The sequence below is a fragment of the Cydia splendana genome, chromosome 16 (genome assembly GCF_910591565.1).
Source record: "Cydia splendana chromosome 16, ilCydSple1.2, whole genome shotgun sequence".
In the NCBI taxonomy this organism is placed as follows: Eukaryota; Metazoa; Arthropoda; class Insecta; order Lepidoptera; family Tortricidae; genus Cydia; species Cydia splendana.
Window position 1 is genome coordinate 12,167,984 of NC_085975.1, and position 144,179 is coordinate 12,312,162.

Consider the following 144,179-nt stretch of genomic DNA (forward strand, 5'->3'; position numbering starts at 1 on the left):
GCGAGTTTCATACCATTGCGGGTTTTGATCGGTCGGTTGAATTGGACGTAACCAATAACAGTCCATGTAACTAAAATCACAAACGAGTTCGCGCGCCGTCTAAATCAGCCCTCAGTCTCTCGCAGAGTTAAACCGTAATAGCGATGTAAAGAGAACGACTCACGATAGTTTAAATTTAACCGTGGAATAATTACGAGGAATTGGGGCACATGTACGTTATACAAATGTGGTGCAGAACAATATGTATATTACAAAACGTCATGCTTTGGGGTGAAAGTATAAATGCTTATATCGGCGTCTCGATAGTTCCGAATAGACCAGTCAACGCTTGAGCAATCGTTGAATGATGGATAATGATAATACATTACCAAGATCAAAAGAGATTTAAGTTTCTTATTAAAAATTATAGAAGTATTGTTTTAACTATTCTTGGCCATTCGCTGATACACTAGCATGCAACATTAGCGATTTAAATGCAATTTTAATAAAGTGAACACTTTCAAATTTATGTATACGGAGACGACCAAAGAGGTCTCTATACAAACGAAAATATCTCCTTTATATCCGAATCAAATTCCCTAATGATATTCGAGTAAATATTCACAATACTTACTTAAAATATAATTACTCCATGCTGTACAAGAATCATCGATAAAGTAATCGATTTTAATAAAAAAATCTACATCCTATATTATACCTAACCCCTCGAATATGAAAGTTGAGTAAAACATTTAAAAACACAATAAACACACACTCAGACGGCAGCCCGGGAATGTGCCTCCTACACGCGTCCCTCGCACTACGCTACACCGACTACGTTCACTAACTCAGACTTGAAACGATAGAAATTGTCATGAAGTTTAGGGAGTCTCACGAACACGGCCTGCGCCTGCATGTATCGCAGGCGTATGGTTTGGTATCCCTCGGGTACTACAAGCGGTCGAAGAGCTCGTGCTCGACGGCGGAGTCTGGCAGCAGCGAGCCGGGCTGGTCGAGCAGCGTCAGGTCGTCCAGGTCCAGCTCCGCGCGCAGCGCCGCCTCCTCCGAGTAGTCTGCGAACGAATGGTCTGCACATTACGTAATTATGTCGCTTCACAACCCGTAACGGCAACATATTGTTAGTGAGGGGTCATATCACATAAATAAATACACAATGATAAAACTATTTTGACGAGAACCGCCTGTTAATACGACTAAGTGTAAGGCCTGAGTGCACGCTCGGAGCGGAGCGTTCGGCGGGGCGTGCAGCGGGGCGGGCGAGCGTGAGATAGAGCGTCCAGAGACTGGCCTCAGTGCACGCTCCCCGCTCGTGTGAATTGGACGCATCCACCATGACGTCGATGTCAGACGAATTTCTTGACTTCTTTTTAGAAGAGAATTTATGGCTCAAAATGAGTTGTTTTTCTACAAACAAAAGGTCCTAGTGTCGTAGTGAAGCAAAGAAGACAGTTTGGAGAGTTTTCCACTTTATACGAAACCTTAACGGCTCGGCCACGACATTGCGCGACTTGCGACGGCGGCAGCGATAACCATAGGTTGGAGGGAGACACAGCGATCGGACATTTCGTTCCCACCTATGGTTGTCGCTGCCGCCGTCGCCAGTCGCGTAAAGTCGTGGCCGAGCCGTAAGATGCAATGAAGGCATATTCCGTGAATAAACAAGAATGACTGTGACCACATTTGACTACATATTGAAGAAAACTGAACCAATATTAAAACTACGTAGTACCAATTTCCATGATTTGTTCGCTCGACATGACTGCACGCTCTTATCACCGCTGCAAATCTCAAACGGGTTTGAAACTGTACGCGATGCCCCGCTCGACGCTGCATGGCCCGCAAACTTGCCCGCTCGACATTCACCATATGCAGCGTCGACTCAGGACACTAGTATGAGCTTCATTTGTTTGACATGCACGCTGCGCGCCCCGACCCGCTGCACGCCCAACTCGAGCGTGCACTCAGGCCTTACACTTAGATATATCGACGTGGAATCGGCAAAAGCCGAAAGGAAAAAGCTTTATGTCTGTGCAATAAGAGCGAAAAAGTTGTATTTCGGCTCGGCTCGCATCGGCCGACGCCTGCCGACGCGTCGACGTATTTTTCGCTCTTATTGCGTAGACATAAAGCTTTTGCCAATTCACGTTAAGAGGCGTAGAGGAGGGTAAATTTTCAGATTCTGTCAAATTACCCTATTTCACACACAAACGCAGCTCACGCACACTACCTCAATTTACTGGGACAGGTCAGTGACCCCTAATGTTTTTTTAAGTATGTACTTAAAGTATGAAAATATTAATAGAGCACCAACCTACTAAATTGTTTACGACTTGTAAACATTGCAGTTTTTCGTTATACAACGCTTCACGTCGACTTCGCATTCGAACATTGTCGTAATTATTTATGAGCTTAAATAATTGTTTGCGGACCTCACTCGGTATACAGGATGTCCCAAACTTATGGGACATGAAGGGGAAGTACCTTAAATATCGTAGATAGTGTATTTTGCTCAAAGAAGACAATTCTGCATTCATAGATTTTCTAAAAATTACTTGCTTCGTCTGGAAATCGAACCGACTTAAATGTCAAAAAAAAATCACCCTACTTGTATGATGCCAATCGAAAGAATAGCTAAAAAATAATAACTCTGCTTAAGTAACATTGTATTTTAAAAGAAAGGAACAACGTGAAATTAATCATTTTAATCAAATTAAAAACATACATGAAACTGCCGTAGTCAATTAAGTGGGTATTTTTTTGTAAATTAATTAATTAATTGCTCAAAATGTGATCCCTCTTGTCTTACGAAAATAGCCAATCTTTTAATGAGTCCGCTGCCTGTTGATTTTCTTATCATTTTATGGTGAACACTCGATGTGATATGGCACAATTCTGTTTGCAACTTGCCCACGTTCTCGTATCGCTTTTTGTATAGCATATCTTTCACGTATCCCCAAAAGAAGAAATATTTCACCATAAAATGATAAGAAAATCAACAGGCAGCGAACTCATTAAAAATTGGCGATTTGCGTAAGACAAGAGGGATCACATTTTGAGCATTTAATTAATTAATTTACAAAAAAATACCCACTTAATTGACTACGGCAGTTTCATGTATGTTTTTAATTTAATTAAAATGATTAATTTCACGTTGTTCCTTTCTTTTAAAATACAATGTTACTTAAGCAGAATTATTATTTTTTAGCTATTCTTTCGATTGGCATAATAAAAGTAGGGTGATTTTTTTTTGACATTTGAGTCGGTTCGATTCCCAGACGAAGCAAGTATTTTTTAGAAAATCTATGAATGTAGAATTACTAACTTTTAAAAATAACAAAGTCTTCTTTGAGCAAAATTCACTATCTACGATATTTAAGGTACTTCCCCTTCATGTCCCATAAGTTTGGGACACCCTGTATAATAGATAGTGATTATTAATATTATTTAAAAAAATAAACGCCTTATAAACCGCGAACAATTAGAATGAATGACATAAATTGACAGCAGACTTTTAACTTTTTTTTAAATCATAGACAATTGGTGATACAACAAGGAAATATCTGTCAACAAAATTTGGCTAGCCAGACTCTAGTCCAAAATGTCTGCAGCAATATGTATAATTGACCCATCCTCCTTTCTATTGAAAAACTTTAGTTCCGAAATTGCTGGCCAGTGAGCTTGTTTAAAATTCGAAATTCAAATTTGTAGCGTTAATTGTTTAAAATTCGAATAGAAATTGTAATGTTACCTTGCAGACCTCGCATCTAAATATATTTGGTCATGATATTTTGAGTTTTATTCACCAGTACTAGAGTTCACTTTTATTAGCGATTTCATCAAGATGTAGCTTTATTGAATTATATTTGAGTGATACAAAGTTAGAATGTAATTGTGAGATCCTCGTATTTCAGCCCGTACAAGATTAGAACATTGAGCTTTATTGCTTAATATAAAAGTCCAGTTTTAAATAATTGACCTGATTATGATACGTTATGACTAAAATTCTTTGGTGAATAAAAACGAAACAGCAGGCGCAGGCATACATTTTCGCCGCGCGGTAGAAAGAGAGCAGAGACGCCTTACGCGTTACGCCTTACGCTGTCTCGAGTTTATCATTTTTTCCCCACCTCAAAAAGTGCACAGCGCCGCTAAAGAAGTTTTCACTTCAAAAAAAAAAGCCAAGCTAACGAGACTCTCACGTATGTATAACATTGTGTTTACAATGCGGGGTCCGAAGAGTTCTGGCATGGTGCCATTGTAATAAATAATACATTTCTACGTACAGCAAAATATAATGTATGAATCTTGACATACAAGTATGTACGAGTCGGGTAAAAATGTAGAGTATTTTAGAGTAATTTAAGTTTAAGTTTAGTAATTTAATTAGTAAGTTTCGTCTAGTTCATAGTCTTTCAAGGCAAAAAAGAGTTTTCGGTTTGACTTGGTTTTGACCGAATGCCTTTGCTACTTCAAATGCGTAAGGAGAAATTTTGATAAAATGGATAAGCAGAATCGGTTATCTATCTTTTATGGAGTTAGCGAGCTGTCGACACAGGGTTTATGGGCCGATTGATTTTGTAATAATAAAGTCATACTATCGAACTCTATGACTTTATCCGAATCGGCCCGGAACTATTTTATTGTTAGAGATGTCGCATCGACCAGTAGGGTAGTAGTCAGGGTAAAAACCGTGAAGGATCGAATTCAAGCCTGTAAACGTCGTTCGCACGTGTCGGCTCGACGTCGCTGGGGATGCAATGCGCGGCTTCCGTGGTAAGTGTCGGGGTATGTAGTGCTCACCTGTGAGGATGATGTCGGGTATGCTGGGCGGCGTGGCGGGCGGCGCGGGGGAGGCGAGGGGCAGGAAGCCGCCGCCGCCCGGCACGGGGTCGCGCGCGTGCCGCGTCACGCCCACGCCCGACCCGGACCCGGAGCTGCCCGACCCCGCCGCGCCGCAGTTGCCAGGCGACTGAAACCACAAAATTGTAACCTTAATACACGCTCAAGCCATTTCCGTCAGTAGAAAAAAGCGGCAAAATTAAAAAATGTAGGTGCGAAGGGTTATCGTCCCATAGAAAATTTGCATTTCACGCCTTTTTCTACTGACAAACTTGTTTGACAGGCTGTAGCTCTGTTACCACACTATCGCCGCGGCCACGAAACGCACGCTCTAAGCGTGACACTCGACGCTAACAATTATTTTGGCCAATATAATGAATGACGGCCGGCGTCAGGTGTCGAGCGTGCGTGGATTGAATTATTACACTACATTTTGGCGCCCTAAAATTTTCACATTCAGTTATTTTAATTTTTATTACTTCCCTACTCTAAATGTACTTCCCTACACAAAAACATATTATTATAAGATAAGACAATTCAAGTATAAAATAAATTATACTTTAAAAATACGAGCACCGGTTTAAACCTTTGACCGCCAAAGACGTCAACTCATTTATTTTTTGCCATTTTTATACATATATTGTGATCTTTCTTGCCACTTTTGTGTTATTTCTACCCAGAATCACAAGCTATTTTGATCTTAATAGGATAAATGTCCCTGAGTATTTTTTCTATTGTGTTGCCATTTCCCCATACTTTGTATGGCGGTAACAAAAAGGAAAGTTTGAAAAATGTATGGAAATTTTAGGACACTTTTTTACTCCTATAAGGATGAAAAGGGCTCGCGATCCTGACTAGAAATAGCACAAAAGTGGCAAATAGGTCACAATATATAACAATGGCAAATACAAAAAAGAAACGCTCAAACATAAACATATTTTAACCGAAATTTATATATTTTGATATTTCTATGGAACCATGGTACAGATAAATTACCTGTGGGTACGTGTGTTGTGAATTCGTTGTCTGCGGTGAACTGTGGTTGATATACGTCGCGTTGTAACTCGACACCGGCGAGTCCAGCTGCCAATAAAAACAAAACATTAACAAAGTTACCTACGACACAAAATCGTAGCAAGCAGAAACAAAAATACGATTAAAATGCAGCAAACCCTGAAAAAATAAAGGACATGACGGAACCACTATCTACCATGACAGGATACAATTTGAAACGAAGTTTAAATATGTCAAGCTAAAGATTGAAAAACACGGCGTCTTCTAGTAATATGAGCCTTTAGATTATTATAACACATTTATGCATTATAAAAGTTAAAAAAAAGACGACGAATACTCCAATCTTGTATACAAATTACACTTTACTACAAGGACTTGACACGGAATGTCGTTGTCCGTAATAAAATTAGGTCCACATAGGTAACAAATAGTCGTATAGACCGAATAGTAAGCGTTCATATGACCACAGCGACAAAAATTATCAATTTCAACATGAGTGCCTGTGTTCTTTTGTGGTTCCGCTAAAACGGAGGTGATTGGATTGGAGACTCGCAAGAATTGACCAATCACACGGGTTAAAACCCACCTCTCGTCTCCGACGTTGATCGTTGATTGGTCGATCGTTCCAAGTCTCAATTCGCATGCCTCCATCTTAGTGAAACCGTAGACTAACAGTGCTATTATGTGAAAGAACATGCTTGTTCGGACTCTTTTTCTACAAAACTTATGTTTCCATGCGTCTACCATGAACAGTGTATCCTAACTCCTTAGAACTACTTAAGCTTATAATTATAAATACTTAATCAATGCGAACTAACTGGAGGTGACATAATATTTCTACCTAGAGAAGTACATCCTTCAAACCAAGAGAGGTATATAAATGCAAATAAATAAAATTAGACTGCATAGCATGCCGATTGTGGATTGTACGATATCGAGATATTTACTGAAGCTAAAGTTGTGTAAAAGATTTAGTCATTATACCACCATTATGAATGAGTATTCATTGCGACGCGCAAAAGGAGAAATTAAAACAATAAACACCACTGACAAGAGTGTGACAACAAAGATTTTAAAGATAATAGTGATATAAATAACTGTTTGTGGAGTACAAGGAAATGATCACATCTTAGGGTGGTGTTCCATCTGTCCAATATCTTCGTCCAATGTGTATTTGCGTCTCACATTTTGCTTAATGAGAGAGAGAGACGCAATGCACATTGGATCAAGAAATTTGACAAGTGGAATACCTTCTTAGATAAACAATGGCTTCAAAGCAGTAAGCGTTGTATGCAAAAACTATATTTATCTTCCATCAAAGTCAAGTTTAGGATAGTATTGCCTCTATAAAACTTGATAACTGTTCCAAATTGCATTAAATTTATGAGTTCGCTTTTAAAAATTGAATAGAATAGCATACTCTTAAAACCCATATACAACTTACTCACGTGCAGTGCAAGCTCATTGTCTAGGTACAGATATTTGGATTTGGAGATGTGATCCATAAGATTTGGCTACTGACGTCACAACTAAATAGAGTGCTTCAGGCTTATTTATTACAAATGTGTACAAGTTGGGAAGTTAAAGCTTAACTGTTCATGAAACATCATAAAATAATTGGAGCCGTATTTATTTATACACTTTCAGTGTGCGTCAAATAAAGGCCGATGATTGAAGACTTATTTATTTTATTTCAATGCATTTCTAGGACAAGCAACCTCTATCTTTAGTAACTTGATTGTTTGAAATGCATGTAAGTCGAATATGCACTTACAAAATAATGAACACAGACTAACGCGGTATAATGGAGTCTGTTTGCGAAAGGACAGTTAACTGTAGTCACTGTCCGTAAGATGTGAAATATACAGATGTAGTGCATAAATATTTTTCATCGTATTTTCACGCAAATGTACGAACGTGTCTTGCTATTTCAGTCAGTCTCGGTACAAAAAGTACTGAGGTTGACTGAAGTAGCATGACAAAAACGAACGTTTCCGAGAAAATACGATGATCTTGAATGCTTCTAACAGACTTTACTTCTAATAGAATTTTCGAATAGCACGCTAGCGGCGTATTCATCGGATTGGACGCACATTTTGGTTACATCTTTGCAAAACTATTGCACATCTATGTTGTGAGGTTGTGACCTCAGTAGCTTTGTGAGTGTTAGTGTGTGTGTGGGGCTGTGTCGTACATTTTCCGCGACCTGGACGGTTGCCGTCCAGCCGGACTCCACCAAGCTCTGCACCAGCTGCGCCCAGTCCTTGGCCAACATCCACCAACGTTATACTCAGGAATACCAACTAGTTGCAACTCGCAAGCTGTCAACCTGATCGCGACTTTATAGCTACGACATACGGTTGCAAATCACAGTAGTTTTTTTTTCAAGAATGTGAAAATCGATATTTCTGTTTTAAATAAGTTTCTAAATAAAAAAAACCTACGTAGCCTCCTTTTGGAGACAAGAAAATAGATATCAAGCTTTGGCATAATTGTTATCATAAAAATCTAACACAGAACTGAGACGGTTGGTAAAGTACTTGCGCGGTTGTATTCTAGTATGAGCTTAGTGTTAGGCATACAACTCGTTTAAGTCTTAAATTTTTACTAACTACTACTACTAGTCGCCCCCAGCCAAACCTTCAACCAGTCAGTAAACAAAGGTAATAATATCTAATAACCACTTTATAAATAGCAGCATGCTGCAACTTTAGAAAAGGGGAGACCAAGTGGTCTTAACCGTTTTGTTAAAAAGAAAATAAGCACACAATATAAATACTACACATTTTTTGTTCGCTGAGTACCTATACTTTAAAGTTGGTCCCATTGTCATCAAGTCAGGATCCGATGATGGGATCCAGGAGAAAATGAGCGAACTCTTCAAATACTATAGGCCTATAGTGATTTTTACAGTAACTTGTGCATTTGGTCTTGGGAAACATTTCGTTAAGTTGAACTGCGGACGAATACCATAAAATGCAATTGTTCTTTAATGAAAATGATACATATAGGGTTTAGTAAGTGGAATTCGGTGATCTCTACCCACCCTTTCGTGACACGAAATGTCGCTCCATGTTGACAGATTGCGAGTTAGTTTATATTCGCTTTAACGATGCTAACAATATGTTTTACGTATAATACAGGATGGACCCAAACAATCGGACGAACTTTAACCAAGTATTATAACGTATAGGCGAAAACGCTTACCTAGTAAGCATAATATAGGAGATTTATAAAGATAGACAAATTAACTAGACAAAAAATCTCCAGTCAAACTGATCCTTTTCATGTAAATGCCACACGGCACTTATCAGTTATGCGACTAACGGTGCCATTTTCAACGAGATTGTTCCATTACATTCCTAAATTCGACCTATAAACATTATAACTATTATGAGCCAAAAATACATAGTTAAAGTTGGTCGGATTATTCAGGCCCATCCTGTATTTAGGCATTGAACACCCACCATTTCCAATCATAAGCATGTTCCTCCTAAGGCCCAGCCATACAAAAGATAAATCCATAATTTGCCACTGAAATTTGAACCTATAATGCAGGGAATAGAGTTGAGTTTGTTTTGTTTGAAAATTGAACGAAACAGAACAATTGCAACTTTATTCCCATTTGAATATGGTTTAAATTTCATCGAAATTATTAAGTACTATAGGTAGGACCTTGGGCCTTAGGAGGTTAAACATTATTGCCTCTACAAGTGCCTTTCATGACGGTGGTGCTAGGTTCTCATATAGTGCATTAGGTCTTAGTGATTCCTTATAAAATGGTGAGTGGGTTAATACTAGTTTTCAGGAATTCAACTGAATTTTGACCTATTATGTTAGGGCGGTTCAGGACATTTATTAAGTTTATGATTACTTACAACTCCTTGCTATTATTCCGTCGAAGCATAGTGATTTGTAACAGAGAAATATGAGTTATGACCGGGTTTCTATAAACTGGTAACGGTGGATCACTACATAAAAGATATCTTATTGTAAAATAGATAAAGTTTATTTTACAAAGAGATATGGTTGTCAAAATTAGATTCGTGACGGTCTGGCCACGAGATTTTTACTATTATCATCTAAACAAAGGAATACTAAGACGCGTAAAATAACGCATAGCCGCTAATTGAACAACTGAAGTAGATGGCAGCACCACAAGATTTGTAATAACTGGATTGAAAACGTTAGCGCTTTACAAACTAGTTACTACCGCTTAATATTGCTATGTACGAGTACAATATTTTGCCCTTATTTACGTGTATTAATGTATCTTTGTCTACTCTACTCAGTACATATCGGCTTCTCGTGTCCAGGCCAAGATGTATTTATAAGAACCCGGCAAAAACATTAAAGAAAAGGTACTAGCTTGTATGTAATACATGAGTAATGTTAGTCAATGTATGTATAAGTGTGTGTGTGATGTCTCACCATGGTGATTTGCTCGAAGGGCTGTAGTAACGTCGAGTGCAAACTGTAGTCCGTCTGTGGAGACTCCGCTGGGCTGCCCGGACTGTGCACCATCTGTAAAGATACAAGGCTTTTAAAATGGCAGTACGGATATAATTATAGCACTTTTATCATTTACCGAGTCTTACGTCACTCTCGCACTTACATACTTGTTAGAAAGTGATGGCCACTGTGAGATATAATAAAATCTTAGGCCCGCAAACCGCTAGCATTTTGTGTAGCATTTCCTGGATGATTTTGTTCGCCAGCAGGCTTATTCTGGTCATGGTCGGGATTGCGTGACAATGACAGTGCCCGTCTCTTTCAATCGCGCGTTGTAGAATAGTAGAGCTTGCTATATCGTATCGAACATGGCGTCCGCCATACGCCCACAGGCGACGATACACATCATTGTGGTGGAGTGGTGATATGTTCTGCGGGCATCTTTCTCTGTCACTCTAATTACACCTTTATTGGAGTAAAAAACAAAGATCCCCGCAATTAGCGAATTTCGGTTTTAGCGGTAGACCCTCATGTTATTAGTAACTTACCGTCGGTGAAGGTATATTGATATTCGAAGTGGAGGAATATTGCGAAGGCGGACTACACTGCGCTTGGTAACAACTCGACGGTATCCAGTTGTGGTCTAGCGGTGACATCTGGTTCTGAAACCAGGCAGAACGCGACACGTTAGGGAAAAAGCGGTCTTAAAACCAATGTCTTTAAGGCCAAAAACTGTGTGACAGATTGATATGTCTATTTCGACGGCAACAAAAACTGTTATGTGGATAAAATCTGTGAAAACACTGAAATGTAATCGTAGTTATTGATGTAGATTCTATTTTTTATAAACTTTTTTAAAAGTCTTTTGTTGAAAGTTGAGCATTAAATATATTTTTCACCACACCAGCTCGGAAAGGCTTACTTTGCACTTCAAAAACTGATAGCAAAGTTGCATTTTATTCACATGTGAGGCAAAGTAATCAAATGCAAATTTTGAGTTTTTTCTTATGTTTGCTGGTAGAATTGACTTTTAAATGATGATTTTGGATGATAAATATTTAAAAACATTTATTTGGATTTATTTGGTTTGATTTTGTTTGATATTTTACATTAAATATTTGCTTCGGGTTGGTGTGGTGAAAAATGTTGTGTTTCACTCGGAGGCAAATTTTGTTTAACTCTCGTGCTTTGAAACCCTCGCAATGCTCAAGATTCCATTTTCGAACCACTCGCTACGCTCGTGGTTCAACTTTGGGATCTTTCGTTTGCTCGGGTATCAATATTAGCACGAGCGGTTAAACAACAACTTTGCCCCCTTGTAAAACAAATAACTATTATGTACTTGTGCCATACGACTAAATAAAAAAAATATTACCTATCAGTGTGCGTGCGCTAAAATGTTGGAACCATGCACGCACACGTAACGCAAGTGATGTGCCTTCTCTCATAAGGATCTATATATTACAACGCGCACATACCCGTGTACGTCTACATACAGTCGGTTCCCTAACATAAGTATCCACTTTTCTATACAACTTGGGTACTTAAGTTGGGGCACCGACCCTATAGTGTGTAGCTTTCAAAAAAGAGCTCGACGACTAAGCCTATTGTCTATTGTTAAGTAAAACCGCTCGTGCCACAACCACCTGCATAAAAAATACGTACTTCGGTTACTGAGTGCCGGCGAGTCGAACGCTACAGAACCAGTCTAAAATGTGTCATCGAGATGCGTAACAAAGGCGCGTTATCGGAGAGCGCACCTACACTGGTTTTTTGAGCGTTGGACTAGCCCGCGCTCAAGTGCCAAATAGAATAATTAAGACCCTTTTTTGCAGGTAAGACAGGTAAGTAGCACGTGCGGTTTTACTTAACAATAGACAATAGGATTAGCCGTCGAGCTCTATTTGAAAGCTACACACTATACAAGCAGCCTGCAGCCGTTGCGATGCCGAGCGATGTGCACAGGCCTTTAAATATCACTTAACTGTCGATTAAAATAGAACTACCTATTGATATTTTGTTGCCGTCGAAGCAGCATAACGGGTAATATTAAAACTCATAAAAATAAATTTGTAAGTTAATGTGGAAGTGCACGGTTGAGTGAATTATGAAACATTTGAACCACTTTCTAATCTTCAGATACAAAAAGGCGGTTGGCGTAAGTATTAATATGACATGCCGTGAAGCCGTCAAAAGCTCCAAATGAGACTTATACGAACTGAGAAAACGGTTTTTTTTATTCTAACTCTACAACTAAACAAATCAGATACAAATAAAAATATCTAATCCCAGTCTAAGGGTGCGTTAAGGGGCCGTGTTTGTTAAGAACCAATAGAATCAGTTCATTTGTTTTCTTCGCTCAGCGTGCAGTAATTCTATTGGTTCTTCAAAACACATCCCTCGCAACGAATCCTCGCACATCTCTGGTCGAAACGCACCATAAATCGTAAAGAAATGTTGCCTTATTAACGAGAGGTTCAACTTAAGTAAAGGTAACGCTGTTTTTTGGTATATAACGTTTGCCTCTACGAACCTTTTGAGGTAATATTCTAAAGCTAGTTACAGTGGTTCAAACGCCTAAACATACACCCAAAGAGTGTCAATGTTAATAGCAGAGTCACACGGTCTTTGTACAAAGCGGAGTCATGCAGTTAGAACCAATGAGTTGAATGGAAGCTTAATATATAAAAACTGAAGCGAACCATCTTTGTTCTTGGCTTAACATTAACAAATGGCAAATAGTAAAAGTGATGACTTATAAACCAGCTTACAGAATTGTAGTGAAAAGATGGTGTTGGGTTGAATTTAAAAATAAAGCTGTATTGATCTGTACTATTCGTTGATTGCTTAATATCATTATAAGCGAAATTAAACCTTCGTGATGGTAGAAGAGTCGACCGCAAAATTTCGAACCAACTTGACACCACGATGAAATGCACAATGGTTTCCCATAAAAGTGCCAAGTTCGAATTTGATAGTCTGCCACGGCGGAATTCGGACTTAGCATCATTTTTATGGGAAACCACTGTGCATTTCATCGCGGTATCAAGTCGGTTCGAAATTTTGCGGTCGGCTCTTCTACCATGAGACATATTTAATATTTAGATCACAACTGTTAACTCACGTGAATTATCGCACTCGAGCCTGAAGAAGGACCCCCGATGGGCCCGAAACATGTCGCCAATAGCGACTAATAATTCACGTGAGTTAACAGTTGTGATCTAAATATCATTATAATCTATAATTATAATTATCTTACATCAAAATTAATGTTCTCGATATATCTATCCGCTATAACTCCATCTTCCAGATTGTAAGAACAAAGTAATGTACTTATTCCACTTTTAGTTGGATCTAGTATAATTATTTTAATAATATCTCAATGTCTTAGTTCTACACTTGTATTTTTAACCTTTTGAGCGCCGTAGTCTGATATACAAGACAAACAAAATCGGGCTCATTTCGCCGCGGTCTGATAAATAAGACAAAACTTCGTATAACTTCGTGCCCCCCGGCGACACGAGCACGCTCGATGACAAATTCTATGGCGCTCAAAAGGAGATTAAATCCTTTTCGGTAAACGAAGTCATAAATTATAACGGACAAAAATTTAATATGATACTTTTAATAATCCCTCTTTGTGCTACCAATACTTTTAATTTGTGATAGGTAAAAAAACGTTTTTTAATGTATTTTTATTTCTATACATGTTTTCGTAAATAAACGTTTTCCAAAAAAATTTACATTGTATTCATCTTTTCAAAATATTGACTTCTTGGGCTCATTTTACTCAGAAACATTTGTACATTCACGCCTCATACATGAAAAAATGTGTCCCAAAATTTTGTATGAAAAAATATTTTTCCAGTGCGTCACGTTCATACAAATAAAAAAACTTTTCATAAAAACATGTGACGACCTGGAAAGGAAATCTTGGGACACATTTTTTCATTGAATGTACAAATGATAATGATTCTGAGTAAAATGAGCCCAAGAACTCAATATTTGGAAGACATGAATGAAATGTACATTTTTTTTGCCAAACGCTCATTTGTGATTAATATTCAAAAATATATGTAAGTTAAAAAGTGAAATCATAACCAAACACAGAAAATAGTAACTGTAAAAATACGTGGTGAGTTAAATATAACGTTTAGTAAAGCATTAGTTAATTTCACAAACGAAAATGTGCTCCGAAGTAAGCATTCCAATTTAGAAAACTGTGTCATGCAAATTTCCTCTGTAAAATAGAAACCAATGAAAGCCTGAAATGTAACAAAAAGAAAGGTTTTATTTTAGTATAAATGTTGTTAAAAATCAGCAGCCACGGCCTGTGGGTCATTTTATAAACGCCTTGCCGCTCGGCCACGACATTGCGCGACCGGCGGGGGCGGCAACCATAGGTGGGAACGAGAGGTCCGATCGCTGTGTCCCGCTCCAACCTATCGTTGCCGCCGCCTCCGTCGCCGGTCGCGCAACGTCGTGGCCGCGCCGTTATACAAGTGGAAGTCTTTTTGTAACAAAAATATTTGTTAGAAAGAGACTTTAGCTCGTATTACAGGATACAGGCGCGTATAAAAAGATCTCCTGCTTGGTGTTAGTCTTTTCCAACAAACAGCATTGAAGCACTGAAGCGAAATTAATGAACTGGTAAATACCTTAAAAAGGAGGTTAAAAAAGAAAACGAACCTTATTATGATGGAGATAATTATTTGTGTTTGGTACAGATAAGTGATTCTGAAATAAACAAAAAAATGGTTTGTGTAGAAGGCAAATAAACACAAACAAAAACAACGAAAAATGTTAAATGCCTATCGGAAACTAGTGCTGATTGGAAACAACCAGGTTATATTCCAAAGCCATGTGTTAGGAATTACTTGATTTATTAGTTTTGTAAAATCTGATATATTTATATTTTACGCGAACATATTATCTTACAAGATGTATACGGTGTGACATAACATAACGTTGAAGCATTTGCTAACAATGACAACAAAAAGTATTTATTCCTCTAAAGAAATATCTTAAAACGATACACGCTATTACTCTGCAGGTTACTAAGCTATCGGTGTATCTACACAATTACACACTGACACAAATAATACTTGCGAACATACTTTAGACATCGATAACATTTATAGTCTGTGGATTTGTAACTGGTCCCGAACTGCTAATCCTTTGTCAATTGTTAAGTAAAACCGCACATGCTACTTACCTGCAAAAAAGGGTCTTAATTATTGTAATTGGCACCTGAGCGCGGGCTAGTCCAACGCTCAAAAAACCAGTGTAGGTGCGCTCTCCGATAACGCGTCTTTGTTACGCATCTGGATGACATATTTTAGACTGGTTCGACTCGCCAGCACTCAGTAACCGTAGAGAAACACACGACCCTTTTTTACTGGTAGAGGCAGGTGCGGTTTTACTTAACAATAGACAAAGGATAAGCGGCTCGGGGCCAGTTACAGATCGAAAGACTATACCATGACTGCAATTTTTACGTCAGACTACCGCAGTATTTTGTCCCGTTTAGCCTAAATGGCTTGCCCATTTTAAGAAATCAAGTACTTTTTGTACATCTCTTGATTTATACTTAATATAACATCCGGCTTGATTGTGGATATGTATTCGGCACCACGCATCTATGCGGCTTTATATTTTGTCTGTCAATATGCAACTGAAGACCAGCGGTGGCTGCATGGTTCCATTTTTATCGCCTGTCACTATGCCAGTCACTTTCGCAATTATATACTTGATAGAACGTGACAGGCATGGTGACAGGCGATAAAAATGCGACCGTGCTACCGCCGCAGTTTAATGTTAGAGCTACCACACTTTAGTTAGTTATGCCAAAAGATGTATAATTTTCGCCTTGGTATTTACGAAAAATAGGCAAACGAGTCTTTATAAAATTGAGCCCAAATAAACTTCCGCACTATGGTCTCCGCTGGTCGCGGATACTATATCTGTGGCATCAATACAAAACCCTTTAAGGTAATTTAACTAAAAAGTCTACTTTATCGGGGACAAGTTAAAGCTAACAAGGAAAGGTACCCTAAATAAAAATGTGAAACTTTGAAGTGTTTTTTTTTTGTAAAATATGAGTATGACCCGAAATAACAAAACACGTGTCCATAATTTTTTCATGTTCTCCAACATATAATCAAACCAGTAATTAACTAGCAATTTGCTTGAACAAAACTCTCTACAGAAGTTAGAGGGTTTGGTCACTTTTCAGTACTTTGGAGGGCAATTTCTCCCAATAGGTTGAGTTTGGGCAGCTAAAAAAAAATACGTGTCTGTTTTTTTGGACTACTCTATAACATATAAAAAATAAATCAAATCGGAGCCGGACAGTTGGGTACCTTTCCTTGTAAGCTATAAAACGTTGTCATGCCAAATATCGGCTACTTCTCTTTAACAAAAGCGTTAAAAAAATAGCGTCACGTGACCTGTCACTTTTCTAGAATGCCCATTTACATTTATTTTTACAACTTATCGCAGACAGAATATCACATCACGACGAATTCCCCATTCGAACCACAGAGGACAGAATAAACCAGAGTAACAGTTGTACACAAACGCGTCACCTAGCTCGTAGAATACCGACCTGCTCGTAGAGCTGCGTGTGGTCGTGCGGGTGGTGCATGGAGGCGAGCGGCACGGTGGCGCCGACGGGCGAGCCGGAGGCGGGCGACAGGCCCCCCGTCGCGGGCGAGCCGCTGCCCGCCGCCGGCGACACCGCGCCTGGCGACGTGGGGCTCTGAAAACAATGTTACATTCGGTTAAGCAAGACTTTTTTTGCATCTTAGAACGTTGTTGTGGGTCGTAATTCCATTTAGAAATATCACAACCCGCTGAAATAAGAACTGAGATGCCATAATGCAAATTCTATATATCAACATACAACTGTGATGTTACACCATTGAAATATATTGCAGTAACAAACATTTTGACATGTGCCTCCACTTAAATATCAGTCTGGAAAAAATCTTGCGCAATGTACATCGTTTTGGCGCTATCTACCGTGAAATTCTATCAACTTTCTTACTTGCAACATGTACTCACATATCTGTTCTGGTAGTCTTGCTCACGCGTGGGCAGGTAGGGGTAGTGCACGGAGGTGAGGTCTGGCAGCGAGCCGCCCGGCACCTGCAGCTCGCCGCACGCCAGCCCGCCGCCCCCTCCCCCGCCGTCACCACTCGAGTACACGCTGAAAACAAAAGGTTGTATGTCAATAAGGTCGCTTTATCACAACAACAGCTTCATGCAATGGCTGATTCGTTCGGTAATCGTCCCGCGCACGTAATATTGGATACCGATACAGTTGTATGAAGGTGTTACTCTGTAGATTCAATCCTCTGTGACTCTTATCATCTACAACTTCGATTACACGCTAAAAACAAAAGTTACACGTCAATATCATCACTTTATGTACAACATAGCAACCGCTGGTTCGTTGTTTAGTTCGCAACTCTGTGAATTAAGTCCTCTGTGTTTTTATCGGATATAACTAATCAGGACAGGTTTTAGAATATTGGTCAATGTATTGATAGGATCAACATATTGCAAAATGCAACATCATGTATGGATTGTATATATGATAAAATAATCATAAACATTATCAAATAATGTAAACTGGGGGAGGTCACGCACGATCGTATGATACAATGATTCATAAGTTGTTGTTGCGAATTTTATAAGTACACACATGACGAGGAAACACAACTTCTTATAACATTTGACGGGAAACCATGGCTTCAAAATAATTTAGATTGTGGCAACAATATATTAACTTGTCAACCCTTTCATAATAAAACAGACAGTCGTTAATTTCTCAGAAATAACTTCTGAGATACGTACTATCCCCGAAACATTTAATATAGCCAATGGGTAAATTAAGTGTGGTAATTCAAAATGCCATTTACCTACGCTATTGTAGTCGGTAAAAAGTTATTTTATCCTGCTCAAAATAAATAGAGTTAAATTTTAGAAATTACAATTATTTTTATCGTAAACCCTTGGACCGCTAAAGACAGCCATATACAGTCAGCAGCAGAAGTTGCTAAGCAGGCGAGGTGTTCAAAATTACCTTGACACGCTCTTATTCCCTTAATAATAAAGTCGCGTCAAGATCATTTTGAACACCTGGCCCGCTTAGCAACTTCTGCTGCTGACTGTACGCGCGCGGTTTCAATGTAATATATACCTTCGAGCAATCCGATAAGGTTTACGATGGCGCCTTGTACATACCTAATAGGCGTGGCGTTTAAAGGCGTATCCAGACTAGTAAATTTTTCGCCAATCTGATTAAATTGCCCGATCGAATAAGGACTCGCCGAATACAACCACCGATAATGACCGATATTACCTACATAATGAGGTGCGGACGCAAGAATACCAATTTGTGACGCCAGTATTTTCGTTCTGGGGCATTTTTTCAATTTAGAGGGCTCTAATATCACCATAAATCTAAAATTGGTGATTAAATTGGAGATTGACGCCAATTTCATTCCTAATCAAATCGGTCGATTTGATCATCCCCTCTGGATACCGCTTACAAGGTAAAACTATATCGCACAAACTGTCAAAACCGTTTTCCTGCGGGCTCAGCACGGTTCCATTTTTATCGACTATCACTATGCGCGTCCCTTTCGCACTTACATACTTGTTAGAACGTGACAGGCATGGTGACAAGGGATAAAAACGCGACCGTGCTAAGCCGCCTGATGGTAATTAATCGACAATAAAATACGTATGGGAAACGTTATGACCCGCTTTGAACTCTAAGGAAAAATTGAGAGTAATTATTAAGATTTTTCCTACCTAGTTTTTTCAATTCATCAGGAGCAACGACCTACAAAATAAGGACAATTATGCACCGAATCCACGAGGTTTTTTTATTTACTCATTGTGATAATATATCATTATATAAAAGTAATCTTTATTTAATTACTGACAGCAACTCTTTGACCATTGCTGAATCTTAAAGTCTTAGGAATAAGCTTTACGAATTGTCAATTAAAAATACGGATGATGGCACAATTGTGGTCATAGCAGTCGTATTAATACAAAGGGGTAAGTATAATGTATGCCAGTGACTGGACTCGAAATGACTCAAACTACGGCTCAGTACGAGATGAATAAAGTGTTGTTTTAATTATCCAATTACTGTTTGTCATTAACGATCGGCATTAACCATTACATGTTTAATGATAGCGTAAAACATAATAAGTTAATTCACGTTGAATTACCAATGCAACTGTGTTATCAGCGTGTTTTATAGCCATCAATTAAGATATATAAGAGATGTAGACTTAACTAAATTTTTGGATACTTGTGTATGTATAAACTATGCTAGGGTAATTCGCCAGTAACTGGCCACTGTTAGTAATTGGCCACCCTAAACTAAAAATGAATTCTATTCACCTATAAACAGAATTCATTTTAGTATAAGGTGGCTAGTTATTGAAGGCTGGCCTGTTATTGAAATCTTATACTAAAATTAATGCTGTTTATAGGTGAATTGAATTCATTCAGAACCCTACTTGTATTTCGTACGGGCCTGCAATACGGCCATATGGGCACAAAAGACTCTAAAGGATACTTTTCTTAATGGTCTAATCTCAAAAAATCGTAAATTTTGAGATATGGCCGTATTGCAGGCACCATATATGATTTAAGTAGGCACACAACGACAAAAAAAAAAAATGTTCCGTCCAGATCGAACAAATGCGTCCATCGCACGCTACACGCGCTTATTGTGAGTTGCGCATGTTACAGCGGCTCTTGCATTATTTGCACTGATAATAAGGCACGGAAACATGCGCGCGAGCAGTTAAGATCTGGACTTACCCTTACAATTTATATGGACGGTTGGTTGTTCTCGCTTGGACCCCTTTTTGTTTCCCATTATGACTGATTTTTAACTACTTTACTCAGTAACGCTAATTATGTTTTGTTATGTTTGGCAAATAAAAGCTAGTACTAAGTCCAGTTTACCATCCATGCTGTAAACTACACAAGAGGAAGTTGCGGAAAGTTTCCAAAAAGTTGGAGGAGTACTCAGAGGTTTCAGGAAAATTTCATAGGAAACAAATGAAACTTTCATTTTGGAAATGGAAAGTTACGATGTGACACAAAGATATGACAATTTTCCGATTTTTTGTGAAAATTTTGCAATTTTTACAAAAACTGACATAAACCTGGTAAACTGACATAAACCTTATTACAAATACATAAGGTTCACTGATGGTCAGTGAAAAGTGTTGCTATTAATGAGTAAGTCCATGAGTAAAGAGTAAACTTACTTGGTATTGTTAGGTATTCTGGGTATTTCACAGGAGGACCGCGGGCGGTTGGCGGGGTTCATACCTAGCGCGCCCAATACATCCAGGTGAATGTCGTTGGCTGAAACAAAAAATATGTGTGTTAGTAATGTGAATGTGACATCAACAAGACGTTTTTTGGACTATTTGGCAGCGTTTATTTCCGATAATATTCGTTTTTTAGACGACTGCCCAAATAAGTAGTGTATTGTATTCCGCGTTCATGTTTGCATGTATGCATGTATGTATGTAAATTGCAAATTTTTATTGTAGAAAGACTGTTTTGAGCACTAAAAAGTTTGACCTAAAAAAACCTTTGCGAATATTTGTCATAGGTACAAACAAACATGAATTATGACAATGAACAATAGTAACAAGTTGGAAATCCCAGGTGGTTATTAAACGCATTTAAGTCTTCAAATGGATAGCAAAAGGTAGAATAATTGATTTGTTTCGCTACACCTGCAAGGAGTACAGTACTTGACAACAAAGAAACCGAGTGTGCTAGTGAAAGTTAGTTTTCAGTTTAGCAAAAATAAATATGAGTACTTAAGCGACCATTCAACTGTATAAGCAGTTACATCAACGACTAAACTTTTCTAGAAAGGCATGACAGACCGTGCAGTCTTTGCAAGATCACCAAGCACTATTTTACTGATGAGGTTTGTTGCAGCGTAGGTATGTATCGTCGGCCTAAGTCGCAAACCTCGTAACTCCATTTCAAGGAAATTAGTAATTACTACCTTGGACAACAACACTTATAGTCGCAAACCTCGTAACTGCCCCGAAGGAGTTACGAGGTTTGCGACTTAGGCCGACGGTATAATGTATGAAAAAAGTGGTAGTTCTACTCGGTCTTCACATTGGATGAGGATCCGCCAGGATGGGAGCTATATACGTATCTATCTAATACCTTTAAACGAGCAATTCTTGTTTTTATATATATTTCGGGAATCTCGGAAACAGCTCTAACGATTTCGATGGAATTTGCTATATGGGGGTTTTCGGGGCCGATAAATCGATTTAGCTAGGTCTTATCTCTGGGAAAACCCGCATTTTTGAGTTTTTATATGTTTTTCGAGCAAAGCTAGGTCTCCCAGATGATATAGCGTTATACACGTGTCTAGCTCACGGTCCGGGGTGGAACTACTGGTACATACCTCTCCGGTGGTTCTGCTGCGTGTGGGGGTGTGCATGGGAGTGCAGAGGGTGGTGCGGCGAGAGCGGCTGCGAGGCCGCCGGCGCGTCGCCGCCGCAAGACTGGTGCAGCGCCGAGTCGGAGTTGGTGCGACGCCAGCTACTGTCTGGCGGTGGACTGGAACAAATAGAACGATTTATTAGTATTACCAGGGCTATAACCGCGAAAATCGAAGTTGGCAAATTGCGGGCATCTTTCTCTGTCACTCTTATCACGCCTTCATTGGAGTAAACGAGAAATATCCCCGCAATTTGCGAATTTCGGTTTTTGCAGTAAGCCCCCAGGCGTGGCTCACTCCGCGATTTCGTCGCGTCGCAACAAGTAGCTACAAGTACATCCGTCCCACACCAATATTGGTGGCTAGCCATAGGTCGCGCGTGGCGCTTGCGCCACCTAGCGGTCATATCCGTCCTAATCGTAACAGACGCGTTTTGTTAGAGAGTGAATCTTCTGTACCTAGACTATTATATATTCTGTGGTATTACACTTTTAAAAAAGCAGCATAGCTTTTATTTTCCATGCAATATGCCGTATGTCGTATTACGAGAAAAATTCAACCGCCTTTCACTTATAGTTACCGAGATATACTCTAACCCCCTTATTCATAAACGCGCTACAAACCTCAATTAGTTAATAATCGTTTGCCTTTATCTGTCATTTTGACTTATGTATTTGTAAGAAAGGGATAAAACATAATTTAACTAGATCAGGCCCGTAAAGTTTTATGAATAAGGGGGTAACGCTTTGACCGCTAAAGACGTCCAGCCCAATATCAACCTTTGTGCATTCCAAAAGGGTTCACGATGTCACGCCGTAGACCAGGGGTCTCCAAACCCCGGCCCGCGGGCCAAATCCGGCCCGCGACGCGTTCCAACAGCCGCCGACACCCAAAGCGAGTGCCCACTGTCCGGCCCGCGGGAGCCAGGCTCCAGGGGTTCAGCATTCATTGAGAGTGGAACTGTTCCTGAACAGCAGCAACCAGAGACCCTCCCCCGGCGCAAAACCCGACATTGGCCCGCGCGAAAGTTTCTGAGGTGCAATATGGCCCTCAGGTAAAAAAGTTTGGAGACCGCTGCCGTAGACGATAGGCATGGCGTTGAAAGGGTTAAATTAAAAGGTAGCACATTGAACTATACTAACGCTAATCTAAAACCATTATCTTCAATCGGTTTAATCCAAAAAGGGAAAAATAGCAAATGTATTTATTTTGCTAATCAGGTTTTGTCAGTGAATAAAGACATCGCATCGTGAAGTCTGCATCAAATATATGTAGATACTTTCGCCTTAACACAATGCCATAGGGACTAAAATTGTATTTCACGTCAAAATGCACTAGACTTGCAGAGTAAATGTTTTAAGAGTTATTATTTTAGGGCATTACAACAGGTAGATGCAGCTAGTATAAATAGGTAAACTACAAACATTGGCTATAAAATTACACGGCGTTCTTACTCCAAACTGAATGTAGGTATTTAAACTTGATTGTTAGTGTGACCCAGTTTATTTATGACAAATTCTTTCAATAGTTTTAATTATACACGTTGGGTACGGTGGTTTTAAAGTAATTACAGATTTATAAGGGGTCGGTTAGAACCCTGGAGTTAGGTGGGCTGTAAATAGGCCTGTTGCAAGTAACAAAGAATCATGGAAATAATGGTTTCAACGAAACATATATGTTAATATGATTCTAAAAAATGGTCCAATCTCAGTATAAACTGAAGGATTATTAATATATTCAATAAAATAAAAGTGCAAAATTCTCCAATCGGCCATTTTTACTGAAACGCCAATCAGAAGCGTTCTAAACAGTGACGTCATCAATCCATAACATATTTCTTAGAGCAACATAGACAACCTCATTGACCGAAATCTATACGTGGGCACCAAAGAGTTCGAAAGGTGCAAAAAAAATGTTATTTCGCCACTAAACATTTATTACGTCCAAAAAATATTATTACACGATATAAAGTAGATATCTATTTGTTATTATACTTATTATTTAAATAAAATGCAAAATAATACTATATTTCAACAACAAACTTTTTTAATTATTTGGCTGAATGGAACTATCATTGCCATGTTGGCTGTCGTAACTAGAAAAAATTAAAAATTAAAAAGAAAAAAACCGGCGTTCGGTGATTTTCACTCAAAATGTACATGTATCTAAATAATTAATCTTAAACTGCAACCGTGTGAGAGTTTTTGTGTAAAATGAGTTATTGTGATAACTTTTTGTAATGTATTTATCATCCCTAATCGTAATATATGGTGCTGAATTAACAATATCATTCGGATTCAAGGGAAATTCGTAACTGTAAGTATGTAAACAATATCTACCACCCTACCACCAACTAAATGATGACGTCACAAATGGCATGCGAGGCGTTTTCGCGCGAAGTTTAAACTAGCTATAATAAAATGCAATTATCTATGTTAAATCTTATGAGTATAACTGAAATATAGTGTTTTTCGGAACTAATACAAGTGTACCGACGATATTAAAAGGGTTTTCAAAATTTGTCATCAGGCCTATTGTATAGGTCAAAGTCAACAATTAAACTTCGTTGTAAGTTGTAACAGTGAGGCCTTTCTATAGTAACTTAATGGATTCGAAACTTGATTAAACAACTTTCGTCGATAGAAAACAATACAATACAATAGGTCTAAAACACACCGATAAACATTTTTATAACCGTCAAACCGTGTAAACTGTTTTGTGGGACACTGTACTTGTATAAGCTGTATATTTTTATGTCAATAAATAAATAAAATAATAATAATAAATAAGAAATTTTGCATATAAGCTAGAAACGTGAAAGTAGCTTCTAAAAATGCGCAATTGTATTTATGATGGAACTCATCGAATACCTTTTTTTATCACAAAAAAACTTAATAACAATGATATTCGGGATCCACGGCTGTTCGCTCAGTCAGGCGTGGCTCACTCCGCGATTTCGTCGCTTTGCAACAGGTAGCTACAAGTACATCCGTCCCACACCAATTTTGGTGGCTAGCCATAAGCCGCGCGTGGCGCTGTCGCCACCTAGCGGTCATATCTGTCCTAATCATAACAGACGCGTTTTGTAGAGTGAATCTTCTGTACCTAGTACTATTATTTATTCTGTGGCTCAGTGCTTAGCGACTTAGCGAGCAGCGGGTTGAACTCACGGACCTTGCGGCGTCTTAAATAGTCTTAATACTGAAATTCATTTCGCTAACGTTATCATAACAAAATACTGCTAATACTGACAACATTAACGAAATAAATAAAAAATACATATTAAAATATTAGTAAAATTCGAAGAAAGTAATTTTATTTGTTCTTAGAATACTGACATTGGATTCAATAATATGATTATTAAGTTACTTATCGAAATAATTCGCGGATAAAATGACAATTAACCTTGTAAACCTTGGCATTGACTTTTGGCCCTTCAAAGTCCTTGATAAGAAACAAGCGAGCAGAGTGTGTTATTTAAATGGAGCACCCGATAAGTGACCTTTCTTAATTGGAGCTAAAATGTCAGTTCCTTGTACTAGTTATTCATTCAGGTGTTACTGTATAAACATAGTCTACTAACGTTACGTGTACGTAACATGATAGTCGTAAAAAATCTATGTCATGGTGCAGGGGTGCAATTTCGACTATCCTTTTCGCCGTTTGGACATATATGGCACTATAGTTAATAATGTAAAACATGGAATATATTTCGATTAGTTGAAATTTCCTGCAGTCGAAATTGCCCCCTACACCTTAATTTTAATAATTGCAGTCGAAAAAATAAGAATTACACCATGCAAATAATTTATTAAATGCAGCATCATGACCACCTCACGTACAGTCAGCGTTTTTTTCCCGGTTTTTACATTGTCACAGTGACAAACCGGGGTATGAAAGTTGCTCGTTATCTCATATTATTGTCACTGTGACGAAGTGGCACAGAAATCAAATTCCTTGTAAGGTGCAGGGGGGCCCTTTTCGACTGAGGGGTAATTTCAACTAATCGAATTATCTTCCATGTTTTACAGTATTAACTAGAGTCACACACAACCCATATTTTTCGCTATCTTGACATATATGGCACTCTAGTTAATAATGTAAAACATGGAAGATATTTTGATTAGTTGAAATTATCCCGCAGTCGAAATTGCCCCCCTGCAATTTTCGCTTTCATATGCCCCTGTATAATATTGTAAATTCCATAGATATCGTTAAGAAAATATAAGGGTCATTCTTTGATTTGGTGTAAATCGGCGGGTCCACGGTAAAAAAATAAAAAATCTTTATTTTGGGTATTTGTTTGACCATAATCAAATGTTTAGGATACAACGATGTTGAAAAACGTTATGGTCCCTTTCTGTGAAACTTATCTGCGAAGATATGGACCTCGCAATTTTAAAGTGTCATGGTGATGACTTTGTACGGCGATAATACATGGTAATGACAAATTATCATTTTCACCATATAAATAGTTATATATTTTTCTCACTTTAAGTGAAATATTATAATATATGAATAAAATACAACAAAGAAAAAATAACTCTCCTTCGGCAAATTTTGTTAAAAGAGACCATAAACAATAAAAAAGCGATTCATGTTCTTACCGTGGAAGAATGGTCATTACCCTGGTCGAAAAATACCGTGGTTCCGTGGTAATGACTACCACGGTAATGATAAAAACTATCATTTTGTCTCATAACCCTAAACATAGTTAATGTTCCAGAACATTCTTCCAATTACATCGTAACAATTCGAATAAGTTATCATATCAAATAGGATTCGTATTAAAATGATTTCCACTTACCGAGAAATAAGACACACGGAACTGACACATTTTTTTGGACGAAACCACGGTAATCGACTTATTATTTAAAAATAAAATATATACGGGCACAAATGTTGAAGTGTGTTCCCACTATCGATTAATAGGCGACGAAAGGCGCGCGGTGGCAGTGGCAGGATCTCAGCACAGCCTGCTATTCGACAGCTATATGATGTGCAAGTAGCATCCACGGAAATGACGGTACCGCGAGGCCGGAAAAATTCGATGCTGCCAGGTAGTTCTGTACGACACAATTTAATTTGTGCAATCAATAATTAATGTACTAAATAATATAGTTTTAGGCACTTAGTAAATACTAGCCATAAAGTTACATTTAAATTGAATTTTAGCTCATGTTTTGATGAAATCTGGTCAGGCGACACGCGTTGGTAGTGACATTTTGACCCTTTGGAGCCTTAAAAAACATAGATCTTCTTAAGATATCGTGAAATGGAAAACGGCCTGTACTACTATTTTTTTATTTACTACTTATAAGTATAAGACACGGTAAAGATCCAACTTCGTTTAGTACCGAAAAACGCGGGCGACATGCATTTACACCAAATCAAAGAATGACCCATAAACAGTATGATGATAGACTATGTACCTTATAATAGTCGGACAAATGTTTCAACCAGACAGTATCTAATTATATTGAACCTTGAAAATAACGACAATAACATGCCTTCAAATGCAATTATTAACGTACGTGCTACGAAAAACCGACATTGGCCGCAATGTATTACAAATTTTGATCCGCCACGGTCAATGACTCTTAATAGGTATAGTATAAATACTGAGAAAACCCAATTATTTCCAACTTTTAATGAACGCAAAGTATAGGTTTGTCCTTTTACTTTTACGCTGTATTAACTAATTACCCTTAATTTAATTGAAAGCCCGTGGGTGTATAATTTGTATCATCAAAATTTTACCGCAAATAGTCCAACTATGAAACTTCAAGGTACATTTATTGTTACAATGGATGTATAAAAACAAATTTCCTGTTACTCAGCGTATGCCGAAAGGAGACAATTATTAATTATGAATGAGGTTTTGTGTTGAGCAGCATGTAAATATGTATGATGTGTCATCAATAATGAAACACCGAAATAGTCATCAACATTTTATTTTATAGCGTCTAACCGAGCAGGTTTCTACGCATGTTTCCTGGTTTACGATTAAATTTAATAAACCGCTATTCGTGATTGTACATCACTCAATCATTATGTATTCTAAGATAATTGGGCTTGAATAATAAAATATCATTAAAAATCTGTGTTATTAGTGGACCCCGAAAACTGTTTTAAGGGTCGCTCACTACTCTTATTGATGCTGATTCGGCTTCAACATTTTACCATATTTTCGATATCGGTTAATAAGTATACGAAAGGGCGATTTCACGTCAATAAATTCTCTTAATGGTATTTTCATCGTTCGGTCTACCAATTAAAAAAAAAACTATTCAATAGGAATTGAGATTGCACTACAGAATTATAGTGGCATTCAACTAGTTAAGGAAATTTCCATTGTTTCACTATAAATACCTACTTTGTACTCGTAATAATAGACTATTCTGAAAATCCCAGTGGATAGGAACTTCCTCGTCAATATTGTATTCCTATGAATTTTTTTATAGAGCTTATTTGAATGCAATAGAGTTTACTATACATGTATGTAATTGTTTTAGTCCAAGCTCATCCTGCCGTACGATTGACATGTGTCATAACATAAAGCGGGAAAATGCTCATTCAGGAAAAATGGGAAGTTTAGAACTCATTTACGAGTATATACCTGCGAATCGGAAACCACAGCCCTTCGATGAATTGATCCACTGAAGGTTTGGCGGATTGCCGCCATTGTTATCCTCAAGAAAGAGGTGTGACGTTTATCGCTTTAATAACACTTAACAACTTCGAAAATCTGTTTTCTCTTCACGAATACTATTACATAAAGTACCTATGGTACTTATTTTTTATTGTAGGCTACATATTTCGGCCACATTGAGAACCTTGGCTAATTGAGGGACTGTTATCTTATTGGTGGTCGGGGCCGCAAGGGCCCCACTATTTTGCCACGCTACGTCGACGTGGGGCCTCCGTTACATCGCCATCACCCATGACAACTGTGTCAATTCAGTCCACTCACCTGAGATACACCGTGCTGCCGTAGGGGCTGGTGTTAGCGGTCGGCGAGGCGTCGCTATAAGCCCCACGGAACTAATGGCTGGAGCGCCTCCAACACGACCCTCGCTTATGCCACCGTATCGCTAGCCCACTCACCTTAGATACACCGTGCTGCCGTAGGGGCTGGTGTCGTGGCGGCGGTCGGCGGGACGTCGCATGGGCCCCACGGAGCTGGAGGCGCGGCCTCGCTGCGTGGGCGAGCGCGACGGCGACGCGCCTCCGCTGCGGCCTCCGCCCATGCCATATTGTGTTGCTAGCGTTACTTCTTCAGGCTGTAACAATATCCGAAATGTTATAGACAAATGCGTAACCAATACGAGACAGCGGGTCTTGCGGTTGTTAATGTAAAGTACAATTATTCAGAGGCCGACCACGGGCATTCTTTGGGAGCATTCCATGAAATTGTCTACCGTTGTCCCTTACGAACGCGAATTCTCTGAAGATTTGCAGGTAGAAGAGTTTCCTTTACTATTACAAATGGCCAAAAATGTGTACAGAAAATTTTTCACCTGCTTTAAATGCAAAAAAAAAGTCGCAACACAATAAATAAAATGCGTCTGCACGGGACAGCCCGTGAAATGCTCCTTTGGCGGTTCTTTTGGACGCACCTTTGAATGCACCTTTTTAGCCAAGGTTTTAAGGTTGCACAAATATTCTAAAAAGTACTGTATCCAACAACCAATGAAACACAATAGTAGATTATTCTTTGGGCTTAAAGGTATCTAAGAAACACATCATTTTATATCTAAAAGAACAATTATGTGTATTCAGTAAATTTGTAAAATAAATAATTGATTGTAGTAGAATGAATTCATGTTTTTGATATGATTGGGTGTTTCACCATCAACCTAGTATCAGATACCTATCTCTTAGCATACATATTTACTAATTTTAATCTAAGACTATTTATGGGCTGTAGAACTATAATTTTTCCTAGCTGTCTAGTATTCAATATGGGTAATTAGGGTGTTCCATATTTTTCAAGGATTTATATTAAATATACCACATTCAATAATATGAATATTTGTTTTACCACAAAACTCATGTTTGATAACTATGGTACTTTTCTTTATGTTTTTGGAGTGAATTTAAAGATCTTGACATTTATATGATGTTTCAAAGTTTCAGCTTTCAAAGTTTAAAAATTGGATTTTATCTTTATAATTGTGGTTTTGATATATATAATGTGTATTCAGGTAATTAAAATATGTTCTGATTGTCAGGTAAATCCGAAAATGACTCTATGATGGAATTATGTGTGATTAGCTTAATATACTAGCTATATTTAGCTTTCATGTTGGACAATATGTAATTTTGAACACGTAATAGTTAGATTAACAATACAGGCCAAAGGACGAAATACAGAATCTGATGTAGTTGGGTTCGGCATGGACTATAAACAGAACTTGCACATATAATTAATAATTGTCAAGAAGTATACAGAGGATAGTAGAGGTAGGTGTTCATGCCTGTGCATTAATTTTGGGAACATCAACAAGTGTGTTTGTATTGACCATGACAATGAGTGTGACAACTGTGACAAGTCCCACAAATGATGCCAAGGACACAAGGTTGTTTTAATTCATTGGTAATTTAAAACAAAGTACCACTTTAAACATACTAACGCTAAATCTAAGCTATTCCAGAAATCAAATCACTATACTGAAAATTAATGAACTCATAATCAGTTGGCAATCAATACAGCATATTTTCAGCCTTATATGCATGCACATAAGGACTACTATACCCACATGCTGTTCTCTAGCACATCCTACAACAAAAATATACTCTGGCACACCCACTGTCAGGAGAAAATGGCGGCAAATTTAAAAAATATAGGCGTAAAAGGTTGATCTTTCATAGAAAATTTGAATTTCGCACCTTTTTCTACTGACCTGTTGGGTGTGTTTGAGTATACTTTCACTAAAACAAAACTTCTAAAGGGCATAATTAAAAATCTAAGGCAATTCATGGATTAAAAAAAATGTAGTCATGTTGAAATATTAACATGTGTAACCTTAACACCATTGATGTGCAGTACAGATGAAACCGATGCCATGAGTGAACAAAAACTTTTCAACCACATGGCACTAAGTAAATATGTCTTGAGCATCTAGCTGTGTGCTTCACACATTTGTGAACCAAACAATGTTTATTTTAATAAGCATGAATTATATTTAGTAACTCTTATGCATATTTTATGAGGTGCTAATTAAATTCACACCTTTTAGTGATTACTTTGTCAAGTTGTTTTTTTTTAGAATCATTTATAATGTAAATATGTTTCCATTATGCATTATACAATAATTGTTACAGTTTTTAGAGAAAAAATCAAATAAAAATATGTGTAAAAAATGGGGAATCAAATAGCCATCTACAACTGCACCACTACCATAAAGAAAAACATAGCAGGTCTACAACAATTGAAATGTAACGAGCAAGAGTCCCAAGGAACCTTGGCATTTTCTGGCTCCGCACTGGCCTGTGGTGCAGCCACATTTGGCAACGAGCCACTGCGGAACGAGCCCAGCCCCGGTTGCGCGGGCCTGAGCATGGAGTCATTGGGCTCCACAGGCTTAGGGGCTTTGACTTTTTCACATCGGCTACTTGTGTTAACCTGCAACCACGACCCTCCAACAGACTACTTCAAAGTTTCAAACATACACTCATGTTAAACACGGCTAATGACCTTGATATGTACGAGTAAAGCAACACTTAAATATTAATATCAAAAGGTTAAAACTCCAATGTTTATCATGGAACTGAATGAGAGTGAATTCGATTTTGCTATCTTAATAGCAATATTATTGTTTACATGTCACAATGGATCTAATTTTGAAACACTTTGCTAACTCATAAAATTTTAAAATGCTGTATTGTTGTCTTCGTAAATGAATAGCACTGACAATGACAATTATCTATTCGTGCACAGTAGCTGCTACATAGCAGTTATTGTTGGCCCTTTGTATTTAGATAACATTAATTAATCAGTTAGTTATTGAGTCGCAATATGAATATTGCAACGATTATTGTTTACGTCTCGGCCGCACATTTGACGGCCAGGAAGCGATTGCCTGAGTAAATAGGCGACATACCTTATTGGTTGCGTCTGAAACTTCACGCATAATCTTTTCAAAAGCGGCCGTCTCTTCGGCCTGCTTTTGATTGTGAAGGGCGATTTTTTCACTAAATTTCCTAGGGTTTGCCATGATGACTGACTAACAAGAGTTTTCCCTTTTTTACATCACAATTTTATGCGCTCTTAGAACCAAAACGCGCTTGCCTGTCATGTCGCACACAAACTCGATGTTGCTATTTTGCAAAATTTAATTCTTGTCTATAGGCAAAGACAATAAAGAAAATAACCAAAACAAAGAAATTGGTATAACTCAGGAATTATTTCCTCAACTCAGATACCAATTAAATAAATTTAATTTGATGCAACTTGAATAGCAATAATACTCTTGTTATTTTGCAAATGATTTCTTAATATTATATACTTCACTTGTTACCAGTTTTGTTTCGTTTTGTTGTTGTCTGTCAGTCATCCAGTCATACGTCATGTTGACATGCGGACTGACATGTATTGACATCGCGTGTTACGAAAAATAAATTATGCAAATTAATTCATTATCTTTGTAATAATACAAAATTAGAGACACAGTGTTACTAAAATATTAAAGCTTTAGACCGCAGCGAAATAATAATGGCGGAAAAATACATACTAACACTAGATATAGGAACTACTACGATACGTTCTTTTATATATAATTCTAAAGCCGAAACTATTGGAAGTGCTGTTGACCAGGTATGTTTTGAGTTTTTATATTAACGCAGGCAAATAAACAAGGCAGATTACTTTTATCATTTAAAAGTCCCAAGTTTCTATAAGCAGTTATTTCCATATAAAAGGAGACATTGTTTCAAATAAAATAAACACTATAATTTTAAATTTGTTCTACTCAAGTTTTATTATCAACATATAAATCGTCTTGTTAACAAATGAATTAGATTTGATACTCTCAATTCTTTCGTTACATTGTAAATTATTTTGGCAAGTTGGCAAATTTAAATATGGAGTTTGTGCAGTCAAACAAGTTTTATCAGATATTAATTGACTTATTGAATAGGTATTGATTGAACTAGTAATTTTGATTGCATTAGTACTGCCCGATGATGGACGGTAATGTTAAAAAAAAACTACTGGATAGTATAGTCTGTCAAGCCATTTCCGTCAGTAGAAATAAGCAGCCAATTTAATAAATGTAAGTGTGAAGGGTAATCAACCCATAGAAAATTTAAATTTCGCTTTTACTACTGACAAAGTTGTTTGACCGGCCATAACAATAATTCGGCTTGCAGGTCAAATTACACTATCCAAGTCCGGGGTTTGTGGAAATAGATCCTGAGGAGCTATGGAAATCAGTTGTACAAGTTGTGTTAATTTCAATCAAAGGTAATATTTAATTGTTCTTCAAAACATCTATTACATTCACATTCTTGGAGTATTTCATTTCAGGCATCTATTACGTCCATTAGAAATAGTGATGGTCTGCTAAAAGCCATAATGTGAATCACATTCTAAAAGAAGAAGAATTCTTGTCTCTGTATTATAAAAAACTTATACATTTAGCCATAATGTTTTAATTTCAGTAAGTGGAGTTTTTTTCATCACCCAAAATTACCTAAAATTTTGTAATAGTGATTGTGATAAAAATGAAGTAATTTATTGGATTCATGCACCTTGTGCAGCTAGCATCATATACATCTTCTCATTTGAGTGTGGAAAAATGTTCATTGTCATCCTATATAATTGTAAAGAGTATTTGTAGATGCGAAACTATTGGCAGCACAAATCACAGCAATGGGCATATCAACACAGAGAAGCACATTCATTAATTGGTCACGAGAGACGGGCAAACCATTCCATAGATTCATCACGTGGAAGGATCTCAGAGCCGACAAACTAGTCAATCAATGGAATGAATCTTATACTTGGAAGGTAAATGTAAATGTTGAACACAGAAAAACTAATAAGGGCAGACTATCTCGCGCGCGAGATACTGTAGCGGCGCTCCTGTGCTAAGCCAGATTGCTTTTGTTAATCAAACCCATTATTAATTAGCATACTAAACAGTAAATAGCATGACAGTACGTTTGCGGCCTTCTCAATGACTTTGAACTCTATGTCAAGGTCTTAAGGTTCTAATTACATTACATGACACGTTTATCAATATACATTGTGCTTACTTTGTAACGTCTTTTGGTAAAAATAACCAATATAGGAACTTGTCGTAATGAATTAAATATAGAGTCATCCACATGTTTATCAATTGTTGCATCTATATTTAGTTCTGTTTGTGGCGAAACCAATCGCTGGGCGAAACAAACCAAATTGAATCTAAATTGTCTTGGTAGAAAGTAGCCTAATGCCAAAAATATGCTGAAATGTTTTAGGGCACTTTTTTAAACAACATATCGCCGCTATACTTACTCAACCTCGTATCTGCAACACTCATTTGATAACAAAAACACCCGTATTCCGAATGAAAGAAAAGCGACATGTCCATCAAATGATTGTTGCAGATATGAGGTTGAGTAAGTATAGCGACGATATGGTTGAAGTTAATTGTATTGACGGTTTTTGTGAATTGTGCACGTTTCAAATAGCTTAGAGTGCGTCCAAATCTGGCGACTGCGCCACTTAAGCGCCATAGAGAACCGCATGCATTGTGCGCGCGCTGCTAATCCTGCGCAAACAGCATTCGTAGCGTGTTCGCTAGGTCAAACTATGAAATATGTGTACAGTCACCTGCAATAATATGTTACTCTTCGAAGGCCGCAAAAATATGTGACACGCTCTTATGGCTCTACGAATAAGATCGTGTCAGATATTTTTGCGGCCTTCATTGTGTAACATCTTATTGCAGGTGACTGTACATACTATGCTGTAATAACTCGTTTTTTTCAGCTATTCAAGGCCGGTGCATACGTCTTGTATTTAATAATGAGGAGTCAAAAGTTCCGAGCCGGAAGTGTCCTTAAATTCATGAACACACAGGTATGTAAGTCCCTTTTTGGAATGATTATTTTTTATTTGGTAGAAGAAGCGAGAACACAAATTTTGAAATGAAGGAAACTTCCTAAAAATATTGGCCTTACGCGAGTTTTGAACTCGCGTCTCTGAGACACCGGTCCGCCGTTTTACCAACTGAGAGAACTACTCTTCAGCGGCGAATTCTTTAGGGGGGCGCCTAGCAACATCCACCGTACCATAAACTATGTCGTTATATGTTTTGATTATTTACGGCAGCGGACGGCAACAAGCGGCCCGCGGGCCTCCCTGGATATTTTGTATGTAATATTGACAACCAACAATTGTCTGACAAAGTCATCAATATTAACAAAGTGCGGCCCGCGGCAACTTCGTTAACTACTATGTGGCCCTTGGCTGCTAAAAGGTTGCGGACCGCTGATTTACGGCAACGATGATTCGATTGAAAGGGTCGATAAGTCTCGTGTGACACCCCTGTAGTCGCACGCGTTCATAACATTTCCATGACGCGGGTTTGCCACCGTCGTAGAATAATAAAAACTAGGTACAGTCACCTACAATAATATGTTACTCTTCGAAGGCCGCAAAAATATATAACACGCTCTTTGGTTATGGCTCTACAAATAAGATCTTGTCAGATATTTGACGGCCTTCGTTGTGTACATCAAGAGGAAAATATGTAGGTAGCTAAAGCTAATTAGAGTTAGTGATTTTGTAAACGGGTTGTTTATTACCTTTGTGATAACATACTTAATTATTTCGTAAATATAAAGTTTCCTGTCTTGTTTAGGGCACTAATTATCTTAGTATTGATAAAGTAAATCGAAGGTCCCATTCTAAACTGCACCATAACTCGAGGAGTTAAGACTGATTATTGAACAATTCAAAAACGTACATACTTCGATGCTACTTAATAAATAATAATTATAAGTTGTTTTGTTGCGACCGCAAACACAAGGTTCAATGAAAGGGCACTGAGGACGTCAAAAATATGTATACATTTTTCTCCTTATTGCAAAGGGGTAAGGTGCAAAATTGTGAAAATATGTGGTGAACCATACAATGTATAATTATTCATTATTTGTATGTTAATGTTCGTAAATTATACACAACCTTTTACACCTTTGTTCAGATAAATATATGTACCTAGCTACTACACTCCATTATTCTGCATTCGTATTTGAGCGTTTTTTTAGTATATTTTTACTATTTTTTATTTTAGCAAAGTGTTTAGCAACGAAGCGCGCAAAATTTAATGACGTGCTCTTATGAATTTGCATATTACAAAAACTGGAGGTCGTGAGTGCGAATCCTGACTTGTATGGATTATGAATGGCCTCGATTTGCCACTTGCGTCCAGTCTGCGGCTTTAAGGATATTTTTTAGGGTTCCGTACCCAAAGGGTAAAACGGGACCCTATTACTAAGACTCCGCTGTCCGTCCGTCCGTCCGTCCGTCTGTCCGTCCGTCCGTCTGTCACCAGGCTGTATCTCAGGAACCATGATAGCTAGACAGTTGAAATTTTCACAGATGATCGTCGTATTGTGCCGATTCGTGCCACCAACATGAAAGAAGAGGAAATCCTCTTCTGTTCTCAATCATAGTCATATTAAATATCATCTTATTTTACTAAATTTGGATTTTTTCATTCGTTCTTTATTCTGTTTAACTTCTTTCTTCTATCCGTCGCCTTTATCTCACCTAAAACGCGCAGTGGGTGCTGCGTGTGGTCTTATTTTCTATTTTCCCGGATCCGGTCCGGATCCGGTGATTTCAACCGGGATCCGGTAGCTCCTAAAAAGTGCCGGATCCGGCTGGATTACCGGATCCGCCGGACCGGATTGCAATCCCTAGACACGCTCCTATGGCTCTACAAATAAGATCGTGACATTGGACAGGTGGAATACCACCCTAAGCGACACTGACGGAATGCTATACCCTGAGGGCCTACCGCGAACCACGTCCGACGTGTTGCCTCTTTATCCCACTTGTAAATTAGTACGTAAGTGTGACAGTGTCACGGAGTGTTCCTAGCCCGGCTGGGGCTTTGCCCAGGGGAAACTCACGGACAATTAAGGTTACTAAATTAACCAATCTAAATCTTAACCAAAAACTCAAGCAGGTGCTTACACTTATTTCCATCAACTATTCAGGGGTTTCTAAAGGATGTCAAAATGAAATGTTAGTTTTGTGACACATAATTTATTTCTATTCTCACACTGAGGAAGTTGTTCTACAAGTAAATCATTTATTAAGCTAGCATTAAGCACCTTATTCTATAATGTCAGACGATAGAGCCGGGTCGTGCCAAAAATGGTTCTACAATGATTTACAAGCAGACCTATCTAAATTTGTTAGTACCTAATTTATCATTTGCCATCACATACGATTTAATAAATTCTGTAACTTTAAATTTGGAAAAAACTTCTAGGATGGAAGGAAAGCGTACACCAACCTCATAACAATATTGCACCGCGGAGCACCACAGAAAGCCTAAGGCCTCCGCTTGAAGGTGTCGTCTCCTCCACCCAGCAGAAAAGCGAAATTCTCATGGTGAACAGCTCACCATACGCACTTGAAGTTTGATGGATATGGACGGACTTCCATACTCCGAAATAACAGCAACATAACAGTAGCGTGACATAACATAACACAACATAACACCCAGTCAGCTGAAAGAAACATTTCAACATTAACAACTAGAAACATGTGGTATCTTAACCTTTCAAGGGACATTATTATATTCTGAGTTTCTTACCAGCTGGAAATTCCTAGAGTGGATTCATCTCACAGCTCTAACCATCCCATCCCACCACATTGTTTCGCCAGCAGACTGGAAACAAAACGAATGGTCAAATAAGCAGGGACAAAGATTCAACAAGGAGTCAAACCTGAAGACAATTATATATTATCATATTCTACTTACTGTCTGTGGCAAAATAACTTCTGCATGAGCTTCCTAGCTCATGGATGCAGCGGCTGCTGCCTACCCAAGACTCGGATCGATGCTACCAGAGCATGATGTATTTAGCTTCACTTTCTAAATTAAAAGATGCCCATCCAGGGCAAAAGCCAACCAGGAAATGATCTCAACTTAACTGTCCCTGGGATAACACAATCAAAATAACAGTAACTAATGAAATTCATGGAATAATTTTTATATGTAACTCCAACATATAGAAATAAATCATATTTAATTATCTAAACCTATTTCCACCTTTTTTGTATTTAAAAATTAAGTTTTGATTTAAATATTTAATTAATATTATTCCATCATTTTAGGATTTATTTTGAAGTAGCAACACCATCAGATTTAATTAGTTTCTAATTGGCCAAATGGCTCTCATTTGTTTTGTTGCTACATCAATGACTTCCTTGCCATTAAACAAAACTATACTATATTTGAGACAAACCTAAAAACGTTAAACTGAATTATACATGCAAAGTGCAGTGTCACAATACCCCTCTCCCCGCTGTTGCGTTTTACCAAGTGTAAAACGCTCGCTGTCCTCAGCGACTATCTAAATCCAAAACATGTGTCACAACATGGTCTAATAAAACATGGTCTTCCATTCCCAGAGTGACACGCGATTACGTCACAATAACATTGCCACTTTATTTCAACATAACATGTTACATGGGTACATTATACCTATGGTTAATAAGTTAAAATATTTCTTTATTATTTTATAATTTTCATTTATATGTATTTTAGCTTAAATTTTACAATAACACGTCATTTTTAATTACTCGTTAGCAATATCTTCCGATTCACGAAAGAAATTTCAGACTTTCGGGTAATTCTGTTTATACTACTGGCAACACAGGATAGCGCTGGGGACATTTGACAATTCGGATCTAGATAACTTCATGCCCTGACCGTCATCCTTGTCGAACGCGTGTTAATTGTTATTTCCTTCTCGCTCAGTGTCAGCAGTCGCAGTGTTTTCCAAACTTTTCACGTCGTAAGCTTGGTAATTAATGTGTAACTGTGAATTAGTTTTTTAAACGTTTGTCTTGTATAGATAAATAAAGTTTAATTTAATACATTAGATTTGTTTTATTTTACTATGTTTCTACATAAATAACTTAAAATTAATGCCGTTAAAATAATTTTCACCGTTGGTTAAAATTCTCCCACATTTCAAACTTTGAGAACCTGTAAACAGCATGATGACGTAGGCGCGTGTCAGTTAGGTCATACGCGAATCTCGGAATGGAGTACCAGGCGGAGTATATTATTATACCATGTGTCACAACAGGGAGGCAACACGTCGAACTTGGTTCGCGGCAGGCCCTCTGGAACGGGGCACGACCATTTCACAGTCGCTTATGCAACGATTGGCCACGTGAGATATGCGACAATGATCGTTGTGACCTGTATTGTAATCGAATCTAGCTCAGTGCCTTTGTTAGGGGCACTATACATGTAAAGTGGGCCCAGGCGGTCTGACATACCACATTCGTATATCACTATCAGAGCCCGGAATTCTCGTAGCATTTTTGAGCTGTCATAGGGACTTCTCGTTTATCGACTTCCGATTATACACATGTATATCGATAAATACAGAATACAATATGTAAAATATGATTACGAGTTGAAGTAAACAACATGCAGTCTTATCGCGCATGAGCGATCACTTCGAGATAACCAACTTTTAGGAAATTATAAATAGAAATTAAAAATAATAATATTTTATTGTTTCTTATAAATAATTTGTTGACTGCTTATGCCTTTTAAACATTTTTCGAAAGAAATTGCAACGAGAATTGCTATCGAGCCTAATGATATCATTGCTATTCAAAGGTTATCTCGAAGAGATCGCTCATGCGCGATAAGACTGCATGTTGTTTACTTCAACTCGTAATCATATTTTACATATTGTGTTCTGTATTTATCGAGATTCATGTGTATAATCGGAAGTCGATAAACGAGAAGTCCCTATGACAGCTCAAAAATGCTACGAGAATTCCGGGCTCTGATTCACTATGCATGCCTTTCTACAGGGTGGCCAAAAAACACGTTGACAAATCATTTTTAGGAATATTTTTATTTTACTTAACCTATAAGTTTTTTCCGAATGCCATTAAAAATAATGGGGATGATTTTCCATTTTCCATTAGGCAATTGATATCCTGGATTAAGTATGATATTTTGAAACTGAAAATCATCCCCATACATTTTTTACACAGGCGTCAGGCGTGTGATATCTGTTGACAACAAAACTCATGCAAATCTATGCTAGATCTATCTATTCGTCTAGTATGTACATAAAATATAACTAGTTGTGTGGAATCTAGTCTTGATAATATCTAAATGTAGAGGAGAACATCCGGATATACAAACGAATTTTTGCCCAAGTTGAAACGGAGACCTTCGCTTTAGTTCGGTCAATTATGATTTTTTACAAATAAGAATTTGATTGTATTGTATGTAATCGTGCTCAGTAATTTTTGACACAATTACCTTCTATTTTAAATTAGTAGGCTAATCACTCGTATCAGTCACAGGCCTCGTAACTTCAGAATCTTCGGTTAAGGCCCCTGTACACAATGGGCCGGCGAGGGCCTGTCTGGGGGACACATTTATGCGTTAGAGGGAGCAAGTGATATTGCTATCTCATTCTACCGCATGGCTGCATCCCTTGGACTGGCCGACGCTGGCCCATTGTGTACAGGGGCCTTTATAAATAGGTATTTTTTTAAGTATCGCCTTCCCCTTTTGTAGTTTTTAGCAGGAGGCATTTTTGCCAATGACGACGTTTCACGACATACGATAAAAATGTTCGGAGTAGATATAAGAATTATGATTTTCGAAAGGATTGCGCTGGGAAGCTAGTTTTACCTTATAATAAAACATATAAAATTTATAAATATATATGGTTGTTTTTAGGGTTCCGTACCCAGAGGGTAAAAACGGGACCCTATTACTCCACTGTCCGTCTGTCTGTCACCAAATACTAAAAAGTATGGAACCCTCGGTGGGCGAGTCCGACTCGCACTAGTCTTTTATTTTCTTTTTTAGACTACACTAAGGCTAAGCTGGGCGTTACAAAACATCGCGCCGCTGAAGGAAGCTGCGAAAAGGGATGACGTCATGTTCGGGACACTGGACACGTGGCTGTTGCACAAACTCACAGGTAAATTTTACAACATTTTGTGTATTAGGTACCTATTTATACCGTGTCTCGTAAGTTTTTTTCGTAGTTCGCGTTCTGAGTGTCGTTTTATTCGATAATTATAATTTTCTTAAAGCGGTAACTTCTCCATTAGTCCCCATCTTCCGCTTAAAAAACCTTAATTGTTCTAAAACTTGTTTGAAAACCTACGTGTTGATAATAATGATAATAAACCAATATGCACTGGTATTTTGATTATATATTAGTTGAGGCGAAGTTATATACTAAAGGCTAATTTAGGGAGGTATTACCTATGTAATTTTGCCAATCGTTTTCCCAATTTATTGTACCATTGAAAACGAGGTTGGTATATAACCATTTGCTCTAAACTTGCGTGTCTGACGGAGTCGTCACGATAAAAGTTCGTGGAAGATTTTACGTCAGAGTTGACGTAAAATCTTCCATGAACTTTTACCGTGACACCGACTCCATTCGAAATACTGGTTTTGCTTGTTATAATTATAATGCCTGTACGATAGTTTAGCTAGCTAAGATGCCCTTGAGTGGATGTCGACTAAAATCCGCATTTCAAAACTTATAGTTTATTTGGTAAAATAAAAAAATAAGAGTAGGTATTTTCAACTTGTGCATGTATAACACTAGCACTAATTGCTTTAGGCAATTTTAACTCTTAAAATATACCTACTTACAATGTCATTAGGAAACTGAACGGTATGATAATTAAATACATCGTCTGTTTTTTGTTGTACGTATAGAATATATCTATTTAGTTCGTGTAGGTCAAGTTTAAGTAAAAATCCTTGACAGAGTTCTAACTGCAGTCGTTTTCAAAATAATTTTCCTACGCATCACAAACTTGCATTTTTGACCGCCTACAATATTTACGTACGTGTAAGAGCTGTGTGCGTGTGTGTGTGAGATATATGTAATTATGTTCTCTGTTTACGCAAACACAGCTGGGCTGATTTAGAAAATTATTTTTTGTTTGTAAGAGTACATTTCACAGTTGGTGCCATTTTCATCATGTCTGGCTCTGATGATGTGTGTATATTTATGATTAAATCTTCTATTTTCCTTTCTGAGTTGTAGTTGTATCTTGTAACTACATAATTATCTCAAATCACTTCAATCAATTTACAGCGACAGCTCTTACAACTTAATCTATAGGTTGGTCTACAAGTTACCTAAACCTACTATTTAATTATTCTACAACAGGAGGCAAAATCCACGTTTCGGACGTCTCATCAGCATCAGCCACTGGTTTCTTCGACCCATTCTGCATGGAATGGGGCGGTTGGGCGCTATCCCTCTTCAAGATACCGCGCAGTGTGCTACCCACCATAGTGGACACGGCGGGCAAGCACTTCGGGACCACTACGCCTGATATATGGGGACATGCGATACCTATCATAAGTTGTGTAAGTATACGTTCTGAATGGAATGGGGAGGTTGGGCATTATCCCTCTTCAAGATACCGCGCAGTTTGCTACCCACCATAGTGGACACGGCGGGCAAGTACTTCGGGACCACTACGCCTGATATATGGGGACATGCGATACCTATCATAAGTTGTGTAAGTATACGTTCTGAATGGAATGGGGAGGTTGGGCATTATCCCTCTTCAAGATACCGCGCAGTTTGCTACCCACCATAGTGGACACGGCGGGCAAGTACTTCGGGACCACTACGCCTGATATATGGGGACATGCGATACCTATCATAAGTTGTGTAAGTATACGTTCTGAATGGAATGGGGAGGTTGGGCATTATCCCTCTTCAAGATACCGCGCAGTTTGCTACCCACCATAGTGGACACGGCGGGCAAGTACTTCGGGACCACTACGCCTGATATATGGGGACATGCGATACCTATCATAAGTTGTGTAAGTATACGTTCTGAATGGAATGGGGAGGTTGGGCATTATCCCTCTTCAAGATACCGCGCAGTTTGCTACCCACCATAGTGGACACGGCGGGCAAGTACTTCGGGACCACTACGCCTGATATATGGGGACATGCGATACCTATCATAAGTTGTGTAAGTATACGTTCTGAATGGAATGGGGAGGTTGGGCATTATCCCTCTTCAAGATACCGCGCAGTTTCCTACCCACCATAGTGGACACGGCGGGCAAGTACTTCGGGACCAGTACGCCTGATATATGGGGGCATGCGATACCTATCATAAGTTGTGTAAGTATAGCGTGGGTTAGGACTTAGGAGTTGTCGTTAAAAAAAACTAAGGAGCGTGCTGCCATCAAGTATTGTTGTGTACATATCGTATTCAAACGGTATCAATGTTCATTTCTTATATAAAAATAAGGTGACCTCATTACAGATTTCAAAAACGAATAGTCTTTTTAATTATCTATACCTACGTACGGCTACGTGAGGCTAAAGTGCGGGTTAATTTTGTAGCTACTTAAATGATGATTACACACGGCATCGGCAATTTAAATAATTACAGTTAAACGTTACGTAACCCGTATTACGACTTAGTCTTTTCAAAGAGAATTTGAAATAGAGAGTTACTGTCATGGTAAATTATGTAGCTACAATACATTTACTGCCATCTTTCGACAGACGATTAAAACTGTTAGAACGCCATTTGACTTGATCACTATTCTTTCACTGATATGTGTTAACTTGTTAAATACTTATTAATATTAACGCCATCTACTCGAGAGTAGGTAGGCTGTAGGTTATGGCGCCATCGCTCGAAAAGATTGCACCATACCTTTGGCCTATAGTCGAGTAGATGACGTTAATATTAATATTTAATAAGTTAACACATATCAGTGAAAGAATAAGGATCAAAGTCAAATGGCGTTCTAACAGTTTTATTTTCTGTCGAAAGATGGCAGTATATTTACAGTGGCTACATAATTTACTTTGACAATCTGTCTCTATACACTCTATTCTCTTTGGTCTTTTGCTGTTCTAAGTATACTGTATCTAAAACTTGTATAGGACAGCCAAAGTGGCATACACAGTTATAATTTCATAGGGCTAAGGATATGAATTGCAATACATTTGGCTACCTAGGTCGTCCCCGCCGTGTATTTGAAATAGACTGTACCTATACCTATACCAATGGCAGGGGCTTGTATCACTTACAAATCTGTTTACTCATGAAGACGCCCTCGATTCCTTGCCTACTCGTTCCGCACTAATTTGAATAATGAATACAGATTGGCGGGTCGAGTATCTTCGTGAGTAAACAGATGTATCCGTACCTACGAACATCTGGCTTTCTACTCTACCCTTAGAACTCGTACGCAAATATTTGAGGGGTATATAATGTAGAATGCCTCTGTTCATGTTTCGCGCATGTCGAAATTGTGTCATAAATTGAGGGGCATCCATATAATGGATATAGGCGATTATGGACAGAGGCGTTTTGGCTTCTATACCCGTCAGTTAACAGGTATTAGAATCTTTAGAAAGCTATACCAAATTTCCCACACTAAATCATAGATTTTCTATATACAGATGGCCGACCAAACAGCATCCATGTGGGGTTCCTGCTGCTTCGAAGTCGGAGACGTGAAGCTCACCATGGGCACGGGTACCTTCTTCAACATAAACACGGGTTCGGTGCCCCACGCCAACGTGGCCGGTCTGTACCCCATCGTGGGCTGGAGGCTGGGGGATGAGCTGGTGTACTCTGCTGAGGGCTCCAACAACGATACTGCCTCTATTATCAAGTGGGCACAGAACTTAGGTAAGTAACTGGCCAGAAACTCTGTGTAGCTTTGAGGTCCGGTGGGCTATTTGATACGAGGACGTGTAATAGTCAGGATGGCCGTGTCGGTTGCAGATATAAAATAATCGACACAATCGCTTTTTTATTGACAAATACAAGATAATATGCATGTTATTTAAGTTTAGTTCATAAGTTATTTAAGTATTGCATACCCGAAATGGGTAACTGTTGAAACTAATTGTATCATGATTACCATCCACAAATGTACACAGTACTGCAATAAATCATTCTTATTCTTATTCTTATTCTTAATACTTGCCAGATCGTTGATACAATATTATCATTATTATCAATGAATTAAAACTAGTCTTGACTTACATTTAAGATACTAGTACAAAGTTTGTGTGTTCTGTGAGTTCTGTCTTATGCAATGCAAACTACATACATTATTTATTTAACGTCCATCTCATCCATGTGTTCTATGTAATTAACTGGTTTTGTTTGACGTAAATAAATGTATTTTCCTTGTTTCTTTCTTTCTTCTTTTTATTTGTTGCATAATCGTCAAATTTCTTGAACATAATTTCGAACCGTAAACTTTACTGAACAATGTAGCATACTGTTAACTTACCTGGACCTTAAGCCTTTTGTAATAAGGTCCAACTATGTACAGTTGGTGTTTGTACCAACGCAACAAAACAGTCCACCACAGCAAGCATGTTTATCAAACAAAGTGCAAAAAGCGAGAAACACGAGTGGCGTGATTCATTTCTTAATAAACAATCATGTGGATTATTTTTATTTTTACACTTAGTAATTTTGCAAAACTTTTGCTTTGTTTGTTCAATATTGATGCCACTTCACTTTCATTTGAATTTTTAGTATTTTTTTTATTTGTTTAGACTGCTGTGATCATCCTTGATTTTATTATTTCCTAACATTGTTTTTTTTTTTTAATTTTCAGGTCTTTTTGACAACCCTCAGGACTCAGCAAGCATTGCTGAATCAGTTCCAGACACCGATGGAGTCTACTTCATTCCAGCATTCAGTGGATTAGGGGTAAGAATACACACAATCACACTAACATCTTAATATCGTCTTCCATCGAAAGGATTATGGACATTGCGACTTCGGGATATACTGGCAGCCCTAAAATTGTGTCGCTTAACTTCAAACTCGGGTAAATCCATTCGATCCTTTAAGCTAATATGCACCCTATTACCTTTTCTTAATACCAAAATCGCATAATCTGACAGATGGATTTACCGGAGTTTGAAGTTAAGCGACTCAATTATAACATCCAGGGATCAATTATACTATCATTATCACACAAGAAACGTACGTGTAGATGTGCATCCTGTGTTTCTAAAAATGATGCACATAAATCACAAGTCCCTTTAGCTCCTGTAAGCAACATTGCCGGCGAAGAGTTTTCCTAAAGGGGCCCACAGATTACCAGTTTACCGGACGATATCAGCCTGTCAGTTGTTCGGAACTGTCACCTTTTGCGATTAACTGACAGCTTGATATCGTCCGGCGAACTGGTAATCTGTGGGCCTCTTAAGAAATAAATATTTGCCTCCGAAAGTATTAAATTCTCATCGCTATTCATTTAGCACCGCCGCTTTAACCTAAAGCTCAATTATATATTTAATTACACAAACGGGTCTACCGCGATATAATTTCATTATTTTTACTAAGGAGACGTCGGAATTTAAGAATTCCGACGTCTTTCCGTGACCACAGCTGGTGCAACTCAGCTGAAACGTCGGAATTTAAGGTAAAAACAATGGATTTATATCGCGGTAGACCCGTTTGTGTAATTGAATATGTGTACAAAACCCGAGAGTTTAAAGTGTCATATTCTAAAGATCAATAATTTCAGGCGCCATACAACGACGGCTCAGCAGCATCGGGCTTCGTTGGCATGAAGCCCTCAACAACTAAAGCGCACCTAGTGAGGGCAGTTTTGGAGTCCCTCGCGTTCCGGATAGCGCAGCTGTATTACTGCGTGCGCGAGGAGAACAACTACCAGTTTAACATTATCAGGTATTACAGTAATTCATTTGTAGCCCCATACAAAGAAGAGGCATCCTTCGTTGGCATGAAGCCCTCAACAACTAAAGCGCACCTAGTGAGGGCAGTATTGGAGTCCCTCGCGTTCCGGATAGCGCAGCTGTATTACCGTGTACGCGAGGAGAACAACTACCAGTTCAACATTATCAGGTATTACAGTAATTCATTTGTAGCCCCATACAAAGAAGAGGCATCCTTCGTTGGCATGAAGCCCTCAACAACTAAAGCGCACCTAGTGAGGGCAGTATTGGAGCCCCTCGCGTTCCGGATAGCGCAGCTGTATTACTGCGTGCGCGAGGAGAACAACTACCAGTTCAACATTATCAGGTATTACAGTAATTCATTTGTAGCCCCATACAAAGAAGAGGCATCCTTCGTTGGCATGAAGCCCTCAACAACTAAAGCGCACCTAGTGAGGGCAGTATTGGAGCCCCTCGCGTTCCGGATAGCGCAGCTGTATTACTGCGTGCGCGAGGAGAACAACTACCAGTTCAACATTATCAGGTATTACAGTAATTCATTTGTAGCCCCATACAAAGAAGAGGCATCCTTCGTTGGCATGAAGCCCTCAACAACTAAAGCGCACCTAGTGAGGGCAGTATTGGAGCCCCTCGCGTTCCGGATAGCGCAGCTGTATTACTGCGTGCGCGAGGAGAACAACTATCAGTTCGACATTATCAGGTATTACAGTAATTAATTGTAGCCCCATACAAAGAAGAAGCATCCTTCGTCGGCATGAAGCCTTCAACGACTAAGGGTGCCAGATATATCGACGCGCATTCGGCAAAAGCCGATGGACAAAGTTTTATGTCCGCGCAATAAGAGTCACCGTGAACAAGCCGTGGATGCGTCGGCAGGCGCCGATGCGAGCCGAGCCGAACGACGACTTTTTCGCTCTTATTGCGCCGAGATAAAGCTTTTTCCTATCGGATTTTTCCGAATGCGCTTCGACATATGTGGGGGAACCCTAAAGCGCACCTGGCCCCAATTTCACATCGGTGACAGGTGCGACGAATTGTAAAATCACTGTTGCTGACGTCACAGGCATCCATGGGCTACGATTACCACTTACCATCGGGCGGGCTGTACTCCTGTTTGCCACCATCATTGTATTATTTAAAAAAACTTTATTATATCAGATAAAAACAGATATTTCTCTTGCGAGGTTTCTGACAATTGTCAAAGATTTAGAAGAATTGTAGGTAATTCTTGACAGGTAATGAGTTATATGTCGGAATTTCGTGACAATTGTAGTGTTTCTTGTACAATGATGGTGGCAAACAGAAATACGGCCCGCCCGATGGTAAGCGGTAACCGTAGCCCATGGATGCCTGTGACGTCAGCAACAGTGATTTTACAATTCGTCGCACCTGTCACGTTGGTGAAACAGGGGCCTGGTGTAGTCGTAGTCAAGTGTAGTAAATAAATAAATAAATAAATAAATCAGTCGATCCGAAACTAAGGATAACTAAGGTGTAAGTACAGATTCTACTTACTAGATAAAATACCTCACCGCCATTTGTAGGTATGTCAATAACGCGTATATATGAAGTTCGACTATTGATGTTAATATCCAACTGACATTTTCAGAGTGGACGGCGGCGTCTCCAACAACGATTTCATCGCGCAACTAGTGGCGGACCTGACCGGGCTCCGTGTAGAGCGGCCCGTGCACACAGAGATGTCCTCACTCGGCTGCGCTCATGTCGTAGGCTTGCAACTAGGTACATATCAGTAGGTTTAGAGTTGACGGTGTACAATAACAACTTCATCGCACAGCTGGTGGCGGACCTGACCGGGCTCCGTGTAGAGCGGCCCGTGCACACAGAGATGTCCTCACTCGGCTGCGCTCATGTCGTAGGCTTGCAACTAGGTACATATCAGTAGGTTTAGAGTTGACGGTGTACAATAACAACTTCATCGCACAGCTGGTGGCGGACCTGACCGGGCTCCGTGTAGAGCGGCCCGTGCACACAGAGATGTCCTCACTCGGCTGCGCTCATGTCGTAGGCTTGCAACTAGGTACATATCAGTAGGTTTAGAGTTGACGGTGTACAATAACAACTTCATCGCACAGCTGGTGGCGGACCTGACCGGGCTCCGTGTAGAGCGGCCCGTGCACACCGAGATGTCCTCACTCGGCTGCGCTCATGTCGTAGGCCTGCAACTAGGTACATATCAGTAGGTTTAGAGTTGACGGTGTACAATAACAACTTCATCGCACAGCTGGTGGCGGACCTGACCGGTCTCCGTGTAGAGCGGCCCGTGCACACCGAGATGTCCTCACTCGGCTGCGCTCATGTCGTAGGCCTGCGACTAGGTACATATCAGTAGGTTTAGAGTTGACGGTGTACAATAACAACTTCATCGCACAGCTGGTGGCGGACCTGACCGGGCTCCGTGTAGAGCGGCCCGTGCACACCGAGATGTCCTCACTCGGCTGCGCTCCTGTCGTAGGCCTGCAACTAGGTACATATCAGTAGGTTTAGAGTTGACGGTGTACAATAACAACTTCATCGCAGAGCTGGTGGCGGACCTGACCGGGCTCCGTGTAGAGCGGCCCGTGCACACAGAGATGTCCTCACTCGGCTGCGCTCATGTCGTAGGCCTGCAACTAGGTACATATCAGTAGGTTTAGAGTTGACGGCGTACAATAACAACTTTATCGCACAGCTGGTGGCGGACCTGACCGGGCTCCGTGTAGAGCGGCCCGTGCACACAGAGATGTCCTCACTAGGCTGCGCTCATGTCGTAGGCCTGCAACTAGGTACATATCAGTAGGTTTAGAGTTGACGGTGTACAATAACAACTTCATCGCACAGCTGGTGGCGGACCTGACCGGGCTCCGTGTAGAGCGGCCCGTGCACACAGAGATGTCCTCACTCGGCTGCGCTCATGTCGTAGGCCTGCAACTAGGTACATATCAGTAGGTTTAGAGTTGACGGCGTACAATAACAACTTTATCGCACAGCTGGTGGCGGACCTGACCGGGCTCCGTGTAGAGCGGCCCGTGCACACAGAGATGTCCTCACTAGGCTGCGCTCATGTCGTAGGCCTGCAACTAGGTACATATCAGTAGGTTTAGAGTTGACGGTGTACAATAACAACTTCATCGCACAGCTGGTGGCGGACCTGACCGGGCTCCGTGTAGAGCGGCCCGTGCACACCGAGATGTCCTCACTCGGCTGCGCTCATGTCGTAGGCCTGCAACTAGGTACATATCAGTAGTTTTAGAGTTGACGGCGTACAATAACGACTTCATCGCACACCTGCTGGAGGACCTGACCAATAAAAAGATGGTGCTGACTGAGGTGACAATATCGATGAATTTCGTTACAAATTAGATATTTTCACCCATTAGATTTTCAACACGACCTGATCAGAAATGTCTAAATATATAACGCCGTCGACTTCTTACAATCTTGTCTAAATATTTTTTAAGACTCGGACCCTCATATATTTATTTTATGAACAACTACATTTTGAAGGGACAAACAACTATATTTTGAGGAGATTATAATTACGTTATAAAATACATTATTTTAAGCTTTTCGGAGATCTCGGAAATTTATATCTATATATCATATTTCCCAATAAAAAACGATTATTTGGTTGTTATAACATGTAGACGCTGTTATTAATAAACTGTTTACCTCGTTACAGGTATATGGAAATCCAAAGCGGAGCTAAAATCAATGCGCAAAGTCGCCTGCGTATTCAACCCACGGGCTCACGTCAAAAAAGCATACAACGTCACATTCACCCGCTGGGAGGACGCCGTGAAACGCATGTGCGGTTGGTACACAGCTAACAAGTCTCAACAGAGTCTCTCTACAGTCTCAGACTCCAGTAGTAGTTCAGTAACCCCACAAAACAGCTTCAAGGTACCTTCGAGAAGAAACGGTAAGTACACATAGCGGTGGCTTTTCTACTTGCTGGCGCTGCTCGTCGCGTGCCTGCCTATAATTAGGTGATATATATCTTGCCCTGATGTTTTTAGATTGATTCGTGAAGATACACTCAACAGTGATAACCCTATTACTTTATAGGAAAAGCATTCCACTAAATCCTGGCGTTGCCTCGTAAAAACGTGTAATATCTGAAGATTTATAGGAATAGGAGTGTCTCTTTCTGTGACAATGAATGATATACGATAAAGAAATATGCTCAGAAAATAATCATCGACTTATAACGCTGAAAAAAATTAATGTACGTAATAAAACGCACGGGGCAACACGTGGAATGGCTTCATAGGTAGTTTTTTTAAGATGTGCGTATTTTGTTTATAAATTATAAAATTCGGATAGAGTAAAAAAATCTGACTATACCTACTAGTTTTTTAGGTGTACCGTAGTGTGCAGTGTAAGCTTACATAAAAAGGGTCATGCCGGATTTCGCTGTTTTTATACGTAGCTTATAAGTGTTTGGAGGTTATAATATAAGAATAATACAGGCAATTATCAGCAGCAGTGCCATTTAATCACGTATCTAAGTTTTTTGTTAATTAAGCCTATTGATTTAAAATTGTAGCGATGGTTGGAGGCCGTCTTTAATATGATAATTAATATCAAACGTTTAAGTGTCGTCTGAAAATTCACAGATTAAGTAAAAGACATTACCTATATGTAATGTAAGTTAGCCTAAACTTAAATGAAAATGCCCATGTATGTATAATTATGAATGACTGAATGTTCGCTGTTCTCAAGTTGCCCACTATTATTGTAAATATTAGGAAATTTAATGGATAAATAATCTTCACAAAAACTAGGTTGTATTGACCTAGATTTTAACTCTAAAAATGCAGCTAAACATATGTCACTGATTGAGAAATGGGAGTTGATTGTGTGTTAGTGCATTAAACGATCCCATTTATCTAAGAACAGATTTACCTATTTCCGTAAAGTAAATAAATAAAAATATACCGGCGATGCTTCTAAAGGGGTCCACAGATTACCAGTTCGCCGGACGATATCAGCCTGTCAGTTAAACGCAATAGGCAGCTGACAGCTCCGAACAACTGACAGGCTGATATCGTCCGGCGGACTGGTAATCTGTGGGCCCCTTTAGATAGATTTCAACTCACTGAGGGCGCTCCACAATTTTTGTTTTCCTTTTTTTAAGCGTTTAGATATGGAAGTACAAATAGGGATCGAAAGAGTTTCTCTACGGGTTTATTATTCTTGCCATAGGCTGTGCAATTTACCAGTTAGGGCTTACTGCCATACTAATAAATAAAAATAATAATACTTACTGTGACAATGCAGCTAGCTTGCTCACTTAGCCAAAACATGACAGAGGCATTTAATAACTAGAATGTTTATTTACAATATTTAACGAACTCTAATACCCCATAGAAATTAAACTTTCGTGAGACATATTTTAAACTGTTTAGACGACAACGGTTTCACTCACTTGAATTTTTAGTCGCTATTGGCGACATGTTTCGGGCCCGTCGGGGGTACTTCCTCAGGCTCGAGTGCTCGCGGCGGCTGCACTTCGTGCACTGCCAACATGTCGCCAATAGCGACTAAAAATTCAAGTGAGTGAAACCGTTGTCGTCTAAACAGACTAATACCCCATATTTGTAAAAACGCAGCCTCATGACATGACATTTTAGGTCCATATTCTATACTTAGACTGTTTTGTATACCTAAACATAATACAAAAGTAAGAAAGAAACGCGCTAACATATCTAATCATGTAACTTCGCTCAGAAAATGCACTTCTTTGCAATTTATGCTCAAAATATTGTATTAAACTAGTAGTGAAAAAGACAAATACGGGCCAATATTATTTAATTAAGATAAATTTTAAGTTTATGTACGGTATTTTTGGGAATTGATGTCTTTATTTAACGATAAAAAAAAAAACTTCCGTAAGATCTTCCAACTATTGTTCAAAAGGAATCAATCAATCATAAATCATGGCAGGCCATGATCCAAAAGTAAAACAAAATAAATAAGGCAGCAATAGGTATTCTACAAAGCAGTAGCTCATAACATAACGTTATTTTAAAAGGCCATTCATTGGGTAGTTTACCGTATTTATATTAAATGTATCTACATATATATTAATTCAGTTACAGGGTTTACGTAAAAAAAGTGTTATAAAATAACTCAAACTAAAAAATAACTAAAGCTACTAATTAAAATTACCTATCAAAATTTTGTGCCCTTGGTAGGGTGCCCATCATCCCACACCTTATATATTGTACCTACACCTAAATCCATACTATACTAATATTTTAACGGAAGTCTGTCTGTTACCTCTTCACGCTCAAACCGCTGAACCGATTAAGATGAAATTTGGTATAGAGATTGTTTGAGTCCCGAGGAAGGACGTAGGTTTATTTTTTATCCCAGAAATCATCCCTTAAAGGGGTGGAATTTTGTTTGGGGACTTTACAACAACTGCACAACAAACTTTGTCAATAGGAACTGTCCCGCCTGCGCGGTGTAGCACCGGCGCTGGTGCACGATTTAGTTGAAATTTGGTATAGAGATAGTTTGAGTCCCAGGGAAGGGCAAAGGGTAGTTTTCATTCAAGAAATCACTCTTTAAGGGGGTGAAAAGGGGGGTTGAAGTTTGTATCAACAAAACGCAGATTGAATAAAATAATAGCTACCTACCTGAATTAATAATTCCACGCTGACGAAGTCGCGGGCAAAAGCTAGTTATGAATAATTTTGAATTATAGTTGGAAGATTGTACGGTTAGGGTCTCTAAACATTTTGACCCGAGGATCACGGACAAACCTTCGCCTCCTTTTACAGATTGTAAATAACTTGTCTCGTCTCTCTCTCTTTGGCCGGATCCGGCCCGCGGGCGGTAGTGTTAGCCCTGTTTTACTAATTATTGTAAAGTATTTGTACAATGGCTAAAAAATCTAAGGAATGTACATTTGCTATTTAAAACCCCTTGCCATTAATTTAAGTTCAGACGCAAATAAAAATTATATATAAAGTAATCATAGATGGTACGAGTATGTAGTAATAATTGATAATGTTAATCAGGGGTCTCCAAACATTTTTACCTGAGTTTTTACCTCTATTGCGCCTCAGAAACTTTCGCGCGGGCCATCACCGTCGGTTTTTGCGCCGAGGCAGGATGTCTGGGTGCTGCTGTTAGGAACAGTTCAACTCTCAATGAATGCTTAACCCCTGGAGCCTGGATCCCGCGGGCCGGACAGTGGGCACTCGCTTTGGGTGTCGGTGGGCCGGATTGGAACGCGTCGCGGGCCGGGATTTGGAGACCCCTGGTGTAGATTAAAAGGAATGTTGATTGTATATAGTGTAAAAATAAGTGAGTTAAGTAAATTGGTTATATCCTGATTTGAATAATCCATCCATCTCGTGTTTAAACCCTTATCAAGGCAGGTAGAAACGATTTATGCTTTTATCACGCTCATGCGGATTCGAACGCTATTTCGCTGTGTGGTAGAGACAGCGCTATGTACTTAGATAGTGATGTCCCGATCGCACACCGGAGAGGAGCGGCCTCCGTAGGTCTACGTAGCAAACGTTACGTAAGCGACTCTTACTTATAATTACGCCAATATACTTAGAGCAACATTTAGTCATTGCTTAAATAATGGAAGTAAAAAAATACTAGATGAAAAACTCCTCACTTATTTCCGTTTGCTTACCAAATAAATAAAATAATGATGACACTTCAAACATGGGGTATAATTATAAGACTGACATTCGATTGTCCTTAATGTAATGTTAGCCCAGATACGGGTTAGTAAAATAAAGATGGAAATATTCAAAACTAGATTGTGATAGAGCTAGACCAAGATAAGTCTGCAGCGAATTTGATAGCCAGACAGTGCAAGTGTTATTTTAAACGTCAAACCTCTATGTGGTTTAACCGTGAATCGATCAGGTATATACGTATTGAACGTCACAAAATTCTAGTCAGGTTTATGTTAAATTATTAATTTTTTTAACCCTTTAAAATACATTACATGATATACTTATTTATTTGCACAAAATGACAAATATACAGTGTGGAAAAATAAGTCGGGCCCTGGAGAGAAACTACCTTAAATCCTTAAGTTGTGTCATTTTACTTAAAGGAGACATTCCTTTATAAAAAAAAAAAACAAAACTGCTTTCATATATTGTTCTTTTTTTCTTCATTTGGCTTGTCTAAAAAAATCTTGAGTACTAAATTTAAGATATTATGGATTTTTTGTACGACAGACGAGTGTAAGACCTAATGTTGCTTGGAGAAATGTTATCATTAACATTAACTGTATCGACTAATATCACTAATTGAATAAAGTTGCGAGTGTTTATTTTTTGGAATTTTTAGTCTGTTCGTACCCCGGGCGAGGCAAGCGAGTTTTAGAAAATATTTGAATGCAGTTGTGTGTTTGCAAAAATAAAGGAATGTCTCCTTTAAGTAAAATGAGCCAACTTAAGGATTTAAGGTAGTTTCCCTCCAGGGCCCGACTTATTTTTCCACACTGTATAGTAGGTACACAATGTTTACTGTTTGCGGGTAAGGCAGTTAAAATTAAAATTAATATAATAATTGACACTTATCAATAAAGCTGAAATTTATTTATGTAAATTGGTTTGTTATAAATGTAAAAACCTCTATTATTACTTTTTTAAACTGCCAAAATGCCAAAAAACTAAATACGACCAAATCGGTCTACGGGACGTATACCAACATTTGGCAATTGAATAGTTTTTCTGCTGAAACGATATGTAAGAATTGAGAAGCGTTTTTTTAAATTACTTAATACCTTTCTATTTTGTAATGTTACAGCGCGTGGTGGTGTTATTCTTAAGTATATTAAAAGGATTTCAATATGAAACTCTATCACTGAAGTTGACTTTAGAAAATCCAAAAGTCAGTTCAGGTTAGTGTACCTATATTAGATTTAAATTGAAATGATTTACACACCGTAATTTGTAAGTTATCATTTAAAAAAAGTGTCTTGCCTTTGAGTAGATAGATTTTGGTACCGATTATTGCTTGAATTTCGATCATCTTATTTATTTGTCCAGTCTCTTTTTTCTGCAAAGAGTAACTAATTACTATGTATATGTTCTTTAAACTATTGTAATGATATCTATTTAAATAATATATCAAACGGTATTCATAATATGGATGCCAGAAAACATAGTAATAAAATCAGATGTAACGTAATTGTACAATTGTATTTTCGCCAAATTATATCCGTCAGTCATTTCGATACATTATTCGTAAATATGCATAAATAAAATATGTGTGTGTCTCTGATTGACACTATGGTTAACTGGTAGAAAAGCGTGTCATCTTGGTGTTTTGTAAGAAAAAGTACAAAACAAATTCTAAATACAATGACACCAACGATAATTATGTACATATAATCATTATGGATATTATAATTTTCGTTATAGATCTAAAGTCATGATGCAGATATAGATAGATATACATATGTATTTGGTACGATTTAAAGATGTGAAAATTAATTTCTCAGCACTTACAAATCTTTAAGATCGGAAAACATTGGGAAATATACCTAATATTAATAATAGATTTCGGTAAAAATGCATTTCATTTTCGTTTATACAGTTTTTAGGTCATAAAGATACATATATGTAAATATTAATGCACTGCTCTTATTATATAGGCTGAATATCATATAATTATTATAATATAAGTTAGATAGATCTAGATGACAATATATTGTTTTACCATTTAGTAATACGATTTTTTACCTAAATGCTCAACATATTATTGATATTTATTGTAATAATGTTTGATTCATTCATCGTTTACGTATACATCGTTTTGTTTTTTGTGTTTGGTAGAATTTAGTTTAGAAGGTTGTTTAAGGGTTACAATGTAGCGGGAGATGTATTATAATTAAATGTTCCTCAGATTTTGTTATCACATTATTGTTAAAATTATATATTTTGAAAATAAAAGTTGACATGACAAATATTTTTTTTTAGTTATATTTTGATGCCTTCTTTAAAACACTCTGAAAATCTTATTTCTTTACATTCCTAAAAAAGACTTCAATAAGTAAATTTGAACAGATAGAGTACTATTAATAATACCTATATAAAACGCGATTGCATATCATCATATTATTATTATTTAATAAACCTAATTTAAATATGGCGCCTACAACTGCCATTCAATTAAAAAATTATAAAGATAGGCAATTTTAAAATCACTTAGGCGACAATAGTTTTCTGGTGTGACTTGTTCCTGTGCATGATTCGGTAGATTCCCCCAGAATCGCTGAAATATCACACCTTCAGAAATACGTGGCCGCGTCGGTTTCCGCACGCGAGCCACGAACAAGCTGAAGTGCACGTAATTGTCCTATGGAACTGATGAAAGGCTTACCTTTCCATAAAGCGAAGATGACCTTCTTCACGAGTAAGTTTAATGTATGAAAGGAAATTTCTGCCGTCTATCAAACCAAATTTCGATAACGAACGCGATAACAGAGGCGGCGTATCCCACCAAGAGCACAGTGAAGGCGATGACCTGCTCCTTCATGGCTATCTTGGACGCGGGCCGCGGCTCCGAGTAGAGGTTGGGCAGCGACACCTGCAGCCCCAGAGCGCGGCTCGTCCAGGTGTAGTACATATCTATCAAGCCCGACTCGAATAGATGCATTATGTACACGTCAATTATGCCCACAAATGGGAATTCTGTAAAGAGAAGATTCATACTTGTAAACCTCGGATTATTATGAATTTGGATTGCTTTTAGGAAGTTGAAATTGGTTAAAAATGATGTATCTACCTAAGTATGACGGTCGGCGTCAGCGTCGAGCATGTACTAACACTCGGAGCATGCGTTTTGAGGCCGAGGCATTTGCTGTTCTTTTAGAAGATAATTTAAACGAAGAGTCAGGTTGGATTAGCTGAGTTGGCCGAAAGACCGAGTCACATGTGTGGTATATTAGCATATCTTGAAATTATGAATATAAAAAACTTACCCAAATTTGCAATATACGCTAAGTAGAAGGAGCGAACAGAATCATCCATTACATATAATGTAGGCCTGCCGGATCCGTCTCTGTATTTCGTTAGAATCCACATAATCGCATCAGCTTTCCTTTCCAAAGTCGCCGTCTTCGAGTGATGCACGACGTATTCGAATGAATCAGTGTTTTCCATTAGTATCATTCGAGATAGAAGGACCTCTCCGACTTCGTTGATAGACTCATTTATAAGGGTGTATATGGATGGTGACGTTTGAATTAAAGTGCCCGACTCCGCAAATTGAGACAAGCTGTATAATGCGGCGTATCGGACGCGGGTTGTGAATATGTAGTTTATGTAACCCTAGAAATGACGTAAGAATTACTTTTTAAGCTTCAGATTCTAATAAAAAGATAATGATTTTAAGCAACAAGTTAAAAACGAAAAAAACTTGCCTGATATTCCGCGAGCAGCATAATTGAAGCATACAAGCAGCTAGCTCTAAACAGAAGTAAATTAGTTCTTCGTTTAAAAAAAAAGCCAAACAGACCAGCATTTATAGAGTTCAATACGTAAGAGAGGAGCGAAGCAGCTCTAGTATTATTAATTTTATTGTTGATCTTTGCAAATGCCCACATTATGACTCCAATGCTAGTAAGGCAGGCGAGAATGAATAGCCACTGCGGAGTACTAAAAGCGTTGATGGGATACCGCCATAGAGGTTCTTCTTCAGGTTGTTTCAAAACAACGCAAAGAGCGTCACTTGCAACAGGATATAGGAATATGTATTTCTGTTGCCCCGTGATATATTTCGTCATGAACCTCGAGTTAAAGGACAAGTCCACATCTTTTCTCACTATATGTCCTAAGCTTCCTGTTATAGTCCCATCCTGCCGCTGATACCCATATTTGAGAGAATCCGCGCCCAAGGATGGCAACGATAAATTAAATGCAAAGTGTGTCACTATATCTGACATTACGAGGCCGTCCAATCCACAAAAACCGCCACTGGTTTTCTGACTGGTTTTTATGTAGATGTCGGTACCTTCACATTCCTGAATAGCCGTGGGGAACCGGTAAAAGATATTGCCTCTAAGGGGATAGTTTCGCGTAAGCATCCTAGATGCTTTTTTTGACTTTATTTTTGGTAATTGTTCTTCTCGAATAATTTTAATGGTCCTGTTATATAATTCTCCTTCGTTTGATTTGATCCCATCATAAATAACATATTCGTTCGGACAGACATACGGCAGATTTAAGAATACATGCATTATGCGATGTTTGTACCATAAATCATTTAGAAATTCTTCAATGTTATTGAAAGCCTCCTCATTTAATTTTCCGTCTACACAATTATACAAGCTGTCTTCAGTAGTTACCACAATAAACAATGGTGACCAATGTGATTTTAGCAGAGACTTCAGTACTGGACTATCCAGCACATTGGGATTTAGATATTTTATGGTAAAGACAAGACAAGGGTTTTCCTCCAGTATAACTATTTTTCCTTCGCTAATAAAATCTGGCACGTCATTTAGTAAAATAACGGAATGATTCTGATCATGTATACTTTTTATTAAAGTGTCTTTGAAAATTCCACTGCTGTCATTGTCGATGTCGATGAAAATTGTTTGGTCGGTATGAGTAAATGATATTGATAATAAATTTAGCTTCTCTTTCTCCAAATAGAATGCTGACTCATCAAAAGTTTGAGAGATTGCAATACATAAAATAATGATAAATGCTTGGTTATATAACTTCATTTTTTAGTCAGTAGGTATACATTTGGTACCGAGTCACGATAAAGCAATAAGTACATGAAACGAATTGAGAATGCATTGAGTGCTGGTATGAGAGCTTGGTTTTATACGCTACATTTTGGAATGATTAAATTATTTATGACCATTACAATGATTATAACATTTATAACTTTACGATGTCAGAAATGACAACTTCTTTTAACATTCTTTTAGTTGTTGGTGTAATATAATATATGTTATGTCGGTACTCGGTACCATCGTACACACTGTTAAATGAAAATTCGTAAACTTTATTCCAAAGACACAAGATCCACCAACGGTCAGTTAAATATGTTGCTGTTCGTACAAACAAATTATTTCCAAAATCCATTGATGGCAAGATTGAGATAGATTGTCTTTTCGACAATGGTGACGCCTGTCGAGAGTGTCGAGGGAGGACCAATATTTGCTGACAGTATCGACACTGAATGGTATTTACAAGAAGCGTATTCTGATTAAAAAAAAAAGATATTCGTCTCAGTCCGTCGCTCTCACATTAGTTTGCGAACGAGATTTACCTACTGAGATTAACAACAAATTCATATCATATTTGTAAAGTCTGAATACGCCTCCGTGGTAGTTTTATTTGCGCATCAAACTTGGCATTATCGCGACTTCATCTGTAAGTTTGTTGTTCAAAATCGTTCATATTTACTGGTAGCTATACCCACACAGAAGATCATATACACTTACACAGGGCGGACAATCCAAATGGTGCTCCAATTTTGACGACATAGCATTTCTAAGCACTATTTGATTTAATATTTTAATTAAATCAATAATGGTCCTACTTGTCGTATAAACTTGTCGACCCTAATCGTAAACAAGGATGTGATATACAATAATATCGTGATGAGTTATATTGACTTTTTCAGTTAGAGCTTCCACATTTCCACTTATTCTAAATATGTAGCTCGTTATTTGTTTAAACAAATACGTGAGTTTAGAATTAAATTAACACTTTCATAGTATAAAACCTGTGTTCAATTGTTTTGGCCTTACTCGTTAGTTCGACATCGAGGATGGCTAATATGTGGGTATTCTTAACTCTGTTAATCGTTTTTAGAATTGCAAATGGAAGAATGCTGGACGGTCTCTTTATACACCCTGAGATGATGAAAAATAGGGTGGAGATTCGGAGGGGAAATGATTACTTGGATTATAATCCTGATCATTTTTCGAAGGATATAATTCTAGTAGAGGTGCCGGTAGAAGAAAACAATGTTAATACGATCATTGAAATAAAACAAGAGAAAGAAGAATTTGAAAATGGCAATTTTGAGAGTGACAATCACATTGATGTAGAAGCGCCGAAAAAAGAAGAGGTTATTATCATACGTTCTCTCTAAAATGTTTTATAATTTAAGTTTTGTGTTGTAAAAGTATAAATAAATGATTTGTAAACAATAATGTAACTTTTATTTAGAAGTAGGTAATTATTGAATTTAAATATAGGTAAGAAATTATAATTATTAGGTACCTAATATTTCTATCATCATTCTGTAAAATATATAGATAGCTAGGTATTATCTCTTGGCGAAATATGAACAAATATCTACTTAACTATAACTATAAATAACGTGTTTTAAGTTTTTATTTTTTGTCTGTTTTGAAGTTCTGACCTTTGCAAAACCGCCATTCGTAGTTAATGATCTTGGCTGAATAGAGCAGGTATTACAGAAACTGTTAGGTATTTTTAGATAATATTTAGATACTTACCTACATTTCCTTTTTCTCGACTTTTCTCAAATTGGCTTGGCAAACATTATACGGGTGCATATGTCCGGTTAAGTGACCCGGAGAGCTTGAAATATTTTCAAAAAGAGAGGTAACTCATTCAAGTTTCAACATTTTTAACGCAATTATTTGGTAAGTATCTTTAAATATGTGAATTTATTTATTTATTTAAACCTTGATTATATCAGAGTTCTGAATTGCGATTTACAATTTTTATGTAGGTACCTAAATACAGTCATATATGTAACGCCAAAGTAGTAAATAGATATTGACGATTTAGTACTAAAACATTTTAAAGGGAAAAAAAAGGGAAAAACTGTTAGACAGAAGAAAAAAATATTCCATAACAATATAATTTATTATCTTAATTAATATATACAGTCGTAAAAATACACAAAATAATTATATTGAATTATAAAATATTAAAAAATCCATGATTAGAATAAGATTAATAAAAAAAATAAGTAAGCTGCGATCAACACATCGAGTCCATTTTAAAATGTAATGTCAAAACTTTACAGTGTTTTGTCACTTATTTTATGAACAGTCATCGATCAGTTGGTCAATCCTTAATTTAGGCTAGATTAACTTAAAATTACTGCTTAAACTTAGCCCAAAAAAGTGGGAAGGAACTTTATCCTGCGGCCAGCCAAATTAGATAATCCTTGCTCGTATTGCTGGGCTTCGATATCCGTCAGCAGATCATTGCTCGGGTTATCGCCACGTAATAGGGACCTCTTCTCCACCTTATGCTCGGGCGCTTGCGTGTCAACTTCTTTAGTGGTATCAGCAGCTACAACCAGCGGCACCAGTACAGGCACGGTATCAACGACTTCGATCACCTCCAGCAGGGCCACGTCAGAAGCGACCGTGGTTGTCTCGCCGTCGTCTGAGGGAACTGGGACTGCGGTGGTCACCGCCAGCACCAGCGAGAGAAGGACACACAACGAGGAAGCCATGATCTTGATGGGCTTCTAGAAACTTCTCTGCTCTATGGGAATTATCCCACGAAAATGCTCTTGGTATTGAGTCTTCCGACTGTGTTTTGTTTTTGACAGCCTGGTCGTCTGTGTTACGTTTTATACTCGGCGGGAGCTCAAATTGTGCTAAATGAATTATTGTCCAGAAAAGGAAGCATTGACGTATTGTGCTTCATGTCTGATAATGACATTTGCAAATATGTTCAATATCATAATGGCCGTGAATTTGTTTAGTTGTGGTTTACTATGAAAAATGGTGAGGAATGCTTTACATAGTGTATCACTTCAGTTTACTGAAATAACATTGCGTGATATTGTTGTCCTTCTATATATACTAATGGTATCTTGCTTGTTAGAATTGCTTCTGAGTAAGTAGGTAGGTATTAAGAGTTATTGTTAGAGATAATACTCATACTTGTGTCCAAAGCAAGATTTTTCCTAAACCGGAATAAGGACGAACTCATTCTAAGCGGTGCATCTGGCCTACTCTTATAAATATAGGTAACACTTCAAACATGTGTTCTATTTTCGATTAGTAAGACTGACATTCGATTGTCATTATTAAAATGTCAGCCTGGTAAAGGATATTAACCTGTGATATTAACATGAATTAATGCGAACGGCAGAAATATTTTCATGAAACCAAAATGCTCGCACAGTCAAAAAGTTACCTATCAGAACTTATGTAGAGCCAAGCTTCTAACTCTGTAAGCCCTAACTTCGCAAAGTCTATACTTCAGTCAAAATATGTGGCTTGGCCGTTTCGTTTCTACAAGAACTATTGTATCATGGTATAATAATATACTCCGCCTGGTACTCTATTCCCGTCTTTTCTAGGTCACCTAACTGACACAAGCCTACGTTATCATGCGACAGCGCTATATGATAATATGCGATAGCGCTATATATAGCGGCCATGTTATTGTGACGTAGGCCTGTGTCACATCTGGGAATAGAAGACCATGTTTTATTTTATAACAAAAAGAATGAACAGTGAATACATTTTTCCCCTTATGTCCATGTGACGGTAGCGCCGTAGGACTTGATGCGGCTGTCGTGTATCTAAAGACCTAGTTTATGTTTTTAGGGTTCCATACCCGATGGGTAAAAACGGGACCTTATTACTAAGACTCCTCTGTCCGTTCTGTCCGTCTGTCTGTCACCAGGCTGTATCTCATGATCCGTGATAACTAGACAGTTGAAATTTTCACAGATGATGTATTTTTGTTGCCGCTATAACAACAAATACTAAAAACAGAATAAAATAAATATTTAAATGGGGCTCCCATACAACAAACGTGATTTTTTTGCCGTTTTATGCGTAATGCTACGGAACCCTTCGTGCGCGAATTCGACTCGCACTTGGCCGGTTTTTATCACTCCTTATGTCATAGCAGACGCCTTGTATGCTGATTGTGAGCCCTACCAAAGCCGGGCTACCGTTTACGAAAACTATAAAAAGGTAGGTTAACCTTTAAAACCCGCCCTACCCGTTAGCTTCACCCCCACCCTCCGGTACTTTTAGTTTGTTGTTTATAATACACCATTTCCTACAACTATGCCAAAATACGCTTATACACATATTATTTCCCCCGTTATTCCTTCGTTTGGTGGCGTAATTACAGAGTTTCAATAAGTGTTACTAGATTTCAAAAAAACTGTACACGAATATCGCAGTTTTAGACAGGGCTTCCGCCAATATACGTGCTGCAAATAACCCCTAGCTTCAAACAGTTGTGCCCTCTTGTCTCGAGTTCGAACACATTCATTAGGAAGTGCTACATCCTCGACAGAGTCGCAAATATTGCAGTTGGGCGACTCTGCCTTCCTCATCAGATGAGCAAACATATTTAATGGAGTGACCTGTGACCGGACCGAAGCCTCTGAGCACGAACAATTTTCGCCCGGTTTAAGTCAGCCACTTCCCACCAGGGACCAGGGTATCCGAGGAGGCTCACATTGAATGTAATGTAAGTATGTAGGTACCTTGGTACCTATAGAAAAACACTGGGTAATTTAGCTCATTTCTCCTGGCGGATATTGTGAATGCGTCATCAAAATATACCTAAATATTTAAATAGTATTTGTAAAATAACAAATAATCATATTGTGGACTTATCATTTTAAAGACGCTAGTTATAAGGAATTGTCATGAATCATTTAGCCTTCTGTACAGTGAGAGATTTAAGGGCAGCATTCTGTAGCTACCTGAAAATGTAGCAACCATCACGTTTTATTTTGAATACTTATTTCAACCAAATAAATACTTAGTGAATATCTGTGAAATGCGTAAGCACAGGCATCAAGTAACATAAACATTGCACACTTGAGGAGTGTTTTTAAAATTTAACAAATTACCAAAAATGGCCATTCAAGCCAGGTGCTAAATCCCATGTTGTCTTTTATTTTTACGAACTTTATCGGACCGATTTGGTATCGCATTAGCATCTCTTGTGAAACGACGCAGGTGCCAGCCTGCCCGAGATCACGCGCCAAACGGCTTCCTCAAACAACGGTGCACATTATCTAGTGTACAGTTTCAATAAGAATAATGGCTTGTGTAAATCTCCGGTTTACTTATAAGCCATAACGATGGGTAACGAGCATGTTATTTCCAAGTTATAGACGGACAATATAGGATCTATCGGAAATGCGTTCAATGTTCTTCGCCGTCGCGTCGTTGGCGCTGCTGGCCGCTTGCGCCTGCGCCCCAGCCGAGCAGGATGTGATCCAACACGTCCCCCAAAAAGCAGAAGCAACACCATCAGCTACAGTAAATGGCGCTGCTCAGTCTGGTGCTGCGGTAGGAGGTGGATCTGAGCCGAAGAGCGCGGGTGCGAGGGTCCGCCGTGACATCGGCGGTCAGGAGAGCGACCTGCTACCTTCGGCCAACCAGATCGACGCCTCGCCCTTCGGAGAGACCTCTCAGCTGATCGGCCGCGGCGGCATCAGGGTGCTCCCCGCGTATCTCGGCTAGATTACGACGACTGAAGCTATACTTAGGAAATGGACAACGACACGATTATGCCTTACGTATTAAACAGCAAGCCATAATGTATACATGTAAGCCTTAAAACTTAGACCCTTTCAACCTATTCAGTTTTTTTGTTTAATAAGTAATAAAAGAGTTATTTAAACACCATTCGTTTGTTTAATTATTGTTCTCACTTTTTATAAAATATTATCTGCTTTGACTTTACATTGGTCTTTAAAAACAACAGTCGATAATACGATAATCGTGTAACTAGAATAATACTAATTGATTTAAGTGAGTTACTCATGATTAACGTCTCGTTTCTAATTATTATGAACATAAAAGTGAATACCGTACACGTTCCATGGAAGTTCTAGTTACAGCTTGTTGAAAGATGAGTGCAGTCAACAAAAAAATATTACTTATATACACGTTTTTCTTAGTTTACATAAGTAATGCGCTTAATATACCTAGTAAATTAAAATCGATTGATCAAGCTGTATGGATTTCTGACGATAGTCGACCAATTCATAATATTAAAAGAAGTGAAATCATTGACGAAGCCTTACAACTAAAGAGTGTTAACGAAAATGATTTTATTGAAACGGCTGAAAGTAGCAACGACTTTGTATATCGTCCTTTATTTGTGTATCGGCGGATCGAACACACCAAACGAAGAATCAATATGTATAATGCATTTGCCGGTTAAAATAACAAACAGATTTACGCACTATTAGGTACTTATACTAGTTGTTAGGTGAGTACAATACATAAAACTTAATTGCCAATTACTTTAACGAAGGAAATTTTTAAATCATTTGAATTGTGAGACCATTTATCGAAATTTGCCATAGGAGAAGCAACTGTGCAAAATGGGACTACTTAGGAATTGTGTTAAGATTTTGGTGGTTGTGGTAAGTGTCTGAAGGTGTTTCACTAATTTATGGTAAAGTACGGCCGTTTAATTATTAATATTGTTTTAGATTACTGTCGCTTCTGCCGGAATATCTCCTGTACACGATCTTAAAGCCAAGTTTAATTCAAAAGTTGCTGGAGAGTCGTTCCTGCTTAACTCCCCTCACAAAGCTCTAAAGCACTTGGACAATTCTATATTGAAAACAACAAAAAATGTGACTCAAAATCCTCAAATGGAAGAAAAACTATATCAGATTTCCAAAGATCTCGTCTCAGCTATTTTGTCAAAATTAGAAATTCAAGATATGATAACGAGAGTTACGAGAGAGGCTCTTGAAGCACCAGGAAAAAATAAGGGTATCACAGCCATTGAAACACGAAGGATATTGGATTATATATCACGAACCTTATCAGGAAATATACTTACTGTCACGAGAGCTTCAACGGAGCCGGAACTACATCGTTTAGTATATGGTTTGGCTCAAATTGCAGCAGAGGTTTCCATAGTATCAGCATTAAAAGATATAACCTACGCGAGCGCTTTATCGAAGAAGCAGTCTGTAGATTTATCATTGCGTAAAAAGAGAGAAATTATATCGGGAGCAGGAAATAAAATTGCTCTCCCAGTTCCAGTAACTAATTCTGTTCCGACGATTTATGATGCAATATTGAATAAATCTACTGAAGTGATCACACCACCTGCACCACTTAAGTATGACAATATTACAATACCCCTATCACCATTTTCCGTGTTACCTCGTGGCAACTCGTTACATATATTGAAGTCTAAACCTACTTTAGCTACTAGTGTTAGAGGATTTTTAAATCAAACGGCATTGGATATTGAAAACAATGAACGGATTGGCAATAAAACAGCAGAACCAATACTAATGGAAAATTCCGTTAATGGGACTCACGAATTGGTAATAGATGCACCCAATTACGAAACTCAAGACATTCTAGTAGATGACTGGCTTGACCCAAGGGAAAATATTTACAAACCTGCACTAAACGCAGATGTTGTTGCAGAAATTAATTTAGATCAGCCTGAGTATGAGGAAGAAACAAAAAATGAAAAGAAGGCTAAACAGAAGATGGAAAAACTTGAAGCCAAGGCTAAGAAAGCAATTCTGTATGCAGGTGATGTAGCGTATTTGACAGCAGCTAGCGTTGTGGCTATGCGGCGGGCGTTGACTGCGTCCATCGAGGTGCAAATGTCCGTAAGGTATGCTAAAAATGGTATGGCGAACCATCAAGAACTAATGATGAATCTGGCTAAAACCGCGGCGCAGCAGGCTGGTAAGGAAGCTAAGAGCGCTAGTTCAAAATCGCTTGCATGCGAGAGAGTTATCAAGCTTGCATTGAAATACACAGCTCAGTCGCACGGGGCAAAGTTGAACCATGTTGCAAATCGTATAATAATGGATTCCCTATCATTAGCTACGCTAGCCAAGTCGATGGCGTACGTTTCGTCAGACATCGCTATCAATTCCTTGTATCAAGCGACGGATGTCAAACCCCCATCATGAAATCTATGCGTTAAAGTTTCTCAATAAATATTTACTTAATAGTGTCGTTCTACTTCCTTTGCTATTTCTTGAGTCAAATTGGGCCTCACAAAATCTACTCCAGCCTGACTGACTATATGAAAATCTAGTACTCTTCAACGTTTTTACAAGCTTTTAGTTAGTTTCACCTGCCCGTTGTCTGTCTGTCTGTAATCAAATCTTGCAAGTTAAATTTGATCCACTTCCCGGTTTCCGATTGAGCTGAAATTTGCATGCAGGTATAAATCGGATGACAATGCAATATTATGGTACCATCGAGCTGATCTGATGATGGAGACATGGAGGTGGCCATAGGAACTCTGTGATGAAACAACGCAACCTAATTGTGTTAGGGGTTTTTAGAATTGTCTCGATGAGTATTAGTTGTATGTCGTAAGAAAAGTACAGTCAGCGATAGAAGCTTGTACCAAAAATGAAATTTTAGCCAAAAACTTATTTTAATGAAAATTCATACCCTACTACATTTTTTTTTAAACCAAGCAGTCATTATAAACATATTTTATTAAATAATGCAACAAAAGAAAAAGTCAACAAAAAAACCTGGAGGTTCATAATCATAAATCATAACCTCCTACGGCCCGAGGTCCCACCTATAGTACTTAATCATTTCGATGAAATTTAAACCATGTTAAAATTGGAATAGAGACGCAATTGTTGTGTTTCGTTCAATTTTCAAACAAAACAAAATCAACTCTATTCCCTGTACCTATATGGTTCAAATTTCTGCGGCAAGTTATGGATTTTTCATTTGTATGGCTGGATAAATTATGCTAACCGAAATAAGTAAATAGCCAATTAATCCATTAATGTATCAGATAGAAAAATAACTGCTATATATTTACTTGGGTACTAAAACCACTTAAGTTTAACTATACGTTAGTATCTAAAATAAATAATCACTTTAGAATCTCTTTCAATAACAGTTATTGAAAGAGATTCTTGATAGTTACTATGAGTTATGACTATAAAGTGGTAGCGTCCAAAAATGTAAGGATATTTACACGTTTAAGGATCAATTAAAAAACATATAAAGATGATCACATTTAATGATTTTTCATAACTGTTTTGAATATTTATATATTATAAGTGGTATTAGGAAATCACGGCGTTTCCACGGCCAGGGCGCGCTGTACCATTACCAGTAATAATAACTGTAGTATGTTCTGAAAACAAATAGATTGTATTTAAATACCTAAAACAATAAAATTGAGACCGCGAGCCAGGAACAGATTTCCATGACCAATCGCCTCCCGGGCGAGAACTCGTATAGTGGTTAACAGCTATGTATGATGAACCCTCGTGGACGTCAGCTGCCGCGCCGTTGGTGGGTTGAGGAATGGCAGCCACCGAAACACGAAAAAAAAAATTTGTCACCGCCTCCTGCTTGATATTTTGTCAGATGATAGTTTAGATGCTATTGTGAATGAAAAAATATTGTCAGCCGGTCGTATCGCGGTGGAAAGAACGTCAGCTTGTCGCATGAACATGTAAAAATAAGGGACAATTTTTTTTATTCATAGTAGTATCTAAACTATCATCTGACAAAGTATCAGCCGGGAGGCGATGACGCGATGACTGACGATATATTCTCCAGGCCCGCGGTCTAATACGAGTATAACCACTTACGCATAAAACTCTACCTGTTTGCAGTCTTATACGATATTAAATAAAAACTGTTCATTTCAATTATCAACATTAGGTACCTACAATTTCTTAAACCTAGATCTTTACAGCGATTGTAACTATTAGGCTTAAGAAATAGTAATATCTGGTATAATCCAAACCCAAGTTATGAGGGTTCAAAAAAACGACGAAGGGCTTCGAGAAAAGGTAGGTAGTGCCCTTGCGCTTCGCTTTGCTCGTCTTGGCAAACAGGTGTGTAAAACTATGTTTTCAGTACTGACATTTATTCGGGTTGATAAGGTTCAGTGAGTTCAGATCCTTATCTAAACCCAGCTCGCTGAGCTCTTATAGTGCCTGAACGGGCGGCTGTGCGTTCCCCGGATCGCGGATGATATCATTTTTATTGAATTGTTATTTTTAGTAATTTTAAACAAAAAAATAATAATAATCGGTGTGTTCGATCAAAAATAAAATTGCGCATTTCTAGAAGCAATTTTCATGTTACTAGACTAGCTGTGATAAAAAATTGTTACAAATTTTTAATGGTGCGTTTTAGACCTATGTTCGTGTTTTTTTTCTATAGAGCCAAATTTGTTTTATCAGGTTTCGAATCGATGAAGTTACTAGAAAAAGGCCTCAAAATTGCTAGATAGTTTTTTTTTTGCAACCGTAGGTATTATGTTCTAAAAAAGATCTAAGATTGTTAAAAAACTGTTCTAGTTGAACAATTTACCAACTTACAATTTATAGACTGGAATACCTACCTACTTTACAACTAAACCTTTAACTTAAGTTTGTCGGGTAATTAGGGTCCCCTGTTTCATTTCATAGCAACATTATTCAATACTAGCGACCCGCCCCGGCTTTGCACGGGTAAACCTTAACAAATTATATACCTAAACCTTCCTCAAGAATCACTCTATTGATAGGTGAAAACTGCATGAAAATCCGTTCAGTAGTTTTTGAGTTTATCGCGAATATACAAACACACAAACAGATAGACGCGGCGGGGGACCTTGTTTTATAAGATGTAGTAATTAATTAATGTCCCGAACTAAAATATTGAAATATGACTAGGTACTACTAAAACGGGAATAAATACGCATAAGTACTGGTCATTTAAACACAGAACCGAGAGAACCGGGAAGGAGCCTTCAGTGCCGGTTCTTACGACACTATAACATTTCAGAGCCGGAAATTCCCGGGAGCATGTCCTAATACTACCGCTTCCTTAGCTCCAAATTCGTCAAGCTTCGTGCGGGATTGACTCACATCCACTACTCAAAATTAAAAAAAAAAACACTATCTACGAGGCAGTAGATTTTGTACGGACCTCGGTGTGTAATGTCTGTAGCTAGGGTAGCTCCAATACGTCCTGTAGGTAGGGTAGCTGTAGTAAGATCTATAGTAAGGCCACCAGAAGGTAGCGTCAGTTTTCAGATCCGACTCATCAGGTTTAGGGCCGTTCTGCGAGCCAGGGATGTTTTCAGGGACTTCGGTAGGGACGAGCCCGTTCTCGACAGGTAAAGGGTTCACAGGGCCTTCATAAAGAGGCTGGCCTCTTTGGGGCTCGACTAGGTCTTCGGGTTCCAAAGGCCCTCTTTCTGGGTTGACTAAATCTTTCTCTGGGCTGATAGGGTTTGGTGTAAGTTCGACAGCAGTCTTGAATTCGTGTGGATAGGCATTGCAAGCGCCTGCGATTAGTAAGACAGCAAACAATTTTCGGATCTGAAAACAAAATATTAAACCTAATAATTGTACATTACTTGAGCAAATATGTAGTATTTTTAAAATTATTGTACCTAAGTATAAATTTACGAAATATTATTAATATTTAATATTATTATGTACTAATACGAAATACAACTAACACATAAATATGGAAATACTGCAAAAAAGGAACTTAAGTAATATTCCGGAGCGCGGATGTCACAACACAAGCCTTTTATTTAAGCTCTATTAAATACCATATAAAATTTAATAGGTACATATTGAATATTTCAAATAAGTAACAAAACTATTTTTTGTTATACTTACTGTGCATAGAGAATTTAAAATATAATGTGAACTTTTTTAATTCACCATCCTAGCCAAAAAGTTCACCTTATATTAGCTCTATTATAATTACAAATAGCTAAAGAACCTTAGGCTGTAGAGCACTGTAGTGTATATAAACATACCCAAATGCCATAATCAGCCATAATCAAAAATTAAAAAACATTTCCCCCCCTTTTCACCGACAATGGGATCTCCATAGCAAAGCATAATTTAATTAATTTAATAGATAATGCTTTATTATACTTACCATTTTACAAAAGCAAGTCTTGCCGAACAAGTTCCTACAAGCACTCTGACTGCCCCAGTCTTGCACATGCCCTTAAATATCAAATGGGGACCTATAACGTAAACAATGCCAGAAGAAAAAGAAGACCCAGAGGGTCTGCCGCGAAAAACGGAAATTGAAATTTCGTTATATTGCCTCCCTATCTCTCTTCCATAGTGCGATAGAGAGGCAGAAAACGAGATTACGATATTCGTTTTTCGCGGTAGGCCCTCAGGCCCCATCAGATGTTTATGTAAAAACCTGTTCCTGTGCAAAATGTGCATTTATTTTTCTAATCTGGGTCCTCGTAAATTAGAATAACGTATTAGGGGGCAGTGTATTTTATTACCCTGTTTGTGAGATCTTTATTGTTATTTTATTGCAAATGATGATGGCCTAGGTATGCTAAGGTAACCCAGTCAATGTAGGTATTTCTGTTAAAGAATGAGAGAACTCATTTGAGAAATGCATAGCAGTTTTTAAGGAAAAATTCCACGGATCACGGATTACCTCTCAGGCTTGAATCAAAACATACCCATTAAAATCGTATTTTCCTACACAATCAAGATATGCTTATAATTTTAGTCATCAATATTTTTAAAGTACTTAAGTATAATTTAAAAATCGTGGACATTACATGAAGAAGGGACGATGAACGAACAAAGGGTAGCCGTGATCTCATCAAACCTTTTAATAAAGAAATAAGTATGTAGAAAACTGTTTAACCATCCTTCTTCTAGTCATTTTTCATCACGTCAAGTCCTTTTAAGTGGTAAGTATGTGTACAAAATGACTTCTTGGCTGTTTTTTTAAGGTAGATGTCCACAAGGCCGCATCGCACGCATCGGACGCATCGCACGCAACGGATTCTAGTATTCGTTGTATAGAAAGTCACACAAGTGCATAGAGAAAAAAATACATAGAGTGCTCACTCCATACATCAGTTTTAGTACCAAAACGACTATTATTTTCGTAGTCGACATCTAGCATCGAGTAGCGGAATCACCAGTACTGCTACTTGTCAATAGATGTTCTGACGACCGAAAAGTCAAATGCTCAACAATTTTCAGCTAATAATATAACCGGATTAACCGGAAGCTATTCTCAACTTCTTCTGCTTTTAATATTAGTTGTAAATTGTTGTTCAATACAATTTTCGTGAGTCGCGACACTAGAGAATTCTAGTATCAAGTAGCGGTACTGATAATTCGGCTACTCGATGCTAGATGTCGACTACGAAAATAATAGTCGTTTTGGTATCAAAACTGATGTATGGATTGAGCACTCTATTCTTACTATACAGTAGAACCCGCTTAAGACGATTCTGAGGGGACCTGGCAAAATAAGCGTCTTAAACGGGAAATCGTATTAAACGTGAAATAAAAACTAGTATTATTTCATGTACAAACACCGCAGCAGGTATAAGTTCACACGCGGTTAAATAATCTGAGGAACACTAACGATAGGCTCAACTATAAAGTCGTGGAGTAACTCACTGCAAAAAAAAAAAACTGGGAGCGATAGCTTGCACTCCGTAGTCCATAACCGTCAAGCAGATGGCATAGCATTCTCACGCCGCTATGGACCCGACAAAAGATATTAAAGACAAAACAAAAAACCTAAGGTAGGTAATAAACACATTAAAAAATGTTGCCTATCGGCGTATTGCATAACAATACGACCGTGCGACGGTTATGTCAATAACACAAACGTGCAGATGTGCGTAACGGGAATTTTAGATGGCGTACTAAGCGGGACGCGAGTCGTATTAACCGTGTAAAAATGTATGAATACAGGCCTAAAGTTGCAGGGACCGGCGTAAAATGGCGTATTATGCGGGAAATCGTTTTAAACGTGATCGTATTAAGCGGGTTCTACTGTATTTCTCTATGCACAAGTGCATCCACTGATCCGTTGCGTACGATGCGTCCGATACGTGCGATGCGGCCCTGTGGACCTCTACCTTTAGAAGGACGTACCTACGATTTAGAAATTACTCAAACTTACTTAACTTTAATTACTCATAATAGAGTAGGTATATTACCTGCCACTCAAATCAGTTTTTTTTTCAAACCGTGAAAAAGATTAACCATTATGGAAATTATATGAAAACAACAAGTGATGTCACGGTCAAGTCACCTAGGTACTTTTTTTAATTCTACACGTTTTATTTAATATAAATTGTGTCCAAAAATAACTGCTGTCTACATTTTTCTAATAATTTTCTGGTGCTTTATTTTGGCATAGTGTGAAATCATTTTTCAGATCATTCAGATTTCAAAAACGTAAGTCATTACCCGGATGATTATTAATTTTCTTATTATTATTAATTACTTAATTTTTGGCAGAAATTAGCTTTACGATGGGATATGGACTGGACAAGGATAATAGGGGTATAAAATTTATTTTGAGCTTTTCAGTTAGCTTTTCACAAATTGATTACCCTTTTTCTAAGGCTAAAAAACGAAGTATAGATAAAGGATATTGCTCAGCCAAGGTATGGTTGGACCGTACCAATACAGCGTTGCGAGCACGATGCTTGTTTTTATGTATAAATAATCTTAACTGTAATATAGTCGTTAATGTTGTATCTTCTTGCTGTGTAACTTTTTTCTTATTTAACTATTTGTTTACTGTATGTTATTTCTATGTCTTTTTCTTCTTGTCTGTTACCTTCCGTGATTCTTCTCACTTGATGGTCTCATCGAAAGATCAGCGCTGGAAGCCACCAGCAACAGGCTGAGATGGGGCCATTTCGTGGCACTAATAAAAGAAAACACAAATAAACTTATTTGTGTTTTCTGTTATATTATGTATTGTCTCGATTGTTTGTGCTTACGAATAAATCTATTCTATTCTATTCTATTTTATATTATCTCATGTTTTTGGGCTCTAACATCTCATTGACAAAGCGCGCCATCTATAAATTCTCCTGTGAACTGCAATACAACCATGAACACCAACTGACTGCAAGACTGTTACACTGCTTAGCTATATACGGCTACCAAGAGAGTGGTAAAGTCATACGACGCGAGGTGGCGTTAATTAACGGATATATGTAATTAGTTTTAGATAATTCGCTGATGTTGGTCAAGTACCTACTCTACTATAAAATACAGATTAATTTCATTAGGCACTTATAAATACCCACAAGAAGGTATTTAATCTTTATTTGTTGGAAATTATTATTTCCGCCAATTTATCATTAGCCCTTGTTTATGTAAACCCCGGGGTAAGGGTAATTAATAATTACGAGTATGTTTAGTTCTTATTGTTTAGTAATTATAAGAATGATACCAGTTTTTATTCGTAGTAATTATAGGAAAAAGAATCTTAATTAACTCTTCCTCGTGGCAACGAGTAAGTTTTTTCAACTGTGGGATCGCATTACACCCACGCACGGTATAATTAAGGTACTTGCGATAAGGTAAAAACTTTGTACTTCAATTACTATCCCATTGCGACCATGAAGCTGGCTTTACAAATGTAATAACAGCTATTTTGTAATCAAGTAAATCACTACACCTTATAAAACAAAGTCCCCCGCCGCGTCTGTCTGTTTGTGTGTTTGTTTGTATGTTCACGATAAACTGAAAAACTACTGGACGGATTTTCATACGGTTTTCATCTATCAATAGAGTGATTCTTGAGGAAGGTTTAGGGGTACAATTTGTTAAGGTTTTGTGTAACCCATGCGAAGCCGGGACGGGTCGCTGGTCATAAATATTAACCGAAACCAAATGAGAATGTAGAAGAATATTTATTTCAACAGATATTGTCCTAATCGCTTTTTAATTTAAAGTTAAAAATGTCGCAAATGAGCTTGTGATTGTTGTTGTCATAACGCGATTGTCAATTATTGGACCTATGTGAAAAGATAAAACTTTACCCAATTTTTAAAATAGTTATCAACTCATTTCGGCTGGAATATGTATTTATCATGGAAGGCCCATAACCTGTCAACTCAGTCTTCGTTTATCTACATGGTTGATGGTATGGATATTGTATTTAAGATAACATGGTATAGAAGAGTAGAATTAGTTTGTTCATATAGACTTAAATCGACCGGGATATGGACCGTGATTACCTTTTGTATTGTTTTCGAGCTCCCGATATTCATATCCCGGTCGATTTAAGTCTAGTGAAACTAACCGTGAATCGAGTTTGTCCATTTCTATTTGTGTTTCACGTGTAAGATATCTTTAGATATCTTAGCCTGATTTTATTTACACTTATTTTAAATTCTTCTTCTTGTCAAGCAGCTACAAGTGACTGTTTTCCCAACAATTTTCCCGCTACCTTATCCGAGGCGAGAAAGGCCGTCGCCCTGACATATCTACACGCCGTGCGTGCTTATCGATTCTAATGTATTTTATGCAACCGATCGCTGCGATAGGTCATATTCTAATTCATTGCTATTGTTTCTACGAGTTTGAATAATGTTGTAACTATACTCGTGGACAAATTTAGAGGAACGCAAAAGAAGGTTTAATTACTGGATGGCAGCACCTAAATTAATTTCAAAATTAGTATTTTAACTTTTTTTTGCGGGTAACTTTATACACTCATGGACAAATAGATTTGTTTTGAAGGAAAGGGAAGTTTTGATAATTGGGTCATATAGGTGTGTGTAATTCTTATAACAGTATATGAATTAGATCTGGATTAGTTATGGACTTATGGATGTTATCCGTCAGTGTCAAAAGTGACGATGCCAATTTTGGTACCTACCCCCTTGAACTACGTCGGGACCTGTGTTAGGCGATAGGCGATGTCAGTCACAACCAGAAATTAGGCTCCAGGGTGGATTTCAGCACAAAAAATTTCACCGTACAAAAAATTAATTTTTTTAAATGTTTAATTTAACACGATTCTAGCTGGGTAAAGTAATTGGGGGCTGTATATTGAGGATATGTATGGTATTTATACAATCATTTGTGGCTTATATTTGAAGTTATCGCTTTCGGAAAATAAAAACGCAAGATGGTGATGACAACCATGGTATGGTAATGACTCTTTTATAGACGGTAATGACACTGCATGTACGGTAATGACGATTTGGGAACTAATTTACATATGTATTAAAAACGTATTAAAAAAACAAAAACTTTTTTTAATTGTAAGACTTTAGAACTTTAATAAACATTACAAATAACATGTTTTTGAACATAAGACTAGCTACATAAATTATTTTTAGAAAATTATAAAAAATACATTTTATTCATATAAATAAATATATAACAAGTATTTTTATTGTATAATTTTAAATAATTTATGTTCCGAAATAGGCAATTTATGTATTCATTTATTTTTTTGGGTTTTTTCAATGTTAAATCATATTAACAATATTGTACTCTTATTATCAGTTTAAACCCGCATCTTCCTTTATCTACTGCATAACTTGGTATTTATGTCATATTATAAAATTACTGGCTTACCAATGAGCTTAATTTTTATGATATATTACTTTTTTTTGATAGTTTGATTCATTGCACAAGTTTGTATTTTTGTTGTTTTATTAATTAACTTTAAAAATAGCTATAATAATTTAAATCCATATATATGTTGTTTAATAGCTAAACATTAATATATAATCAGTGTTTTATAAGTTGCAAGACCCCTACTTGTAATGCATGTCATAAGTTACAAAATGTTAGGTATTGGGTCCGGTGACTACCCAATGGTATAATTATTAATTGCTGTAATTATATACATCAATTAATATAATATTATCAAAAAACATAAAGCCATCACGATAGTGAGCCAGTACCGTAGCCTATGGTCGCTTAAAACTTAATATATGTTGCTTGTTTAAATACTTTGTGTTAACACGACTAACATGCAATTACAGACTCTAAGTTGCACGATTTACATTATTAGATTATTAAAAAAAACATTTGTATGTTCTAAGTTCTAAATGACCTAAATTTTGCCTACTTCAGTCAAAATGTTAATTAAAAACTAAGCATCCTCTAGTGTGAAAGATATAGTTATATCTTCTTCTACATTTATTCTACATTTATAAGGTAGACATTATATAGTGTTAGAAGACATAGAGAACGTTTTTCAAACATACAGCTTAATTTCATAATGAATTATAGCAAAATAACTAGAAAAGTTTCTGAGAACCGTCATCACCATACACATGAAATCATCACCGGTCGTCATTTTTTCCCGGTGATGATGGGTATGGTGTTGACGATTTGAGAGTTTCTTGTTTTTATTTCTAGAATACGAATAATAGTAGTTAATGTCTATGCTACACAATAAACTTCATGTAGTTTGCCATTCATTTCAGTAATTATTTCTAATATATCATTTGTAACTTTTTTAAACCAAAGCATAACGGTGATGATGCTCTGTTGTGACAAACTACGTTTTACAAATTTGTTCGTAATATTTCTCACGATTCAGTGATGTGACTTTATAGTGAAATCATTTTGGCATTCTATACTAAAGTGAAAAATAGGGCAAGGACCTTTAGCGGTATTTCGTTGTTCATACACCGAGATAAGCTCACATTGACATTACCATGACGGTGTTGACGAATATTCGTGACAAAATTTTAAATATTTTTAAATGTACTTTCTCGGTGAAGGAATTATTGCATATTTTTTCATGTGTTAAACAACAACATGGAAAAGATATAAGTAAAAGAAAAATCGCAATCGTACGATAGGTATGCTATAATTTTCACTGCAAACAAAAAGGTTCAGATTTTTCCGGTCGACGGTGATGATTTTAGACACATAAAACATTTTATATAAAAAAAACTATTAAGTTATTGGAGATGGTAATTGAAGGAACATGAAGATAATAGTTCTTAAAAACATATAAAAAAGTTGCAACTCGCACAACCTACTAGTTTTTTTTATAAAGACCGAACCATAAGTTTTCGCAGGATTTTGAAATCCACCCTCCAGTGCCCTCAACTTTCGGGTACAGAAAACACATTGGAGTTTCTCAATTAAGTATACCTAAGATTCAACATATTTCTGATTTCGATGAAATATCCTTTCACATATAAAACAGTAAACCCTACATTTGGTTTACGAACGGAACGGACATTCACAAGTAGCCGTAAGGATATTGGCCTCGTGCAACATTTTTACCCAAATCTGAATTGTCGAAGGCTATCTTGTAGCCCGGTTACTTTTACTTGGTGAATATTATTTTTTTAGGGATACGTATCCGAAGGGTAGGTACACCTGTGTAATGTCTGTTGGCGGGCTGTATATATTTAGTGGAAACCTTCACAGACCAACAGTCCAACCAACAATATATATTAAACCTCGCATTAAAAAACAAAACTTACCCATCCGTCTGGAAAACCTCCAAAGTTCTGCCAATATATAAATCTGGCTCCAAATCTGACGTCCGTAACTACAGAATAAATAGGTATTGTACTGCACTGCCTTGATAGTCATTTCTACAATTTTATTGGAAGTTTTAGTTTAAAATTTTTTAAAATAAATCTGACAGTTGATGGCGCTACGGAACCTTATTGACTTTCTGTATCCATCCATTGATCGATGTTTAAATTTAAGAAACCCTTTGGGGACATCGACAGTACGGAAACATCCTGCTTATTTCCTGATTATGGTAGTTTCAGTTTATAAATAAAAATATACGATCGTCTTTCTTAATTTTTATTCAGTCGGAAACTGGTAATTCTTATATTTATTAGTGTTATTTGGTAGTAGCTTATCCAATCAAATGTTACCTACTCTGTAGGTACCTATATATAGTGTGAAAATGATCTTTAATTCCATTTAGATTGTTTATGAATGACAGGAATGTAGGAAAAAGTCCATCTAGCATTTACATTAGGGAGGTATTCCACCCTTAGGTACTAAAATACCAATAAGTAGTGCACATTCTTACAGTGCATTTCACGCTGTAGTTTTAAGTACCTACCTATGAAAATATGTTACGATTAGGTACAAAAGTGACGAATGCTTTATGTGGAACATATTACAATGAGATATGCTATCGGTGCAGGTGCCAAATCAGCATCAAAATAGGTCAAAATAATACACATCACTGCGTAAAATGTACCTACGAGATAAAATTGATGCGTAAGAGCAATATTGTGGGTGTGGCAGTCTGACACTTATCTCTAACAGTATCCGTAACGTAATAAACTTGCGTTTCCAGTGTGACACTTACGCCTTTTTCTACTTTAGAGGATGGCCTGCCAGTCCGCAACTTTGTTGTCGTTACGCAAGTGTGGCATTTGCTGCGTAGTGTCCTTCAATCTTCTCAGGTCAGTCACTTTTGCAAGCTTCTAGAATCCAAGTCGAAATGAACCACTGTACGTATAAATGATACTTAACGAACGTGAGGTACGTTTTTGTCACATGAAACTGTCGAATCCTTTGTAAACCTACTAAAGTTAGACCAAGAAAACTGCAACGATTTTGATAGCATACACAGTGCAAGTGTTAGTTTAAATGTCAAACTTCTATGAAATTATGACGTATAAATAACACTTGCAATGCGTAGGTATGCTATCAAAACCGTTGCAGACTTTTCTTGATCTAACTCCACCTATTATTAGGTCCTTACCTATGAAATTGGCGTTTTTGTTCATAGATATAAGTCTGATCCTAGTTTTTTTTTTTTTACAAAAGTACATACACAATTACAATAAAACTACAGTGCACTCAATAAACAACGATTTTACATACAATTAATTGTTATTTTTTATTGTTAAGTGTTCAGAATTAAGCCTTGAAAATAGGTCTTTTCATGTGCTGTCGGTTCGAGTATTAAAATTACTTATATTTTTCTAATGGTACCAATTTTCAAGAAATGGAGATATTGAAAACATACCTTAAAGGTGTCAAAAATTACTGGAAAAATTTTGTTTGGTTTGAATTAGCCATCAAAAAAATATCCGCAAAATTAATTGTATGGAAATTCGTGTTTCGTTGAAATTCTCCGGACAAAACGCCAATTTCATAGGTAATGACACTAATGACCTAATATACCAAAAAGTAGGTACGAGGTGCAGAAAATCTGAGACATTAATTTAAAAAATATAGCCGGGGAAGATAGCTCAATTAGCATAAAATAAAGCATTTTGTTTAGGTACCGTAAAATGGGGTGAGTAAGGACAAAACTGACTTTCAAACTTCGATAACATTTTATTTTTACATTTTATGCAAACTTAATTTTATTAATATTTTTTTTAGATTTTAGGTAGTTCCATTTCATAACTTTAACGATAAACACAAAATCCCTCCTCACCCCGTAGTCCCTCGGAGTTGGGGTGAGATGGGATTTCATAGAAAAGGTTGAAACGTTGAATCGATTTTTTTATTATGAATATTATACTATAGCTCCATTTATAATAGGAATACATTATTTAGGTAGCAGTAACCTTTAAAAACCATCTCACCCCCTGTCATTCCTTCTCTCCCCATTCATAACATGACTCTCCTCGCAATCCCTACTCACCCCATTTTACGGTACTTTATTGCGCAATGATGGAGGACATAATGCATTGGAATTTCGCACTTTAACAAAGCTATAAGGCACTTACCTACTGAAAAAGAAAATAAAGGCGATGGAAACTTCGCGAATTTTCCTAGGTTGCCGGAAAAAATAATTAGGTTCCATTATATTTCTGTTTATGTATGAAAAGCTGTTTTGGAAAAGTTATCAGAGCCCACAGACCTTAATATCTACGTGTGATGGCCCCAACATTGCGCACAGACCTACCTAAAGGTAAAGTGGGGAGATCTCGGTTACGTCGAAGCTTCTAGAACCAAAGGAAAGGACGGTCATCGGTCAATGACCATGGTCATGTTCTTCCGTCCAAAGAAAAGCAGTGAGTAGGTACCTATAGGTGGTAGGGTGGCTGTACCATTTTCAAGCAAATCGATTATTTATGATTTATAGTTTTACTATGTAGACAGGGTGCCTTTGGAGTACAAGTCAAAACAAAAGAAACGTCGTGGAACAAGTTAATTGATCTGAAATGAAATTAAGTTGAATTTAATTCATTATATTTTTGTATAAGTAGTGCCGACTACAATTAACCTTAACTATAATTTTTTTTGGAAGTTTTAGTTTAGGAAAAAAATATTTTTAGCTTGTTAGGTATACCTACTGGGTGCAATTATTTATATGTACTCTTAGGTACGCGATTGTACTCATTTCATTTATCTACTTGTACTACAGCGGCGAGTCTGAAATCATAAACAAACAGGTCTCCATACAATTAATTGTGTTAAATTGAATGCCCGTTTTTTTGACGATTTCAGGATTGCTCACAAAAAAAATTAATCTGATTATTTCATAAAAAAACATGCATATTTACAAACTTAACTACTAATCTTAAATTAAAAACATTTTTTAAGTTAAGGAGTCTAGGTAGTCATATAGGATCAATTATACACTACTATTACATTTTAGTATATGTGAGTATCTATAATATCTACAATCGAGTATATCTTATAACACCAAAAATATTTCGCCCATTTATTTTTAGTGTATATTTTACGTATTATTATAAAATTAATTTTAGCTTGTAGTTTACTCGTGACCGATATTTGTTTGCAAATATGAATCTAAAAATAAGCAAACATTGAACCTCCTTGTTTTTATATGCAAATTTATTCATAATCGTACAAACGGAAGTATGTTCTTGTTCTAGTGGATTCGTAGGTAATCACAAACACGCATGAAGAATTATGTATATTTAACATAGCTTTAAATTATTTAAGGCGTAGAATACATGGAGTGTGATGGTGTGTGCGCTCCGCAGCGTAGCGCGATGTAGGGTTTCGTAACAGCTCGGTTTAAGTGCCACCCCACACTAGCGTCTTTTAAGTGTCGGCGTCTAGTCAGCGCTATGGAAAATGACGTCACAGCGCAGTTGCGCCAACGTTGCGTCGAGCAGCAGCCATACAGTTGATTAGACGCCGACACTCGCGAGACGCTAGTGGTGGTGGCCCTAAAGGCCATCGTTTTCGTTTGAAGGCATAGCATGAATAGTTTGGCTACCACTATATTTATTTATTTGTCAATTTTTAATGTGTTTAAGTGTAATTCTTGTATGCTTATTGTTTTGTATATCTATGTGTGTAAATCACATGAAATAAATACTTAATTCAAATACATAATTAAGGTTTTATGAAAATCTCGTGAAAGGCCGAAATAACAATAGGAAAGTATTAGCAGTCGTAAGCCTAGTGGAAACGTACGAAGGATTTAGAACTTTATTAGGTTTTGATACCTGACTCGTATCAATGAGGCAAAAGAATAAATCGTGCCAACTATTAAACAAAAAAAAAGTCTGTGTTCATTTAGGATGCAATCAAGATAAACATACCTATAATAATTGCCTACTCTTCAAAGTTTTAGGCGTTAGTCCACTGCGGAGCGTATTGCCATGCCTCACTTCGCTTCGTGTGTTCTTCCCCTAAAACCGGAATCGCTCATGAGTTAATGATGTATTAACATGCTATTAAAATAACCAAACGCATTTGTAAGACTGACACCGTTTGCATTCCGGTTATGGTAGGGCATGGATCTTCTAATTTCTGTATCGCGTTTCGATAGATCTTCATAAAAATTGAAGGGAATTACTTAATAGTTCATACCGGAACCCACTGAGGGTCAGATATAAGCCACTCAATTTAAATATTTTATTTCCAAGCATTATTATAAGCTACTCTACTTTAGTAAGGTACGCTCAATGCTGCTGGCACGTACAGGGAAACTACACACAGAACACTGGCTAAACCAAACTGGATGCAGACAGGCCAAGCAAGCCATGCCGAGCATGAACGGTAAGCTCACAAGGGCGCTCCTTCAACTAGGAAAGGTTCGACTGAGTATGGTAACCAGTGTCATAACAGGTCATGGACTTTTTAACAAACATCTTTTTATAACAGGTGTCACAGACAGTCCCCTATGCCGTGGATGCATGGAGGAAGAAGAAACAGCCTCTCACGTGGTGTTGGAATGCAGCGGATTGGCCCCATACAGGGCAAAACATCTCGGATCCCCGAGTGACCTCCCCGAGGTCCTACTCAACATCAAAGGTCTGATAGGATTCCTCGAGGAGCTGGGCTGGCAAGACTAGTCCATCCCCTATCACGCAAAATAGGCGCAAGACGTCGAGTTGCGGAAAATCGCCCGAACTACAATACAATACAATACAAGCTACTCAAGTTGGAAACTTGTATAGACTGCGGGTTTTATGTGGACCAAATTTGCCGGCATACGAGTAGGGTAGACCGAGGCGATTCGGATCACTGGGGAAATCGGATCAAAATAAGCATTTCTGTAAAATGTGAAAGATCGCGGTTAGTAGAAGACAGCCAGTCAATCAGCGTCCCGCGTTCGCTCTGTTCCTAACGCATGTCGCCAAAGTTACTGCCATTGGAAAACACTCACGCGTCGGTCACGGTGACACTTCCCGATGAGTCACTCGTACAGGTGTATTGTGATTTTACCGCCGATTTAAAAAATGTGCACATACAGTCCGTGATAAAAGTAAACGCAAAAGGCTAAAGGTTTGTAATTGTTGTTACTTATTGCAAAAAGAATAGATAGTATAGAGGGGTCCTGTCATTGTAAATTTTGTAGTCACTGTAAATTTACTGCCATCTATCGACACACGACTAAAACTCAAAATGAAAACGTATAGAGTTATCAAAAAATGTATATATATGGATAAATGATTTTATTATTTTTATATCATTTTGATCCATGTTCATTCACTGATATCTATGTGTTAAAATTGTTAAATATGAAACGGTGTCGTCACGCCATCTAGTTGAGGATAGGCTAAAGGTGTGTGCGCCATCTATTCGAGAATGACTTTTACTTAAATTCCGAGGCACGTTTTTTCCTTAGACTTTATTCGTCTTATACGAAGTTACATATGTCTTTGCTTATTGTTAATGGCGCATAGTGTTTCCTGATTTGATTTTGTTTTTATTGTATTTAAAGGTATATTTCCGTTACGCGAAAATAATTCAAACATATGATATGGGGTTATTCGGATCATCTGATTGGGGGCGATTAGAATCACATTATAAAACAAGGTTTTCGGACGTTTTGACGTTTGGCTTATTTTATGTTCGCATGTTTTAGATGGTGCGTACAAATAAAAAGAAGAGGTATCAGGGGGAATGGTCGGGAGAAAATATGACTACAGCTGCTAATAAGGTTTTAACGAAACCGCTGTCCCTACGTAGAGTCTTTTGTTACCAACAACTAATTTTCTCATATGGGGTGAATCGGATATGTGTGATTTTTCATGTTTTGGTTTGCAAAAGTTTCCAGTTTTTGTTTATTTTCATTTAAGTTATTCGATTTTGTTGCTAAATGGCCATTAGCATGTTTTGGATTTATTGTTAAAATATATAGTAAATATATAGTAAAAAAATGAACTAGAAAGGAGGAATAAAAATAATGCTCAAATGCAACATTAAAGATACCAATGATAGTGGATGTCAATTATTTGACCTTTGTGATTCTTAATCATATGATTAACATTGTTATCCATTATTAATTAAGATTTTATGACAGAGTTTTTTTGATCAGTTTTACCCCTTAAAATGGGGCGAATCGGATTTTTTAAGAGGTTTTGTATTTTATTTTTCATAAATCATATTTAAGTTTGATTTTATGTCTGAACCTTGGATTCTGTTCATTAATAAATAATTTATCCAACTGAATATTAATAAAAACAGTATCACCTTAAAAAAATTATTTATTGACCGTCAAACAAAAAATGACCCGATTCGCCTCGGTCTACCCTACCTACGTTAGTAAGTATTATATAATTAGATATGTCTTAATTGAATTAGACAATGCAATGTTTACGACTCGATGTTAGAGAGAGCAGTATATTAGTACCTAATTCAATAATTTATCCCAGTGTCGTATGATAAGGAGCCTGGCCAAATTTTTTGTAATCTCTGAACGACAACACGACCTAGGTTTTGAATCCATACAATACGAAAATTACGAAAGCTTAAAGTAACTCTGCAAATAAATATTGTAATTAAACGAGTTTGCTCTTCGGTTACGTTGACTGCAATAATATGTGAAAGCTTGTAAAGCAGTCAAACGGCACGTTAGTCAAGTTCCGTTCATTTCCATTTAGAAATTTTGTATTTGTCTTTAAAGGCTAGGCCGTGGGTGGGTATAGCATAGCAGTTTGTAGGTAGACAGCCGCTGAATTTAACTACCTAGTGTTTAAAGTTAGTAGGTACTTTTTTGTACTTTTACTTTATGATGGTATAATTCAAAATGCAAAAACACCAAAAATATCATACCAGTTAGACGGAACTGTAAATTTTTTCTACCAATCGTGTCTATAATAGGTAATACCTAACGATTTTTAATCTTATTTAATTAAGTAACTAATAGGTAGACTTAAGTTTTATTTGTAGATCCGCACCTTAACGTATCTATTAAATTAGTTAAACGGAAGATACATACATAAATGCGAAAGTATTAGTCTTTCTCTCTGTCTGTTACTCATCATGCTTAATCTGCTGAACCGATTGAGATGAAATTAGGTATGGAGATAATTTGAGGCCCGAGGAAGGATAGGTATAGGTACCTAGGGTATTCATTATCAGTCATCATCATCCCACGCAGACCTATTTCATAATAAGAAGCAAACTAATCGAGTGACTTGAATTTGTGGATATGAAAAATATGAAAATCCATTAAGTAAGGAGGATAATAGCGCTTTAAGTTACGTCAGGCACGTCAGCATATTATAATCATTTGTGTAAACACACCTGACTGGCTTCAAAAACAACGGCGCAAAATCGAAAATTCCTATTTAACTTTCGCACCTTCGTATCTTGTACTTATTTTACATATATGGGATCGTTTTGCCTTAACAAAAAAGGTGACATTGCAATGACATAAGGCTGAATTGTGAGGATTGGAGGGTAAACAGAGTATGTGTGGACTTTGGTCGGCCTTCTCGAGAGCTGGCTTAAACCAGTATTCTGCCAACGGCATTTTTGCTCGGTTTTGTATTTGGCTTGCGAAATGTATTTAATTACGGGTGGATTGGCTTTATTTAGGCAAGTGCGAATATAGATTTGGCGATTTATGCGTTGTCCTTTGTGACTTACTCGTAGGTATGTTTACAAAATACTGTGTCTACGTTGGTACGAATTTATTTATAAATCTGTAGGTATACCTAACTTACGTACGTCCCACCGATCGCTACAAAAACATCTTTTGAAAGAGCTATGTTTTGCTTTTTGGTGGAAATTTTATAACGAATGAGTATGTACTTAAATACCGACGGGTTTATATTTTTACTTGGAAATAAGTAGGTACAGGTCTACGGGTGCCAATTTTCTACGGGTAATAGAAGAGTAGGTACTTCTTACTCAGTTAGTTAAGAAGCTTTTGAAAAATACGAGTGGCTCTTTCAAAACATACCTTAATGTTACCAAGTTACCATGTCTCTCGTGGCTAAGGGTGGTATTCCACCTGTCCGATTTCTTTGTCCAATGTGTATTTTGTCCCACATTTTGCTTAATCAGAGAGTGAGACGCAATGACATTGTCCAAAATATTGGACAGATGGAATACCACCCTAAGATAATTTGGGTTATAACTCCCATTCATCACAACATACCTAGTCACTACTGTTCACTACTCCCTCGGAAGTAAAATCGCTTATTACAACCTGCGGGCTCAGCACGGTTCCATTTTTATCGACTATCACTATGCGCGTCCCTTTCGCACTTACATACTTGTTAGAACGTGACAGGCATGGTGACAAGGGATAAAAACGCGACCGTGCTAAGCCGTCTGTAGTACATATGGTGCTACTTTACCTCCCTAGTGCAGTAACTAGCACTATACGTACGTATGTCGAAAATTTAAAGGGCCATATTATGTACTGTAAAACGTTGTACAATACACGTGCGAAAAGGTAATTCGCAACTCGTGTCGATTTAAAACACTCCCTTCGGTCGCCTTTTAATTTATCGCCACTCGTTACGAAATTCCTACTTTTCGCACCTGTATTGTAATGTACTATTATGAGTAAGTGTGATAAAACATTAAAATATAATTATTTTCTTAGTACATATATTGTGTTTCTGTGGCGAGGTGTCCGTCAATGGATTGCGTGAGTTACTTACATAAGAATATTGATAATCACTTCATATATACACATACTGAAAGGGGCCCACTGATCAACAGTCCGCCGGACGGTATCGGCCTGTCAAAATTTCAATGATTAACAGTCCGCCGGACGGTATCGGACCGTCCGGCGGACTGTTAATCAGTGGGCCCCTTAAGACTTTTCTCATGTTGACCAAAATTCAACATGACACTATAATATTGAGGCTGGGTATTACTGAGTTCACAATTATGATACAAGTTGTAAGTTCTTAAATTTAAACGTCTTATGGGCAGTCTTAGGCGATATAGAAATAACAGGACAAATTATTCAATTGCCAATTCTTATTTGTTAGGTTCTAATAATAAATGTAAAAAATTGGTTCATAGTTGTAGTAGGACTATAATTACCCCAGTTTATAGTTTGTGATTTTGTTTCAACAATAGGTGACGAAGGAAAATGTAGTGTTATCATTGTTATCAAATATGTAAACACAGTGCATCGTAAGGTGACAACCAAAACTGGCTAATTGCAAAAAAATAATTAAAGAAAAATTAACCTTATTTTGGTACTAGCTCGGTTCACTATGGCTCTTAACTTGATATGATAGTATGGCTGTCATGTGACGAAATATTCTCGAAAGTGATGTGGTTCGGCTGATAGTGATAATTTAGTCTAGACCAGTGATGAACTTTGGACTAATTTAAAACCTACCAATTTACAGTGTAGGTACACTAGGTACAGTCGCCATCAGATATATCGGAGCGGCTAAGGTGTTCACAATATCTGGCCACGCACTCTAACGCCCTGACAATAGAGGCGTGTTCCGATATTTGTGAGCACCTCGGCCGCTCCGATATATCTGATGGCGACTGTACCTGTACGTAATACAGTAGAACTAGCAATGTGCGGAATTCTCAAAATCTCCGAAAATTTCTGGAAATGGGATTGTTAACCTACTCAACGTTCTTATCTGTTGACGACTGTTTAATTAATTACACACTTAGGTACGTACGATTGATTAATTAATAGAATCGGCTAGGTAGAAATACTATTTTGGACAAGCTTTCAATTCCTTTTTGTCGTATAGGTAAGCTACAATTCCAAGTAAGTGTAGGTATTCAGATTTCAGACCTATATATTACGTCGTAAATAGTTTAAAACTCAAGAGAAGCCCCCTGTATTTTTGTATGTATTATGACGTTAATAAAATATCCGTTTTGTACACAATTATACTGATGAAGGGCACTGCTAAAGTTTTTCTTTATTTAATTTTATATCAATTCTTTACATACCTACCTACCTACCTACTCGTCACATCATTCGTTGCGGTTATAGACTACATCCTAAAATCCTCATGACTCCGCATTGTTAAGTATGTTTATGAGAACACGGTTACCTACTACACTTACTACATAAGCGCTCTTATTATGTGACCTACAGTCAAGTAGTGCTACACCCCGTAAAGGGGCTATAATTTCATACTATAATTTAAGTACAGTCACCTGTTATAATATGTTACTCTTCGAAGGCCGCAAAAATATGTGTCACGCTCTTATGGCTCTACAAAAAAGATCGTGTCACATATTTTTGTGCCCTTCGTTGTGTAACATATTATTGCAGGTGACTGTACCTAAGTAGTGTTTTTCACAAATGTTCACATCTAGCTCGATTACGGGGACAGTTGTTATAGAATTTATAACCTTAAAACGCATAAATTGTATTGAGATGACGGCTCTCACCGTACCCAAGCTGTGTTAAATACCTACTATACTAATGCTTACAGTCAAATACATTTAATTAATGAGAGTGAGGTGTCTCACATGCTTTATCTAGCGAGTAAGTGAGCTATGATTAAAGTAAATAAAAAACAGTAATCATCGAGTAAACATAAAACCCTACATATCGTGCGTCAGTGGTTACAATTATGTGCATATAAAATCATGAGCCACTTGAATTCCACTTGTCCCCATCTTGAATAAATTAACTTTGTTTAGGTAAGTACAGTCACCTGCAATTATATGTTCCTCTACGAAGGCCGCAAAAATATGTGACACGCTCTTACGGGTCTACAAATAAATTCGTGTCAGATATTTTTGCGGCCCTCGTTGTGTAACATATTATTGCAGGTGACTGTACCTACTTGGTTTTATTTGTGTGTTTGTGAATTTGGAACAAATGTTTACGTGATTCAGTCCTGCTGAGTTATTTTTAACAAGTTCTACTCATTTATTTTTAACCAACTTTAGAACTTTGAAAAAGGAGAGGTTTTTTTCGACGGTATGTTTTTTTTGTAGGGGAAACCGAGGTGACCGAGGTGAGTTAAAACAGAGGTAGGTTGAAACAATAAAATGCGTTCTACCGAACCACGTTCGACGTGTTGCCTTCCTGTCACACTTACGTACGAAATCACAAGTGCAACAGACAGGCAACACGTTGAACGTGGTTTGCGGTAGGCACTACTCTGGCCTCAAGATGGTTATAAATATCATTATCATAAAATGTTTGACAATTCAGTGACCCCTTCTGAATAGGTACTACCTATTCAGAATCGTAAATTATAATAGAGTCGCGCTTCTTGTTACGTACTACCATAATGACGTGTGCGTGCTACCTATCATAATTAACGTTTTTAAATACTCATCGTATTATTTTACATAAAGAGGGCTAAAAGGAAGTAAAAAAATGAGCTCAAGAACATTTTCTGCAGCTATAATAATGAATGAACTGAATGCTAGTCTTCATGTACGCATGCATAATAATAACTGAGATGTAGGTAATTAAATACGAGTAACTTTTTAAACTGCAGACTTTGCTTACCTAAAAGTAGGTGTACTAAGATAACAATATGCGTATTCCTTTCATCATCATCATCATCATCATATCAGCCCGAGGACGTCCGCTGCTGGACATAGGCCTCCCCCAAAGAGTGCCACAATTACCGGTCTTGCGCCACCCGCATCCAGCGGACTCCCGCGACCTTATACCAGTACGTCTACCACCAGTTTTGACATTGACATAACGCTCACGTCTACGTAATTTACTTTCTGTACATCTCGCTTGCATTAATATGCGAGTAGGAGCGAGATGCATAGAAAGTAAGTTACTTAGACGTGACTGTATAAATGTCAATGTCTAAACTGATGGTAGACGTACTGGTCGTTAGTCCACCTTGTGGGGGGGTCTACCCGCGCTGCGCCTTCCGGTAGGTACGTGGTCGCTACTCGAGAACCTTTTCGCCCCAATGGCCATCGGTTCTACGGGCAATGTGCCCCGCCCACATTCCGCAGTGTCTCAAGACGAAAGTCTTCGACCAGTATGTGATGGCAGTGATGGCATATGGAACTGAAACGTGGCCGCTTAACTACTGTGTGCCTCATAAGAAGGCTCAAAGTCACCCAAAGGGCAATGGAGAGGGCTATGCTGGGAGTCTCTCTGCGTAATCGCATCAGAAATGAGGCCATCCGCAGCAGAACCAAAGTAACCGATGTAGCCCTCCGAATCGCTAAACTTAAGTATTCCTTTATTTTAGTCATATTTACCTACTCACTCACTACCTCACTAGGAAAATTCTACGTCAGCGGCATTATGTTCTCTGTCATATAAACCCGGATACGATTAGATTATTACCTGTGCGTCGCATCAATAGGTATTTTTATCGGGTTTCATCTGTGGAAACACCTCTTTTTTGTTATTAAATGATACCTATCAGACTTAAGCTGATTGTGATAAACTAACTGGTAATGTCTAGTTTCTGAATTAGCAAATTCGTACATAGTATCCGTGTAATAACATGTATATTCAGATGAATGTTCTAGAATACTGTTTTGTCGTTAATACATACGTCGCAAAAAGTCATACCTACATAGTTGAATACGTTGCGTGGACTTTGGACTACGATTTCCATTTGAAACGTGTCGCTCGCTTACCTGTGTGTATTATGATTATGACGCGAGCGACCGAGAAGTCGTAGACATTATAAATCCATCCTACCGGTTTTAATGGTACCTTAGGTTTATATTATTGGTTGTTTATTTGCTTCCTTGACGAATATTTGTATACCTTACTGACATTTTATACAAACTTACCTATCTGTTGCAAAGGTTATTAATTATTTACATAAAAATACAGACATTTCTTGGGTTGTGATCAGGGGGCCGATTTTTGGATTTCGATCGTTCGATTTCGTCACTCGAAAATCGGTGGAAAACGGCGAAACGCTAATTTTTGAAATACGAGCGATAGAAATCTAGTGGTATTGACCACTCGTTTTCAATTCTATTAGTAGAATTTAAATGCCTAGTAGTGGAGATAATATTGAACGAAATACACGAAATCAAGCGGTCGAATTTCAAAAATCGGCCCCCTGTTCTAATAATTCTCAAAGGGCAATAAAGCAGGTAGATACAATTTAAAGCGCAGATATTTACCCATATTATTTAATGCTATTTATATTTGCCATTTAAACGAGTCAAATAAATGATACTTATTTCATTTAATTTAATTTAGCCTAAAATAATGCTACATGGACGTCATAAAGCGATTGTAGACAAACATAAAATGCATACTTAAATCCTTTTTAAAAATACAACATAATAAAATATATAAATCTTCGAGCAATTTCTTTATGGCACAAAACATAACACTTGCTTATTTTATTTTTAAGGAGTGTATGGTTCTAATAAGTTGTATTCTCCTTAAGCCAGTTGAGGGTAGATGAAAACATTACACGAACAATTAATGTAGGTTAAAGTCAGGTCGTTCAGTGACTGATCCAGGCGGTTTGGTAATTGGTCGGTTAACCAATAAATGTTATAAGTGTTATAACTACCCGACAAATTGAAAAATTGTTTGGTTACTTTTATTTAAATACCTAAAGATACAGACTTTAGGTACCTACATGACAAGCAGGAGGCAAGGAAATTGTGGAAATGACCGTGGAAAGGAAAAGAATGGAGGTTATAATTACCCAACTACTGTTGTATCTAAGTCAAGGTTTCTATGCTTTACAGTTTTCTCTGTACACTAAAAGCCGGTGGCTCACAAACAATCTGTAATCGTAATGATAAAATTTTCAAAAATTGTAGGTATATAATTTTTTAATATGGGAAGGTCCATGGTTCTATTTTTCTGCCAAATTACTTTAATCAGGCTATCGATAATGGTTGGTGCAACCGGACTAACCTACGTACTTACCTATATATTTATAATACCTTATTACCTACCTACGTATAATAATATTATCTTACCTTCCTTACAGTAGCAGCCATAATACTTTCATACATATACCTATTTGCAATCTCTTATCTTATGGGAATTTCTTATCGTAGCTACCTAAACTAGGTACATTCCCACTCGCTTTACCTACCAAACCAACTATATGAATTACTTCCACGGTAGTTAATTAGGTACTTTTTATGTGTCCATAATTAAGTTGTTTTCCTTTGTCCTGTCTCTGCTACTTGTAATCGCATTAAGTCATATATGCATTGACGATACAATGTATTGTCTAATTGAACTGTACCTACATACATAAATAAACTCACTGTAAGAACAATAGCGTTCTCAATAATAAATAAGTAGGTGAGGTTGAAAAACGTCGAATCATAATGAATGGACGAATGGACAATGTAAAAAAAACTTTGTTTACTTACCAGAACGTAATATTTTCAACTGGATTTTTAATAAGTACCTAACTTCATAATGAGTGTAGTTACCTAGTTTTATTGATCTTACTACCAATTATAAACCTATTAGGTACTGTATTACCTACAGCCATATACCTACCTATTAATTAAAACCGATAGATAAATGTTGTTACTCGTATTGAGTTAGCGGGTAATTCCCTAGTTTGTATTTGTTTATTGAGCCAATTTTTGCTATAAGTAGGAAAAACCGGTAACATTATATAATTTTTTCTATGGATTCAGATTTTACGGTATCGTATACGAAGATTGTCTAAATGTGCGAGTCAGTTACTTATTTAGACTTGTCTTATTGATGTTATGCGCTTTTTGAGCTTGAGGGTATAATAGATACCTAGGCTTGTGTCGGTCATGAACTAAGAACTGTTAAGAATGAAATCCCGTCAAGGACCGAAAGGAACTAAATCTTTTTGCACGCTCTTAATCGGTCTTTAGGTCCTTTAGTTCATCAGTCATGAGTGAAACAGCAAATATACTGAACGAAATGGTTCACAATGACGTTGACACGAGTGCGAACGAGATAAAAGAGTGACAAACAGTCCTAAACCTGAAAAGTATGAAAAAGAATCAAATATTTTTTCTATATTTTTTATTTTATATAAAATCCATTCATACATTCCCAGCTCTCAAAGACCGAACTGAACTAAAGGAACTAAAAGACCGAACTAGTTCGTTTGACCGATTGACCGAGAGCGGAGCGCTCTCTGGTGGCTCTCTGTAGAGACCGAGCAGGCACAAGCCTATAGATACCAATAAAGACTAAGGTTACTGTCAAAACAACTTCAGATTGGTTATTTTATAGGTCCGAAATGACCAGTAATAAATTATATGCCATGCTTTTCAATTGATTTTGTTAAAGCATCTAGGTAAGGTGCGAACACAACTGGAAGTATGTACCTATTAGTACCAGGAAATCGAGATCCAAAACGTCTGAAATATTTAGTAGGTATTCTTTAAGCTAAGTAGGTAATAGGTATTCACATACCTATGGCTATACTTGTGCTGGTACCCTTAATCGGCTTAATCTTATTATTGAGTTCCTGATTATTGCGAATTAAGCGTAACATTTAGAATAATAATGGTCTACAATTCTACATTGATATTGATAAAGTGCGAATTTGGTTCAACCCACAGTTCAACCTGATAAAATTTTGATCGATTAAGAGTAGGTGGCGGGAGGTGTGTACCTTGCACCTTACTACTGACGTCAAACCGTAGATAATATTTTTATGCCGGCGGTGGGTGTGTTGTATATGTCTAAATGCTATTATGATACGGACGAATTGACAGTACGCTCGATAATTAAGTTTGCCTTTAACTTGCTTGGCGCGTCGGGTGGTTTTGTAACTTAGTTGGATTACACTTCCAAGGTTTCGTGTTGTACTGCTGCGTTGTTGTGAGATGTGGCATACCCCACCAGGCGTTACGATCGATAGCACGCTTTCACGCGAGTTCAACTTATAACTCTTCAACCGTCCGCGAAAACGGATACTATTTTCTCTTTCTTTTCACCAAAAGGAGATACAGAAATGTATTCAATTGCTGAGGCTACCCTAGCTTTCATTGTTCTTTATCTATTTTCGTTCCTATTCGAAGTTGTAACGGGATTAGTGGTATAGCAATGAAACGGTTAAAATTAAATAGCTGTAAAATGTGATACTTATTTAATCTATTTTTAAACTTTAATTAATATGTAAGCTACGTTCTAAGTCAAATTATCAATGCAATACCTATTAGATAAATATAAGTGTTAATTATTTATTAAATTCATTTATCCATCTCGTCGTGCACTGCTGAATCATGTAAGTAAATGTAATCATGAATTATAAATTCTACTTGTAATCCAATTAACGTTTTAAGTCAAACTCCTGTGTTGCTTATACACTTTAACAAACAGATTGTTGAATATTAAGGGAAAGGGAGAGTTTAATCTGTCTAATTAACTAATGAACTTGTCAGAATGCCGCATTTGTATCAGTTTCCCGCGTTTTGTACTGTGTCCTATCAGCGCCATCTATTGAGGCGTAGCAACACTTACAGTAGATTGTTCGAGTAGACCTTTGTTCGAAGTTGACGTGCACCTGTGTTTGTTACGTAACTTAATTAAAACGTGGAACTGTGAATTGTTACATTTTTATCAGTAATTATTTTATTGTTTATGTTTCAAAAGTGATTTATTTATTTTCATTCCACTTTATTGAATGGAATAATCTTATGTTCCAGTGCCCCCGTTCATTTTTGTCAAAAAATCTAGCTGTCAAGTGCTGTCACTTCTGTCATTAGAAATTAGAATTACATTACCTCAAAATATACATTACATTATTTTGTAATGAATTGAAAAAACAGGAAATTGTGATATTAATAACAGCAAGGTCATCAAAATGGGTTTGCGAAATATTCCTCGACGCCTGTACAATCACTATAAAAATCCTTTCACGCGTAAATGTAGCTATTCGACTGTCTCTGTCGATAAATGGCAAAGTGTGGTCGGGCTGGAGGTTCACGCACAGTTAAATACCGAAACCAAGCTGTTTTCCGGCGCTCAGAATACTTTTGGTGGTGTAGTGAACAATTGTGTAGCTTTATTAGATGCCGCCATACCTGGAACGTTACCTGTTTTGAACAGAAAGTGTGTAGAATTGGCAATAAAAACGGCATTAGCTCTCTCTTGCAAAGTTAACGAAGTGTCAACATTTGATAGAAAACATTACTTTTACGCCGATTTGCCGGCTGGTTATCAAATTACACAACAGAGAGCCCCATTAGCCAGTGATGGAGTCATTAATTTTCAGGTAGTTTCCGATCTTATCCCACTAATGCATAAAAAAATTCAAGTTATATTTTATAATTTGTGATTTGATTGCCAACAGGTATATACTCCCGGAATTCACAAGAAACCATACAAAAAGAGTTCAACAATCAAGCAAATCCAGCTGGAACAAGACAGCGGCAAATCCCTTCATGACGCGGAGCTTAAGCGCAGCCTGGTGGACCTCAACCGGGCTGGAGCACCCCTGATTGAACTGGTGTTCGAACCTGACTTGGAGGTGAGTTATACATTGTTATACTTGTGTTTAGAAGAAACATTAATACCTAGATAAACAGATATATTATGAAGGCTGTTAGAGAAAAGACTTAAAATTATCAGACTAGAACTTTTTAGTGACCTTTGAATATAAGGATTGCTGATATACATTTTGGATTGAGAGAATTCTATATAACTTAAATTTTGTGTGAAGTTCACCATGTCGTGACCAAATAGAATAACAATACACAGTAGTTTTTATATTTTAACCTTCATAAACTAAATGTTCTAGCAGAATTTTAACCTTTTTTGTGCATATTAGCTCTTAGAGTATACTGTATGAAGAGTTGAACTTCACCAACAGAGCATGCTAGAGAATGAGATGAACAAAATAGTTAGGAAATGTAACTATAGTCTGTCAAGCCGGATATGTCAGTAGCAATGTAAAGCAAACTAAAGTATGGTATCCCTAGGAAACGAACAAAAAGCAGCAATGTACATTGAACAATGATGAAATTGTAAACAAAAAAGTTCCACAGATAAGATATAAATGACACGCGATTTTCGAACAATTCAAACGTAGTGTTGCTAACCTGCGATTTTTCACATTTGCCGTCTTTTTCTACTGCCAAGATTTGCTTGACCAAGTATTATGTAACCTGGATAAAAATAAAGGTGGCACACAAATATATTTTTTGATCAAGAGTGGCTCAATATTATTTCTAGGATGGTGAAGAGGCAGCAGCGCTGGTGAAGGAGCTGTTGCTGATTGTGCAGCGGCTCGGCGCGTGCTCGGGCCGTCTGCAGGAGGGCGCACTGCGCGTCGACGCGAATGTATCGTTGCGTCGCCCCGGGGACCCCCTCTCCACACGTACTGAGGTGAGCCCCATGTTACCCTGCTTTCTTGTTGCTTTGTGTAGTTAGTTTATTTAACTCTAAGTATGGACCCATCTTACAGGATGGAAACGTGTATGGTTGCAGCTTTTATGGGTACAAAAAAATAGAAGTGAGGTTGTCATGTGATTTTTTCTTATTCTTTCGATTTTCGTGCCCTGAATCGCATTGGTTTTCTTAACAACTTGTGTCTGCTTGTTTTTAACCTGTTAAAGCTATTTGCATGGTAAATTTCATGATTTCTGAGTTGAGTCGCAGAAGGATGCCTAAGTTAATAATATCACGACATGTACCTACTTAAGTGTGTTTTGCAAAATGATTGTGGGTTGCAGGCCCAAGGCTTCTTTGCTCTAGCTCGCAAATTATAGTTTGTAATCATAATGTCAACGTTCATATGACAAACGCTGTGTAGGTTTTTTTTAATAAGGGTACCTTATTTCTTTATTTTGCAGCTAATTTAATTTTTGAAAATTTTCAGATAAAAAACATCGGGTCAGTCCGCGGCGTGGCGGCGGCGATCAAGCATGAGATCGCGCGACAACGCGCCGTGTTGTCGCGCGGCGGCCGCGTCGTGAACGAGACGCGCGCGTGGGACGCCGCCAAGCGCGTCACCGTCGCCATGCGGGACAAAGAGCAAGTGCAAGATTACAGGTGGGCATCATTCCAATGTTGCTAGTGTTTTGGGCCGTTTTTTAGGGTTCCGTATCCAAAGGGTAAAAACGGGACCCTATTACTAAGACTCCTCTGTCCATCTGTCCGTCTGTCTGTCACCAGGCTGTATCTCATGAACCGTGATAGCTAGGCAGTTGAAATGTTCACAGATGAAATAGCGGCAATAGAGATGTATTTCTATTGCCGCTATATCAACAAATACTACTAACTAAAAACAAAATAAAATAAATATTTAAGTGGGGCTCCCATACAACAAACGTGATTTTTTTGTTGTTTTTGGCGTAATGGTACGGAACCCTTCGTGCGCGAGTCCGACTCGCACTTGGCCGGGTTTTATTTAAGATTAGAATAACTCAACCGTAGTGGTAATTAACTTTTTCTTCCGAAATGCTAGGGTTCTTAAAATATCTAATATTGCAGTACAATAATATGTAGACGACACTATAATTCAGTGCACGGTTACTCAAATTTAATTTAGGAGGAATAAAGTTACCACAACTTTAGAGGTTATAAAATTTCTAATCTGTAAAAAACGGACTATAGTGGCATTCCACACAAATTTTCAAGTACAGTGAAACCTGGTTAATTGGCACCTGGATAAATGGAAAACCTCAATAATTGCAACCAAAAGTCCGGTCCCGGTTCCTTGAGACCAAAAGGCCTCTATAATTGACATTTTGGAACCTGTATAATTGCAATTTAGATTTTAGTGCTTTTCGTAATTTTGCCTCTCTAATTGACCACATCGCAACTAAGACCTTTATAATTGACACTGTGCTAAAAGAAATCCGTTATTTTTGGTCTTCTTTTTACCTCTATTATTGAAACGAGTCTTACTTATTACCTCTGTAATTGAAATAATGTAGTTGTAGACAGCAGAAACAATATTTTAATAGCAATGATCATTTTATTTATATGTTCATCCAGAATTCAATTTATTTATTGGGTATTTATCACAGTAGTAGGTGAAATAGTTTTGATTACATCAAAAACAAAGTATGCTTTTACATTGTAATAAAACTTTCTTCTACAATTCAAGGAATTTTTTTAAACCCAAATGATTAATAAGAAAATAAAGTAGTAATTAATGTAGTGTAAAAGTGCAAGTATCGACAGAAGCAATATATAGACCAGAAACTCAGAACGTAAGCGTGTAAATCTACTTTCAATGGTTATTTGCACCTCCGTAAAAGAAATTTGTGAGAACGCAACCTCTATTAATGAGGACCTCTATAATTGACACAACGATTTTTTGAACCTCGTTAATTGACACGACCTGGGGCCTATTGCATAACAAACTACAACTAATAATACAAGCGGAACTCCTTATTTAATAAGTGAAATTAGAAAAGGAGTTCCGCTTGTAATATTAGTTGTAGTTTGTTATGCAATAGGCCCCTGCTTAAATGAAAAACCTGGTTAATTGACAAAAAATGGCCGGTCCCTTGAGATTGCAATTATCCAGGTTCCACTGTATAACAAGTATTGCTAGTAGTTCTTTCTCTGCAAGCAACGATAGGAGATGGAAAAGACAGGTTACTGAATGATAGCTAAAGTGAATCAAAGAAAATCGACTAGATGAACAGGAGATATTTCATATGACATGCGAACTTTACACCTTGAGAAAGCTAATATCTCTTTTATGACATTGTGATGTGCATAAAGGGGCCCTCTGATTACCAGTCCGCCGGACGATATCGGCCTGTCAGTTAAAAGCAAAATTTGACAGCTCCGAACAACTGATAGGCTCATATCGTCCGGCGAACTGGTAATCTGTGCCCCTTTAGGGAAGAACAACATGATATAACTTTCATTAGCCAAAAATCGGTTTTGTTGGACAACGCACCTATGATACTACCTGTACGAAACACTATGACATTTAATCAGCTTTATACCAAACATTTCCCCCCGTTTAAAATTTGCAAAAAGCTAATTAAAGCCTCTCTTTTTCACTTTTATCAGTTTTTAATTTTACAAAGGGCAATTTGTTTTTCTCATGACAATAGTTAAAGAACATTTTCCTCTTTCCAGGTATATGCCAGAACCGAATCTCCCGCCGCTCCGCGTCAACCTAAAAACAAAAGACGCCACACAAGACGTATTGAGCGTGCCGCGCATACAAGACACCATACCAGAACTCCCAGAGGACTCACGAAGAAAACTCATCCAGGATTACCAACTGCGGCCCGATACGGCCATCCAGCTAGTCAACGAACCTATCCTACTCGAATATTTCCAGAGCTTGACTTCAGAAAACGCTAAAAATTCAACTAAAATCGCCAACTTGCTCATCAATGATCTACTAACCGTGCTTAACAAAAAAAATCTAGACGTCGAAGAATGTAACATCACTATAAAACAGCTAAAAGAAATTGTTGATATGTTAGTAACAAAGCAAATTAGTCTGGAAGTTTGTAAGAAGGTTCTCGAAGAAATTGTAGATTCTGATGTTGCTAAATCCCCCGTAAACATTGTTAAAGAGAAAGGCTGGGCCTTGGTGACAGATGAAGAAGAAATCACTAAGAAGTGCATGGAAGTGATTGAGAATAATCCAAAATTGGTGAAGCAATACAAAGAGGGGAAAGTGAAAGTATTCTCGGCATTGTTAGGAGTATTAGTTAAGAGCACTAGGAATAAGTTAGATATGTCTCTAGCATCCAAAAAGATGGAGGAGTTGTTGAAAAAGAATTAAAATATTGAAAATTATTTGTGCTTGTTTTAATTTTTAGTTCAATAGTAGTTAAGTATGTAAGAGTGTACTATGGGCAGGCGTGGCTCACTCCGGGATTTCGTCGCGTCGCTTCAAGTACATGGGGCCCACACCAATTTTGGTGTCTAGCAGTAGTAGTTGCCGCGCACCGCTATGGAGCGGGCAACTGCTCGCATTTGCGCTTTTATCTCGTAATACACGCGTTTTGTTATAGAGTGAACCTTCTGTACATAGTGCTATTATTTATTCTGTGCTATGGGTGAATTATTACTTGCCTTAATTAGTCAAAATAAACATGGAAAGTCCAAGAGGTCAGGACCCACAATTTTTATCAATGACGTCAATTATGGAATACGATTAGAATCGATATGTAAGGATCCGATAAAAAGTCTATGGGTGGTATTCCACCTGTCAAATTTCTGTCAATGTCATTGCATCTCACTCTCTCATTAAGCAAAATGCGAGACGATATACACATTGGACCAATATGTTGGACAGATGGAATACCACCATTACATGAATCAGGGGGCCTAGACAAAACACTCTTACATTGACAAACAAATTTACAAAAAGTCACGTGCCTCTTTCCATACGTTATTAATTTCGATTGGCGTTTTCTATCAACTATAGCCATCTTGGCTAGGCCCCCAGTAGTTAGAAGCCAGTCACTCTCTCATCAAGCAAAATGTGAGACGCATACACATTGGACAAAGATATTGAAAAGGAACAGATGGCATACCATGAAATGAATTGAGGGGTAAAGGAACAGTGTCCTAAAATTCACTATTGTTTTTGTTTTTTTTTAATTGCTAATATTGCTAATGAATCTAATGATTCAAAGTGAATACAGACCACACTTTTTATAAATGAAGTAGGTACGCTCCCTTGTATCGAAAACGTTAATGACTACTTTTTATTAATTTATTAGGGTAGAAGGGGGGAGGGGATCGGTACACTTAAGGCTTAAGGGGAAAATGACCATACTCCTGACGCACTGCATCAATATTGTGGTTTGAACGGCTTGCTATTAGACAACTAGTTGGCGCTTTTATTTACCGTGGACGCCATGATAATAAAAGCAGGGGACCTAATTGTATGAGATTGGAATCAGTCACTGCTACATTACCGTGAACTCATCCCCAGAGGGCCTACCGCTAGGTGCGACAGAGAGGCAAGACGTCGAACGTTCGCGGTAGGCCTTCTGCTTTACCCCGACCGTAAAACCGGCTGTTGCCGTGTGCGTTCCGTGTGTTCTAAACAAATTAAAAGGGCCCATTAACCCGAACTCCTTAACAATTTCAATTAAATTATTCACAGCCTTCACAGGTAAAGAAAGTCAAATTAATGTTCAGATCAAATTGTATAATTACGAAACTGAATAAGGATTATTTTTAATTTTCTATGACTCACGCCCTAGGAGAAATCAAACGCCTGTGGTATTTTACGAGCAATTTCGCCGAAACTTCTGGTCTACCACACCACCACTTAAATAATAAAATAAAATTGAAAATTAACTAGGTATGCTATCCTTAGGGATTGCAATCCGGTCCGGCGGATCCGGTAATCCGGCCGGATCCGGCACTTTTCTGGAGCTACCGGATCCGGTTAAAATCACCGGATCCGGACCGGATCCGGGAAAATAGAAAAAAAGACCGTACACAGCACCTACTATGCGTTTTAGGTGAGATAAAGGTGACGGATAGAAGAAAGAAGTTAAGCCCTTGCTCCACGGTCGCCGACAAGCCTTCAGACCGCGTGGCCTTGGTCCGTCCCGGACCGTGTAGACAGTTGTTTTCAACAAAATTTGACCAAAACTGACCAAGGATAGACCAAGGTCAGACGGTTAGAAGGCTTGTCGGCGACCGTGTCGCAAGGGTTTTAAACAGAATAAAGAACGAATGGAAAAGGTATTTAATATGACGATGGTTGAGAACAGAAGAGGATTTCCTCTTCTTTCATGTTGGTGGCACGAATCGGCACGATATCGATACAACGATTACTTACTTAAATACTTAGAAGTAAAAATTAAAGGATGGAGATGTCATGGAAGCCATGTGTATAACGACCGGTCTGGCCTAGTGCTGGGTAGTGACCATTCAGTGACCCTACCTATGAAGCCGATGGTCCTGGGTTTGAATCCCGGTAAGGGCATTTATTTCTGTGATGAACACAGATATTTATTCCTGAGTCATGGGTGTTTTCTATGTATATAAGCATGTATTTATCAATTTACTATAGGTACGTATATATATTGTCGCCTAGTAGTACTACCCAGCTAGTACCCATAGTACAAACTTTGCTTGGGGCTACGAGTAGGTCGATCTGTATAAGATTGTCCCCAAATACTTATTCATGGATTATACATTTATTTATGATTTAGGCTATAAAACTATTTTTAAGCAAGATAATATTGGAGCGCATTTCATATAATTTTGGTTAAAAGTAAAATATCATGTTACTAGAATGGATGTCAGCGTTACAAATAATTCCATCAAAGAACAGTTACGAAAACTTGTCCTTTCAAGGAGTTCCAATTCCCATCCCATAATTATCCCATTATTAACAGGCTTTGGAATGTAATATAATTTATAATTAGGTATATTGTAAACGTAAATTTGAGCAGAATGTGAATGATTAAATAATAAAATTAATAAATGACTTAGATTTCAAATATTATTTTTAAATTGAGACTAACATTGTGACACTTTTAATACTTAGGGCTCAATTAGACGATGCAATGTAATGAAACTCGAATTTGACGTAACCAACAGTCCGCATTGTAACTAAAATCGCATGCGAGTTCGCGCGCCGTCTAAATCAGCACTTAGTTTTATTTTATTGTTAAAAAGTTATTTCTTATTAACTTCAAATATTTGTTTTATGAATACATTTGTAACTTGTAACCTTTGTTTCTCATATAACGCATAAAACTTGAAAAATTTATCATTTAATTAACCTTAATATACTTATACATAACCGGATCCGGCCGGATTGAAAATCAATCCGGTTTGCAATCTCTAGCCATCCTGTTTTCCTTAAATGTACTTATCCATACCCCGAAGTTAACGGAGTTTAAAAAAAAACACCGTGTCTGTACATACACCATTATACCATTATCAACAAAATTAATTAGTTTTCCTTTATCCAAATAAATCTTATTTTGCTGAAAATCGATAGTAATCGATCTCGCAGTGAAAGCGCGCTGGGCCCATAACCTGAAATTACTTTTTAGCGTAGCATCTCGCGCTAATCGCAAGATAATTATTATTATCTAGCATGCACATATTGACAATATCGACCTCGTAAGAAAAGGGACGAGATTGTAAACAGTGGCCATTGGAACGTCAACATTAGTGTTTGCCACTTGGTATGCTGCGGGACGAAGGCTGTTTGTGGACGACCGACGCACGCGCGCCCCGAATATCCTAAGCACAGGGGTCGTCAACTATAATATCTACATCGACTTGATATTGATATATAATTTCACGACTGGAAGAGAGAGGGACTATAGGGATAAGTTCGCTTAAGTACAGTATACTTTGTTTTGCCTTTTTTGTGTAACATATGTACCTGTGTCCGTAATGAGACGTACATTATTTATAATTAAACACATTTTTTTTAATTTTTAGAGCTATTAAGTATTTCTGAAGGTATTTATTGACTTGTATCTAATTAAAAAAAAACTATTAGAAATGATAAAATGTAAATATGATATTCGATTCTTTAACATACAGACAGAATAGACTAGGTACTACTTTCTTTAGTAAATATTTGATTCTTAAAATTTCTTTAAATGTTAAAACTGTAGATTCGGTCAATTTATAAGAGTTATTGGCACATGAACTGAATCTGTTATTATTTTTAAAATTTTGTGAATCACTCAATGTTCTCAATAATAATAGCGTTTTAGGACTTTGACCTAAAACTCTCTAGAGCGTATATTCTCTAGAACCCTAAATAGGTAGGTGTTTGTATGATGGCAAAGCTATTATTAATATAATAGCAGTCCGCATAAGGCAATTACACATTACCTACATATTAATTAACGCGTCAACTTTGTCAAACTCAACCCATAATTTATACCATTGTCTAACCAAACTGTTGTTAACTCCTGACAACTCTCATTCTGTTATTGTAAACAAACAAGTAACAGGACAATTAACATCACGTGCACTTGCATCACCGGCCACTTACTCGCCACTGGACCACCACTCGCCATCAGAACACTGCCAGCCTTCAGCAATGTTGTCCGAAATCTTCCTGTCCCTTCTGGTTCTTCGGCTAACATCAGCTGAACCGACGGCCGGTGGAATCGACAGAACCCTGAGCGAAGGGGTGACGAGTATGGGCTTCAAAGTGACGTACGGTGATGAAGACTTTACGGTACTAAATTCAGTTGTGGACGAGGTTGAGAAGAAGGTGACGAAAGCTAAAATTAGATTGAATGAGCTGATTCAGCCGCTGCCCGCGAGAGATGTGAAATGCTTGATGTCGGCTGACCATTATTGCTCTAAGGATATGAAGGAAACGAAAAGTAAGTGTTTTCCTTGTTTCATATTTTGTCGCATATAATATAGTTACTTACCTAAATGGCAATAAGACTGCCGCTCTCAGCTTATTCAAATGTTTTTTTTTTTCAATTATTGATAGGTAGTAGTGTTAGCTGCTTACTTTACTTTTCCTAATTACATACACATATTATGAATAGAAATCATTCATTAAGTGGCCATGCACTTTGCAAGACGTTTTGTATACCTAGTTTCCTACTTTCTGGTAAGAATTTCACTTGCACAAAGGGGAAGAACCTGAGAAGACAAAATGCATTATATTAATCAGTCTTTTTAAATTCCAACGCAAAAATAGGGGTGTTATAACAAGTGTAGGAATCTGTGTGTCTCTAAGTGCTATCGTAGCTTCCAATAGGGTGAACTGATTTGAGTTTGGTTTGCAATCGCCTTGTTTAATTATTAACTACCTATTATTGGTGGTAATAAGTCTGAGGGTATTCTAAATTTCTTTTTTTTCTAGATATCATAATTCAAGCTATCAAAGACGATTGTAAGTCTTGTTCGACGGCGGAGAAGGAGAACGCCGGGCGCGTCATAGCGGCCATGATGGCGCACGACCCCTCCTCTTGGAAGCTGTTCCTCACCAGGTACGACGGCCTCAAGACGATTCAGAGGATCTTGGGATAAGAGCACACATCACGTACCTACAACGCACTATAGTAGCTAATTATAACGACTCGTCACCAGAAGCCCTAGTGTAAATTTCATTCGATAGCGTGACGTGAAGTACGCGTTTACTCTCATTTTGTATGGGATTTTGAACAGCGCGCCAAGCGGGATGGATACTCAAAATCCAATACAAAATGAGACAACCCAAACGCGTAGGTACGTCACTTCACGCCATCGAATGAAATTTACACTAGGGCTTCTGGTAGGGGTACAGTCATCGCGTATTATCGCTCGCATACTAATTTATTCTGAAACATTATTGTAAATTTAAATTCGGTTATAAAAATACCAAAAATTCAATCGAGAGAAAAACATATTAAAAATATTTAAGTGCTTATAAGGATCGGTCACACCGCTACTCAAAAAGAAGTTGACTAGGAAAATCTGAAATTAATTCCACGATTTTATTTTCTACTAGCAACCCGCCCCAGCTTCGCACGGGTTAACAAATTATACACCTAAACCTTCCTCAAAAATCACTATTGATAGATGAAAACCGCATGAAAATCCGTTCAGTAGTTTTTGAGTTTATCGCGAACATACAAACAGACAGACGCGGCGGGGGACTTTATTTTATAAGGTTTAGTGATTTCTAATCTAATGTTTCTGAGATTAGAAACTCATATGAGTAAAAATTAGCAACCATAATTTATCTTGAAGTTTTCTATAATTTATATGTAGGTATGTATATATGTATTTTTTTCTGTGAATTCTGTAATAGTTATACCTCTATTATGGAGGTAAAAGTATAATGTATTGAAAAAAAATTGTGCGTTACTTCGTGCTATTCTACATATCTCGGTAAACATTGTAGGGTTGCCCTTCTTGTAAAGGAGCAATATATAAACAGACGGACAACCTCTGCGCCAGACACGGACAGATACAGGACCGTGGGCGAACCTGAAGAAGTGATAAGTGTGCGAGCCAACCGATTTATTCTACCCGGTGCCAAGGTGCGAGTGAAGAGGTACCTTATGGAAAAGGTTATGGAATAGCGTTTTAGTTTCTAGGATTATAATTGTGCCATAAAGTAATATTTATCAAAAGCATAGGGGCAGAAGCGCTGCACAAGAAATTTAAGAGTCCCATAGAATAATATTTAATATGTAGTTGTTTTCAACAATCTCTATACTGGACACATTATTGACGAATTGTCGGTCTGAATGGCATCCAACTCTACTGCCACTCATATAAAAATGTAGGTATCCCTAAAATTGATTTGATGAATCCATCGCTTAAACTAAAAGAGTAAGAACCCTTAAATGATGAATGATTGAATTGTATCATGAGGCTGATTGTAGGTAGGTACTTTAGTTTACATGTTAATAGAATAAAATGTACAATAATTAGTTTGCTGGCCTGTCGGACTTGTTAGAAGGAAAACTTAATGTTACCTGCTTACTTGGCAAAAGTGAAAATTTAATAGAAGAGTGACTGACGATGGATCAAATAGGTCCCCAGTAACATGTTGTATTAAAAATGGGATAACATATACATTTGTTTTATTCATTTTTTTCATACCCACGCGACATTTTTGACCCGAAAATTCTATCGGTGGCATCAGCCAGCTGTGAGACTCCTTGAACAATACGTTTAAGAAAATAGGTAGGTACAGGTACAATAAAGGGCACCAATTTAAGTTGGTACCCACGTAAGGTCACGTCACCATACTAAGTGCCACTTGCACCATTCAGTAACGCGGGGTTAGCCTGTTTATACACCTGGAGTTACCATGGTTACCAGTACACTTTGACATTGGGTTAGTGGGATGGTGCAAGTGGCGCTAAGTAGATGTATTTAAAAGTGGATAGTACCTACTTAGGTTAGGGCACCGCTAGTGTATTAATTCTAGTAAGTTTGTATATATATTATTCCATAGTGAATGGACTGGTGACTTACCAGACGTAAAATCCAATAAACTACCCAACTCTTTATAAGAAACCCTTTATTAGCGACTTTCTAATCTTTGTGTCCGGTTTTCATAGCCATTTCTTCATGATTTTATTCCTCGGTCGTTTCGGTTTTTGTTTCCTCGGTAATTTCGCCTTCTGCTGGTTTTACATCTTCGGTTGTCTTGTCTTCCTTGTGCACTTTGCTGTCCAGGTATTTTTTCTTGTAGGATCCATCGGAGTTGTATCTGAAGTATGACAAACAATTATTATCTTGATTAATAAACAATATTCAATGTAGATATTGTTACCTATTAGATATTTCTTAAATCACCAGTCAAAAAGTTCAGTACCTTACAAAACTAAAAGATGGACAGATTTAGGATCCTATAGAAATAAAAAAACAACGGGTTGCACTCCGGGAGTGCCGGCAGAAGTGAAAACTCAATGACATTGTAACAGTTTTTCGATCGTCACGTGTCCGTCTTACGAATCTTACGTCTTACGGACACGTGACCTGTCGCGAGTTTAACATTTTTTCCCCATTACAAAAAGTGCACAGCGCCGCTAAAGAAGTTTTCACTTCAAAAATATAAATGGTTCGCGACTGATATAGAAATTCACAATTTATGCTATGGATGTAACCTTTGCTAGTCTAAGAGGAATGATAGATTTCAAGTTATATTTGCCTCGACCAACCGTGTAAATAACATAGGCTCGAAATATCTGGTTAATCGACAATTGCTTGTCATAAAACCACAGGCGTTTGATGTTATCGAGTGCGACGGTAAATAATCATAGGTAAACCATCCGAAATCACCTACTTATATAACGGAATCTGGCTACTTATATAGGTATGGCAGTTCCTCAAGAGCTTTGTTATCCAGGTCGATATTGGAGTAAGTATTCTAAGTATATTCTGGTTTACCTTTGTTTTGCCGGCGATTTTTCTGCAGATTTTCGTTTCACAGATAATTTTTCACGTAATTTCAAATCGCAAAATAATCTTTACACAGAATATTTACTTCAAATAATTTTAGTTCGGATTAGTTATGTTTCACCAAAAAATTTTAAACATATTTTTGTTTCAAGAACAATTTGTTCACGTAATTTCGTTTCACAGAATCATCGATCTGTAGAAAAGTTACTTCTTATAAATACGGTTCACTAAAATTTAAGATACAGAATAGTTATTTAGTCGAATTTTATTTATTGAGTCGTTAATTAAACGCAATCTGCTTCTCTGGAAGGAATTCGTTTTTAGGGGTTTTAGGGGTTGCCGTTCTAACCTAACCCACTTTTCTGGCAACAGTTCATTTTCTTGGGGGTCGCAGTTCTAACCTAACCTATCCCACTTTTCTGGCAACAGTTCGTTTTCTTGGGGGTCGCAGTTCTAACCTAACCCACTTTTCCACCCTAAACTAACCTCAATTAACTAACCTTTTTTAGCAATTTCAATTAATATACTACGAGTATGTGAAAGGTAATTTAGTAAAATAATAATTGTTGAAATTAATATTCTGTGAACTGTAGTGCCGCACAAATAATATTCAATGAATAGTAATTCTACAGTTAGTCTTTTATTTTATTTAAAAATCTTTGAATATATATTCTGAATTTTAATCAGGTTACAAAATATGTTTCTTTGGAATGAATAATCGATGAAACAGAATTAATTGTAACAAAAACCGGGCAAGTGCGAGTCGGACTCGCGCACGAAGGGTTCCGTACCATAATGCAAAAAAAAAAACGAAAAAAAAGCAAAAAAAAAACCGGTCACCCATCCAAGTACTGACCACTCCCGACGTTGCTTAACTTTGGTCAAAAATCACGTTTGTTGTATGGGAGCCCCATTTAAATCTTTATTTTATTCTGTTTTTAGTATTTGTTGTTATAGCGGCAACAGAAATACATCATCTGTGAAAATTTCAACTGTCTAGCTATCACGGTTCGTGAGATACAGCCTGGTGACAGACGGACGGACGGACGGACGGACGGACAGCGAAGTCTTAGTAATAGGGTCCCGTTTTACCCTTTGGGTACGGAACCCTAAAAATGGGCTATTGGATAATTATATGAATAATTTTCTGTATAACATAATTCTGCATAAAATTTGGCGATAAAATAAGGGTACATCCTATATTCTATGTGACAACCCCTAGGCATCTTCAAAACAACGTTTTTATAATCCGGACAAGAACTGTTGATGGTGTCTCCAAGGAAGGAAAGGGAGAGAGAGAGATAGGCACGGAAAATGTCCTTACTTCTTCTCGAGCTTCTCCCAGTCGTCAGGCCGGTTGTCGATAATGTAGTGCATCACCTTGTCGGCTCCCTGCTTCTGCCGCGCCGTGCATTTGATGCAGTCGTTGGAAATGGCGTCGGGAAGGTTCTCTGCAATAATAATGTATAATTTTTTACATGGGGGTTTTCAGAAAAAATGGTACCACTTACTTTACTTCGAAAAATCCATTAACTTTTGGGTTAGATTCAGAATCACGAGTACTATTGAATGAGACAAAGAAAAAAAGTGTCCCCAGTTTTTCGTACACATTTTGGGTGTCAGTTTTGTGATGGTCTATACAAAATGTATGTATATGAAAATGCGTCACAAAATGGACATTTATTTGGGGACATATTTTTTCTTTTTAAATCGATAGTCCTCGTGATTCTGAGTAGAAATAACCCAAAAGTTAATGGGTTATCGAAATAAAGTAAATGGTACACTTTTAAGTGATAATGCCCACATAATGCAGGTTTATTAGGAACGTCAATACAATACAATACAATACAATACAATACAATACAATAATTTATTCATAAAACCATAAAACGTCATCGTCATCTATAGAAACTGGCTCCTTCTTTCAACAGTAGGTTAGCGTAGAGTTCTTGCTATTAGGATGAAAAATCATAATATTTAGTAAGAATTACCTATCTAATGACAAAACCATAGAACCAGACCCAACTATAGATTTGTTTACGGATACCTAGGTAGGACGTAGCTTTTAACAGGCATTATTTAGGTAAATTATGTCTGTTAAAAGCTAAGTCTAGAATCTTATTTGAATCGTCACAACAATACTTATGTAGGGGCGACTTGCAATATACCGGTAAGCAGCCGGCTGGAAGCCAGGATCTCGTCTAGATCGATACCATCGTACTTGGTGAATAGGCTGTAACTTACTTTTCAACTCCTTCCCATCAGGCGTGCACGGCCTCAGGTCTAGTAAACAGTTGACATATCCGGTAAGCAGCCGGCTGGAAGCCAGGATCTCGTCTAGATCGATACCATCGTACTTGGTGAATAGGCTGTAACTTACTTTTCAACTCCTTCCCATCAGGCGTGCACGGCCTCAGGTCTAGTAAACAGTTGACATATCCGGTAAGCAGCCGGCTGGAAGCCAGGATCTCGTCTAGATCGATACCATCGTACTTGGTGAATAGGCTGTAACTTACTTTTCAACTCCTTCCCATCAGGCGTGCACGGCCTCAGGTCTAGTAAACAGTTGACATATCCGGTAAGCAGCCGGCTGGAAGCCAGGATCTCGTCTAGATCGATACCATCGTACTTGGTGAATAGGCTGTAACTTACTTTTCAACTCCTTCCCATCAGGCGTGCACGGCCTCAGGTCTAGTAAACAGTTGACATATCCGGTAAGCAGCCGGCTGGAAGCCAGGATCTCGTCTAGATCGATACCATCGTACTTGGTGAATAGGCTGTAACTTACTTTTCAACTCCTTCCCATCAGGCGTGCACGGCCTCAGGTCTAGTAAACAGTTGACATATCCGGTAAGCAGCCGGCTGGAAGCCAGGATCTCGTCTAGATCGATACCATCGTACTTGGTGAATAGGCTGTAACTTACTTTTCAACTCCTTCCCATCAGGCGTGCACGGCCTCAGGTCTAGTAAACAGTTGACATATCCGGTAAGCAGCCGGCTGGAAGCCAGGATCTCGTCTAGATCGATACCATCGTACTTGGTGAATAGGCTGTAACTTACTTTTCAACTCCTTCCCATCAGGCGTGCACGGCCTCAGGTCTAGTAAACAGTTGACATATCCGGTAAGCAGCCGGCTGGAAGCCAGGATCTCGTCTAGATCGATACCATCGTACTTGGTGAATAGGCTGTAACTTACTTTTCAACTCCTTCCCATCAGGCGTGCACGGCCTCAGGTCTAGTAAACAGTTGACATATCCGGTAAGCAGCCGGCTGGAAGCCAGGATCTCGTCTAGATCGATACCATCGTACTTGGTGAATAGGCTGTAACTTACTTTTCAACTCCTTCCCATCAGGCGTGCACGGCCTTAGGTCTAGTAAACAGTTGACATAGCCGGTAAGCAGCCGGCTGGAAGCCAGGATCTCGTCTAGATCGATGCCATCGTACTTGGTTGTGTATGTTTGATCCTCGGCTTGGCTTTGGCAGACCAGGAGAGTGAGGAACATGAGGAAGACGAGTCTTTTCATTGTGAAGCGCCTGCGGAAAATATAGCGGTGATATAGATTTTAAGTGTTTTTTTTTTTAATATTTCCGAATAGTCATTTAGTTTTATCCCAACTTAGCTATTATTTTAGTTTAGAGAATCAGAAAAAGAACATAGTACTTATCCTAAATCTTAACGAAAAAATCAGTGCTGGGTCGTCGAACTGAGAACTATAGGTAGAATTAGCTAATTGTAATGAGCATTACTTTCGTTAATCCATCCTGGGTAGGTTATATCGCCCAAAACAAAAAAAAACATATTTCTTAAAATATAATAAAGGCCAAGCACCTTTTATACATACATATAAGCATCATATAAGTACTTAGTTCTGCAATAACCACACTGATAAAGTTTAAGAAATGAGGAGTATGCTCAACTTAGTTATAGGTAAGTATAGTATTTCACCTTAATTACCTTTTTGAAAAATTGCAACCCGTTTTGCATGAAAGCACTCCACCAAGATAAAATGTTCTTTGTTCCGTTCTCAGGTCGACGATTGTCCTTTATATGCTAGTGTAAATACTTAGGTAAATTGGAAAATGTTTTATTGCATGCAATGCTACAGAAGGTAAGCTGATATCTACAGAGCTGATAATTATGTATTGTTGTTTGTACATCAACCACAAATACCGCAATAATTTAGTATAAAATTTAGAGTTCAAATTACATATGATGTCGAAATAGATCTGGATAATTTTTAGCCCTGTATTTGATCATCGATACACGAGATAGCATATACGATTTTCTGGTCCAACATTTCAATATAATTAATTGAACGATTATTTGAATTCACTGATGCGAAAAAAGTCTTTCAATTAATAAGACCAATTATAAATTATGAATGAAGCCGAGTGCAACACATAGTGCATAAATGAGACACATTTGTAAAATCACTATAAGTGATTGTGATTTGCAAATAATGAGGTAGGATAGGTACGTGGGATAATAGGAAGGAACCGACTTCTCAAAATAGTATGCCATCATTTTATGGTTTTCTTCATCAGTTCCACTTAACCAACTATGGCTTTCCCAGAGAATTGCTGTCATGATCGTATGGAACTAGAAACCTGCATAGGTACCTACATTTGCGAAGAATTTAAATGTTGTGTGTTGGGGACAGCAGCATGAACCAGCTGGCTTATACTCCAAAACCTTCTAGTCTAGTAGATCATAAAGAGGCCTTTGCCCAGCAGTGAAGCGAATGCGTGAGTGATAAAAATAAATAAATAATAAATACTAGGGGACACCTTACACAGATCAAGCTAGCCCCAAACTAAGCAAAGCTTGTACTATGGGTGCTAGGCGACGATTATACATACTTATACATATAGATAAATGCATACTTATATACCTACATAGAAAACACCCATGACTCAAGAACAAATATTTGTGTTCAACACACAAATAAATGCCCTTACCGGGATTCGAACCCAGGAACATCGGCTTCACATGCAGGGTCACTACCCACTAGGCCAGACCGGTCGTCATAATGACGATGAAATTTCGTTTGTCGTAAGTATACTAAGCTAACTTAACTTACAGCAAATTAAATTTCGTCGTTTATCTGCCACTAAGCGTCCTAGTGTTTAACAGCCTATATTCCAATAGTTGCCAGCGGGTTTGTAGCACTGGGACATTTATCTTAATACTGGTACCTACTAAACAATAATAAAAATTCAAAGCACGTTAGAGTAGGTGCCTAAAACTTGATGTGTCATGAATCATCATCATTTAGATGCGAATAATCACAATGTCACCCCTGACCTCCATGACTCCACACCGAAGAACAAAGGCATCTGTGCGCTATCGTAATGATACCTAGGTATCAAAGAGAAAATTACAGTAGGTAGGTATTTTTAATATCTAGAGACCTTTAAGATGGGGGTACGGTCTTTTCTTGAAGGTTTGAAGGTCGTATCGGTCTGGAAATACCGCAGGCGACAGTTCATTCCACAGTTTGGCTGAGCAGGCGGGAAGTTGAGAAACGCACAGTTGAGGACTGCCAACTATCCACGTGTTGAAGATGGTAATGTTGTCGTGTAGGGCGATGCCGAAAAGAAGCGCAAGAACAATCCTCGGAGCACTCCCCATTATACATGCGATAGAAAATGCAGAGCGAGGCCACATCTCTACGCAGCGCCAAGGAGTCAAGCCGATTCGAAATACGCTGGCAGTCGACAATTCGAGTCTGTCTTCGTTGGATGCGGTCCGGAGGGAGAAGCTGGTATTGGGGTGCCCCTTCCCATATATAGAGCCTATAGATAGTGTAGTAAATAAAGGTAGTGGACCCCGCAGTAATTCCTCAGCCAGAAAAAACTTTACAGTATGATAAAGTATCAATAAATAAAAAGTATTGTATAAATTTCCAAAGAATAATAATAATAGAATTAAAGTAAATACCTAAAGTCTTAAATCGTTTTTTTTTTACGGAAAAATGCTCCGTTCATACTTTCTTCACCGGACATATTCATGTAACGTATTGCAACAATATATGAAATATCAAAAAAATAACCGAGCAGAAATCCCAGTATTAATAAAATATATTTTTTTGGCGTGTCTTGGACCGGAAAATTGCTCAGTCTAATTTTTTCACTGGAATGCCATTTTATTGCCGTTTTATACCTACAAAATGAAAATGTAAAAATTTTCTACTCTCAGTTTTTAATAGTTCTTAATACATACATTTGGGTACGCATTTTTTTTGGATTTTCTTACCCACTGCGCCAAATTATATTCTAAGATAATATAAGAAGAAAAAAATGACAGAGCAATTTTCCGATGAAAATGAGCGGCAAAAAAAATGAATTATCATAAAAAAATATTCTCATGTTTGACAAAACTTTTAGATTTTTTTCTGGTATTACATACTGATACAAATAACTTATTTTGTAAAATAATTTTGGACTGAGCAATTATTCGGTTCAATATATAATCAGATTTGAGTTTTTACCTAACTTAGGAGTGTTTTTTTTTGGATATTTATATGTTAGTCTCGGCTCATGCTATACAATAACCTAGCTAAATTTCATCGACTGAGAAATTAATGCATGGGTCTCCATACAACAACTTGCTTCATTTACTACACTAAGAGTGCGATTACGATTAATTTTTGAAAATATGAAACTTCCTATCATTATTAAATTAGCGAGTTTTCTTGTTCGTCACCTGTTTGCCCGCTTCGCGTGTAACCGTGTATGTGTAAGTAGATAATGCGACCGAGAGAAGTCGATCCATTACGTTTTATCTCAAGATAACAATTAATTCCTTCACTGCTATCATCCAATGGCCTCCTGTAATAGGGTAAACCCCAATGACCAGTTCTAGTAAAATAACAATAACCAGTTAACCAGTATTGTGACTATGTGACTCTATAAAAGGCGCGCTATATGTATTTTCATACATACTTGCTTTACATACATACACAACTAAAATTACGTAGAGTGTAGACCATTCGTTGTAATACCCTACAGTAGGTACATACAACCTAATTAATACTCATCTCGCCACTGAATTTTATTCTAAGACTAACAAACTCATGAAAATATTACCAACTCTTAAAAACTTATAAGATCTCTCGAGATTTATAACTTTATTTTACTAACCCTTACTAAGACAGACAGACGGACATGGTAATACTATAAGTATTCCTAGTAGACTACGGGATCCTAAAAACTAGGATTTTTGATCAGTGGCGGATTTGCAGTGTTGGCCGCACTAGGCCCCAGGCCCTGTAGTAACTACTTAGCCGCCCCTTTCTCAGCACCCATCTATAGACTGCCGCCTTGCCGACGCCCCTAATACCTTGCCACTTTAGGCCCGGGCCTACTGGGCCTAGGGCAAATCCGCCAGTTTTTGATACACATTGCTTATAAGCTGGTAACAACTACCTACAGTCATGTTTTGTTTTCAACTTAAGGTACTGCAGTAAACTGCACTATGAAACGTTTTAATTGCAACCTCTTACATGTAATTACTACACGTGTCTCTATTTGTCTTGCCGAGATCTAACTTCCAACATCAATGAAAATAATAAAAAACAACAGGATAAGAAAAATCTAACGATGAGTCATCGTGAGTCTTTGAATGATTTTAATAGGCATTATTATTATTTATTAGAGAACACCATTTATCATTAATTAATTTTATGAACAACGGAACCACTACCTATATTTTATTCTATGAATGAAAAAATAACAAACAGCGGGAGAAGAAAAATCTAACGATGAGTCATCGTGAGTCTTTGAATGATTTTAATGGGCTTAATTAATTATTATTATTTATTAGAGAACATCATCTATCATTAATTAATTTTAGGAACAAAGGGATCTCTACCTATATAACATTTTATTCTGGTTATCCTAGCGTTTTCTCAGTTGCATTATGGGGGCCTAGCCATGGAGACAATCGTTGGTAGAAAACGGCAAACGAAACTTAAATAATGTAAAGGTAAAGAAAAGAAAATGTTACGTGACTGTTTGTAGCATCAGTCGTCCCGATACATTTTTTCTTTTCATTTGAAGTACTATTAGCTAATTGTCACCTTGGCTAGGACTCGATCGGGTATGAACGGAGCCCGAGGTCAGTTTTGACATCCCAATTCCACTAACACTAATTTTCACCTGTTTATGAAATTTATTTATTTAGTTTACTAAGGTAATTATTAAATTAAAATTCGAACACGTTCACAAATTTCTAAAAAGTAACGGACCAGGGTTCGAATTCGAACCCACGATCTGCGGTTTGGAAGTCGTACCTACTTTTTACCTTTACCGCTCTAAGAGCCACCCCACACTAGCGTCTCCACAGCTTCGGCATCTAGTCGGCTGTCTGCTGCTCGACGCAACGTTGGCGCAACTGCGCAGCGACTCCATTTTCCATAGCGCTGACTAGACGTTGACGCTCAAAAGACGCTAGCATGGGGTCTCTCTAAGCAACCGGATACTATATTTATTTCAGTTAATCGCCATCAAACTTCACAGTTTGGCGAGTTTTATGTTATTTATAAAATGTGTTTTAGTGTATCATGAATAAAAAAAAAAAAAAAAAAAGTTGTTTTAGATAAGACAACAAAGGTCAGTTACAAGGAAGGTAGGAAGTAAATATCCCTCGCAATAAATAACGTTTGTAGCATCTTTTCCCAGTATGTACAGTCAGCACCAATACTAGCGGATGAGACAACGTCCCGAAAGTATCTGCCACCCTGGAATATTTTTCCTAATAGAAATAGGTCCTTATATATCTCGACATTTCGAGATCAAAGGTATCTCTAACAGTTCAATACGTTACTCTTGATGCTGACTGTACTACGAGGAGGTAGTACAGTCCGGTTACCATCAGTTTGTCACTGACATAAACGCCGTCGAGAACGTAATTTACTTTCTATACATCTCGCTCGCACTCGCATATTAGTGCAAACGGGACGTATAGAAAGTAAATTACGTTCTCGACGGCGTTTATGTCAGTGACAAACTGATGGTAACCGTACTGATGTTGTGAAGTTGTGAATAATTGTTTATCTTCGTATTTTCTTGGAAACGTTCGTATTTGTCATGTACTCATGTAACATGTTATTCATCTTCAATCAACCTCAGTAGGTATTTTTGTACCGAGACTGACTGAAAAATACGTTTCCCGTTTCCGTGAAAATACGAAGGATATTATTATGCATAAAGGATGACTCACGTTAGACCGGGCCGTGTCCGGGCCGGAGCTTCCGGCGCATCGTTTTCTATGGAAAAGTATCACGTGATCGCCTGTCATGTCATAGAAAAGTAAGCTCCGGAAGCTCCGGCCCGGACACGGCCCGGTCTAACGTGAGTCTTCCTTTACATCTGTAGGTAGTAGGTATTGAAACGATAAGAGTTCCTTTGCATTTCTTAGCGGCGGTTCAAATTTTTTCAAATATATTTATTAACCTTTAGATGTTTTTTGAGGTTTTTTGTATTATTTACTGTGATAAGTTTATTTTCTGTATGAATTTTGCTTTTGTAAAGTTTTTGTTCACTCCTGCGTCATTAGGTACCTGGCATTTGAAGAGGGTAATATTTTAACCTCTTCAATGTTTAGTCATCTTTTTGCATTTTTTTCTGCTCTATACAGAATACAGTACAACCGAGGTTTGAACCCATGATTTTTGACTACCTAACCACAATCATACGAAAGGTTAAATTGTCTGAGGCAGTTGAACTTAACACTAAGAAATCTTAAGAAAACACCTACACTGACATCAACAGCAACGTTTGCGTCATGCGTCAGAATTTTTCCACCGTCCGTTAAAACGCAATCGACTCTAGGTATTAGTTACTAAACACTAGTTCCGTGACGGCATATAATTAACTTTTGTCACCTCACCGTGTGAGTAGATGTGACTTATGCTCCCCAACATAGTCCACGTGTCAATTGTAGCTTATTTATATAGTCATAATCCTTAGGCATGACAGTTCCGTGACTAAATTTTACGGGTTCAAACAGTTCTTTACAAGGATTAGGTAATAGATTAGTTAGTTCGTAGAATACAATTTGCTGTCAGTAAAATTCTTTGGAACAAGTTAGGGTAAATACTAGATAGTTAAATCGAAACGCTAATGTCTCTCTGTCGCACTAATGGGCATTTTCACGTAAATGTGTGCCATTAGCGGCTGGTTAGCAATCGTCACAAAACTGACGGTCATTGTCAAACCCCATACATTTTCTCAGGAATGTGACGGTTAGACGTTCCTGAACTGAAACTTAAATAGCGCTTTAAAGTACTAGTAAAAATGTAAATGCCCCTCTCTATTTCCGTTCCGTATTTACATATGTTCCGTATTAACGGAAGACTACCGTTTCGTTCGCTACCTTCGCTACGGCGCAAGCGATTGGTATCTTGCCTAGGCCCTCAGAAGCAAGATATCGTAGTGATTATCTTAGGGTGTAAAAGTGTTAGGTACAATAAAATGGGTTATAAGGACGCAATTTTTTAAACGGTGTCCTTTCTTGTTCATAGATAACCAGCATTTGATTTTTCGCGTTATACGGTATAACGCGAAAAATAATATAACCAAATAACTATATATAACTTATACCAGATGTCAAATAAATAACCGGTTTCACCAGACCGCTATTTTTTTATAAATATTTAAATGGTGATACTTACAATTATTACAAAATTTGCAAACCATGTTATGATGTTAGATGATGCTTTTTTAGGGTTCCGTACCTCAAAAGCAAAAAACGGAACCCTTATAGGTTCACTCGTGCGTCTGTCTGTATCACAGGCTATTTTCTCGGAAACTACTGGACCAATTAAGTTGAAATTTGGTACACATATGTAAATTAATGTTTTTGTATGATTTGAAAATACATAGGTTCGAAGTTATTTAAGAAAATAGCCAAAAAATTACCATTCCCCCCCCCCCCTTTATCTCAGAAACTACTTGGGTCTAAAATTTTGAAAAATACACAAAATAGTTCTTTACCTATAGATGACAGGAAACCCTATTATAAATGTGCAGTCAAGCGTGAGTCGGACTTATGTACGGAACCCTAGAAACGCGAGTCCGACTCGCACTTGGCCGGTTTTTTAAGCACTAGGTACTTAATCCAAATAGGTACCTATATACATATTTCACATTATAAAATTACACGTAAGTAGGTACCTACACACACTTTAAAATTTATTATTCACAAACTTAAAGTAGCCAAAGCGTAAGCGTAAGGTAATAACAGGTCAGAAATAATAATATTTGAGGACTAAGTATTTTTAGTTCAACAAAAGTTGTGCAAATAATCTGTTCACACTCCTTGACTTTTTAAGGCTATGCTAATTTGAAACTCGCATGTTTTTGTACACATGACTGACGTAAAGTTTGTATAATCCTTTTGATTATTTAATGACAGTTCCTTAAATACATCAAATATTAGATAAGTGCCAGGGCTTTTTTTAAAGCGATCTGTCAAAAAAATCTGCTGAAATTTGCGAGCTTCTGTATTACCAACCAAGGACGGAACGAACCACAATAATATTTTAGCACAGATTGAGTAAAAGTACTTATATTTACAGAAGATTTGTCACCTCATGTTGAAATTTAGCTAGGTACAGTCAGCAATCGGCATCCAAAGTAACGGACCAGGGTGCCTAGCCAAAGTGACAATCGCTTGCGCTACGACAACGAAACGCTTTGTGTCTACGACAACGAAACGCAACTGTCACTGTCGCTCTAATATGGAAGAGTGATAGAGAGAGATGACTACAAATTCGGTTACAAGTATAAATTGATACAATTATGTTACTCCTGCAGACTCATATCTTTAAACTTCAACTTCAACATTTATTCAGCAAATACAGCAAATAGAATTTACATACAAGCAAAAATAATAATCGTACATGAACAATTATAAAATACAACTAACTACAACTACCAATTCAAACTAACATATTACAATTACTTAGAGATGTACCTGTATGGTCTCTAAATGTCGAATTAAATAAGACACAAAAACACAAAAAAAAACATAATTATTAAGAGGTGTAAATGTCTCTAAGTGTCAGAACTATGAGATCATATAGTTTATCAAATTATTCTTAGAGATGTATAGGGTTTCCAAGAGTCAAAATCCTGTATAATTAACACATTCATTATGAGAAAAGAAATATACGAGGACCGAATGGAACGTAAAACTTTTTCGAGTGCCCATCTGAGGGACTTATAAGTAGTGATTGGTGATGACGAATTGATGCCGACTGTATGCTGTTGATGCTGAGATCAATCAATAAGGAGGTATTGACTGATGTTTAATGACGTCAATTCCGTAGAATTGACGCCTTTGTATTTACAAACATGGTAATAGATTGTCGAGTCAACTCGAAACATTGACAAACAATCTTACGTACCTGGTACGCCTATCTATTTCAACTCTTACGTCCGATTATTAAAAAAGTTTGCCTACGAAAACACTTTAAGACGGATACTAGAGCCATTTTATTTAATACACTTTATTTAAATTTGGAAAGGAGTGTACAGGTTTTTAAAAGGTCGGAAACGCGCATGTAACACCTCTGGAGTTGCAGGCGTCCATAGGCTACGGTGACTGCTTACCATCAGGCGGGCCGTATGCTAATGGTATTTCTATTCTTTCGATTACATAGGAAAAAAAAAGATTTTTGTTTCCATTCGGTTACCATTTTGTTTGTTGCCAGTGTTGGGAACGAAAAATGGATGAAAATTTTGGGACACTTTATTCTACTATATTAGGATCGTAAGAGCTTGTAATGCTGAGTAGGAAAACATAAAAATTTTCAAATTTGAAAAAAGTGTAATGTACAACTTGAAATAAAATGGCACACCAACAAAAACCATAGGTTAGGTGAAGAGAATATCGCCAATTTGATAAAATTTAGCTAAAATAAAAGAAAGGCGACAAACTATACATTCATAGATTTACATATAAAAAACCGGGCAAGTGCGAGTCGGACTCGCGCACGAAGGGTTCCGTACCATAATGCAAAAAAAAAAAACTAAAAAAAAGCAAAAAAAAACGGTCACCCATCCAAGTACTGACCACTCCCGACGTTGCTTAACTTTGGTCAAAAATCACGTTTGTTGTATGGGAGCCCCATTTAAATCTTTATTTTATTCTGTTTTTAGTATTTGTTGTTATAGCGGCAACAGAAATACATCATCTGTGAAAATTTCAACTGTCTAGCTATCACGGTTCGTGAGATACAGCCTGGTGACAGACGGACGGACGGACGGACGGACGGACAGACGGACAGCGAAGTCTTAGTAATAGGGTCCCGTTTTACCCTTTGGGTACGGAACCCTAAAAATATACTACTAAGTACTTAACTTAAAAATAAACAACAATAAACAAGTAAACAATAAACAGTATTCTAAATGCTCTCCATTTCTTAGTCAAAAAAAATGCAGGTTTCGTTTATTTAACCAGACTAGTTAAACCAGATACCTTGCCTAAACTTTAATTTGTTCAGTACCTTCTATGTATATACCTGCCCATTTGCAACTAGGCAGTTGTTTTATAACAGTCAGTTAAGAACTAAAAATAAAACATGCGTCTCAAGGAAAACTGAAATTAAATTTTAAGATTAAGAGCAAACAGGATTTTTTATGCACGGTTGCACACTTGTAGATGTGTATCGCAAAACTGCGTAACACTTCCGACATCAAGTAAGATCTTGGCCGGTTTGTTTAAATCAGTAAAGATTGAGTAAATTATAATTAAAATTGGAATACGCCTGTGAGTTACTAAAAAATAGATTATTTTACCCTTTGTCACTGTGAGTTGTTTACTCACAAGTAGGGGCACAGACCAGGTAATTTTCTAATTTAAAAATTACCCGGTCTGTGCATGGAGGTATAGCACGGTCAGAAATGTTCGGGAAAATCAGCGTTTTTTCATCATACAAATCTCTTAAAACTTTCATTGAAGGGTGACTCACGCTAGACCGTGTCGGAGCTTCTGGCGCTTCGTTTTCTATGGAAAGCACCACGTGATCACCGATCAGATGTCATAGAAAATGAAATATCGGATCCCTCATCCGGGCCCGGCCCGGTCTAGCGTGAGTCATCCTTGATGCCGTTTCTATGGTAACAAATCTGAAACTTATTATGTTTAACGATGTATGTAATTAACAAAATGACTAACAATTAAAACGAATGCATTTGGTAATTACTTAACTGCATTAGGGTCGGTTTCACCCAAATCAACTAAACCTGGACCACAATAGGATACAGTTAATTAAATATATTATGTATTCCGTTAAGCTCAATTATAAGGTACTTAAGTACTTTTCCATGCAAATTGTATTTAAGGTCGGATAGTAGGCGTTCGGAGGATCAATATTATAGAATGTAGAATACGAGGAAAATGATACTGTACTTACTTAATTAGGTTAGATATTGATCGAAGGGTGATTTTAAAAGTGCACGTTTTACTTGATTTAGAAAAATATATAATTATGGGTCTAGAGTTAGACCAAAAAAAGTTTGCAGCGATTGTGATAGCCTACGCAGTGCAAGTCTTATTTTAAACGTCAAGCTTCTGTGAAATTATTACGTATAAATAACAGTTGCACTGCGTGGGCTATCAAAATCGCTGCAGACTTTTTTTGGTTAATTACTTTGACCGTTACTTTTTTATGAAAACCTCTAATAGTGATGAAATTATTAAGATATTCGAAAATATTAAAATAAAATGTGAAATGTAATAGAATGTATTAATATAATTTTAATTTAGTGTTATTCATAGATGTATTTCGTTCATAAGTTATTTGTTTGTCTTTTTACTGTCTTATTCAATGAAATATTTTTTTTATTTGATAAAAAAAATAGAATGTATGTAGAGATAAGTTATATCCAAGCATTATTTAAAACTATCATATTTTAAGGACCGGGGCCGATTTGAATCGCCAATGTGTCAGGTAAGATATTACTATTTCGGCTACTAACTTCATAGAGAAAATTAAAGAATGTAGATCAAAAGCTAAAAATTCCACGGATAAGTACCCAGCTCCTGATCACTATTTAGAAATAATAACATAAATATGCACTTTTTGGAATCTTAGTAGGTACCTACCTATCAGTATAGTACCTACTTACTATACCTACTCGTATTCATTAACACTGACTATTAAGAAACATAGTACTAGGTTCTTTCGGCAGTTTTGGCATTTGTTTGTTAATATCATCTTAAAAGTAGGCATATTTTTTGTAGACACTTAATTGGACAGACAAAAACACCTAAGGATTGATGGATATGCTAATAAATACATTTGTGCGTCAAACTCAAAATGACACGTTCTTTTACGTTGGTTAGTAGCAAATTGAAAAAAAAAAGGTAGGTACCTACTTCACGTAGATTTCCAACAAAAATGTCAGGCTAAGAATAAAGATACACACCAAGTTTTTAGAGTTAGACCAAGATAAGTCTGCAACGATTTTGATCGCACACGCAGTGCAAGTGTTATTTATACGTAATAAATGTAATCATGTCATAGAAGTTTGACGTTTAAAATAACACTTGCACTGCGTGTGCTATCAAAATCGTTGCAGATTTTTCTTGGTTCAACTCCGTTGACTCCGTTCCGACACATTATGTACGCACACCCACCAAACATTTTTTTAATTTTTTTAACTTAATGTTTTTTTTTAATACTAGGGCCCAACTGAAAACCAACGTTACAGTAAATTTTTACGCAATTTGTAAAAACATCTTCCATTATGTGAATATCCAGAGAGGATGGGGACTACGTTTGTATTGAGAAGCGGTCGTCCACTACCCTCTTAAATATAATCAATATTCTCATACATAATAGTCTCAACTGAAAGCTACAGCTTCAGTAAAGCCTGACCAGTAAATATGATCACGCGCCATATTGCGGAATTTCATTGGAACTAAATTTCTCATACTAAACTGAACTGTCACCACATACATGAGAATAACAGCGCCCTCTTGACAATGATCATATATTTCTGGTCGGGCTTTACATTAAAAGTTGCATGCACCAAGCATTAAATATGGCTTTAGCAAATAGTGGCCATTTCGGTACCTACTGAAACACAATAACACAACGTAAAAATGCAACACAAGTAACACAACCAAACCGAAGCCTCCATACAAGTAAACGTATGCAATAAAATATATAACTTTACTTCAGTACAGCAGTAACAGAGTAAAATTAAGTACAAAAATAATATATAATAGGAGAAATTATTGGATACTTATAAAACTAAAACTAAACCTTACTAAAATCAAAATGTCTAAAACCTACCTTCTAAGTCTAGGCCCCTCGGCAAGGTGCCCATCACGCAGGCAGCGTTCCCGCGCTGTATAGCGATAGCAATCCTTTGCGCGAGAAAGCTGCCGGCGCGAGAGACCCCCTGTTGCCTCTCTTAACCGATTTCCAAGCTCCTTAAGGAGCCCACGCGCTCCTCTAACCCACAGCCCGAGTGTCTCGACGCCAAAAGCTACGAACTCGTATATTATTAGTCGCATTCACATTTTTCAGCAGAATAGTAGATATAGGTACGAGTACTGATTTAACTGCCTACGTCACTTCAAAAAACTGTTCAAAAAAATTCCCAATTAAAGTAAGCCAGTAACGTCAGCATCGCACCGGTGATTATTAATGGTCTGACGACATTACCATGTCTCGGAGTCACAGCAAATGTCCAAAACTGGTTTTCTGTTGTTCGCCGAGCTGAAGTTGTATTTCGTATAAAAAGTCGGCGATGCCTGGTGGTTGCATCACAAGTCATTCGACAAGGGTGCCGGAGAGTCACAATATAATTCAAGTGAGTATTGCTGGAGAACTTAACAAGTACCCTTGGTCTATGTTGACATTGTTGACGTTCTATATTGACGCGATAGTATGTGTTACAATAAGCGGAACTTGTAAAGTAAGTAAGTTTTTAAAGGCCGTTTAAGCTAGAGTTAGACCAAGAAAAGTCTGCAGTGATTTTGATAGCCCGCGCAGTGCAAGTGTTATTTATACGTCATAATTTCATAGAAGTCTCACGTTTAAAATAACACATGCACTGCGTGGGCTATCGAAATCGCTGCAGACTTTTCTCGGTCTAACTCTAACTTGGCACCGACTTGAAGAGACACAAAGTGCGGGTGTGTCATTATAAACGTCATATTTTCATAGAAATTTGACATTAATGATGACATTACTACACTTTGTCATTGCAAATGCCATACCGACCGAGTAGGTACGCTTTGTCTTACTTTAGCCGGCTGCGTGCAGCATAGACCAAGTTATATCTTAAGGGGCCCACTGATTATCAGTCCGCCGGACGGTATCGGCCTGTCAGTTAGAACAAAAGCTTGGCAGTTCCGAACAACTGACAGGCCGATATCGTCCGGCGGACTGGTAATCAGTGGGCCCCTTTATGCGTGATCTGTGTGTGTGTGGTATTCTTTATACCCTTGTCAGTGATATATCTAAATAACACTAAATATGTACATATTAATCTATTAAAAAAAAAAATATGTATATCATGGTTTATTATCCTTAGTTTATAATATATACTAGTAGGTCACGAATATAGTTTAGTTTGGGAATAGGTCTATAAGTGTAAGGATCTTGTTTTTTTTTACTAAATGTACGTGAGATAAGCTGTAATAGTATATTACATACCCAGGACAGTATATTTAAAGTAAGAAATGGCTTCGCTTTGGTCGAAAATTACCTGTGATTTGAGGAGAGCGCAACTTCGTTTAGCACATCGGGCCGAAAGTTGACGCTTTCCGGCCGGAGGGCAAAAAAAATAGTTTCATATTAACAGTGATCGTTATGATGATGATTTGATGATGCAGCATAGTAAAAGTACAGGATTTTCTTCAATTTTTTTCTAGGGAGAGGATTGGTTAAGGTTAATATTACTGTTATTAACCCTAATTATCTATTCCACCTAGAGTAGGGCATACAAATGCTTTTAACCAACAATGCTGCACCGAAATTGCTGGAAAATTAACGATCACTGCATATAAATATGACTCAAAACCCATTAGTGTCCTTAAATATTTTATCTCAACAATACAATACAAATAGTGTTTATTGCGTCTAAAACATTACAATGAATTCAGCAACTAAAGTAGAGCTAGAAACAGGTGGCCTTATCGCTAAAAATCGAAAATTAACAAGTCACTATCATGATATTAAGGCATATATATAACTGTGTATTATTACCGGCCGGTTAGCAATCGTCACAAAACTGACGGTCAATGTCAAATCCCAGCATACATTTTGTGAGGGGTGTGACGGTTAGACGTTTATGAAACACTAGAGTCTGGCTAGCCAAAAATTGTTGACAGATATTTCGTTGTTGTATCACCAATTGTCTATGATTTAAAAAAAAGTTGAAAGTCAGTTGTCAATTTATGTCATTCATTCAAATTGTTTGCGGTTTATAAGGGGTTTATTTTAAATAATATTAATAATGTATATACTGAGTGAGGTTCGCAAACTATTATTTAAGCTCGTAAATAATTACGACAATGTGCGAAGTCGACGTGTAGCGTTGTATAACGAAAAACTGCAATGTTTACAACTCCTAAACAAATGTAAACAAATTAGGAGGTTGGTGCTCTATAAATATTTTGATATTTAGCATTTACCATATTTGGCATAGGACTTATATATTTATTTGGTGATGGATTAATATTACGTTATAATCGAGCTAGGTCTTATTTACACTATATTTCATTTTTCGCCTTGTTACAATGGTATATGGTGATGAGTGAGCAGTGGTGGCCGAGTGGATATGACGTCTGACTTTCAATCCGGAGGTCGCGGGTTCAAACTTCAAATCCTGACTCGTACCAATGAGTTTTTCGAAACTTATGTACGAAATATCATTTGATATTTGCCACTAGCTTTTCGGTGAAGGAAAACATCGTGAGGAAACCTGCATACATCTGCGAAGAAATTCAAAGGTGTATGTGAAGTCCCCAATCCGCATTGGGCTAGCGTGGGGACTATAGCCCAAGCCCTCTCGCGCATGAGAGGAGGCCTGTGCCCATCAGTGGGACGTATATAGGCTGAAATGATGATGATGATGATGATGATGGTGAGAAAGTGTTAACATATGTGTTTATCGTTGACTGTACTTTACATAGTGGTAGAAATTATGTGAGCTGACTTTGAGTGCACGTCAACGTATATTTAACTTATATCCTTAGGTACCTTACGTGTGCACAGAAAATCAAAAATATTTCTAGTATCAAAGCTATAATTCCTACTACACACAGTGTGACCAGCCCAAGATTTTTTGAATTTCCCGCCAAAACTTTGTGTAATATTTCAGTAGCCAGACTCTACTTAAGTCGCGCTTTAAAGTACAAGTTAGAGCTGATTTAGACGGCGCGCGAACTCGCATGCGATTTTAGTTACATTGCGGACTGTTGATTACGTCCAATTCAACCGACCAATCAAAACCCGCAATGGTATAAAACTCGCATGCGAGTTCCCGCATCGTCAAATCAGCCCTTAAAATGAAAATGCCAATTAACGTGTCCATCCATTCCAGCATGAACAGCTTCCTGATCTTGTGCGTCCTCGCCCTGGCGGCCGCGGCCTCCGCGCGCCCCGAGACCTACACGGACAAGTTCGACAATGTGAACCTCGAGGAGATCCTCGAGAACCGGCGGCTGCTCATCCCGTACCTCAAGTGCGTGCTCGACCAGGGCAAGTGCACGCCTGATGGCAAGGAGCTTAAATGTAAGTTATACAAATTTAAACATAATGTTAGTTTGTTCTAGAGGCCTATTTGAATTGTAAAAATGCCAACATAATTTGTTTATTTGTGTTGTATCAATAACAAATGACGATCAAACCTTGCATAAAAGATTAGTTCCCGATTCGCCGGATTCTTGTTTGGCTGGATTCCTGATGTTTCGTCGGATTCTCGTTTAGTCAGGTTGTGAGTTATTTAAGTAAATCCGGCGAAACAGGAATCCGGCGAATCGGGAACTAATCGCATAAAAAATTTTCAATTAGTTCCTGATGTCAGATTGAGCCAGAATTCAGCAAGTGTAGAGGTAGCCCGATGGTGTACTTAAGTTATTGCATGACTTACTCCCACCTCCCCCGTTATATCACCGGACGTCGAGGCGTGGGGAGCGAGTGCATCCTTACGTTGTTGACATATACATACCTACACGATCGTACGAAGCCACTTGCCATCTCAATTCTAATGCGGAATGATAAGAGATGGAATTTATTCTCCCGTAATACTTTCTATAAATACGATCTAGGTATTCCCTGATGAATTCGACACGATTTAGAAAGAAATAAGCTGCTATTCAACCAATGAACAACATCTTAGGCATCATCATCTCTATCATTACACAAGACTAGACTATGATTTAAAAAAAGTCGGTCTAAAGAATTTAGAAAAAGATGATCTTTGGAAACTAGAAAAGTCGTAGTTGCAGTTTGCCGCTTGACCTGATTGATTTTAACTAATTATCCCTCTTCTTAACAGCGCACATCCGAGAAGCCCTAGAGAACAACTGCGCCAAGTGTACCGAAACCCAACGGCGCGGCACCCGCCGTGTGCTCGCCCACCTCATCAACAACGAGGCCGACTACTGGAACCAACTCTGCGCGAAGTACGACCCCGACCGCAAGTACGTCAACAAGTACGAGAGTGACCTCAGGTCTGTCAAGAAGGCCTAGACTTGGACCGCCGTAGCGACATGTGATACTATTGTAGATTATAGTGCAGTTTACAAATAAATTATTAAATCGTTGTTAAATCTGTATTTTTCTTCACCTACTGTAAGACCTGCTACAAAGTCATGGCATTTAGTTACTTGAAATAAATGATTTATTATATTATATATTATTAAGGATGACTCACGTTAGACCGGACCGTGTCCGGGCTGGAGCTTCCGGCGCATCCTTTTCTATGGAAAGCATCACGTGATCGCCTGAAATGTCATAGAAATGCAAGCGCCGGAAGCTCCGGCTCGGTCTAACGTGAGTCATCCTTAAACAGACAAACGCCTTCATTAGACGTTATAGTAAAAAACGTCATATGTGACGTCCCACGGTCAAAGGTACCTTATGGCGGGTATGGAGTTATGCATACCCCAGTAATCTACAATAGATAAGCTATCGATAACACAAAAGATCAACCTTCTAGGTTGCGTAGTTACAGAGATATGATTTTTTGAAAATAATGTTGTGAAATGAGCAACTTTACGATAGAGAAGTTTTAAGTTTAGCCGCCTAAAAAACTATGTTCCTGAAGTAAGTTACATAGTTGACTACAAATAATAATACCTTATATATCTGAGATTTAAAAAATATTGCGACTTGTTCTGTAATGCAAATAGAAACTTTTGATATCGACTGATTTATGTGTATACTAACCAATCTCTTGAAAATAAAGTTTTATTTCATTTTCACGATTGATTGCAATGAGCTCTCAAGATTTAAATTTTATCTATTAGAAAACGACACTGACAGACAGTTTAAGCAAGAAACAATACTGATTTAGAGGTGAAAATGTATTTTCTGACTTTTTCATATAAAATCACAAAATTGAATATTTTTACTTTTAATGTGACACACAATCAATTTTTCTGAGCACATATGAAAGAAATTCTGACATTCAAATGAAATAAATCCTAAAACCCCAACTAAATACTATATTTAACCCCTTATGCCACTTTAAACTTACATAACAATAACAGTATTTGCTCCATACATTTACGAAAAGGTACCTTATGGAAATAAATCTAATAATACATCACTACAAAATATCAATCATATTACAGTTTATCTTTTATGAATAGAAAATATTAATTTACATTAAACTGCCCCAAATTTAATTAGTTCTTCGTCATAATAATCTTAAAAAAGACCAATAATTTGTATGTAATGAAAAGGTACCTTGTGATTAAGTTACATGATGAGGCATGATGATGATGATGGAACAGTTAGGATAAACTAATAATATTTTGGGGTTAACCTGGTATAAATCGTCTATTTCTTATCAATAATATATTTCGGTTGCTATTGAAGATAAGCGGCATTGAGGTTCAATGACCTCAGATATTCCATAAGGTAATACGTCGGGTATTGGCATTTTTCAGCAAACCAATGGCTGATTTACTGCATGCGACCAAACCAAATGAAGATTATTCTAGTTAAGAAAGACTTGACGAGAGTAACTTTGGTATAATAGCAGGCTACTTGGATTTGTGATGTCGGTCTATGTACGGTTATAATATTTGCGGGGCGCCCTAACCAGAACTGAAATTATCAAATTAGTTTTGCAGAATGCTAATACAGTTCTCTACCAAACTTCTTTTCCCGTATTGACTAGTTTTTTTGGGAATTTTCAATCTTTTTTCCATAAGGTACCTTTTCTACTAAACTCTGAGACGACATTACTAGGCTTATAACTAACTTATAACAAAAATAAAAACAGGTAAACAAACGTTACGCATTAAGGTTTCAGATCACACAATAAAAAAAAATTGAGCATTTTTTCACCTCTTTACAAAACATTTCATATCTCCGAAACTAGAAACCCTCATAAGGTACCTTTTCCCGTGGAACGTCACATATTTATTATTAAATCCGTACAAAAATAAAACAATTCGTTAGGTGGCAATAATCAATGTACTGAGTTGTTAAATATGACTCTGTTGTCAAATTATGTGGTTAACTGTCAGAAGCTACATACTTCCAAACCTAAGCACCAGTAGTCAGACTTATAACTTACTATGTTCAAGATCGTATAATTTGCACACTTATGGACTAGTATTATCAATGCTTTTTTGTTCTAGAATTTAATAAAGTTTATTTTTTGTAAAGAATAAAACTTAATTAAATTTTGCTTTTGGAAATATTACATTAAATATAATAAAAGGGCATTTTTGCCAGTAATCAGCCCCCTGTATACCAATACACAGGTTTAGGTACCCAGTGCCCAGCCATCCCATTCTAATGGCTGATTAGTGGGTTCGAGTAGAGCGAGCTTATTGTCCAGTGGTCAGCCACAGGAAAACTACTGGGTATTTAATGTATTTCAATCAAATAAAGTCATAATTAACGTAAATTTTAAAAGGGACTAGGTCAACGAGTAGGCATAGCCATCCAGCGGGGTAATGTAGCCAGCCTCATGGGCACCCTTCCGCAGGGCACAGACTTGGGGGACCTTTCATAGGCCTTTCATATTTTTTCTATTGTTGTTTAATTTTTAAGTAGGTTTATTTTAATGTTAGTTTAGTTTTGTAGGTAGTTTTAATTTTAGGTTACATTTACGTTATCTTCTCCAAAGGGACTTGATTTAACGACTTACTTCACTTCATTTGAAAATTAAACAAATCTTAAATCCTATGGTCAGCCACCCCCGGATGACTTCTGGGTTTACGACATTTTTAAAATTACTGCTTCAAACCCAGTAGTCAGCCAGGGGAGGCCGACTATTGGATTTTGTACAAAAAAGTAGTTCCCAATAGTCAACCGTCTTAAAAATGTTACTTCCATATGGATTTATATTTTTTTTTTACGTTTTTCAGATAGTTTAAGTATTAATTAAGTGAAGTAGTCCACACATTCTTATAACAACAAATCACAATTCGGCTGTTAACGCATTACCTAAATACCATGTGACACTCCAAAAAAAATGACGCATATCTCATAACCATGTTTAAATTTGTGTTGTGGATCATGGTAGAGAATTCTTTTAAAAATCAAGTTATTTTTCAATTAATAGTTTATCATTCTATAATATTACCTATTTTTGACATGAAAATTAGAAAAACTTTATTATTTACAGCCAGAAACAGGCAAGAAAGGCTGACTACTGGTGCATGGCTGAGCACTGGTGCTAATAAATAAAAATATTAATCGCGAGAATAAGTTTTTTGGTTCTAATTAGGTATATACATGTTTTTTTTTCATAGCCTATTAGTGTGTCCCACTTCTCGGCAAAGGCGGTTGTCTATTGTTTGTCCGAAAATTATATAAAATAATACTCATATGCCCGAATTTTATTTGCCCGAATTTCATTAACCCGAATTGTTTGTTTACCATAAAAATGATGTGACATACTCTTTGTTTACCCGATTATTAGATTCCAGAACGTACGAGTGCCATACGTGTTGTTGTCCATATTATTAATTGTAATAATACTATTTAATAGAATATTTAACCTCACCTAACCCACTTTTCCAGTAGTATTTATTTTCTGTAAGAGTCGCAGTTCAAACCTAACCTAACGGATTTTTCTAGTAGCATTTGGTTTCTGTAAGGGTCGCAATTCAAACCTAACCTAACCCACTTTTCCAGTAGCATTACTTTTCTGTAAGGGTCGCAGTTCAAACCTAACCTAACCCATTTTTCTAGTAGCATTTGGTTTCTGTAAAAAAATTATATTATGGCTAGTGATAATTATGGCTTACAATGATGATGACAAATTATATTATAGAAATTGATTTTATGGGAAACAAAGTTTCTGGCACGTGACTAATATAGTAAACAATAAGTATTGCATATGTAATTATGGGAAACAATATAATGGCTGTTGACTATTATGGCAAATTAAATTATGGCAAATGAAATTCTGGCAAGTGGGTGTATACCGGCAAAGGCCTATCAAATTCACACATCCGTCATTCTTTACAAAATGTATATATCAAATCAAGGTCGTCACGCCATCTCTGTTTTGGTCTTCCTCTGCCCCGAGATCCATCCTGTGGGACCTAGTCTGTGGCTGCCCGGGTGCATTCGGCAGACGTGCCCTGCCCAGTCCCACTTTAGCTTGGTTGCCTTCATGCCCACATCCACAATGTCGGTTTTGGAACGCAGTTCGGTGTTTCCAACACGGTCGGTTTTATGAACACCCAGTATGCTGCGTTTCATTGCTCTCTGGCAAACCTTGGGTCTGGACTTTTCAGTTTCAGTTTGAGACCATGTTTGGGCGCCAAAGGTAAGTATAGGCAGGATACCTGACACATGTTGACGAGTTTACGCTTTAAAGAGATTGGAAGGTTGCCTAATAACAAAATAATAAAAATAATAATAGCTAAATAGGTAGGTATAGGTAGGTAGGTAGGTAGGTTAATAGGTTGTTAATAGCGTCTTCATGAACCAGAACTCTTCCAAGCGATTGCGATACGGCGATCGATTTCTTTGAACTGCCTGTTGTCGAAGGATACTAGCTGACCCAAATAGATGTACTCGTTAACATACTGCATATCCTGCCCATCTACTCGTACTACACATTACGTTTCGCGGTAGGTAGGTGGTAACGTATTCATTAATAAAGGACATTAATATGTGCTCAATTACCGGTTTGATAATAATTATGCAAAAGCAAACAAAACTCTTATCTTAATTTATTTCGCGTTGACGTCAGTCGATGACGACTTAAGGATGGCTCACGCTAGACCGGGCCGTGCCCGGGCCCGGGCCGAGGGGTCCGACATGTCACTTTCTATGACGGTTGATCGGTGACCACGTGGTGCTTTCCATAGAAAACGAATCTCCGGAAGCTCCGGCCCGGCCACGGCCCGGTCTAACGTGAGTTTAGCTGTGTGACGTAGCGACTACCTGACGACGACCGAGAGTCCCAAACGTCGCACTTTGACTCTTAAAATAGTTCATTAGTCATGTTTAAGGTTCCGTACATACCTCATAACTTATGACTTATGAGGTACGGAAGGAAATGGAAAGAAAAAACATAACCCTTATAAGATAATTCGTGTGTCTGTCTGCCTATCGTATAATAATAATTCAGCCTATTTACGTCCCACTGCTGCGCACAGGCCTCCTCTCATGTGCAAGAGGGCTTGGGCTATAATCTGTCCGCCATAATAGCATTGTGTCTGTGATATTCACACCCTACAGCCACATCCTCACTCACACCCTACTCTACCCTACTCTAACAATTTCCTCCCGCGCAAGCTCCGGCTGCGGAATGAGCGCCCTGCCGAGGTTTACTTAAGGGGCTGCGGTATGGGATTCTTCAAAAGAGGAGTGTACAGGATTTTAAAGGGCAACGCGGATGTAACGCCCCTGGAGTTGCAGGCGTCCATAGTCTCCGTGATCGCTAATCATCAGGCGGGCCGTACACTTGTTCGCCGCTGACGTCACCGACGTGGTATGAAAAAAAGTAAGGAAACTAAATGTCGAGAAAGTTTATCCACTTGGGACCTTCAGTTGAAGGCTCTGAGGGCCGCTATCGCTCCTATATGTAAGAGTGATAATAACGGCCGTATTCGGACAATGCTTATAAGACATCATAGCGATACGATACCGATATGTCAGTGTCAAAAGTGACGTTTTTGGTTGAAAATATGTCAGTATTTTTACACTTGACATCACCGTTTGCTATAAAATTAACACGCGATTTAATGATTCAAGTTCTAAAGTTCGACTTCGGATGTTGATTCATTTGTTTTGATGAGAAATCATTTTTCCGGACGACATTCTTATGAAACTTGATATTCCCACGGATTTTACAGGAATCTTTGCTGTCAGTGATCTTGACGTTGTTCAGCGGTGAGGTGGATAATGCTGGTTCAGTTGAGGCGAAGAAAAGTAAAGTCGTCTTGTATAGTCACCATAATTGTATTAGAGTGGCGGTGGCGGGAAATTCAAAAAATCTTGGGCTGGTCACACTTTGTGTAGCAGGAATTATAGTTGTGATACTAGAAAATATTTTTAATTTTCTGTGCACACGTAAGGTACCTAAGGAAATAAGTTAAATATATATGTTTACGTGCACTCAAAGTTAGCTCACATCATTTCTACCACTATTTAAAGTACAGTCAACGACAAACACATATCTTTACGTTCCAATGTTTAGATTTTATTGATATTTACCAGAACTTTTAGTTTGTCCGTTTCTGTATACACTTGTCCTGTTTATAAGATTCAGGCATTAATAAATTCACGTACTTAATCAAAGTAATAGGCAAATGTTAGAACTAGTACTTAAAGTATCAAAATATTAATAGAGCACCAACCTACTAAATTGTTTACGACTTGTAAACATTGCAGTTTTTCTTCATACAACGCTTCACGCCGACTTCGCACATTATCGTAATTATTTACGAGCTTAAATAATAGTTTGCGTACCTCACTTGGTATAGTCATTATTAATATTATTTAAAATAAACGACTTATAAAACGCGAACAATTTGAATGAATGACATAAATTGACAACAGACTTTTAACCATAGATGTAAGTAAATTGAGGGTCATAAATAAAAGGTCATTGCTTTTAACTTTTTTTTTCAACCATAGACAATGAGTGACACAACAAGGAAATATCTGTCAACAAAATTTGACTAGCCAGACTTATATAAAAGCACAAGTTACATATTTAGGTAAGTACATAGTAATGTGAAGTATTAATTATTCTCGTTCCCATGGTAAAATAATTCAAGGATAGAACAATACCATAGATAAATATAAAAAGGAATTATTCTTCTGTTGGACTTGCCAACAGACGTGACGTATGTTGTGTGTCACCGTGATGTTTATTTCGTACTAACACCATACTAACACGCATACAGCCCGCCTTGGAACCCTTGAACTACTCGCTTACGGTGGTATTTTGATTTGGCTTGGCTTTACGCCCTAAAAAAAATAGGGAAAGGCGCTGTTCTATGTCTAAATATAATTTTATTTCTACATTTCCGCGCTCGGTTAACTCGGAGAAAATTTATTCACGTTGTTTCCGTTTAGGTGGTCTATTTATCCACCAATATTGTCTATAAGTAATATAAGTATTTATATCGCCATATTTACTCGTGTGCCTTATTGAAATTATTAGGTAAAACGAGCGCTTTATCATGTCTTGTCATCATGAGCATCCAAGCCGGTCTAAATTAATTTAGCGTCCAAAAACTTTATATTTTATATTTTGTATGGTTAATGTTAACCATTTTAGGTAATCACGAGCCTATTTCATGTCTTATCACTAAACAGATTTCGCGTGAATTGAATGGTCAAGTTCAATAAACCCAACGTCATTACTGTCCGTGGAACTATGACTAAGGGACAGGTAAATAATAAAGACTATAGCCTCCATACAAAGTTGCACGTCATTGGCGTTACTTTAGCGAGTGGTCTCATTTCTAAACCATTATCATCATTCTCGCGCTCGTCATCTCATCATTCACTCGCGTTCGTTTCATATTATCATCTCTCTCACAGTCCATCCACCTTTTCCTCGGTTTTTCTCTCCCGTTACTTCCCTCCACATTCATTCGTAATTATTAATTATTAAAGTCCGTAGATTTCATAGTAGTAAACCTTTACAAAGCGGAATTTTCAGGGTTGAATCCCGGCAAGGGTCTGACCTTACTGAAAGACTACTCAGGTCGATTTGTGTAATATTGTCTGAATATATTTATCATTTATATATTTAAAGATGCTTTACCTCTGCACGGCACGTGCCTAATGGCCCATAGATGCCCACTACATTTAGTTATAAAGTGCTGTAAGCGCTACATATATAACCATTACATGCTAGTTAGGAGCTGAAATCCCCCGAAGTGGCTTTGCAAGCACAATGACTAAGAAACGAGACTGGGTCTCTATTGTTTTCTAAAAAGTTTTAAGTAATAATGTAGGTATTGTTTGCCCGCATTTTCGTTAGTCATAATATATTTGGTTCAGAAACGCGTCACTTTTCAGGATTGCCATAAAACAAATCCAACCTAACCTAACCTATCTATAGGATAACCTTACGAAAATCCTGAAAAGTTAACGGTTTCAGTTTTAGGACTAATGATAATATGACAAACAATATATTATGACTTAAAACTTTATGGGAAATAAAGGGACCTCAACGAGACCTCATGAAGCTTGCCAATCTTTATCATCTAACTGTCTCTGTCTAAAGTAAATTGACGCATTTATTAAATTAGCTATTTACCGTACTTCTTGGACTCGAGAAACCTGTTTAATTTTCAAGATTCTACACTATAAAAGAAAGATTTAACAGCAGAAGACCATAACTATCTCATCACTGGTTGAGCACTGGTCGAGCACTGGTCGAAAATAAAAAATAAAAACAAACATGAAGGCTGTGCTTGTAGTCTGCTTATTGGCGGTAGTGGTGGTGGTGTCTGCGAGACCTGGAGATAAATACACGGATAGATTCGACAATATAAACCTGGATGAGATATTGTCAAACCGCCGGTTGTTGGTGCCGTACGTCAAATGTCTGTTGGGTCAGGCCCCCTGCACTCCACCTGGGAAGGAGCTGAAATGTAAGTGTTAAAAAATCGGTTTTCATCACATACGAGTATGTAAATTTGTTCGGAATCGGTCATACACATTTTTTGTATGCTTATCTGGTTCGCCTCTTCCCTGTAGACGACGCAAAGTTAACAGAATCAAAAGCTATAATTTATCCGCTGCACAGGCGGGATACATTTTTTCAGTACTTGAGGTTCAAATAAGAATAACATACGAGTGTTAACTTTTATTGTATTGTTCATAGAAGTGACCTTTTTCTAAAATGCGTATGACCCAAATGTGCTTTTTATTCTTTAAAATTAGTCTGCAAATGTACTAGAAATTAGGCTGTAAAGCGATGAAGATGAGGCCAGTATTTTCTTGTGAGATACGAAAAAAACACCTCTTTCAACTCACTATTAATTTTGAACACCTCACGTCGCAAAGCTCAATATTCCACCTTTTTGAGATATTATATGAGGCGATATTCCGACATAACTCGAGACAGTGTACCTATGTTTATACATACTTGGTAGATGAACTGGTATATGGTTGTGGTAGTGGCGGTAATGGTCTCAAAATGGTAGAAACACTGTAGATATATAAAATATTCCTTCTCAATATTGCAAAAATATTAATTAATTATTCGAACACGTAGGATTTTAGATTATGATTCGTCTCATACTTTCAAATAGCTCCGATGTTTCCACGTGACGATATCTCTAGTCTAAATTGTTTGTCGTCAGGTGCCAGCCTCACGTTTCGTTTATTAACCGGTACCATGTTTGCTCGCCTGCCGGCCCAGCCAAGACGCTAATCGTTTGCTCCGTAGCGAATGAAACACTAATGTTAATGTCTCCCTGTTGCACTTTTAGGGGAGAGTGATAGAGAGACAAAGCGTTTCATTATAGTAGCGCAAACGATTGTCACCTTGGCCAGGCTAGGCTTGGCTAGGCACACAGGTCTGTAATTCTAATGACGTACAAAGGGTGGGCGGTTAAGCGCGCAGGAAAACCAGTATAAGCGGGTAGGCATATTTTATGTATACGAATGTCGAGGTCAGGATATCTACGTTAGTTTTGACTACAACAACAATAATACCAACAATATATTTTTATCATATGAGCCTAAGCAACGTGACAAACACGCCCTGGATAATTTTAGCGTTTAGCGTTGACCGAACGCATGTTGGCATGATCTCAGGGGCAAGTGAATAGATGCTACAGATCTACAGGCCGAATACTTACAATGCTATTTTAAATGATAGTTTAACATTTTAAACTAAGTAAACAGTATATTGTTAAACGTCCTCTCTGTATGCTGAAAACCGACATCTATCAATCCAAGTTATATTATATAATGTTACTTCTTTTTGTCATCAGCTCACATCAAAGAAGCCCTAGAAAACGGCTGCGCAAAATGCACAGAGAATCAGCGTACCGCCACCCGTCGCGTCATCGGACACCTCATAAACAAGGAAGGCCAACAGTGGAACCAGCTGGTCGCCAAGTACGATCCTAAGCGCGTGTACGTGGCCAAGTACGAATCCGAACTTAGAACCGTTAGGGCTTAGAATTTGGACTTGATAGTAAACAAAAGACTGATCAGTTTAATGCAAGAATAAATGAGATGAAACATTTTTCGGTTATTTTTTTGCACTTTTCCCTATCTCCAATTATGTATCTCCAATGACAATGAAAAAAATTAAATCATAAGTGGAGTTTTTCTTGACATAAAATTAGACCTAAAAACAAATCAAAACTAACAAAAATAAATTAAACTAAGAACTAAACAAACTAAATTAAAACTACCTCAAAAGTAAAAGACTACAAATAGAAAATTGGCCCCGGGTCTGTGCAGTGCCGTCCGGTAGGTTGCCCAGAAGGCTAGCGGCGTTGCCGCGCTGGACGACAACGTTGATGCGTTGGGCGAGGTAAGCTCCAACCTTTCGGTCACCCGTTGCGTCTATTAGGCGCATGGACTACTCTTTGTAAATGACAATAGTTAGTATGTAGACTACACATTTCCAAACATGTTTGGAAGGCATTACGTTAGTGTTGGAATTATATCGTTAACTACGTCATAAATGCGTAATTTAGCATCTGGAGGTTTTGTGTTACAGTCGTTATTTTATTATTTGTATGTCTTTCCCATCACGGAACAATGGTGTTCCGGACCTTTGGGAGGCATGCGCGGAGCCGAAGCCAACACGTAGAGGCCCTTTTGACACTTTAATGAAATGTAAGGGGTACACCGAGCGGATGCTGCCCTTGCCCGTGTCATGGGACGCACGCAGAGGCAGCACCCGCCAGGGTGTAAGGGCTATTGAGAGTTGATGGAATCTAAAATGAACTAGGTTATTGGGTGAAAGCGATGGACTAAGTACTGAGCTATGGGGTAAAAAAACCGGACGCCTGCCTAATAAAACGGTAAGTATGCAATTTTATTTTATTATTATTAAACAAAGGTTGTTTTGACTTAAAGGTACCTGATAATAAAAACAATACTTACTTACTCCGTTGGCTCAGCGACCCAAAATGAGACTTGGCCTCCGTTAATAAAACCAAGATGTTTTCAATAAATATTTTATTTCATCGATATAACGTCATTGTACCTACAAATAGCTTCAGATCAGTTTCAGAACTGTTGAGCGTTCATCTAGTCATCCCGGGCCAGAAATGCCTCGTAGCTCTCCTGGTACTTGTCCCCAGGGTCGTATTTTGCTTTCATTTGAGTCCAGTATTCCGGTTCGTTCTCCTTCAAGTGCTTCACCACTTTTCGGGCGCCCTTCCTCTGTTGCTCGGTGCACTTTTCACATGACGTCGTCATTGCATCTTTGATGGTATCTGGAACAAGTCAATAATTTAGTTACTTTGGATTTTTACGTGATCTAAGAATCAAATAACATGAATGCCTTTTAATAAGGCCCATAATGTTCCCGACTTTGGTGATTGACGCAGTATGCCTATGCAAATGCTACAAATCATATGATACAGAAATAGGCGGTACGCGTCTAAACTTATGAATAATATTACTTGGGATTTTACTACAAATACAATTAAAATAAAAAACATCCTCGAAAATATTCAAGAGAACATCCGGACATAAGAAAACAATTTTACCCAAGATGAAACGGAGACGCTCGCGCTTTCCGCTTGGTCATAAAATAAGATATAAGTTAAATACTTAAGTATTAAATACCTATTGAAAGTCGACTGATTCACCTACGGACATTACTAATTAGTAGCTAGATTCCCTTTTCCATGGGAACTCCGAAGCAATCAAACTTGCAATAATAAACCAGTTTACTGACTGGTTCAATTTATTTTTTCTACAAAAAAGTGGTTTTAAATGTGAATAAGACAGGATATTGACGATTTATTGTCTCGGCTACTATGGTGTTAACATAAGTAGGTATAGGTATATACAAAAAACCTTAAGTAGTTTATTTTTATTAGATCCACTTGGATCGTCATACTCTTGTAAAACCGGTAGATCAGTAGAAATTATTGTTAAAAAGAATATTTTTTGCTTAAGATTCCAACGAATTTTATAAATGTAGCCTAATGCCAATGTTAGTAATCCGTTTCGGTACTAACTAACTGTATTTATAAGCACATTACAGATTAGATGCATTCCAATCGACAGCAGAAGTTATTAATATGTATAAGTTAAAGATGTACCTACAAGCCTTATCAATCTTATCATTCTTATCAACATACGGTCTAATCTATTTTGTTACTCTGTCAGGTAATTCAGTGTTAGAATTGGCTTCTATCGGATGCCTGTTTAAACTTTTACAAACTTCTGTGGGCATTTATTAATTATATTTAATCACACAGGTTAATATGAAACGAGTACCTCTTCGGATAAGGGTTCAACCAGAAGATTAGACTTTACTTTATAGTTTTTGACTTTCGCTATGTACCTATGCTTTAAAAGCCCATTTATTTTATGATTTCCACAGGAAAGACGTATAACAACGATATTACAGGTAGGAAAAATTGTACGGAAACGTTATACAAAACATAAGGATACCTATAACTTACTTTTAAGTGTTTTTCCTTCCGGCGTGCATCGTCCTTCACCCAGTAAACACTTGACGTACGGCACCAACAGTCTCTTATTCGCCAGAATCTCATCTATATTTACATTGTCATATCTGTCGGTGTACTTATTCTCCTCGGCTATGGCCAGACAAACCAGGCCCAAACACAGTACCAACAACTTCATCTTTCAGTCTCTATTGACGCACACTGAAGATTAATCGGAAATCGATTCCCTTTTATTTCAGCTTTGATGCAATTATAATCCTTGATAGACGTTGTGTATTTGTTCCTTACACAAAATACCTTAAACTGCAATTGAAAACTCATTCAATAATGAACTTTATTGTAAGAAGGTAAGGTATGCATTTGAATGAATTTTCAAATGTAGTTACGGCAGGCATACTTGAACCGGCATTGTTAAGGTATTAATTAAATGGTGGACTCATGCCTGTTAAGAACAAAATAATTGCTCTGTGGGGTTCAAAACAATTGTCTATGTAAACGCGATTCTTATTGTCCTCTATTGTTTATTACTCCATTAATTACTGGAGTTAGGAAATGTAATCAGGATAACTGCAATTAATTACTACTAAGTAGTTTTAACACCTTTGGAGTAAACTATGTAAGTAGATGGCGTGGTTTGATAGTGAATAACTTGGGTATAAATTAAAAGTGACCGAGGGAAGATAGTATTTTATACAATCGTGATATAATAGAGAGTTTTTCAGTCGAGTACCATGTTTAGGCAACGAAGCTTGCTGAGTTGCCTAAGTAAGGTACGAGATTGAAAAGCTTGATTATATCACTATTGTATACAATACTTTTTCTACTAGTCAACGAAAATAATACTTTAAACTAGTAGAATCATACAAACAAACCAAACCAAAAGTATACAGCTAAGATTCGCGAACAGCCGCGGTACCTTCATACTGGTACGTGCCCCGGCCGCCGCGCCCCGCGCCCTACGGCGGGCTGGTCAACGACACCTTCTCGTAACTCATGAGGCCCTGGTACTTGCTCCGCGCTAAATTCAATTTTTAGACAGTTGTTTTCTCGATTTTGGCCACCGTAGCCTATGGAGACTAACAAGCAACACTAAGTGGTTTTCGTAGTCTATGGATGTTGCTATATTAAGGGCGCGTTTCTGACTTATAACCCAATTGTTTCAACTATACAACCTAAAATAATTAATTTGAGCTATGGTTTTGTTTCGTCCTCTTGATCGCGGCGAGCTGTGATTGGTCAGTTTCATTATAGTTGACTAAACTGTATCGATATGAATATTATAGTTGAGTTGGGAGCCCATACATTAAAAATTCGCAATTGCAGTTTGGTATCAGAAATCTTAATTCAAGAATTACAGTCGACTAGTAGAAAAAACATAATAGGTATATGATATAAAAAGAAAGACAAAGACATCACGTAAGAAGGGAGTTTTAAGATGTTCACTTCAACAGCGATTGTACTGGTTGGTACGCTCAAGTTGTTCTTGTAAAAATTCAACAATTTGGTTCGCATATTAGAGAACAAGTTAAAAGTGTTTATTTAGAAACCAAAAAATCCGATCTTAGCACGTTTAGGTACTTTCCTTTTGAAATTCGGTTAGAAGACGAACAGTTATATGAATAAATATCATTTGGGTAGGTAGCCTTTAATCCATTCATGAGACCTAAGCAGACAATTTTATTAGGATTAAGTAGGATTAAGTAAGTAGATTGAATATTTTTATAAAGGCTAGAAAAATGCAAAGCAAAATGAAATAAAATACTTGGCAAATGATATCATTTGGTATATTTTTTTATAAAAATCATACAAAACCTTCAATAAACTCTTTAAATCATGGTAACTATCTAAATACCTACCAGGTACCTATAAAGTGTGATATGAACGTTTTTAATTTATTTTCACAGTAGTCTTGTTGTTTATAGTAGTTAGGTACCTACACGTTGATAGGACTAGATTACAGTAACTAGTCAACTTTAATTGAGTAACGACT

General features: G+C 37.5%; 11 protein-coding genes across 14 annotated transcripts in view; 6 read left to right on the top strand and 5 right to left on the bottom strand.

Moving 5' to 3' along the window:
• Positions 1–368: 368 nt before the first annotated feature.
• LOC134798315 (CREB-regulated transcription coactivator 3) lies at positions 369–32,204 on the bottom strand. Of its 3 annotated transcripts, none has more exons than XM_063770720.1 (12): positions 31,933–32,204; positions 28,934–29,109; positions 21,791–21,945; positions 20,613–20,712; positions 17,371–17,515; positions 16,913–17,065; positions 14,995–15,042; positions 10,854–10,967; positions 10,285–10,377; positions 5,836–5,922; positions 4,801–4,969; positions 369–1,052 (listed from the first exon to the last, which is right to left on the bottom strand). In XM_063770720.1, exons 1-12 carry the CDS (start codon positions 32,044–32,046, stop codon positions 931–933), a joined length of 1,476 nt encoding a protein of 491 aa, XP_063626790.1. In that variant the 5' UTR covers positions 32,047–32,204; the 3' UTR covers positions 369–930. The 3 variants fall into 3 exon arrangements, with proteins under 3 accessions (XP_063626790.1, XP_063626789.1, XP_063626791.1); XM_063770719.1 differs by having other exon boundaries at positions 369–1,067; XM_063770721.1 differs by lacking the exon at positions 14,995–15,042 and having other exon boundaries at positions 369–1,067.
• Positions 32,205–32,389: 185 nt separating this feature from the next.
• Positions 32,390–52,238, top strand: LOC134798290 (putative glycerol kinase 5). Its single transcript, XM_063770685.1, has 11 exons — positions 32,390–32,645; positions 33,200–33,293; positions 33,670–33,839; positions 34,809–34,898; positions 40,918–41,032; positions 42,248–42,450; positions 44,525–44,756; positions 45,703–45,797; positions 46,624–46,787; positions 48,405–48,538; positions 50,478–52,238. Exons 1-11 carry the CDS (start codon positions 32,544–32,546, stop codon positions 50,729–50,731), a joined length of 1,653 nt encoding a protein of 550 aa, XP_063626755.1. The 5' UTR covers positions 32,390–32,543; the 3' UTR covers positions 50,732–52,238.
• Positions 52,239–57,199: 4,961 nt separating this feature from the next.
• LOC134798014 (uncharacterized) lies at positions 57,200–57,989 on the bottom strand. Its single transcript, XM_063770348.1, has 2 exons — positions 57,722–57,989; positions 57,200–57,500 (listed from the first exon to the last, which is right to left on the bottom strand). The coding sequence occupies exons 1-2, from the start codon at positions 57,958–57,960 to the stop codon at positions 57,209–57,211; spliced, it is 531 nt and encodes a 176-aa protein (XP_063626418.1). The 5' UTR covers positions 57,961–57,989; the 3' UTR covers positions 57,200–57,208.
• A 150-nt stretch (positions 57,990–58,139) lies between these two features.
• On the bottom strand, positions 58,140–59,164 carry LOC134797888 (uncharacterized). Its single transcript, XM_063770237.1, has one exon. The coding sequence runs from the start codon at positions 59,025–59,027 to the stop codon at positions 58,191–58,193; it is 837 nt and encodes a 278-aa protein (XP_063626307.1). The 5' UTR covers positions 59,028–59,164; the 3' UTR covers positions 58,140–58,190.
• A 6,849-nt stretch (positions 59,165–66,013) lies between these two features.
• Positions 66,014–67,733, top strand: LOC134798291 (uncharacterized). The gene is made up of 2 exons (XM_063770686.1): positions 66,014–66,160; positions 66,230–67,733. The coding sequence occupies exons 1-2, from the start codon at positions 66,119–66,121 to the stop codon at positions 67,688–67,690; spliced, it is 1,503 nt and encodes a 500-aa protein (XP_063626756.1). The 5' UTR covers positions 66,014–66,118; the 3' UTR covers positions 67,691–67,733.
• Positions 67,734–95,874: 28,141 nt separating this feature from the next.
• LOC134798292 (glutamyl-tRNA(Gln) amidotransferase subunit B, mitochondrial) lies at positions 95,875–100,805 on the top strand. The gene is made up of 5 exons (XM_063770687.1): positions 95,875–96,300; positions 96,379–96,555; positions 97,260–97,412; positions 97,906–98,078; positions 100,131–100,805. The coding sequence occupies exons 1-5, from the start codon at positions 95,890–95,892 to the stop codon at positions 100,789–100,791; spliced, it is 1,575 nt and encodes a 524-aa protein (XP_063626757.1). The 5' UTR covers positions 95,875–95,889; the 3' UTR covers positions 100,792–100,805.
• A 4,086-nt stretch (positions 100,806–104,891) lies between these two features.
• LOC134798293 (uncharacterized) lies at positions 104,892–107,117 on the top strand. The gene is made up of 3 exons (XM_063770688.1): positions 104,892–105,343; positions 105,838–105,964; positions 106,861–107,117. The coding sequence occupies exons 1-3, from the start codon at positions 105,052–105,054 to the stop codon at positions 107,039–107,041; spliced, it is 600 nt and encodes a 199-aa protein (XP_063626758.1). The 5' UTR covers positions 104,892–105,051; the 3' UTR covers positions 107,042–107,117.
• Positions 107,118–108,026: 909 nt separating this feature from the next.
• On the bottom strand, positions 108,027–112,410 carry LOC134798334 (ejaculatory bulb-specific protein 3-like). The gene is made up of 3 exons (XM_063770742.1): positions 112,208–112,410; positions 110,200–110,326; positions 108,027–108,183 (listed from the first exon to the last, which is right to left on the bottom strand). The coding sequence occupies exons 1-3, from the start codon at positions 112,398–112,400 to the stop codon at positions 108,048–108,050; spliced, it is 456 nt and encodes a 151-aa protein (XP_063626812.1). The 5' UTR covers positions 112,401–112,410; the 3' UTR covers positions 108,027–108,047.
• Positions 112,411–128,448: 16,038 nt separating this feature from the next.
• On the top strand, positions 128,449–129,673 carry LOC134798325 (allergen Tha p 1-like). Its single transcript, XM_063770734.1, has 2 exons — positions 128,449–128,639; positions 129,406–129,673. The coding sequence occupies exons 1-2, from the start codon at positions 128,450–128,452 to the stop codon at positions 129,597–129,599; spliced, it is 384 nt and encodes a 127-aa protein (XP_063626804.1). The 5' UTR covers position 128,449; the 3' UTR covers positions 129,600–129,673.
• Positions 129,674–137,958: 8,285 nt separating this feature from the next.
• LOC134798326 (allergen Tha p 1-like) lies at positions 137,959–139,773 on the top strand. Its single transcript, XM_063770735.1, has 2 exons — positions 137,959–138,166; positions 139,517–139,773. The coding sequence occupies exons 1-2, from the start codon at positions 137,974–137,976 to the stop codon at positions 139,705–139,707; spliced, it is 384 nt and encodes a 127-aa protein (XP_063626805.1). The 5' UTR covers positions 137,959–137,973; the 3' UTR covers positions 139,708–139,773.
• A 932-nt stretch (positions 139,774–140,705) lies between these two features.
• Positions 140,706–144,179, bottom strand: part of LOC134798323 (allergen Tha p 1-like) — a 7,683-nt gene continuing 4,209 nt past the window's right edge. The window contains exons 1-2 of one of the 2 annotated variants that reach the window (XM_063770732.1): positions 142,184–142,401; positions 140,706–140,980 (exon numbers count right to left, since the gene is read on the bottom strand). In XM_063770732.1, the coding sequence (XP_063626802.1) occupies positions 140,793–140,980; positions 142,184–142,367 (372 nt within the window). In that variant the 5' untranslated portion in view covers positions 142,368–142,401 and the 3' untranslated portion in view covers positions 140,706–140,792. Of the gene's footprint in view, positions 140,981–142,183; positions 142,402–144,179 lie in introns of those variants that run through there. The other variant, XM_063770731.1, reaches the window with a different exon arrangement.

Bases quoted from the DNA above. Each gene is read 5' to 3' on its own strand.
- LOC134798315 (XM_063770719.1), bottom strand. From the start codon at position 32,046: ATGGCAAACCCTAGGAAATTTAGTGAAAAAATCGCCCTTCACAATCAA. The intron at 10,968-14,994 runs GTTCGTTTTCTT...GCCTGGTTTCAG, and splicing joins ATTATCTCCATCATAATAAG to AACCAGATGTCACCGCTAGA. The intron at 1,068-4,800 runs GTGAGCACTACA...CGTAATGTGCAG, and splicing joins ACCCGACATCATCCTCACAG to ACCATTCGTTCGCAGACTAC.
- LOC134798290 (XM_063770685.1), top strand. From the start codon at position 32,544: ATGGCGGAAAAATACATACTAACACTAGATATAGGAACTACTACGATA. The intron at 32,646-33,199 runs GTATGTTTTGAG...TTCGGCTTGCAG, and splicing joins TTGGAAGTGCTGTTGACCAG to GTCAAATTACACTATCCAAG. The intron at 45,798-46,623 runs GTAAGAATACAC...CAATAATTTCAG, and splicing joins CAGCATTCAGTGGATTAGGG to GCGCCATACAACGACGGCTC.
- LOC134798014 (XM_063770348.1), bottom strand. From the start codon at position 57,960: ATGATACTAATGGAAAACACTGATTCATTCGAATACGTCGTGCATCAC. The intron at 57,501-57,721 runs GTGACTCGGTCT...GAGGTTTACAAG, and splicing joins TATGCTAATATACCACACAT to TATGAATCTTCTCTTTACAG.
- LOC134797888 (XM_063770237.1), bottom strand. From the start codon at position 59,027: ATGCATGTATTCTTAAATCTGCCGTATGTCTGTCCGAACGAATATGTT.
- LOC134798291 (XM_063770686.1), top strand. From the start codon at position 66,119: ATGGGACTACTTAGGAATTGTGTTAAGATTTTGGTGGTTGTG. The intron at 66,161-66,229 runs GTAAGTGTCTGA...ATATTGTTTTAG, and splicing joins TTAAGATTTTGGTGGTTGTG to ATTACTGTCGCTTCTGCCGG.
- LOC134798292 (XM_063770687.1), top strand. From the start codon at position 95,890: ATGGGTTTGCGAAATATTCCTCGACGCCTGTACAATCACTATAAAAAT. The intron at 96,301-96,378 runs GTAGTTTCCGAT...GATTGCCAACAG, and splicing joins ATGGAGTCATTAATTTTCAG to GTATATACTCCCGGAATTCA. The intron at 97,413-97,905 runs GTGAGCCCCATG...GAAAATTTTCAG, and splicing joins CCCTCTCCACACGTACTGAG to ATAAAAAACATCGGGTCAGT.
- LOC134798293 (XM_063770688.1), top strand. From the start codon at position 105,052: ATGTTGTCCGAAATCTTCCTGTCCCTTCTGGTTCTTCGGCTAACATCA. The intron at 105,344-105,837 runs GTAAGTGTTTTC...TTTTTTTTCTAG, and splicing joins GGATATGAAGGAAACGAAAA to ATATCATAATTCAAGCTATC. The intron at 105,965-106,860 runs GTACGACGGCCT...TAAACATTGTAG, and splicing joins TGGAAGCTGTTCCTCACCAG to GGTTGCCCTTCTTGTAAAGG.
- LOC134798334 (XM_063770742.1), bottom strand. From the start codon at position 112,400: ATGAAAAGACTCGTCTTCCTCATGTTCCTCACTCTCCTGGTCTGCCAA. The intron at 110,327-112,207 runs GTAAGTTACAGC...TTATTATTGCAG, and splicing joins TGATGGGAAGGAGTTGAAAA to AGAACCTTCCCGACGCCATT. The intron at 108,184-110,199 runs GTAAGGACATTT...GTCATACTTCAG, and splicing joins TGGGAGAAGCTCGAGAAGAA to ATACAACTCCGATGGATCCT.
- LOC134798325 (XM_063770734.1), top strand. From the start codon at position 128,450: ATGAACAGCTTCCTGATCTTGTGCGTCCTCGCCCTGGCGGCCGCGGCC. The intron at 128,640-129,405 runs GTAAGTTATACA...TCTTCTTAACAG, and splicing joins TGATGGCAAGGAGCTTAAAT to CGCACATCCGAGAAGCCCTA.
- LOC134798326 (XM_063770735.1), top strand. From the start codon at position 137,974: ATGAAGGCTGTGCTTGTAGTCTGCTTATTGGCGGTAGTGGTGGTGGTG. The intron at 138,167-139,516 runs GTAAGTGTTAAA...TTTTGTCATCAG, and splicing joins ACCTGGGAAGGAGCTGAAAT to CTCACATCAAAGAAGCCCTA.